This window comes from Neoarius graeffei, chromosome 2 (genome assembly GCF_027579695.1).
Source record: "Neoarius graeffei isolate fNeoGra1 chromosome 2, fNeoGra1.pri, whole genome shotgun sequence".
Lineage (NCBI taxonomy): Eukaryota > Metazoa > Chordata > Actinopteri > Siluriformes > Ariidae > Neoarius > Neoarius graeffei.
In genome coordinates, this window is record NC_083570.1 from 36,250,784 (window position 1) to 36,394,962 (window position 144,179).

General features: G+C 43.0%; 1 protein-coding gene across 1 annotated transcript; it reads right to left on the reverse strand.

Annotated features, from left to right (window-relative positions):
* Positions 1-79,396: 79,396 nt before the first annotated feature.
* Positions 79,397-81,279, reverse strand: lratd1 (LRAT domain containing 1). Its single transcript, XM_060907506.1, has 2 exons — positions 81,158-81,279; positions 79,397-80,833 (listed from the first exon to the last, which is right to left on the reverse strand). Exon 2 carries the CDS (start codon positions 80,819-80,821, stop codon positions 80,036-80,038), a length of 786 nt encoding a protein of 261 aa, XP_060763489.1. The 5' UTR covers positions 80,822-80,833; positions 81,158-81,279; the 3' UTR covers positions 79,397-80,035.
* Positions 81,280-144,179: the final 62,900 nt, after the last annotated feature.

Genomic DNA, 144,179 nt, shown 5'->3' on the forward strand with positions numbered 1-144,179 from the left:
CCGTGTGCTCTGGTTTCCACCAAAGACATGCAGGTTAGGCTAATTGGTGGCTCTAAATTGACTGTAGGTGTGAGTGTGAATTGTTTGTCTCTTTGTGTCAGCCTTGCGATGATCTGGCAATTTGTCCAGAGTGTACCCCACCTCTCGCCCATAGTTAGCTGGGATAGGTGCCAGCTTACCTGTGACCCTGCACAAGATAAGCAGTTATGGATAATGGATGGATTTTGTAAATACAAGAATACATCTGCCCAATAAGCACAGATGTATTCTGTGTATAGCACTTCAGCTGATCATCTGCAATGTTTGCAATCAGGTGTATGATAGTTAACAATATTGGTAGAATAATTGAGTATTTACTTCAGTATTTCTGGTAAAATCTGAAAAAGAATCAGTTATACAGTTACTAATTTTTCTCATGCTGCAAGGTCACAGCAGCTTCACCTGCTAGTTCACTTCAAGGTTGCTATGATTTATAATAAAGGACATTACGAAGAAGAAACCTTTATTTGTCACATGCACACTTCAATCCATCCTCTGCATTTAACCCATCTGAAGCAGTAAACACACACGCACACACACACACATACCCAGAGCAGTGGGCAGCCACTGCACCTGGGGAGCAGTCAGGGGTTAGGTATCTTGCTCAAGGGCACCTCAGCCCAAGGCCACCCCACATCAACCTACTGGTAACTGCATGTCTTTGGATTGTGGGGGAAACCAGAGCACCCAGAAGAAACCCACACAGACACAGGGAGAATGTGCAAACTCTACACAGAAAGGCCCTCGCCGGCCACTGGGTTCGAACCCAGAACTTTCTTGCTGTGAGGTAACCGTGCTAACCACTACACCACTGTGCCGCCATTACCAAACACTGTTATGGGGCTGTTATAACTAAGAATTATTTTGCTAATCAATTTGTATTTTTTTATCAAGTGATTGATAAATTGGATTATTTAAAAATATATTAAATATTTAAACATTTTCATTTATAATATTTCATTTAACTAATACTACTACAGCGCTCTTAACCTGTCTTTAGTTAAATAACTGGTGACGAATTACCATACAATATAACCAACATTTATGAGACTGTCTTAGCATTAGAATAATGAAGCATTTATCAACCACTTATATATATACACACACACACACACACACATTACAGGTGCAGAAATTTGTCTCATTTATAACACTAAATTAAATAATCACTTGCCTAATGGCATTAAATTTGATTAAAATGTGGCAATATCAATGTGACATTATGATATCCATACATAATTTCATAACATTGAAATATATTCATAATGTTTCGTGTATATTTATTTAATAATTAACTTGATTTACTTGCAATGTACAAGAAAAATAATTGAACACCTGCAGCAGATTCAACACTAGTCTCTGCCCACTGATTGTGAGAGTCCCTCGGAGGCGCATGTGCATTCTGTGTATTTGGCTATGAGCGAGATGTTCTTTGATGGGAAAGAGTGATCCAGGTCCATCATAAGTTAAGAGCGAACTAAAGTACTACTTTGGCTATGTTAAGCCCTGTCCACATGGCAACGGATTCAGGTGACTCAGATACAATTGCTTATCGTTTAGGCCTGGCGTCCACACGGCACCAGCGTTTTGGGTGCCCAAAACGCAATCTTTTTGAGAACGGGTTCCAGAGTGGAAAGATCTGGCAACGTTGCCGTTGTGAAGTCATGTGGATGAGTAGAATGGATTTGTTTACGATGATGTCACAACCACATGACTGTGAATGCTTCACGCCGGGTAGAAGTGTAACGAACTCGATGCGAGTTGTCAACAAATCCTATAGCTTGGTTCATGAAACGCGCTTACAAAATATTTTCACTGTGAATATTTATTGTGTAATGGTGCAAAGTGAGAGAGAGAGACTCTGCCCTTAGGGCAGAGTCAATCCCGCCAGCAAAAATAGGGAAAAAAAAGGAGTGATCTCACTTCTTCAGATGTGGGTTTAAGTCCTACAATACATTCCTCAAAAAGGGCGTAGAAGAGCAAATTAATCCATCAACGTGTAGCATTCAATTTATTCCGGACCATTAAAGACGCCACCTTCCGCGTAGAATCATACGTCATCCTTGCCGCCATATTGGATAGGTCAAAGTGGATAATAAAGATTCATGTGCTGCGTTTAACTGTACCAACAGGTTTACCATCCAAACGAGATCATATGGGATTACCTTTCACAGGTGAGAAACAACAAATTAATCCATCAACGTGTAGCATTCAATTTATTCCGGACCATTAAAGACGCCGCCTTCCGCGTAGAATCATACGTCATCCTCGCCGCCATATTGGATAGGTCAAAGCGGAGAATAAAGATTAGCTGCGTTTAACTATACCAACAGGTTTGCCGTCCAAACGAGATCACATGGGATTACCTTTCACAGGTGAGACTGGAAAAATACTTTTCATTGTATTTGGTCATTATAATGTAATTTTACGAACAGATTTTCCTGACTTTGTGGCTAATATGAAGTCTCGCGCATAATAGTTTATGCGCATGCGTCCTTACTTCTTCTATTGTTCTGGTGTCTCTGAAGGGACCGTCTTACAGCGCCCCTAGAGGTGTGGCATGTGTATTGCATCGTTTTCAGCAAGCGTTGCATTGCCATATGGACCTGATATTTTACTGATCGTTGCCCATTTGGACGCGATATATTTTTAAATAACATCTCGTTGCCGTTGTTGTGTGGATGTAGCCTTAAGCCCTGTCCACACGGCAACGGATTCAGGTGACTCCGATACAATTGCTTATCGTTTAGGCCTGGCGTCCACACGGCACCGGCGTTTTGGGTGCCCAAAACGCAATCTTTTTGAGAATGGGTTCCAGAGTGGAAAGATCTGGCAACTATTCTTTTAAGTTCGTTTCTTAAGACACGTATTTTTAAGTATGTTACCTCGCTTGTTGACAGTTTCGGCGAACACTTCCGCCTTCTTCAAAACAGTCACCAGATGTCGAGTGGTGACGTGCCTTATCAGCTGATGTTACTCTATGGAGGCGTGAACGTCCCGCCCAATTTGACAGGTAGTCCACGCCTCCTGCTGTCAGGTCGCTGCCCCAGGACTGCGCTCCAGGTATGTGACAGCGCGTACGCTCCCTCATCCCGGTTCATGGTCCTCTGCGCCCGCTTACGTATCTCCACTGCCTCCAAAATCCAACGCTGATATCTATTCTCTTCTCTTCTAATCTATTCCAACGATCCATGAGGAAATACCACATCAACACCCCGGTCAAACCATACAAGAACCTCCGACAGCTGCTAGTTCACCCCAAAGATAAAATACAACTGGACAATAAATGCAATATCATATATGAAATTCCTTGCCGGTCATGCAATAAAGTCTATATTGGTGAAACGGGCAGATGCTTCCACACTCGCAGGAAAGAACACCAATTAGAATGTGAAAAAGAAACAACAAAAAGACTCACAAGATCCGAAAAAGAAAAAGCAAGCCAAGAAAACTTAAAATCAGCCATTTCAGACCACTGCAAACGACAAAATCATATTATGAATTGGGAAGAGGCCAGAGTCATTCGTGCTGAAGAGAATAGATATCAGCGTTGGATTTTGGAGGCAGTGGAGATACGTAAGCGGGCGCAGAGGACCATGAACCGGGATGAGGGAGCGTACGCGCTGTCACATACCTGGAGCGCAGTCCTGGGGCAGCGACCTGACAGCAGGAGGCGTGGACTACCTGTCAAATTGGGCGGGACGTTCACGCCTCCATAGAGTAACATCAGCTGATAAGGCACGTCACCACTCGACATCTGGTGACTGTTTTGAAGAAGGCGGAAGTGTTCGCCGAAACTGTCAACAAGCGAGGTAACATACTTAAAAATACGTGTCTTAAGAAACGAACTTAAAAGAATAGTTATAATTATCAGACATAATGAATTTTCACTACAAGATCTGGCAACGTTGCCGTTGTGAAGTCGTCTGGATGAGTAGAACGGATTTGTTTACGATGACGTCACAACCACATGACTGTGAGTGCTTCACACCGGGTAGAAGTGTAACGAATATCCCCAGGAAAAAGCCTTACAGAGCACTAGTGAGAGTGAAACACGAGCTTGGATATTATTATTATTATTATTATGTTCAGTGTTAGTTCACAGTAGTAATGCAAGAAGCAGAATAGTGACAGTAACAGTGAAGCAAAAACATGCAATTGTACAAACACTGCAGCTCTACAGCAAAATATTCATTTATGAAATGGTCTGATTCTTAACACCAGTAGTGCCAATGATCTTCTCATTGCGATGCGAGTTGTCAACAAATCCTATAACTTGGTTCATGAAACGGGCTTACAAAATATTTTCACTGTGAATATTTATTGTGTAATGGTGCAATCCCGCCAGCAAAAATAGGGGAAAAAAGGAGCGATCTCACCTCTTCAGATGTTGATTTAAGTCCGACAATACATTCCTTAAAAAGGGCGTAGAGGAGCAAATTAATCCAGTTTATTCCGGACCATTAAAGACGCCGCCTTCCGCGTAGAATCATACGTCATCCTCGCCGCCATATTGGAGAGGTCAAAGCGGAGAATAAAGATTAGCTGCGTTTAACTGTACCAACAGGTTTACCGTCCAAACGAGATCATATGGGATTACCTTTCACAGGTGAGAAACAACAAATTAATCCATCAACGTGTATCATTCAATTTATTCCGGACCATTGAAGACGCCGACTTCCGCGTAGAATCATACGTCATCCTCGCCGCCATTTTGGATAGGTCAAAGCGGAGAATAAATATTAGCTGCGTTTAACTGTACCAACAGGTTTTCTGTCCAAACGAGATCACATGGGATTACCTTTCACAGGTGAGACTAGAAAAATACTTTTCATTGTATTTGGTCATTATAATGTAATTTTACAAACAGATTTTCCTGACTTTGTGGCTAATATGAAGTCTCGCGAATAATAGTTTATGCGCATGCGTCGTTACTTCTTCTATTGTTCTGGTGTCTCCGAAGGGACCGTCTTACAGCGCCCCTAGAGGTGTGGCATGTGTATTGCATCGTTTTCAGCAAGCGTTGCGTTGCCATATGGACCTGATATTTTACTGATTGTTGCCCATTTGGACGCGATATATTTTTAAATAACATCTCGTTGCCGTTGTCGTGTGGATGTAGCCTTAGTGTTTGGGAAAACCACGTTAGCTTAATGATGGTGCTTAAGAGGCAATTAAAGATGCTTTTAGCATTAAGACGCTTTTGGGAAACCCACCCCAGAGCTTTGAAGCATTGACTTCTTAAAGCTTCCATGTGTGGAATAAAAGACAGCTTGTTATCAAAAATAAATCCAAGGAATTTCATCTCCTTTCCCACTTTGATAGCCTCTCCATCCATGAAGTGCTCAGGGTCATGATGAAGGGATCACTAGCAGTAGAGGAAGGGTCCTAGGGTCCTACCAGCATTTCAAGCCTTGATTTGGTCAAATTAAAAATAAAAGCCAATATCCCCTGACTAGCATCATAAAAGAAGAACTCTAGGTTTCAGTAAATAATTTTTAAGAGGTTTTAGTCAACTCAAAAGCTTTGACGATGACTCTTCGCATTCAATGCCTATAATCAGGGAATTTATTATTTTTGGGATTAACTCCAAGCATCTTTAATGTGACAGCAATGTGGAGACCTGATGAGACACAACATACTGTATATTCCATCCATCCATTATCTGTAGCCGCTTATCCTGTTCTACAGGGTTGCAGGCAAGCTGGAGCCTATCCCAGCTGACTATGGGCGAAAGGCAGGGTACACCCTGGACAAGTCGCCAGGTCATCACAGAGCTGACACATAGAGACAAACAACCATTCACACTTACATTCACACCTACGGTCAATTTAGAGCCACCAATTAGCCTAACCTGCATGCCTTTGGACTGTGAGGGAAACCGGAGCACCCGGAGGAAACCCATGCAGACACAGGGAGAACCTGCAAACTCTGCACAGAAAGGCCCTCACCGGCTGCTGGGCTCGAACCCAGGACCTTCTTGCTGTGAGGCGGCAGTGCTAACCACTACACCACCGTGCCACCTCCATATATACATACTGTATATTTAAAAAAAAATACGTTTGTTAACAAATTAAACAATGGAATGTTAATTAATGGGAAAGATCTACTGTTAACTACTCAGGAAAAAACAGTTTAACTTACAAGCTAATTGATTCAAAGCTTCGCTATGCACAGTATGGCCATGCTACTCTTCAACATACATTATTAATAAAATATGCAAAAAGAAAATAAATTAATAGTTGTAATGAGTTTGGCTTCATAGCATGAGTTGTGCTTTGAAGTAATTTTGTCTTGTGGACTAATCATTTGTTTGAGTCATTGAGTCGTTTTCAACTCAGTGAGGTGTCACAAAAACTGCTTAATATAATATTTTCTAAGAGGGTAAGAAATAATCCTATGACCATGAATTTCATCAATAATTATGACCATACATTTCTTATGCAGTTGGACAACCTGCTAAAGTAGGATGACTCACATCAAAACACAAACTACCCTTCCTTAATATCGTTTTCTTTGTTTCAAAATTCTCCATTATTTTCCCATCAAGTCTAAATGAAATGAAACAGTGCCTCCATGTTAACCTCATCGATGATTAACAATACAGTCTTTATTATGCTTGTACTCACCAGAGACCATAGCCCCACCCTCTTGTTTTCTATTGGTTCACAAAACAGCAATTTGCAAATTCAGAGGTCAAAATTTCAACAACCCAGTGTCACTTCCTTCTATACATTGATTATCTACATTCTGGCACAAGCACATGTCTGAAAATGCTCTGTATGCCACCTTCTGGACTAAATTAATTTAACCAAGCTAACCTCTATGCTTTTACGCTTTTTGGAAAAAAATACGAAATGAATAATTTTAACTTAACAAAACAAAAACCAACCAGCCAAACAAAAAAAACATTGAGCGTAGCCCACTTCATAAAAAGTTTGTGCTTTCACAACATATTAGACTTACTGGGCTCACAACATTTCAAAATGGTATTTTCAAAATGCAGATAGCTTTTATGCTGTAAATACTTTAGCTGACAGAGAATACAGAAACTTTCAGTGTTTTGAAAATACCCATGTTACTCTACCACATTTCTATGTGACTTGCAAACCTGATTGTGTTAGAGGTGTGAAGTTTCATGAGCCCGGTAACTGTAATCACATATCACAAACTTTACGTATGAAGTGGGCTAGGCTCACTTAATTACTTATTACTTATCAATCTTATTGGATTGCATAGTGGTAGAGGTTAGCTTGGTAAAATTCTACAGAATTAGTGCAGAATGTTGCACACTGTAATGTGCATTTGAGTGACAGTTTGATACAAGATGTTGATACACAACATATGCTTGATATTCTACCTACAGAAGGTGCTGCACACAAGCTGCACCCTTTCACATACTTTTTTAAATTTATTTATTTTTTTATTTGAGCCCGAGTTGCAAAATTCACCTACAGTACCAGTCAAAATTTTGGACACACCTTCTACAAACCCCATTTCCAGAACAATTGGGATATTTTCCAAAATGCAATAAAAACAAAAATCTGATTTATTAATTCATTTGAACCTTTATTTAACTGACAAAAGTATAAAGAAAAGATTTTCAATAGTTTTACTGACCAACTTAACTGTATTTTGTAAATATAAACAAAGTTATAATTTGATGCCTGCAACACACTCAAAAACAGTTGTGACAGAGGCAAAATAAGACTGAAAAGTTTATATTTAAGTAAAACTATTTTAGAAGATTCCACAATAAGCAGGTTAATTGGTAACAGGTGAGGGTATCATGATTAGGTATAAAAGGAGCATGCACCAAAGGCTCAGTCTTTGGAAGCAAGGATGGGTCGTGATTCACTCCTTTGTCCCAAAATTTGTGAGAGAATTGTTAGTCAATTCAAAAAGAACATTTCTCAGTGAAATATTTTAGGCCTTTCAAAATCTATAGTACATAATCTTGTGAAAATATTCAGGGAATTCAGACAGTGTGTAAAGGGCAAGTTTGGAAACCATTGTTGAATGTGCATGACCTTTGAGCCCTCAGTTGGCACTGCCCGAGAAACCATCATGCTAATGTGACAAATACAGCCACATGGGCTTGGGAGTACTTCAGAAAACTGTTGACACAACACAGTCTGCCACCACATCCAGAAATGCAACTTGTAACTATTACACAAGGAGGAAGCCATTAATCAATTCAATGCAAAAAAGCCACCCTGGGCCCAAACTCATCTCAGATGGACCAAAAGACAGTGGAAATGTGTGCTGTGGCCAGATGAGTGCACATTTCAGCTTGTTTTCAGGAAAACTGGACATTGAGTTCTTCCTGCCAAAGGTGAACATGACCATCCAGCTTGTTATGAGAAAATGGTGCAAAAGCCAACATCTGTGATGGAATGGGGGGTATCAGTGCCCACAGCATGGGTGAGTTGCATGTGTGCGAAGGTACCATTGACGCAGAGGTGTACATTGGAATTTTAGAGAGACATATGTTGCCATCAATAGAATAGAATGCATTTTATTGTCACTGCACAAATGTACAACGAAATTTAGTTCATCATAAGAGAGCAAAGCCACTGTGTACATGCGCACTGCCACTCTTGGGCACTTCAGCCCAAGGCTGTCCCATGTTAACCTAACCACATATCTTTGGACTGTGGGGGAAACCAGAGCACCTGGAGGAAACCCTCACAGACACTGGGAAAACATGCAAACTCCACACAGAAAGGCCCCCGTCAGCCACTGGGCTATACACCACCATGCCACCCACAGCAAGCAAGGCAACATCTCTTTCTGGGAAATCCATGCTTATTTCAGCAGGACAATGCCAAGCTTCATTCTGCACGGGCTACAACAGTGTGGCTTCATAGACACAGAATGTGTGTGCTTGACTGGCCTACTGCCTGTCCAAATCTGTCCCCTATTGAGAATGTATGGCGCATCATGAAGAGGAGAATCAGTCAACAGTGCCCACAGGCTGTTGAACAGCTGAAGCCTTGTATCATGCAAGAATGGGCAAAAATTCCAGTTGCAATACTGCAACAATTAGTATCCTTAGATCCCATATGATTAAAAAGTGTTATCAAAAGGAAAGGTGATGTAACACAATGGTAATAATGCCTCTGGCCCAAAGTTTTTTTTTTTTTTGAGTGTGTTGCAGGCATCAAATTCTAACTTCGCTTATATTTACAAAATATATAATTAAGTTGGTCAATAAAACAATTGAAAATTTTTTTTGTATTTTATCAGATAAATAAAAGATCATGTGAATTAACAAATCACAGATTTTTGTTTTAATTGAATTTTGGAAAATATCCTAACTTTTCTGAATATGGGATGTGTAATTCAGTTTTTTTCTTTATTTTAATTAATTAAAAGACACTTCATGTCTTAAAGTAACAATGGACTGTCATTTCTCTTTACTGAGATCAAGTCAAGTCAAGTTTATTTGTATAGCGCTTTTAACAATAAACATTGTCGCAAAGCAGCTTTACAGAATTTGAACGACTTAAAACATGAGCTAATTTTATCCCTAATCTATCCCCAATGAGCAAGCCTGCGGCAACGGTGGCAAGGAAAAACTCCCTCAGACGACATGAGGAAGAAACCTTGAGAGGAACCAGACTCAAAAGGGAACCCATCCTCATTTGGGCAACAACAGACAGCATGACTATAACATTAACAGTTTTAACATGAAGACAGTTTTGTTGATGTTGTAACTCTTCATTGATGGAAACTTGAGTGCAAAAATGTTCATGACAACTGCAGTCCTCGGTGGTGTAGTGGTTAGCGCTGTCGCCTCACAGCAAGAAGGTCCGGGTTCGAGCCCCGTGGCCGGCGAGGGCCTTTCTGTGTGGAGTTTGCATGTTCTCCCCGTGTCCGCATGGGTTTCCTCTGGGTGCTCCGGTTTCCCCCACAGTCCAAAGACATGCAGGTTAGGTTAACTGGTGACTCTAAATTGACCGTAGGTGTGAATGTGAGTGTGAATGGTTGTCTGTGTCTATGTGTCAGCCCTGTGATGACCTGGCGACTTGTCCAGGGTGTACCCCACCTTTCGCCCGTAGTCAGCTGGGATAGGCTCCAGCTTGCCTGCGACCCTGGAGAACAGGATAAAGCGGCTAGAGATAATGAGATGAGAACTGCAGTCCTAAAGTTAGCAAGTCAACTGCAGTCCTCAGCCATAAAAGCATTACTGTAAGAGTCCAGAGTGTCCTCCAGGTGTAACTTTCAACTGTCCTCATGGGGCCATCCTCCACTAGTCTGGCTAACGCAACTTCAAAGCTCTGCGAGCATTGGTCTGGCATAGATATTAAGCCCAACTGTTTCCCAAAGCACGTGGTTGACCCGCCTCCCTGAAATGCCTCAGTTTGCTACTGGTCAAATCCAGAAAAGGCTGTGATGAAGCTTAAACCAATCACATCACTCTTTCCTCTGACGTATGTGATGCGATGGAAACTGCTTGAGTAACAGGAAGAAGAAGGAGGAGCTGAAGAGGAAGAGGACAATAATAGCACGATCAAAGGTAAGATGACCACAACGATAGGATTCTCGCTGAGCCCCATTGATTTGGCTACCAGCGGGGCTAACTGGTAGATTAAACTCTTACCAAAGCCGGTCGGGAGCAAGGCGAAAACGTCCTTCCTTTCAATAAATACCTCCAGGGCTGCTCTTTGCTCCGTTTTCAATGAGAACTTCCCGTTGAATGCTTTCAATACAGCATCTACCGCTGTGTCAAAGGCTTGCCGCTGCTCCATTTTCGTAATGTTTCTAGTGAATGAAGCGCTTCCGGCATAGATTCTGTAAACAATCTATGGCTTCCGGTCGCAGTTCTACTACGTCACTGCCTTGAACACGCCTCTACCCAGGGCCATTGGAGATGCTCAAAGTTGATTGGCTCCCGATTTTTCGGGAGCTTGGAAGAGCTGGAGATAGCTTGCCTTGCCAGACTAAGTTCGCAACAGCCCCCCGTGTTGCGTCACACTTAGGATGGGCGGGCCCAGGCTAATCCTCCACAGGAGTGATGCAATAAGACTCCAACCAGAAACAGGGCACCAGGATGGATCAAGCAGGTCCGAGGGGCAGAAGAGGTCAGCATCTCGATCCCAGGACCGATATGTAACTCAGAGGGACAGATGGGGGAGGGAGAAAACACAGGTTGTTAGGTATGCCCTAAAAATGACACAAGTATTAAATCTGTGTGGTAGGCTCGCAGAGACGAGAGTCTTGACATCAGGCATAATACACAACAATGGCATGTTAATATGGTTAAAAAATATAATGATCTGCTCTGGCTGGATGCTTGATTGGGTGATGGGAGCACACTCCTCAGCAATGATGGGATGCAGATGGGGCCCTTAGGGCTGGCCAAGACAATTCAGTTACATTTCACCGGGTCTGGGACATGCGACAGAATGTCTGACGGCCGATTCCCTGCAGGCTACGATAGCCAGTCAAGGTCTCCATCCTCTCCACCAAAAGATTTCCTGTTGACTCCATGTAACTCAGAGGGACAGATTTGGGGGGGGGGGAGAGAGAGAGAGGGAAAGAAAACACAGGTTGTTAGGTATGCCCAATGTCACCTGAATAAGTAGGAAGTATACATATTGCACTGAGTACAAGCAGGGACTCCAGCAACTAACTATGACAGCATAACTAAAAGGGGAGAGCCAGAAGGTAACATAGGCATGAGGGAGCCCCGGGACATAAAGCAGCCAGCCACTACACCATCAACAAACTCAAGTGAGCAAGCGAGTGGGGACTGACAGCATCCATACATCCCAGTTTACCAAAACACTCTATGTCTGAGGACCCTCCAGATCTACACCTTTACCTCATAAACACCATTAACAAAAGGCTTGACTAAACAGATATGTTTTCAGCCTAGACTTAAACACTGGGACTGTGTCTGATTCCCGAACATTACTTGAAAGGCTGTTCCATAATTGTGGGGCTTTGTAAGAAAAGGCTCTGCCCCCTGATGTCGCCTTCACTATACGAGGTACCAACAGATAGCCTGCACCTTTTGATCTAAGTCGGCATGGCGGGTCATAGAGGACCAGAAGTTCACTCAGGTACTGTGGTGCAAGACCATTTAGTGCTTTAAAGGTCAATAGTAGCATTTTATAATCAATATGAAATTTGATTGGGAGCCAATGCAGTGTGGATAAGACAGGCGTGATGTGGTCATATTTTCTAGTTCTAGTAAGGACTCTTGCTGCTGCATTTTGAACTAACTGGAGCTTGTTTAGAGAGATAAGTGGTTCTTGACATAATATGGATTACTAACTTACTTAGCTTAATCCTTTTGGTCCCCACTGGGACATAAGGTCACAATATGGATTACTACAGGTGTGGAATAGAGCTATTTACTGTATTTTTATTATTTAATTGTAGTAAGTCCCTGACATGGGTGGAATACTGAAGTGTGACAGACAGAAAATGGTGTTAACACAAGCTTTATTTTGATTTTCTTCACTTTCACTTTTCAGCAAAAACTCGTTCAATCTACCCACATGCACACAACACAGAGACATGTGCTCTGGTCAGGAGAGAGATTCTCTCTCTTTGCTCTCTCCCACCTTTTCTATCTTCCATTGTCACTGCAAAACACACACACACCATTAATCAACAACAGGTGTACTGACTTTGCCACTCACCTTTCCTGGCCCTGCCCTTCATTCACAAACCATGAATGAACCTTGGCCATGCCCCCACTCCCACATGCCCCCACCATCTGACTGAGGCTGGGGAGCCATTCAGCCTGGAGTGGACCCCCCGATGGGACAGAAAGTCCACCACCACCTGCACCCCTGACCTGTGGACCACCTCGAATTTTAAAGGCTGGAGGGTGCGATACCAATGGGTGATCTGTGCATTGGCATCCTTCATGCAGTGGAGCCACTGGAGCAGCACATGGTCTGAACAGAGGGTGAAAAGGTGTCCCAGCAGGTAGTACGAGAGGATGAGAATCACCCACTTGATGACCAGGTACTCCTTCTCGATGGTGCTGTACTTACTTTCATGCATTGAGAGCTTACGACTTGTAAACAGGGTAAAACAGGATAAAACAGGGTAAAAAAGTCCTCAGGTAATTATGAACTTCTTGAGGCATCACCATCTGACTTTTCTTTTGCTCACTGCTCTCGTTCACATCAGAAAGGGGGAGGTGTAGCAGCCCTTTTTTCTCATGTGCTACCCTGTAAGACTGTTTCTTTTGGTACTTTCCCTGCTTTTGAATATTTAGCTCTGAGACAATCTAACAATTTTCTTATAGTCACAGTCTATCATCCACCACAGTATAGAGTGGGTTTTATTTCTGAGTTTGGGGATTTTTTATCTAATATCGTGACAAGGTATGATTGTATTCTTATCTCTGGTGACTTTAATATTCATGTTGATAACATGGCTGACTCTTTTGCGATTCAGTTCATAGATCTGTTGACATCTTTTGAGTTCATACAACATATTTCTGCTCCTACTCACAGCCACGGCCACACCTTAGACCTGGTTATTTCAAAAGGCCTAGAAATCTCTATAAATGGCACCTTAGATGTTGGTTTTTCTGACCACCTCTGTATATTTTTCAGTGTTTCCTGGCCGACGACTAGATATGTATCCGGTGTGAAAACACTCTTAAGGCGCAGGATTAGGGAAGACACCTCAGATAAATTTATTATGACTTTTAATGCTGCTCGGTCATGTGACCTCAGCCAGGTATCTGTTATGCCAACTCCTATCTCTCCTATGGGTTCTGTATGTGACTCTGCTGTATCCCCCTGTTGTGACACCTTAGTCAATTCTTTCAACTCTTCTGTCACACGTATTATGAACAGCATTGCGCCATTGCAAATTAAGACTATTTCAGGTAAACGTAGGTCACCCTGGAGAACATCACAGAATATCAGCACCTTTAAAAGAACCTGCCGCTTTTATGAACGAAAATGGCGTAAATCTAAACTGCAGGCTGATTTTGTAAATTATAAGAATCATATTCTTATGTATAACGGTGAACTTAAAAAAGCTCGAAGGCAGTACTTCTCTCAGATTATTGCTGAAAATTCAAATAACTCTAAAATACTGTTCAATACTATTGATAAACTTATCAACCCTCCACTTACGATTCCCACAGAACTTCATTCTGTAGAGAAGTGTAATGAGTTTGCAACCTTTTTCAGTGAAAAAAATTTTAACTATCAGGAGCAATATCAAGATACCCTCTCATACTGATGCCAGTTACCTTTCTCCAAGCCGATCTCTGCTTGTTAGCTCAGCCTGTTTCCCCAGTTTTACTCCTATTCATCAAGGTGAGTTAGGAGAGATAGTTCAACAGCTTGGTTCTGCTACCTGCTCACTTGATCCGTTACCTACCAAGCTGCTCAAATAGGTTTTCAGTTGTTTAGCTAGTGACATTCTCAATATTGTTAATACATCTCTCCTATCTGGTACTTTCCCTTCTTGTCTTAAACATGCGTTGGTTACTCCTCTACTAAAAAAACATACCCTTGATCCCTTGGCTTGTGAAAGTTATAGGCCCATTTCTAACCTACCTTTTTTAGGTAAAATTCTTGAGAAGGTTGTTTACAAGCAGCTTTACTCTTATCTGTCTCATAACACTCTCTTCGATGCCTATCAGTCTGGATTCCGTGTGAATCATAGTACAGAGACTGCTTTGGTCAGAGTTATAAATGATTTCAAAATTGCCACTGATAACCATAAAGTATCTGTTCTTGTGCTTCTTGACTTAAGTGCTGCGTTTGATACTGTGGATCATATTATTTTAATTCAACGCCTGCAAGATCTAATTGGCATTCGCGGTACAGCTCTTGCCTGGATCTCTTCTTACTTAAATGGGAGATCTTTTTCTGTCACTATTAACAATTTCTGTTCTGACACTATGGACATCTCTTATGGGGTACCTCAGGGGTCAATCCTTGGCCCTCTGCTTTTTAATTTATACATGTTACCACTTGGGTCTATTATCCGGCGCCATAATATTTCGTATCATTCATATGCAGATGACACCCAACTTTACATTTCTTTTTCCCCTGATGACCCCAGTCCAGTAAATGATCTAATTAGTTGCATATCTGACATTAAAAACTGGATGGCTCAGAATTTTCTGTTGTTAAACGACAGTAAGACTGAGATTTTAGTTGTAGGCCCTAAGGCTCGCAGAGAACATCTTTGTACCTTTTTTACCCCCCTTCTGGTAAAACCTTGTGATGATGTCAGAAATCTGGGTGTGACCCTCGATTCCGATCTTAATTTTGAAAAACATATATCTCTTATTACTAAGACAGCCTTTTATCACCTGAGAAATATCTCTAAGGTACGTGGCTTCCTGTCTTTTCAGGACTCTGAAAAGTTAGTACATGCTTTTATTTTCAGTCGCCTTGACTATTGTAACTCCCTGTATGCTGGGCTTACTAAACAGGCGTTTAACAAACTCCAGCTGATTCAAAACGCAGCTGCCAGAACACTCACAAGAACATCTAAATTTGACCATATCACTCCGATTCTGAAATCACTTCACTGGCTCCCTGTAAAACAAAGAATCCAGTTCAAAATACTTCTGATCACTTTTAAAGCAGTAAATGGCCTAGCCCCAACCTATATCTCTGACATTATCCCTCACTATTATCCAACTCGTTCTCTCAGGTCATCTAGTCAAAGTCTTTTATCTGTCCCCAGAATTAACACAAATATGGCTCACGGTGCTTTTAGTTATTGTGCCCCAACACTTTGGAATTCCCTTCCCTTGGAATTAAGGTCAGCTCAGTCTACTCCCTCTTTTAAAAAGGCTCTTAAAACGTATTTATTTTCACAAGCTTTTGGTTGAGTTGACATTGTTTTACCCTGTTGAGTTGACATTGTTTTACCCTGTTTACATTGTTTTATCCTGTTTTTTCCTATTGAGCTGACATTGTTTTACCCTGTTTACATTGTTTTATGACGTTTTAGTGTCATTATTTTATTTTTTTTAAATATTTTTATATTTTTTATATATGTCTAGTGCTGTTTTTAATCTTATCTTATTTTATTCTTTTCTTCTTTTACAGCACATTGAGTCTGTGTTAGCCACATGAAATGTGCTATATAAATAAAATTGACTTGACTTGACTTACGACTGATGTACAGCACTGGACATTCCTTACCCTCCACCTCCTGGGACAGAATGTCCCCCAGCCCTCTGTTTGATGTGTCTGTCTGTAAAATAAAAGGGAGAGAAAAATCAAGGGAGTATAAAAGTGGCCCCCCACGCAGTGCAACTTTTACCTTGGTGAAGGCCTGTTGGCACTGTTCCATACACTGGACCGGATTTGGTGCTCTGTTTAAGTGAGATCATCCAGCGGGATGGTGATGTCTGAATAATTAGGTATGAATCTGTGATAGTAGCCAGCCAGCCCCAGGAACTGTCTCACCCCTTTTTTCGTCTTGGGCCTCAGGCAGGCCACAATCACTGTAATCTTATCAAATTGGGGACACACCTGCCCATGACCCAAGTGGAAACCCAAATACTTTAAAAAAAAAAAAAAAAAATTGGGGACACACCTGCCCATGACCCAAGTGGAAACCCAAATACTGTACTTCCACCCGCCCAATCACACACTTTTTCAGGTTAGCCATGAGACCTGCATGCCTCAGTGACTTCAAGATGGCCCAAAGGTGTTCTAAGTGCTGCGGCCAATCGTTGCTATATATAATAATGCAGTCTAGGTAGGCCGCTGCATAGGCGGCAGGGGGGCAGAGGATCTTGTCCCTGAGCCACTGGAATGTAGAGGGAGCCCCAAGTAACCCAAAAGGAAGCGTGACAAATTAGTGTAATCCGAATGGTGTGTAAAAGGCCATTTTCTCTCAGGATAGAGGAGTCAAGGGGATCTGCCAATATCCTTTTGTCAAATCCAGTGTTGAATAAAAGCCAGCTGTGCCTAATCAATCAAGCAACTCATCAATGTGAGACATTGGATATGTGTTGACTTTAGACACTGTGTTGACTTTTCTATAGTCCACAGAGAACTGGACTGACCTGTCAGTCTTAGGGTCCAGGACCACCGGGTTGCTCAAGTCACTGTGGGACTCCTCGATTATGCCCATTTTGAATTTGTCTCAAATCACCATTTTTGTATATTTGGGTAAGTGGTATGGGTGGCTAGGCACCACCACTCCTGGGGGCGTTTCAATGGGGTGGGTGCGGCCGAGAAGGGGTGAGAACATGTCAGAAAATTCTGTTTGCAACCTGGCAACCTTCGTGAGTTGGGCTGATGAGAAATGGTCTCCACAGGGGACCAGAGTGATATGAGTTTTAAAAAACTTTTGTTTTTACCTCTGGCCCCAGCTCCACTTTCTCCGGAACTACTGATGCCATGGGGACCCCCTCGTTCCAATGTTTTAACAGACTGAGGTGATATATTTGTAGTGCTTTGCCCCATCTATTTGTCTCACCTCATAGTCGATGTCCCTGATTCACCATGTGACCTCAAAGGACCCTTGCCATTTGGCGACAAATTTGGAGCTTGAAGTGGGCAATAATATGAGTACTTTATCTCCCGGAGTGAACTCTCTAAAGTGCACACCCCTGTTGTATAGCCTGTGTAGGTATCATGCCGCCATCTTGTCAGAACTACAATTCCCAGGCAACTTCCATGTGACCTACGTCACGCGTGGGCGGGATCACCTACGTCAGTCTGCCATGCACGCATAAATCCAAGCGGAAGCTCCACCATCTTTGTCTCTCACGTCTGGCTTCCGATGAATCTGGACGTATAAAGAGGCGCTCTCCATCAAAAAGACGTCTTCTTTCTTGCAAGATCCATCACTCATCGCGATTTTCTTACTTACCCTTGGCAAAGGTAAACTCTAGAGTCGCGCGATCTTTAAACTCAACCTGAGTTACAACCGGTTTACTTGCATTAGAAGTGACGTCACGACTGCAGCCCAGGCAGTTAAAAGTTAAGAAGCGATTGAATCCTTTTTAACTCAAAAGTGCTGTGCATCTTATTCTGATCAGAGACTTTTCCTCACGAACGCTGAGGTTCGGACCAAGAATCCTCTGCTTTCCACGGGAACCACCCAAGTGCTCCGCTGGACCCAAAAGTTCTCTGCGCCTCCATCACGAGCGACTCACGTGCTCCCACGGCGAGGCCTGAAACTACACCGGCGAATAGTTCTTCATATCTTGCTAAAGGCAGGATTAAGTAAGATTTTGGCATTTGGGCATAATTAAGATAGTCTTAGGAATTTGCTTTTATTGGAATAGTGTGAATTTAAACCCCGGTTTATCTGTTACACTGTTAGACACGCAGCGTGTTGATTTATTTTGGTTCTGTGTTCTCTCAATTGTTTAATAGGCTGCGCATGCTTCTCTGTCTCTCTCATTCTGACTAACACTAATTTCTTTATCATACATTTTAGCCTTATCAAGGTTTCAGTGAGTTTGGTAACGTTATGAGTGTGGAATCTTTTTGTTACTGAGAGAACACGTGCTCACCAGGCCTGATACACTTTAGATAGCTTCCCTTTGTCTTTAGCAACACGTGCTCAGTAGGCCTCATAAGGCCTAACAAACACACTTTAGCTAGGCCATAGGGCCTTTAGCAAACTCACACTAGCAACACAAGGCTAAACACAGAGCTAATCCTTTGTTCTGTTTAGATAACATTCTTTTGTTTAGCTACCAACAAGCTAGGCCTCCACCACGTGTAGTTAGCTACACGAGGCTAAACACATGGTCAAGTCCTTCACACACACACACACACCTCACTGCTTGTATATATTGATTATCCATTTTTTTTTATCTTTGTATAATAAATTCATTTATTATCAAAGCTGTGTGTATTCATCTTGTTGGTGAACAATATGTGAAGTCCCCAATCTTCTCAAAGAATTCAGAAAGGGTGCATATGTTATGTAATATGGTAAGTGATCGTAATAATTTGGAAATATACCATAATCTAGCTGTCTGGTAATTTATCCAGGATTAATGGTATGATTCACTAAATGATTCATTGAACGATTCACTAAATGATTCATTGAACGATTCACTAAACGATTCATTGAATGATTCACTGAATGAGACTGATTGATTCTATGGTATGATTCAATTCAAATGAGTCAAATTAAATGATTCAATGGGATTGATTCATTTTAATTATTGACCTTCAAAATTTAATGAGACTGATTTAACGAGATTGATCACTTAATTTCAATAATTAACTGATTGCACCCACACCTGGCTTGATATTCTCGTGCCTGCCATAAATTCTCCTGGGTTAAGTGTGTAAGGGTGTGGAGTTTTACATGCAGGTCAAGAATGTACTGAATTTCGTTTTCACTAGTCGAAGGTCCCTCCTCCCAATTTTCCTGCAGCACTTCCAAAATGCTGTGAGGCTTATGCCCTCATAACAATTTAAATGGGGAAAATCCTGTGGAGGCTTGCGGGACCTCTCATACTGCGAATAACAGGGGCTCAAGCCATTTATCCCAATTACGTGCATCTTTGATTACAAACTTCTGAATTAAATTTTTAAGTGCTTGATTGAACCGTTCTACCAAGCCATCTGTTTGTGGGTGATAGATGCTGGTACAGATGGATTTAATTTCCAATAACCCATACAGCTCACAAAGTGTGCATGATATAAACATACAGGTATGCCTTGGTCAGTCAGGATTTCTTTGGGAATCCTGACTTGGGAGATAACACAGAAAAGTGCCTCCACAATACTGCATGCTGAAATATTGTGGAGAGGCACCGCTTCTGGATATCACGTTGCATAGTCCACCAGGACTAAAATAAAGCGCTATCCTTGTGCTGACTGATCTAATGGCCCAACGAGATCCATGCCAATTCTCTCAAAGGGGGTCTCGATTAGAGGGAGAGGGCTCAAAGGCACTTTTGGGGTGGCCACTGGATTTACTAGTTGGCATTCGTGGCACACCACCAATGGACATCCCTGTGAATTCCTGGCCAATAGAACTGGGCCATTATTTGGGCTAGTGTTTTATCCTGACTGAAATATCTGGCCATCAGATTAAAGTAAGCCGTGTGGAAAACGAGTTCCCAACGGCTCTTTGGGATTAACAACTGGGTTATCTGTTCACCAGTTTGAGTGTCCTGCATCCCTCGGTACAGCCTATCTTTAATAAATGCAAAGTACAGGAAAGAGGGTGTTGCTTTTGGTTGGAGGGGTTGACCATCGATTACTCTCACTTGGTCAAACAAATGATGCAGAGTCTCATCTCACATCTGTTCTAATGGGAAATCCTCGTGGGAATCCCCAAGAGAGGGCAGGCTGCTCCCCACTCATATTGCCCTGACGTGGTGCTAATGTACACGGCTCTGAGACAGCTTCCCCAGTCAATGCCACACTGGGATCCCCCTGTGACATGTTACTGCAGGACCTGCCCACTACTACATTTGAGAATATCCGACAAAAAATTCAAACTACTAATAATTTAAGGTCAGACAATGTAAGTGACTCTGTAGTTAATGATATAACTCTATCAGATCAGCAATTAGAATGTTTTCCTCCCCTTAGAAAAATTGAATTAATCTCGGCATCAAAAGCCTCAACTTGTGTACTAGATCCCTTACCTGCACATCTATTCAAACAGATAATACCTGAAGTAATTGAACTGCTTCTAAAAATAATAAATTCTTCTCTTAGGATTGGCTATGTACCCAAATCATTTAAACTAGCAGTTATCAAACCCCTGATTAAAAAACCTGACCTTGATTCCTGCCAGCTGTCCAATTATTGGCCAATATCAAACCTCCCCTTTATCTCCAAGCTCCTAGAAAAAGCTGTGGCACAGCAGTTATGCTCATATTTACATAGGAATGACATCCATTAAATGTATCAGTCAGGATTTAGACCTCATCATCGCACAGAGACAGCTCTGGTTAAAGTAGTAAACGACCCACTGTTGGCGTCTGATCAGGGCTGTGTCTCGCTGCTTGTGTTGCTTGACCTTAGTGCAGCATTTGATACCATTGATCATTCCATTCTCCTGGATAGACTAGAAAATGTTGTGGGAGTTAAGGGAACGACCCTCTCCTGGCTCAGGCCTCATTTAACTGATGGCTATCAGTATGTTGATGTAAATGGTGATTTTTTTTTCGAGATGCTGAGGTAAAGTTTGGTGTTCCACAAGGTTCTGTCTTGGGTCCACTGTTTTTTTCTTTATATATGTTACCTCTGGGTGATATTATTCGTAAACATTGTATTAGTTTCCACTGTTATGCTGATGACACACAGTTATACATATGTTTCTGCAAACATATAATTAGCTCATGTTTTAAGTCGTTCAAATTCTATAAAGCTGCTTTGCAACAATGTTTATTGTTAAAAGCACTATACAAATAAACTTGACTTGACTACATGCTCCATTAAACCTCTAAATCCTGGCCAATCAGTCCCCAGAATCAGTGGGTGGGTGAGATGAGGGTTAACTGCCGCCTTTACACCATGCTTTTCTCCCCGAAATAGAATGTGGATGGACACTAGTGGATATTCGTGAACACCCCCGTGCACACACTTTACCACTTGCACTCTCCCCAGTGCCTCACCTTGAACAAGGCTTTGGTGGATTGAGGTCTGATTACAGCCAGAATCCACCAATGCATGATATGTATCCCCTTGAATAATCATTGGCATACAATACACTCTGGTCTGATCGAGGGCTGTCTCTGGCTCGTCGAGGATCCGGACCACAGTTCCCACCTCCATCGCAGAGCACTGGCCCTGGAGATGCCCGGGTTCCCCGCAGCGCCAGCATACCGGCCCAGGCTTCACCTCTGCACCGGCGATATAGGAGTCACTCACCTTGGGGGGGGGGGGGGGGGGAGAAGACACAGACACAGAAGGGGAAGAAGGAAGGGGGACACCACGGGTGCAGCGAGCTGGCTGGGGGAGGGGATGCATCCCCTGCCTCCGTAGTTGGGGAATGGGCCAGGGATGGGGAGAGGTGAGACAGGAGGAAGGAGAAGGAGAGAGGAAAAGAGAAGAGGCAGAATGTCCGCCTGCCACCAGAACTGCTGCCAAATTGTCCTCTTTAGGATTCCAGCTTTCGGTACCACTGTAATAAGTCCCTGACGTGGGTGGAATACTTAAGTACAGCAGGTGGGAAATGGCATTAACACAGATTTTATTTTGATTTTCTTCACTTTCGCTTTTCAGCTTTTGCTTGACTTGTTCAGTCTACACACATGCACACAACACACAGACATGTGCTCTGGTCAGGAGAGAGATCATCTCTCTTCACTCTCTCCCTCCTTTTCTATCCTCCATCGTCACTGCAAAACACACACACAACATTAATCGACAACAGGTGTACTGACTTTGCCACTCACCTTCCCTGGCCGCGCCCTCCATTCACAAACCGATGCTTGGCCATGCCCCCGCTGCCACATTAATATTTACTGTTTGATCTCAAACACATTAAGAAGGTGAGAAATTCCACTAATTAACTTTTAACAAGGTACACCTTTTAATTGAAAAGCATTTTCAGGTAGTCACCTCATGAAGCTGAATAAGATAAAGCCAATAGTGTGCAAAGCATCATGAACGTAAATGCTGGCTGCTTTGAAGAATCTAAAATATGAAACATATTTTTAAACACTTTGTTCACCACATAATTCCATATATGTTCTATATGTTATTTCATAGTTTTTATGTCTTCAGTATTGTTCTATAATGTAGAAAATAGTCAAAATACAGAAAAACCTATGAATGAGTAGGTGTGTCCAAACATTTGACTGGTACTGTAGATAAAGTCGTCATGAAGCATAAGTTACTGCTATTATAAAAAAAATCTATCACGTCATTTCCTGTTTAAGAGAATGTTATTCATGTTTGGTTTGACTGTGGACAAACAAACAAAACAAAAACCTCGAAAATAGCGGTTTTCAGGTGTCTTCCATATCACTGTAGCATGGGGTCAAAGCTTGTAAATATTACTGATACTCATTAATATGAGTAATATTGTAAATATTACAGATAAATCATAAATGTTGGCACCTCTACTTCATAACCTAGACCAACTAATTAATAACAAAATTTGTTTCCAAGAAGCTAAAATAGTATTTTCTATTTTAAATACATATTTATTAGTGATATGGTTCAGTGTAATGACATCAGTGATTTCCAGACTCATAGCCTGATAGCAGCGTGTGTGTGTGTGTGTGTGTGTGCGCATGTGTTCCAGTCATGTATAATTCAAACCATTGCTTTTAGATTACTGAGCTGCATGTGTTCACTCAGCTTCTGTCCATTTGCAGGAAAAGACTCCTTGCTGTGTTTCCTGATAACCAACAGCCATATTTTACACCACAGCCAACACACACACACACACACACACACACACACACACACACACACACACACACACACACACCAAAATTTCAGCTGTGCTATTACTGAACAAAATGGGGAGCATTCAACCATCCAAACGTGATAGTGAGAGCACATAAAATAATCCAGGCAATTTGGACCTCGTCTTGAAGCATCCTTTCAAATTTCCAGGATATCTCTGTACTCTGTACAATAATCGCATTCCTGTGTTTGTTGGCACAGTCCCCCTCTGATTAGCAGTTCAGCATTTGTTATAAGCCTGATAGACATCTAGAGAAGCACTCAGCAATTAGATCCACATTTAGATGCTTGCATTAGCAGCTATGACGGAGATGGATGAATGAAAAATGGAATGATAATTAGATTCATAATGTGAGCATTTATAAGGACGTCAGATTAAATGATCTTTGTACCACAGAGAAAAAAAAAAACAATTACAAAGCAATACAGTGTCTCGTCTCTGTCTCAGCATGCCACAGATAATGCAGCAGGTGAGTAAAAGGAGTAAATATGAATGATGACATGAATGAAACTTATGTTACAATTAGCAGAGAGTTGATTATAAAAAGACTTAGTAGGTTAGATCTGGTCTTCACAGATTTTGTGCAGAAACCCAAATTGACAAGGAAAAAATAAATAATAAAAAAATGTTTAGGATCCGGGGCGGCACGGTGGTGTAGTGGTTAGCGCTGTCGCCTCACAGCAAGAAGGTCCTGGGTTCGAACCCCGGGTCCGGCGAGGGCCTTTCTGTGTGGAGTTTGCATGTTCTCCCCGTGTCCGCGTGGGTTTCCTCCGGGTGCTCCGGTTTCCCCCACAGTCCAAAGACATGCAGGTTAGGTTAACTGGTGACTCTAAATTGACCGTAGGTGTGAATGTGAGTGTGAATGGTTGTCTGTGTCTATGTGTCAGCCCTGTGATGACCTGGCGACTTGTCCAGGGTGTACCCCGCCTTTCGCCCGTAGTCAGCTGGGATAGGCTCCAGCTTGCCTGCGACCCTGTAGAAGGATAAAGTGGCTAGAGATAATGAGATGAGATGTTTAGGATCCCTGCTGAATGTGTGAATGCAGGTCGAGAGGGAAAGTTAATTTCATAGTGCAAAAGTGTAAAGGGAAATAGGACTGCTTTGAGAATTTTTTTAACCCTATCAGACCAGATCTGTTTCAGGATTGCATCACTCTAAAGCATCACTATGTCTCAGTACTGAAAGTTCTGTAAAACTAGAGATACCAGGCCAACTAGCAAGCATGTCAATGTGGAGCATTTCTCCCCATAAGTAATCTGCTTCATTAATTTGTTAAACAAATGGACTTTGCATTTTCAATGTACATATTTTCTTGACAGCGCCGATCTCCTTAATTAAAGAGTGATGCCAGCGGGCAGTGAGGTCACGCATAGAAAAATGCTTCATGTTATTTATTCGCCAGTTTTCACGGTGAGTTTAGTCCAAGCAGCTGATCATGACTTTAAAGCCTGTTCCGTTTGTGGCCTCAACAAAACTTCACTGCAGTTGTAGCCTTTGGCTGTAGAACACACTGTGTTGTCCTAAAAGCTAATTAAAGCTTTATAACTAGAGCTCATTTAAAAACTGGCTCCTTTTAAACCAATTAATCAAATTCCTTCCCATGCCACATGAGGTAGTGCCAATCTCCATTTCAGTAGTCCTCAGCCTCTCGCCTATTACATAGCTAGGGTTACAGTGGGGGGCTAGTCCTCTGGTAACTTTGAGAGTTTGACTCCCTACTCACATCTGTATTGTGGTGTGCCTCACCAGATGGCATTTATTACTATTTTTATGGAGGTTTGGCATGACCCAAACCGCAAGTAGAACTCATGATCTCCTGGGTGAGAGGTGGACATGCTAACCACTAGGTCAACTTGCAGCCCTTTTAAAGCAGCCAGTAAGTTATTCATTTCAAGAGAGACAGAAAAAGAGAGAATGACTGTTTAGAGCTGTTCTAATGTAAACGCTAAGAAGAAATTAGCTAGTTTTCATGGATGTTTCACAACATTACACCTTACTAAAATGGATCAAAAGTACAATGTGTTATTCTTTAGTAAATAAATAAATACATTGCTTAGCAAATTGCTGTGTTGTAAGAGAAATAAAGCACTTTCTGTGTGACATGCTGTTATTTAGGCAAATATATCACACGAGCAACAGTTATGCTGAATATCACAATTGTGCCAATATTCAGTATAACGCCATGATTGAGTGTGATGTTGCTTTTACTGTATGCAACAGTTCAATAAATTAATGCCGAGTGACATTTCAGACACAAATATGGCCAAATGTTCTGTTTACTTTTGCTCCATGAGCAGAAAAAAGACCTTGAAGAAGCCACACTCAGTTAATAGCACATCAGCTAGCATGCATTGATTTGTACATTCCCATTAAAGGGGCCAACTCACCCTTCCAAGAATCCAATTTGTTTTTGATTTGAAAGCATGTAACCGCTACCTGCTAGCTCTCTGTGCAGCAAAAATCTACGTAATATTCACTGTTAGTGAGCCCTTCAAAAAACATCTAAAACTTTTCCTTCATCTATGTTTTATACAACCCCAATTCCAAAAAAGTTGGGACAAAGTAGAAATTGTAAATAAAAACGGAATGCAATGATGTGGAAGTTTCAAAATTCCATATTTTATTCAGAATAGAACATAGATGACATCAAATGCTTAAACTGAGAAAATGTATCATTTAAAGAGAAAAATTAGGTAATTTTAAATTTCATGACAACAACACATCTCAAAAAAGTTGGGACAAGGCCATGTTTACCACTATGAGACATCCCCTTTTCTCTTTACAACAGTCTGTAAACGTCTGGGGACTGAGGAGACAAGTTGCTGAAGTTTAGGGATAGGAATCTTAATCCATTTTTGTTTAATGTAGGATTCTAGTTGCTCAACTGTCTTAGGTCTTTTTTGTCATATCTTCTGTTTTATGATGCGCCAAATGTTTTCTATGGGTGAAAGATCTGGACTGCAGGCTGGCCAGTTCAGTACCCAGACCCTTCTTCTATGCAGCCATGATGCTGTAATTGATGCAGTATGTGGTTTGGCATTGTCATGTTGGAAAATGCAAGGTCTTCCCTGAAAGAGACATCGTCTGGATGGGAGCATATGTTGCTCTAGAACCTGGATATGCCTTTCAGCATTGATGGTGTCTTTCCAGATGTGTAAGCTGCCCATGCCACACGCACTAATGCAACCCCATGCCATCAGAGATGCAGGCTTCTGAACTGAGCACTGATAACAACTTGGGTCGTCCTTCTCCTCTTTAGTCCGAATGACATGGCGTCCCTGATTTCCATAAAGAACTTCAAATTTTGATTTGTCTGACCACAGAACAGTTTTCCACTTTGGCACAGTCCATTTTAAATGAGCCTTGGCCTAGAGAAGATGTCTGTGCTTCTGGATCATGTTTAGATATGGCTTCTTCTTTGAACTATAGAGGATGTGCAGTCACGTGACCCGTCCGTGTTTACTCCACCATATTGGATGGCTTCAGGATTGTTTACCTTGCGCGAGCATAATGGATGCAGGGAGTAATCCCCAAGAAAATTCAGAAAATACCCCATCTACAAACTCCGCCGTTGCCGGTCCCAAGCCCTGATGAGAAAGGAGGAGGGTTGGACGTGGGGTCAGCAGCCCCACCCTGTAAAACCTTTGCCGCTACAGAAACGCCAACAAGGAGATCAACAACCAACTCAGCCTTGGGAGAAGATGGACCTTCAGCTGGAGGACTTATGACGCGGAGTGGCGAAAGCCGTAAGGAAGCCACTCAGCCGACAACCATCCTTTCGACGAGAGCAACCATCAATATCGGAACATGGAATGTAAGGACCATGTACGAAGCAGGGAAGACAGCTCAGGTGGCAGCAGAGATGAGGACCTACTGTCTCGACGTCCTTGGCATTAGCAAGTCAAGATGGATGGGTAGTGGACAGAAGAGGCTGACCACAGGAGAGAGGCTGCTGTTTTCTGGCCATGAGGAGGAGAACGTACCACACACGGAGGGAGTGGCTCTCATGCTCTCCAAAACTGCACAGAGAGCTCTCATTGAGTGGGAAGCTCATGGCCCATGCATCATCACAGCCTCGTTCAGAACAAAACAAAAGCGGATCAACATGAACATCATACAGTGCTACGCCCCGACCAACGACACTGATGATGAGATCAAAGAGCAGTTTTACAACAGACTGCAGATAGTCGTTGGGACCCTTTCAAGAAGAGACCTCAACATCGTCATGGGAGACCTCAACGCCAAGGTCGGCAGCGACAACAGGGGCTTCGAGGAGGTCATGGGGCAGCAGGGTCTGGGAGTCATGAATGACAATGGAGAGAGGTTTGCAGACCTATGCGCCATAAGCAACCTTGTTATCGGCGGTACATTCTTCTCCCACAAGCGGATACACAAGGCGACCTGGGTATCACCGGACCATTCTACTGAGAACCAGATAGACCACGTGTGCATCTCAAGAAGGTTCAGGAGATCCCTCCAGGATGTCAGAGCAAGGAGAGGAGCCGATGTTGCTTCAGACCACCACCTTGTTGTTGCCAGGCTGAAGTTGAAGCTGAAGAGAAAGTGGACCGTTGAGACCTGCCAACGACAGAGGTTCAACACCACTCTGCTGAAGGATGCAGGGAAGCAGGAGGAGTTCAGACTCGCACTCTACAACAGGTTCCAGGTTCTCCAGGAGCTTCTTGATGAAGAGACCATTGACGAGCAGTGGAATGGAGTGAGAGATGCAATAACAACAACATGCAAGGAAGTGCTGGGCTACAAGAAGCACACCCACAAAGAGTGGATATCACCAGAGACACTGGAGAAAGTGGCAGACAGGAAGAAGAAGAAAGCTGAAGTTAACAACAGCCGTACAAGAACAGAAAAGGCCCGTGCACAGGAGGCATACACAGCAGCCAACAGAATGGTGAAAAACAGCATCAAAGCCGACAAGAGGAACTTTGTGGAGTCACTTGCACAATAGGCAGAAGAGGCGGCTAGACATGGAAACATGAGAGACCTCTACAACACCACAAAGAAGTTGTCAGGAAAGTTTGCCAAGCCAGAGAGGCCAGTAAAGGACAAGCAGGGAAGAGTCATCAAAGGAGATGAGGGACAGAAGAACAGATGGAGGGAGCACTTTGAGGAGCTTTTGAATAGACCAGCTCCACAGGATCCACCCAACATTCAGGCAGCTGAGAGCGACTTGCTGATAGACTCTGGAGAGCCCACCAAAGAGGAGATCCGGAAGGCCATCAAGCAGCTCAAGTCGGGCAAGGCAGCCGGACCCGACAGTATACCGGCAAAGGTGCTGAAGGCGGACACTGAAACCACAGTCGAGATGCTCCACCCCCTCTTCAGGAAAATCTGGCAAGAAGAGCAAGTACCATCAGAGTGGAAGGAGGGATACCTGGTCAAGCTGCCAAAGAAGGGTGACCTCAGCAACTGTGCAAACTACAGAGGGATTACATTACTGTCTGTCCCAGGGAAAGTCTTCAGCAGGATCCTACTGAACAGGATGAAGGACACAGTGGACTCCCAACTCCGAGATCAACAAGCAGGCTTCCGCAAGGACCGATCATGTACAGACCAGATCGCCACACTGCGCATCATCTTGGAGCAGTCGCTAGAATGGAACTCGTCCCTTTACATCAACTTCCTAGATTATGAGAAGGCCTTCGACAGCATCAATAGAGAGACCTTGTGGAAGTTGTTGAGACATTACGGAGTACCTGGAAAGCTCACAAACATCATCAGGAATTCCTACGAGGGACTGACCTGCAGAGTGATCCATGGAAATCAGCTCACTGACGCCTTCCAAGTCCGGACAGGGGTGAGACAGGGGTGTTTGCTGTCACCTTTCCTGTTCCTGCTGGCCATCGACTGGGTCATGACGACATCCACAGCACAGAAGCGGAATGGCATCCAATGGTCACTCTGGACCCAACTGGATGACCTGGACTTTGCAGACGACCTCGCCCTGCTCTCGCACACCCAACAGCAGATGCAGGACAAGACCAGCACAGTGGCAGAGAACTCCGCAAGATTGGGCCTGAACATCCACCGGGGAAAGAGCAAGGTGCTGAAAGTGAATGCTGCCAGTGGAACCCCCATCACGCTTGAAGGCGAGGCGCTAGAAGAGGTGGAAGGCTTCACCTACCTTGGCAGCATTGTCAACAAGCAGGGAAGGACTGACGCCGATGTGAAGATCAGGATCGGCAAGGCCAGGGCAGCATTTCTCCAGCTAAAGAACATCTGGGCATCCAGAGATCTGTCAGTCAGTACCAAGATCCGGCTGTTCAACACAAACATAAAACCAGTACTCCTCTATGGAGCAGAGACCTGGAGGACCACAGTGATGACCACCAAGAAAATCCAGACGTTCATCAACAACTGTCTGAGAAAGATCCTCAGGATACGCTGGCCTGCCACCATCAGCAATGAGGAGCTGTGGCAGTGGACTAAGCAAAAGTCTGCAGAAGTGGAGATCCAACAACGCCGCTGGAGATGGATAGGCCACACTCTACACAAGCCAGCCAACAACACCACAAGGCAAGCCCTCAGATGGAACCCCCAGGGAAAAAGGAGGAGAGGCCGGCCGAGAAACACCTGGCGTCGCGACCTTGAGACCGACGCAAAGAAACTGGGCCACACCTGGGGACAGCTGGAGAGACTCGCCCAGGACAGGGACGGCTGGAGAGACCTTGTTGGCGGCCTATGCCCCAGGAGGGGTGAGAGGCATAAGTAAGTAAGTAATCCCATCTACATTGCGCGATAACTTGTCTAAGTTTGTTCAGCATCTTGAAGGTGACGTGAGGCAGCATTACGTGGAAAAGTGTTCCAGGTTGGGGATTGCAGATCCGTACAACTTGCCGCAATCCTTGTTCAGGGAAATTCGGAGCTGCGGTGCCGTCTAAGGGCCCGATCTGGCCTACCACGACATTTACAATTTTCTTGTTAATCGTGAATCATGTTACACTGGCAAAGCCCTCAAAGCTTACAAGAGCCTGGATTTTGTTGCGGGATGGGTATCCCAACTATACCTCTGGAAGGTTCCAAAGAAGAATGTCTACTTGATAACCTCACGGGTAAGTGGCATTAAGACATTTATCATAAAGAGACTATGCAGGACTTTTTATCGTTTTATTTTAGGTACAACACAAAAAATATTTTCTGACACCCCTGTGTCAGTGTGTCAGGCTGTGAGCCAAATAGGTCTGGACCCTTGTATGAACTTGTGAAATACTATGGATTGGCCTTTCAAAGGCATATATGAGCCAAAAAGATAAAACATTGTCATAGACTAGGCCAGGGTAGTAGGGCTAGGCATAGCCATTTTAAACGTTAGAGATCAAGTGGACTAACGGCCACAAACACTGTACTGTCTAGTTTCTAAGTATGCAGTTATCATTCAATCCGAAAATCAACTTAACAGATGTACTAGGAGTATTGAATTAGAAGATTACATCTACCTGATATGAAGTGTTCACTACAAATTCAGCTGGTAGAACTGGGGTACCAGTTTTCTCTTCGCACAGCAGACACCCATTTTGCGCATCTCTCCTCGTCTGCGGGGAATCTATAAAATGACAGGCCCTCCTTTTGACCCTGTCTATTGGTACAACCAAATGCTGAACAAGATATAACCATTCTCGAAAGATCTACTCCCACACACTTGATAATTAGAACGGGTTCGTCTAAGTTCTATAAGCGGCCATGCCATCCAAGATGGCAGATAAACAAATATCACGTGACCTCGTGACATCACGTGCACGCTCTCTATAGAGTTTTAGCTGGCAACGGTGGATGGCACGGTGAATTGTGTTCACAGATAATGTTCTCTGGAAATATTCCTGAGCCCATTTTGTGATTTCCAATACAGAAGCATGCCTGTATGTGATGCAGTGCTGTCTAAGGGCCCGGAGATCACGGGCACCCAGTATGGCTTTCCGGCCTTGACCCTTACGCACAGAGATTCTTCCAGATTCTCTGAATCTTTTGATGATATTATGCACTGTAGATGATGATATGTTCAAACTCTTTGCAATTTTACACTGTCGAACTCCTTTCTGATATTGCTCCACTATTTGTTGGCGCAGAATTAGGGGGATTGGTGATCCTCTTCCCATCTTTACTTCTGAGAGCCGCTGCCACTCCAAGATGCTCTTTTTATACCCAGTCATGTTAATGACCTATTGCCAATTGACCTAATGAGTTGCAATTTGGTCCTTCAGCTGTTCCTTTTTTGTACCTTTAACTTTTCCAGCCTCTTATTGCCCCTGTCCCAACTTTTTTGAGATGTGTTGCTGTCATGAAATTTCAAATGAACCAATATTTGGCATGACATTTCAAAATGTCTCACTTTCGACATTTGATATGTTGTCTATGTTCTATTGTGAATACAATATCAGTTTTTGAGATTTGTAAATTATTGAATTCCGTTTTTATTTACAATTTGTACTTTGTCCCAACTTTTTTGGAATCGGGGTTGTACATGGAAGCCTTGAACAAAATATTCCTTTTTATTTCTTTCCTTCATGGCTGCCCACGAGACAGCACAGGCCGGTTTGGGTCTGTTAAAGTCCGTTCTTTTTCATAATAAGACTCAACAACTTGTACTGTTTCAACCCAACTGGGCTATAAACTTTAATAATAATATTGGCATGTGAGGTTAACACACCAGCTTGGTCTGTTATCCAAGGTGCAACAACATAAAACAACCCCTGTGGAAACAAGGAATTAAACAATAGTTCCTATTGTTACATCCTTTCTCTTTTCAGAGTTTCTTCTTTTAGAACCCTTAATAATTTTTTTTAATTGTCTATTGCTCTAAACAATAAAATATAAACAAAATGTCTTTGCTACTATCAGTGCTGGAACATCAACATTTAAAATGTTCTTCATATTTGCAACAAAAATAATTTATCAGTTACTTATAGCTACTAATGAAAATTAAATTATCATCAACTACTGTGTATAAAAGTGCTATGGCTTCTCTTCACAGTGTAACATAAGCAATGGTTAAATGAATACCCGAACTTTCAGATAACCATGTAAACATGAACATATGTACACAACATTTGTGATTCACCTTCTTTTTTTTAACGGTTTCAACCCAACTGGGCTATAAACTTTAATAATAATATCGGCACATGAGGTTAACACATCCAGCTCAGTCTGTTATCCAAGGTGCAACAACATAAAACAACCCCTGTGGAAACAAGGAATTAAACAATATTTCCTATTGTTACAGGGTCCATTACAAAGGAATAACCATACGAAAACAGAATGGATCATTTGAAAGAATTTAAAATACAGATGCTTTGAGAAAATATCTTCAATTACACTTTAAAATTTACATTTATGGCCTAGGATGTTGCCGGCTTGTAGCAGATTGTTTTTGGAATATCACTTGCATAGAAAATGGTGACTCGCTACCTGGCACAGAGGATTCTGGGAAGGGTGAGCTGAGCCCTTTAAAAGTGCTTCTGGTGAAATTATCTCCCCTATAATTTGGTAAGCTCCCGAGTGGCACAACAGAAAAGCAACCTCCTGGAGCTCATCCAGAGATTTCTAGTCTGAATCCTGATGATGCCACAGCCATCTGTAGCTGGAAGCTCAAGAGAGCAAAATTGGCCTGTGCTGTCAGGGCAGGAGGGGTGGCATACTCTCTTTCCCCCGTCAATTATAGTGATGCTAGCCAATCATAGGAGTCTCAGAGCTTGTGGAAGTGGGCGGATAGCGTTTTTCTCTGAGTGTGTTACACTGCCTCTGACGCTGCATGAGCAAGCAGTTAGAAAAAAAGAGGAAGCATGTGATAGCCCTGGTTGGTAGCTGTCATGTGATGGGGAAACCTGTCTAGTGGCCGGGAATTAGCTATGAATAAATTAAGAAGAAATTTTTTGGGAAAAAAATTGTGTGTGTGTATGTGTGTGTGTGTGTAGGTTTATCTTTGAGTGGTGAATATATTCATGAGTGAGTGAAGTGAACAAGTGAAAATATTGAACACAAGAAGATAAACTTCATATCTTCATGGCATCGTGTAATGTTCTTTATATGATTGGACACATCCACAAAAAAAGCAAATTAATCAAAAGAATTTTAATTTTGAACTGGTTCGCCATTTTGACAATGCACATATAGGCAATGGGAAAACACTGGGCATGATGTTATTGGAGTGAAATATCGGGAATTGTGATACATACAGGACAATTTTTCGATGGAAGAAAAATATGTATTCTATTCCCTTCTAGCAGGTTTCATTCACTTGGTTTGAAAGCATGCAACATCATTAGCATATCACTTATCCTACATGTATTACATCACTCTACCAATGGAGAATGAGCATTGAATATGGTTTACAATATTGCATGGTTGTCAAGACAACATGACGTCACACATTGGAGCTGATGCGAATATTCAATGACAGAGTTTTCTGCTGTGCATGCACACAAGCATTTCTTTGTTCGCTGGGCAAGAGAAAGATGAGTTGAACACCTGAAAGGCTCATTAGATATTGTTCTAATTCTTCATTAGATGTTCTTCACACATATTTAAAAGCAGTGGAGAACCGTTACTATTAGAGCTGGGACTTCAGCTCAGCCAAAACTTAGCAAGACACACAAAAAAGCAGCAGGGTAAAGGGATTAGTGGCAGGGTGCCAGGCAGGTCCGTTGTGTGTAGTTGTCAATGTTGATTTTAAAAGTAACAAAGTAAATTACATAGAGAAAAGAATACCTAAGTCTGAGTGAAAAATACTGGTGAGCGTGCATGGAAGAAGAGTCTGGAGACAGAAGTCTTAGTTTCTCAGTCGTTAGCCTGTGCTACTTGCTCTCGATAGCACTAGCTTGACCACTTTATTAGCATTCTCTAACACTACTGATGAACGCTACACCAGCTGGATGGTTCTGTCACTGCTGGGCTGATGGCACCGACTCTCGGTGAAGCTTGCATTGGGCTTCAAGAAGGCTTAGGACAATACAGTTTTGGGCCCTCCCACGATGAATCAAAATCTAATTGGTTAATTCATCTGCCACTTCCGACAAAATCATACACTGTCATGGCCTCTGTCCTGGCAATGAAATCCTAACCAGTGAGTGAACCAGCTCTATACTCTTCTCAGCCTAGAGAGAACAAACAAAAAAATCTCATTGGATAACTCTATTTTAATGTTTTCAGGACAGTAACCTTTTCATTTCTGAAGCAAATTTGATAGAAAATGAGGCCAAATTTGAAAGCCAGCCAATATTATTTAAATACGTCACTTAGATCCGCAATGTACAGTATTTTGGATGAAAAATGAGAGTTTTTCAACACAAAGATAAACTTCATATCATCAAACCAACATGTGATGTTCTTTTTATTATATCAGCATATTCACAAACAAAAGGTACACAAATTTATCAAAACAAGTCATCAATTGCCTCAGGAGTAACACAGAGAGATTAATGTCAAGGTCTTGGATCTCCATATCCCGGTTGTAGCTTGTAAGAAAAAATATGAGTGGAGTATTTCTCAGTAAAACACTTGGGTCCACACACACACACACACACATATATATATATATATATATATATATATATATATATATATATATATATATATATATAAATTTGTGTACCTTTTGTTTGTGAATGTACCATAGGTAGTAATGTAATGTAGATAGACATTTATTCATTTATTCTATCAACATTCACTGGATATGAGCAATATTCTCTGATTGGCTACGACTAGGATATCAGCTCACATACGGTGAGAAGAGGAAAACAAAATGGCAGCGTGTGTTGCTGAACCAACCGAGGATGAAATAAAAACTCTACTTGAAAACAAAACTCTGAAATTTGTGATCAAGTATTTAAAAGAAACAGAAATAGCTAAAAGAATATAGTCCCCCAGTATCTCCTATTCCAAACTTCAGCCCAGTCAGTAGCAGGAATGCACCTTTAAGTTGGTTTGCCAACCTCCAAAAAACCCTAAAGAACAAGAACCCCCCCAAATAAAAAAAGCAACAAAATATGGAATAAAAGTATTTGATGGTAAGGACGTATCTTCTTTATTTTTAAAGAATTATTATTATATAATTTTTTTTACAAATTGTGACTGTCATTTCACCAGTTTGTTGATATTCTAAGTGGAAATTTTTTTAAGCGTGTGTGTGTATTGTAGCAACGGGGGCGTGGCCAAGCAGCAGTTTGTGAATGGAGGGCGGGGTCAGGGAAGGTAAGTGATTAAGTCATTACACTTGGTGTCAATTAATGTGTGTGTGTGTGTGTGTTGCAGGGATGGGGCATAAAAGGAGGGGGAAAGCAGAGAAGAGCTGACTCCCGACCAGAATGCATGCATGCATGTGAGTGAGTGAGTGAGTGAGTGAGGTGGAAAAGATATACACACACACACACACACACACATTGGTGCTTGAAAGTTTGTGAACCCTTTAGAATTTTCTATAGTTCTGCATAAATATGACCTAAAACAACATCAGATTTTCACACAAGTCCTAAAAGTACGGTAGATAAAGAGAACCCAGTTAAACAAATGAGACAAAAATATTATACTTGATCATTTATTTATTGAGAAAATGGTCCAATATTACATATCTGTGAGTGGCAAAAGTATATGAATCTCTAGGATTAGCAGTAAATTTGAAGGTGAAATTAGAGTCAGGTGTTTTCAATCAATGGAATGACAATCAGGTGTGAGTGGGCACCCTGTTTTATTTAAAGAACAGGAATCTATCAAAGTCTGATCTTCACAACACATGTTTGTGGAAGTGTATCATGGCATGAACAAAGGAGATTTCTGAGGACCTCAGAAAAAGTGTTGTTGTTGCTCATCAGGCTGGAAAAGGTTATAAAACCATCTCTAAAGAGTTTGGACTCCACCAATCCACAGTCAGACAGACTGTGTACAAATGGAGGAAATTCAAGACCATTGTTACCCTCCCCAGGAGTGGTCAACCAGCAAAGATCACTCCAAGAGCAAGGTGTGTAATAGTCAGCCAGGTCACAAAGAACCCCAGGGTAACTTCTAAGCAACTGAAGGCCTCTCTCACATTGGCTAATGTTAATGTTCATGAGTCCATCATCAGGACAACAATGGTGTGCATGGCAGGGTTGCAAGGAGAAAGCCACTGCTCTCCAAAAAGAACATTGCTGCTCATCTACAGTTTGCTAAAGATCACGTGGATAAGCCAGAAGTCTAGTGGAAAAAAATGTTTTGTGGACAAATGAGATGAAAATAGAACTTTTTGGTTTAAATGAGAAGTCTTATGTTTGGAGAAAGGAAAACACTGCATTCCAGCCTAAGAACCTTATCCCATCTGTGAAACATGGTGGTGGTGGTAGTGTCATGGTTTGGGCCTGTTTTGCTGCATCTGGGCCAGGACGGCTTGCCATCATTGATGGAACAATGAATTCTGAATTATATCAGTGAATTCTAAAGGAAAATGTCAGGACATCTGTCCATGAACTGAATCTCAAGAGAAGGTGGGTCATGCAGCAAGACAACAACCCTAAGCATACAAGTCGTTCTACCAAAGTATGGCTAAAGAAGAATAAAGTTAATGTTTTGGAATGGCCAAGTCAGAGTCCTGACCTTAATCCAATCAAAATGTTGTGGAAAGACCTGAAGCGAGCAGTTCATGTGAGGAAACCCACCAACATCCCAGAGTTGAAGCTGTTCTGTACAGAGGAATGGGCTAAAATTCCTCCAAGCCGGTGTGCAGGACTGATCAACAGTTACCAGAAACATTTAGTTGCAGTTATTGCTGCACAAGGGGGTCACACCAGATACTGAAAGCAAAGGTTCACATACTTTTGCCACTCACAGATATGTAATATTGGGTCATTTTCCTCAATAAATAAATGATCAAGTATAATATGTTTGTCGTTTGTTTAACTGTGTTCTCTTTATCTACTTTTAGGACTTGTGTGAAAATCTGATGATGATTTAGGTCATATTTATGCAGAAATATAGAAAATTCTAAAGGGTTCACAAACTTTCAAGCCCCACTGCATAAATATAAATAAGTTTGCAAGAACTTCAGTTCCCACCTGCCATGCTTCTGTACTCCACCCACATCAGGGATTGACTACAGTGGTGCCAAAACCCGGGAGCAAGTACAGAAAGGAACCACCCCATGGAGTCCTCCTCAATTATGGAGCTCGTCCATGCCCTTGCTACTGCCCAGCAGAACCAGCATCAAGTACTGACTGCCCTCCGGAAGGACCAAGAATAATGCTTTGAAGCCTTGATGTTGGCCCAGCAGGAAGATTGCCAGGCGTTCCAGCATCTGCTGGTGTTGGCAGGGGCGTCCACCATTACCACCATGGACTCCCCTCACAAAGATGGGCCCACAGGACGAGCCCAAAGCCTTCATCGCTCTCTTCGAGCAAGCGGCCCAAGCGTGGGGGTGGCCAATTGAGCAGCGCGCGACTCGCCTCCTCCCGCTCCTGACAGGCGGCTCAACTACTCCGACCTCAAGAGGGCCATTTTGCAGTGGGTCGGCCACTCCCTGGAATGCCATCATCAGCAGTTCCGGAAGCTGACACTGGAGGAAGTCAGCCAACTGTTTGTATTTGGCCAACAACTCCGGGACGCCTGCTGGTGGTGGCTGAGGGTGGAAGACTGCGACGCCGACAGGATCATCAACCTGGTGGCACTGCAACAGTTCATCTCTCGGCTTCCAGAAGGAATGGCAGAATGGGTCCAGTGTCACCGCCCGGCGTCGCTCCAGCGAGCCATCGAGGTGGTGGAGGACCATCTGGAGGCGGTTCCGACAACAGGCGGATGAGGTGAAGGCACCTCTCCTCGTTTCTCTTCTCTCACCCCTCTCTTTCCCTCTCTCTTTCACCCCGTTCCCCCACCGCAGAGGCGGCCCGTCTCCCCAGCCGGCCCATCGCACCCATGGTGTCCTCCTGTCTCCCTCTTCCATGTCTGTGTCCTTCCCCCCTCAGGTGAGTGACGTCCATAACACTGGTGCAGAGGGAAAGCCTGGACCAGAGACTGCCCCTGATCAGGCTGTAACGTATCGCATACCGGTAAGTGTTCAAGGGGATACATATCATGCTTTGGTGGATTCTGGTTGTAATCAGACCTCAATTCACCAATGCCTGGTGCAAGATGAGGCATTGGGGAGAGCACAAGTGGTGAAAGTGTTGTGTGTGCATGGGGATGTTCACAATTATCCCTTTGTGTGTGTGTGTGTCCATATTCTATTCCAGGGCCAAATGCATAGAATAAAGGTGGCGATTAATCTTCGTCTCACCCACTTGTTGATTTTGGGTACTGATTGGCCAGGGTTTAAAAAGCTGATGGAATATTTAACACGTAGTGGGTCCTGCACCAGTAGGTCATGGGAAGATCCTGGTATGACGTTGACTGGAGAAGCTGTCACAGAGCCGTCTATGTCAGCACTGCATAAGAGTGAGGAGCAGCCCGCTCCTCCTCCCTCTCTTGGGGATTCCCTTGAGGATTTCCTGTTAGAGCAGTCGCAAGACGAGACTCTGCAGCATGTGTTTGACCAAGTGAGAGTAATCAGTGGTCAAACTCTTCAGCCAAGTGTGACACTGGCCTTCCCCTATTTTGCTATTATTAAAGATAGATTGTACTGAGTGACGCAGGACACTCAAACTTGTGAATGAATAACTCAATTATTAATCCCAAAGAGCCGTAGGGAACTCATATTCCATGCGGCTCACTTTAATCCCATGGCTGGACACTTAGGGCAAGATAAAACACTAGCCCGAATAATGACCCAGTTCTATTGGCCAGAGATTCATGGGGATGTCTGTAGGTGGTGTGCAGCGTGCCATGAATGCCAATTAGTAAATCCTGCAGCCACTCCAAAAGCACCTTTACGCCCACTCCCTCTAATTGAGACCCTGTTTGAGTGAATTGGGATGGATCTCTTCGGGCCATTAGATCGGTTGGCACGAGGATATCACTTTATTTTAGTTCTGGCGGACTATGCAATGCAATATCCGGAAGCAGTGCCTCTCCGCAATATCTCAGCATGCAGTATTGCAGAAGCACTCTTCCACATTATCTCCCGGGTTAGGATTCCAAAAGAAATCCTGACCGACCAAGGCACTACATTTATGTCATGCACACTGCATGAACTGTATGGGTTACTGGCTATTAAGTCTATCCGTACTAGTGTCTCTCACCCACAAATGGATGGCTTAGTGAAGCATTTTAACCAAACCCTCAAAAACATAATCTGGAAATTCGTAAGTGAAGATGCACGTAATTGGGATAAATGGCTCAACCCCCTGTTATTTGCAGTACAAGAGATCCTGCAAGCCTCCACAGGGTCTTCTCCATTTGAATTATTATATGAGCGTAAGCCGCATGGCATTTTGAACATGCCATGAGAAAATTGGGAGGAGGGACCTTCGCCTAGAAAAAATGAAATTCAGTACATTCTTGACTTGCATGCAAAACTCCACACCCTCATGCACCTAACCCAGGAGAATTTGCGGCAGGCACAAGAACGTCAAATCCGGCTGTATGACAGGGGCAAGCACCTTAGAGAGTTCACGTTGGGAGACAAAGTTCATTTTATTGCCCACGTCAAGTTCTAAATTAATCGCCAAGTGGCAAAGGCCCTTTGAGGCCCCTTCCACCTCATAGAACATCACATGGAGATGCCCCTGGGGATAGTAATGCGCAGCCGTCCTTCCCACTGGCCTGAACACAAGAAAAAGGTGGTTCGGGATGAACTCAAGGTCATGCTCAAAATGGGCATAATCGAGGTGTCCCACAGTGACTGGAGCAGCCCAGTAGTCCTGGTTCCCAAGACCGATGGGTCAGTCCGGTTTTGTGTGGACTATAGAGAGGTCAATGTGGTGTCTAAATTTGACGCATACCCCATGCCTTGCATTGATGAGTTGCTTAATTGGTTAGGCACTGCTCGTTTTTATTAGACACTGGATCTAACGAAGGGATATTGGCAGATCCCCTTGAATCCTCTATCCCAAGAAAAAATGGCCTTTTCCACACCATTTGGATTACTCCAATTTGTCATGCTCCCTTTTGGGTTATTTAGGGCACCTGCTATGTTCCAGTGGCTCATGGACAGGGTCCTCTGCCCTCATGCTGTCTATGCGGCCGTATATCTAGATGATACAATAATCTACAGCCATGATTGGCCGCGGCACTTAGAACATCTGAGGGCTGTTCTAAAGTTGCTGAGGCATGCGGGCCTCACAGCTAACCTGAAAAAGTGTGCAATTGGGCAGGTGGAAGTACGATATCTGGGGTTTCACTTGGGTCATGGGCAGGTGCATCCCCAAATTAACAATACTGCAGTGATTGCGGCCTGCCCAAGGCCAAAGACCAAAAAAGACGTGAGATGGTTGCTGGGGCTGGCTGGCTATTATCGTAGGTTTATACCTAATGATTCAGATGTCACCAGCCCATAAACCGACCTCACTAAAAAGGGGGCTCCAGATCTGGTCCAATGGATAGAGCAGTGCCAACAGGCTTTCTTTGAGGTAGAAGCTGCACTGTGTGTGGGGGGGGCACTTTTGCACTCCCTTGACTTCTCTCTCCCCTTTATTTTGCAGACTGATGCATCAGACAGAGGGCTGGGGGCCATTTTGTCTCAGAAGGTGGAGGGTGAGGAGCGCCCCATGCTGTACATCAGCCGTTAACTCTCAATGCATGAAAGCAAGTACAGCACCATCGAGAGAGTGTCTTGCCATCAAGTGGGTGGTCCTCGCCCTCCGATACTACCTGCTGGGGTGCCCTTTCACTCTCCATTCAGACTACATCCCCCTCCAGTGGCTCCATGACATTAAGGATGCCAATGCGTGGATCACCCGTTGGTATCTCACCCTCCAGCTGTTTAAGTTTGAGGTGGTCCACAGGCCGGGGGCGCAGATGGTGGTAGCAGACTTCCTGTCCCATCGGGGGTGGGGGGGGTGGGAGTCTGCTTCAGGCAGGATAGCTCTCTGGCCTGAGTCGGGCAGTGGGGGTATGTGGCAAAGGGGGCGTGGACAAGCAGCAGTTTGTGAATGGAGGGCGGGGTCAGGTAAGGTAAGTGGCTAAATCATTACACCCAGTGTCAATGTGTGTGTGTGTGTGTGTGTGTGTTGCAGGGATGGAGCATAAAAGGAGGGGGAAAGCAGAGAAAAGCTGACTCCTGACCAGAATGCATTTGTGTGTGTGAGAGTGGGTGAAGCTGAAAAGATATATATATACACTCACACACACACATATATATATATATATATATATATATATATATATATATATATATATATATATATATATACTGTGTATGTATATATATATATATATATATATATATATATACACACACAGACACACACACACAGACACACACACACATACTAGTGCATCTCAAAAAATTAGAATACCATGAAAAAGTTCCTTTTTTCATAATTTAATTCAAAAAGGTAAACTTTCATATAGTCTATATATATTCATTACATGTAAAGTGAAATATTTAAAGCCTTTTTTGTTTTAATTTTGATGATTATGGCTTATAGCTCATGAAAATTAGAAATCTAGTATCTCAAATTATTAGAATATTCCCTAAGATCAATCAAAAAAAGGATTTACAATACAGAAATGTCCAACTTCTGAAAAGTATATTCATTTATACACTCAATACTTGGTTGGGGCTCCTTTACCATGAATTACTGTATCAATGCGGTGTGGCATGGAGGTGATCAGTCTGTGGCACTGCTGAGATGTTATTGAAGCCCAGGTTGCTTTGATAGTGGCCTTCGGCGTATCTGTATTTTTGGGTCGGGTGTTTCTCCTCTTCCTCTTGACAATACCCCATAGATTCTCTATGGGGTTCAGGTCAGGCAAGTTGGCTGGCCAATCAAACACAGTAATATCATGGTCAGCAAACCATTTGGTAGTAGTTTTGGCTCTGTGGGTAGGTGCTAAGTCCTGCTGGAAAAGGAAATCAGCATCTCCAAAAAGCTCGTCAGCAGATGGAAGCATGAAGTACTCTAAGGTGGGGTTTACATTAGACCGTATCAGCGGATCATCAGATTAACATTTTTAAAATGATTAACATGCACACAGCAACACCAATACACGATTCGCCTGCACACAGCAACGGCAATACACGGATACGCTCGGCTCCGCAGGCATCCTGCGCTCCAAATCACTCCGCCCTGAACAGCGAGTGCCCTCTGGAGGGTGCGCACTCCGGCCCTGCGCAGCTCACAGAGCGCGCGAGTGAAGTACACGAGCAGTAATTCGGGACTGAGCCGCTGTGTGTGTGCTCTCAGTGCATATCGGGTATGCGTGTCACTTACCACTTGCAAGTGGAAGGATGGCAAGCCTAAAGACAATCATAACTACACAATGGGCAGTATTTGCATCAGTATTTGCAGTATTTTCATACATTTATACTCTTTAATGAAAGGTGATACAAGGCGGAAGTCCGTGCCGTTTTTCAGCAGTCGTGTCACATGACCAATGCCAGTGAATCAGGAAGGTGGATGTCACAGTGACGTTGTCCAATGACGATGCCAGCTAGAGCTCAGCACAGCGTATCTGCGTATTCTGAATGTTTACACAGCACCAGACCAGACACGATCTGGATTGAATACGTGGATGCTGGCGGATTCCCGTTTCCCGGCGTTTCCAGGCGTTTTAATGTAAACAGACAGTGCATCCGCGAAGAAAACGAGACAAATATGGTCTAATGTAAACTTGGCCTGAAATCTCCTGGTAGATGGCTGTGTTGACTTTGGACTTGATAAAATACCGTGGACCAACACCAGCAGATGACATGGCATCCCAAATCATCACAGACTGTGGAAACTTCACACTGGGCTTCAAACACCTTGGATTCTGTGCCTCTCCACTCTTCCTCCAGACTCTAGAACCGTGATTTCCAAATTAAATGCAAAATGTACTTTCATCTGAAAAGAGGACTTTGGACCACTGAGCAACAGTCCATTTCTTTCTCTCCTTAGCCCAGATAAGACACTTCTGACATTGTCTCTGGCTCAGGAGTAGCTTGATATTAGGAATGTGAAAGTTGTATCCCCTTTCTTGAAGATGTCTGTTCGTGATGGGTCTTGATACACTGACACCAGCCTCAGTCCACTGCTTGTGAAGCTCTCCCAAGTTCTTGAATCAACTTGACAATCCTCTCAAGACTGCGGCCATCCCTGTTGCTTGTGCACCTTTTCCAGCCACCCTTTTCAGCAATGACCTTTTGTGGCTTACCCTCCTTGTGGAGGGCATCAGTGATCATCTTCTGGACAACAGTCAAGTCAGCAGTCTTCCCCATGATTGTGGTTGTGTGTACTGAACTAGACCGAGAGATACTGTACATTGTGTTCATACTGTTTTACTCAAAATCGAAATGAAATATTCTAATATTTTGAGATGGTTTTTTTAATGTTTTTGTACTGTATGCCATACAGATTAAAATTAAAATAGAAAAATGCTTGAAACATTTTAGTTTATGTGTAATGAGTCTATAATATATAACATTTTCACTTTCTTAAATAACTGATGGAAAATATTGAACTTTTTCACAATATTCTAATTTTTTGAGATGCACTAATTAATATATATATATATATATATATATATATATATATATATATATAGCCATGTCCACTGATGATGTCATTAACATTATTGTAGTAATGGTTTCAAACTAGATTCGAAGTGGAATTTTATGTGGTGAACACAGACGAGTGGAGTGATACATGCAGTGAAACATCCCAGTGCTAAATATCCAAGAGTGCTAAATACTCTTGGAATGCTGTTCAACCAGTCAAAATAGTGGAGTGGAATTAACTGTAATAGAAAGTAACCAACTTCAGGGTGGTAACAGCTCTCTATCAGGCTGCATCACACCACTGATGAGAATGCAGTCATGGAAAGTTTGTATGTGTTTTAAAGCAGGAAAAATAGTGCAGCACAGTTCTGGAAACACCAGAACCAGGGTTGAGAAGCTTTTGGTCAATCATCCAGTCACACTGTCACACTATGACAGGGTTCTCCAGAAAACCTGAAGTACCTGTCTAAAAAAAGTAGTAGGCGGCTCTGGAATTTGCAGCAGTTAAGTTGCAGTGGTGTGCCAAAGGTGCATTAATGCTAGGGGTGTCTGGGGGTATGCCCCCCAAAAATTTTGAAATTTTCTATTGGCTTCTGGTAGTAATAATACCAGAAATAATAATAGTACTCAGCTAATAAATTACTAACCCTTTCCCTATAAAATACTTGCAAAATATGTATGAAATTTCCCTCAAGATGTATGTGTGCTTGGCTTTCTCAGTTACCGTCTGTAGTATGCTGCCTGGCTCTGTAACATAACTACATGGTGTAACATAACTACATATGCTAATGGCATGGTCATGTGGTCCCGCTCAGCCAGTCAGAGTGCAAGAATCGCTCAACAAATATGGTGCTGCTTCCAGCATCGCTTTTTGACAGAAGCGGACAAAGTACCCAACTTCATTACTTAAGACAAAGTACAGATCCCACTGGTCAAATATTACTCTGATACAAATGAAAGTTGTCCAGTCAAATTTTTACTTACATTAAAGTACTGAAGTACTTGCTTTTAAAAAAAAATACTGAAGTATTAAAAGTACATTTTCTGTCAACACATTGTTGTATTATTGTCACAACGCTTAAAATAGCTCAGGCCTCTGAAGAAACCAACTGGATTATTTTGTGAATTCTCAAAATGAATGTATGCTGTGCATCATGGTGGTTTAACATTAAGCTAACTAGTCAGTGAAGCTCCACCTGACATGCTAGCAAATTCTTTTTAAACTCACAATCATATTGGGTAGCTAACGTTACTCAAAAAGAAAGATTTCTACATTTTGTTTATTTGGCAAGATTATGCTAAAACATTTCTGAAAGGACTTCAGGTAAGTTAACGTTATTCATGTTAGTGTAAATCCATTTTTACATGCTAACTAACACTGTCCAAATTAACTAGCTATGTGATAACGTTAGCCATGGACAAGGCTACGGCAACTTGGTGGGCAAATCCATAGAAAGTCATTTGACTAACCAGACTGCATTGCTATTACAATGTTACCGCTGGCTCTAAAAGCACAGACAACTTCATTGCAAGCTTTCTCCTGATAGAAAATGTTTATATACCTCAATATGCTTCCGCAGGTTGGACGGCAAGTTTTTGTAGGCCTTGATGTGGTTCGTTTTAGGTAAACAAAGCAAACATTTAAAACAAAATGAATCTTTAATCCTTGCAGAAAACTGAAACATAGGTTCTAGGTATGGCCATGGGTGTGTGCATTCCCCAGAAGTACTACCTCCTTCCATTCTGCCATCAACTGATTGTGTTCAAATAATGCTGCAGAGAAATCATTGAACTTGATTTTATACAGTCTATGGATGTGACATGACCCTAGTGATTACTGATAGACTGTGTCAGTGTCATCTGCGAAAAAAACAATCACATTTTAGAAAAGAAAAAACATCCACTTCCAAAGCTACTTCATAGTAACGAGTAATGAGGACCTTGATAGAAATGTAGTGGATTAAAAAGTATATTTATCTTTTAAATGTAGTGAAGTTAAAGTCATAAGTTAAAAAAAATACTCAAGTAAAGTACAGATACTCAAAAAGTATACTTAAAGGAGATACACAGAACCTTTATGTGGCAGTGGGGGCGTGGTCAAGCGTCAGTCTGTGAATGGAGGGCGGAGTCAGGGAAGGTAAGTGGCAGAATCACTGCACCTGATGGGAATTAACCTGTCTGTGTGTCTTCCCCAGTGACGGCGCCCTATAAGAGGAGAGGGAGAGCAGAGGAAGGGAGTTCTCCCACAACCAGAACACTTGTGTGTGTGCATGTGGGGGAGAATAAACGTAAAGCTGAAAAGCTGAAATAAAAGGGTTTTTGCGAACTCAGTTTTGGCCTGCTGTGCTTCTGTGCTCCACCCACCTTAATTATTTCTACAGTGGTGCTGAAACCCGGGACGTAGTACAGAAGAGAACAGCCTCATGGAGTCCTCCCCCTTCAAGGACCTGTTCCATGCCCTCGCCTCGGCCCAACAGAGCCAGCACCAGGCGCTGGTCGCCCTCCGGAAGGAGCAGGAACAATGGTTCGAAGCCCTGGTGCTGGAACAGCAGGAAGATCGCCAGGCATTCCGGCACCTGCTCGCATTGGCGGGGTCCACCATCACCACTGCCGCGGACCCTCCCCACCTCACCCTAATGAAGATGGGTCTGCATGACGACCGCAAAGCCTTCCTCGCTCTTTTTGAGCAGGCAGCAGAGGCATGGGGTTGGCCAGTGGAACAGTGCGTGGCGTGCCTCCTCCCCCTGCTAATGGGCAAGGCGCAGCTGGCCTCGCTACAGCTCCCCGCCAACAGCCAGCTGGTCTATGCTGACCTCCGCAGGGCCGTCCTCCAATGTGTGGGGCACACCCCGGAGCAGCAACGGCAGCACTTCCACGCACTGGGCCTGGAGGAGGTCGGCCGGCTGTTCGCGCTTTTCCAGCAACTTCAAGATGCCTGCCGGGGGTGGCTGAGGGCCGACAACAGCGATGCCAAGGGAATCATTGACCTAGTGGTGCTGGAACAATTAATCGCCCGACTTCCGGAAGGAACAGCGGAGAGGGTCCAGTGCCATCGCCCGGCGTCACTGGATCAGGCCATCGAGCTGGCAGAGGACCATATGGCAGCTGTACTAATGGCAGGATGGCGTCTCTCCTCTTCTCCCCTCTCTTCTCTCTCTCCCCCCTTCTATTCCTCATCCTCGCCCCATTCCCCCACCACGGAGGCAGGGGCTGGCTCCACTCCAGCCGGCCCACTGCACCCGCGGTGCCCTACCATTTCCTACTTCTGTGTCTGTGTCTTCCTCCCCTCATGTGAGTGAGCTCCGGAACACCGGGGCAGAGGGAGAGCCTAGGCCGGTTTGCTGGTGCTGCAGGGAGCCGGGACACCTCCAGCATCCATGCTTGGCGATGGAGGTGGGCGCGATGGTCTGGATCCCCGACGCACCAGGGATCGCCCTCGATCGGGCCGGAGCGTATCGCATACTGGTGAGTATCCAAGGGGATACGTATCAGGCTTTGGTGGACTCCGGCTGTAATCAGACCTCCATCCACCAAAGCCCGGTGCAAGATGAGGCATTGAGGAGAGCACAACCAAGCTTTTTATTTACCTTTTTATGCTAGCTTTTTTCAGTTTATTCTTTAGTAACAGGCTTCAGAACTAGTGTTAACCATACCAGCAACCTCAAAATGTCCAAACCTAAGGGCAAACTAGATAAAAGTAATCCTGCAATGTCTGCTAGCGTTAGCATGGCAGAGATTAGCTCTCTACTGGAGGAACACAGGGTTACATGCTGCTGATTTCAGAACATCATTTGAGTCGTTGACTTCTACATTGGACACCCTGCACGCAAAGGTTACTGACCATGGGCAACGAATTTCCTCTTTGGAAGACAACACCAACAACACCGACCACCGCATCCAACAGCTGGAGACTGCTTGCTCGGACATGCAACGTGACAACGAGTCTTTTAGGGCCAAGTTGGCTGACCTAGAGGGTCACAGCAGACGGCAAAACATAAGGATAATCGGCCTACCTGAGAACATCGAAGGCACCCGTCTGTCCACTTTCTTCTCCCAACTGCTCTTCGACGTCTTTGGCTCAGAGGTGCTTGGCTCTCTCCCTGAACTGGACTGAGCACATAGAAGCCTAGCTCCAAAACTTGCTCCTGGCGAGCGGCCACGACCTGTTATCATTCGGTTCCACCATTTCCAAATCAAGGACCTGGTTATTCGCGAGGCACGCAAATGAGGCGAACTGCTCTACAATGGCCACAAGATTCATCTTTACGATGACTGCAGCCCGGACCTGTTGAAGCAGCGTGCCGAGTACAAAACCTGCATGGCTGAGCTCTACCAGCATGGATACAAGCCGGCTGTTCTCTATCCTGCCAAGCTATGTATTACCCTGCCTAATGGAGAGAGGGCATGGCTCTTATCTGTTGCAGAGGCTACTAAGTTTGTTCATGGTTTGCGGGTGGACAATCAGTAAGCGACTGAACTTTGCATTCAATAACTTGAGCGTAAGTGCCCTTTTTTTTTTGGTGTGTGAGTGTATTTGGCGACACCAACAAGCGCGATGCTTTTTTATCTGTTTTATTAGCCAAACAGGCTGGCTCTGGCCTATATTGACGTTCTCGCGTCAATGGTTGTTAAAAAGGCTGATTTATTGTGCTCTTTGCGCCCGGTATACAGCACCTTGAACTGTTTTGTTTCCCTCTTGTTTTATGCGAGGTTGGTTGATTTGGGTTCTGACAATGTTAATGCTAGTTGGCATGCAATTGCTAAATGTTGCTAACTGTTTATGCCTGTTACAACTGTTTTTTGGTACATTAGCATATTTAGATACGTCAGGTTTTCTATACTTCAATCGTTGTGGGAGCAGCGCATTGACGTTAGGAAGTGTGTACATATGCTGATCAGAGAATCAGAGTGCTCCATGTTGCTGTGTGTCAGTGCAGTAGCTGGAATTATGGGGTTTGGGATGGGGGGAAGGGGAGGTGGGGTTGTGTCTCGGGTTAATGTAATCTTAGTTAGTTTTTATGTGTTTTATGTGTATTTTCTTTTCTCCTGCGTGCATGCTGCTCTTATAACCCCATGGGCTCAACTTAGACAAGTGCTTTACCTCTTATCTCTGGTGCTGGGATGGGAGCAGGTGGCGTTGTCCTTGGCAGACGATTCAATAGTTGTTATTGGCACACCCCCTCAAAATTTCCCTAACATATGATGGCGAACATATGATGGCGAACATAGATACATTACATACACCGGGTGGTGCTTTAAGATTTGTTAGTTGGAATGTTAAGGGTATGAACTCCCCTGTGAAATGCAACAAAGTGTTTAATCATCTTAAACACTTAAACATTAAAATAGCTTTTTTACAAGAGACACACCTTCTGCCTTTGGATCACCTTAAGCTCCGGAGGGGGTGGGTGTGCAAACTCTTTCACTCCTCTTTTTTAAGTAGAGCCCAGGGGGTTGCAATTCTTATTCACAAATCAGTGCCATTTTCTGTGACCAAAGTGGTGTCTGACATAAATGGGCACTATGTCATCATCACAGGTAAAATGGGAGGTAATAACCTGATTTTGGCAAATGTGTATGGCCCAAACTGGGACAATGATATTTTTTTCAAAAACTTTTTTTTTTCTCTCTCCAACTTGAACTCTCACCAACTTATTCTTGGTGATGATTTCAATTGCTGTCTTGACCCTTCACTTGATTGATCGTCCAATAAGCCCTCTGGTCTATCGAAATCATCACAAATAATTCAGATGTTTATGGAGCAATATGCTGTTGCAGATGTCTGGCGCTTCCTCAATCCTAATACTAAACAGTTTTCTTTTTTTTCTCCTGTCCATGGCACATTCTCCTGTATTGATTACTTTCTCATTGACATCAAACTCCTCCCATCTGCCAGTTCATGCTCCTATAATCCCATTGTGGTATCAGATCATGCAACAGTGGTTGTCGACATCTCTCTTCCTGGTAGATCTATGACACGTTCCCCCTGGCGCTTTAATTCTTTACTGCTTTCTGACCCAAACTTTGTTTTGACTATTAAGAACCGCATTGATCTTTATATTTCTACCAATGTAAACCCAGATACATCGGCAGCAGCCATTTGGGAGGCATGCAAAGCCTACCTGAGAGGAGAGATAATATCTTACTCAGCTTATCAAAGAAAGATCTCTTCAGAAAAAAGTGCTGGCCTTGCTAGAAATATAGCAGAACTTCAGTCTAAGTGTGTGGACTCACCCAGTGCAGATCTTTCAAAAGAGTTACTCATGAGAAAGGATGAATTTGATCTCCTGGCTTCCAATGAAGCTGCAGAGTTACTGTTAAAATCACATTATAAATGTTATGAGTTTGGAGATAAACCTAGTAAACTGCTTGCACACCAAATCCGACAAGCATCATCATCACAACATATTACTCAAATCAGTACTATTGATGGGACAACTTTTGACCCCAGGTAATTAACAACCATTTCAGAGACTTCTATGCCAAATTATACACATCTGAATGTGTGGCTGATGAGAAACAGTATGACAATTTTTTTAACTCTTTAGAGATCCCCTCCATTGACAGTGCAACATCATCTAGACTGGATGAACCCTTTTCAATTGGTGAACTCAGAAGTGATTTAATGCTGATGCAGAGTGGTAAATGCCCAGGCCCTGATGGTCTCTCGGCCAAATTTTATAAGACATTCTCCGATCAGTTAGTTCCAATTTTACTTAGCATGTTCAATGAGTCTGTGCAGAATGGCAATCTTCCCCTCACATCAAGACAGGCCACCATTTCTCTCCTTTTAAAAAAGGATAAAGACCCACTTTCTTGTGGTAACTACTGCCCTATCTCTCTGCTGTGTGCAGATGTTAAACTCTTGGCCAAAATGTTGGCAAGGCGTCTGGAGACTGTTGTACCAACTATTGTAGGTACTGACCAAACAGGGTTTGTTAGAGACAGACATTCTTTTCATAATGTTAGACGTTTATTTGATATTGTTTATGCACCGACACCCTCTGACTCCCCTGAGGTGGTACTTCACCTTCTTTCAATACAGGCTTATAGCCAATGCTCCTCAACAGATCAGAGGTCTCGTACGAGTCTTCAGTAAAATGTGCAGAGCAAAGGAGAGACCACTTCATAGTTGCCCAATGTGCCCCTGAACTTCTCGCAAAACACATCCAAATCTTTGCAGTTTGAACATTCTTGGGCCATGAATGTCAAGTCAAGTTTATCTGTATAGTGCTTTTAACAATAGAAATTGTCGCAAAGCAGCTTTACAGAATTTGAACAACTTAAAACATGAGCTAATTTTATCCCTAATCTATCCCCAGTGAGCAAGCCTGTGGCGACAGTGGCAAGGAAAAACTCCCTCAGACGACATGAGGAAGAAACCTCGAGAGGAACCAGACTCAAAAGGGAACCCATCCTCATTTGGGCAACAACAGACAACATGACTATAACATTAACAGTTTTAACATGAAGTCAGTTTTGTTGATGTTATAACTCTCCATTGATGGAAACTTGATTGCAAAACTGTTCATGACAACTGCAGTCCTAAAGTTAGCAAGTCCTCAGCCATAAAAGCATGACTGTAAGTGTCCAGAGCATCTTCCAAGTATGACTTTTAACTGTCCATATGGGGCCGTCCTCCACAGGGACGATGTGATGAGACTCCAACCAGACATAGGGCATCAGGATGGATCAGGCAGGTCCGAGGAGCAGAAGAGGCCAGCATCTTGATCTCAGGATTGACATGTAATTCAGAGGGACAGATTGGGGGGGAGAAAGAGAGAGAAAACACAGGTTGTTAGGTATGCCCAATGACACCTGAATAAGTAGAAACAGATAGCCAAGATGGCGCCGCGGACGGTTGCCTCGGTACTTTGCTCTCTCGTACTTTCTATATTTTTGTGTATTTGTTGTGTTTCTTGCGTTTCTTCGCTTGTCACATACTCTAGAGAAGAACTCATAAACGTTGGATTAACCACCAGTAAAGTTCTTTCATCGGCTTTCATCAATCCGGAAATTTTTTCAGAGTTACTTGTCGGGGGAGCAGCAGCTCTCTATGGATTACGCTGGGGATGCCGGACACACCAGGGGAAGCGAGCCAGCGCGCTCGTCAGACTGAGGCAGCGGGGGTTTCGCACTGCGCTCCCATCTATTCACCTGGCTAACTTCCGCTCTCTGGCCAATAAGATGGATGAACTGCTGCTCCTCAACACAATTAACACAGATTTTAACAGATCTGCTGCCTTGTGCTTCACCGAAACCTGGCTCGGTGAGCACATCCTGGACTCTTCTCTCCACCTGCCTGGATTTCACCTGCACCGAGCGGACCACAAAACGGAGCTCACGGGGAAAACGAGGGGAGGCAGAGTCTGCTTTTATATTAACGAAGGTTGGTGTACTGATGTCACAGTCTTAAATAAATCATGCAGTCCTCATCTGGAGACATTATTCATAAACTGCAAACCATTTTATGCTCTGTGAGAGTTTTCCTCATTTATTCTGGTTGGAGTTTACATCCCCCCTCAGGCGTGTTAATGAGGCATTACAACACCTGGCTGACCAGATAAACAATGTGGAGAAAAAACACCCAGACTCTCTGCTCATTGTTTTGGGGGACTTTAACAGAGCAAACCTCAGCCACGAACTGCCAAAATATAAACAGCACATTAAGTGTCCCACCAGGGACTCTAATGCCGCTTTTCCACTACCAACGCGGCTGAGTTGGGCTGAGCCGTGCCGTGCTGAGTTGGGCTGAGTCGAGCTGAGTGGGGCTGTTGGAGTTGCATTTCGACTACAACCGCGCTGAACCATGCTGGCTGGAAGTGGGTGGACACATTGGGTGGAGTTAGCGAAAGTGGGTGGATGTCACGTCATGTCGTTAGGCGGCGCAAACAGTGACATCAGTGAGCTTTTAAGCAGTAGTCTCACGACCCGGATAGTAAACAATAAACATTGAGGACATGGAGTCGTTAGTATTGCTGGTCTTGGTGCTGTGGCTTGTTGTCACTGACAACGCCAACAGATACTGGCAAAAGCATATAGATGAGGCGAGGCGCATAAGGCTTCAGAAATTCTCGTAATTTGTAATTCTTCTTCTTCCGGGTTTACAGTGTTTACAGATCCCAGCATGCTCGCGGGGCGTGTGTGGGCATGTGAGGACACTCCCCCTCACCAATCAGTGCACAGGGGAGTGTCTCCTCATGCCCCTAGCCCCACTCGGCTCGGTTTGGCTCACTTCAGCCCTACTCCAAAACCGTGCGAGTTTTGGGTGCTGAGCAGGGCTGAAGCGAGCTGAGTCGTGCTGCTCTATGGTAGTCGAAACGCGAGCCGTGTCGGGCTGAAGTGAGCTGAAGCGAGCTGAAGTGAGCTGAAAAAGGGTAGTGGAAAAGGGCCATAACACTCTGGACCACTGTTACACTGTTTTAAAGGACTCATACCACTCTGTCCCCCGTGCAGCCTTGGGACTATCTGATCACTGTATGGTTCATCTTATCCCGTCCTACAGGCAGAAGCTGAAATCTGCTAAGCCTGTAGTTAAGACAGTGAGGAGATGGTCTGATGAGGCCAAAGTGGAACTACAAGCCTGCTTTGACTGCACTGATTGGAGTGTTTTTGAGGCTGCAGCTTCAGGCCTTCATGAACTGACTGATACTGTGACATCTTACATCAGTTTTTGTGAGGATATGTGTGTGCCCACCAAGACCTTCCGCACATACAATAACAAACCCTGGTTCACCGCAAAACTCAGACAGCTTCGCCAGGCCAAGGAGGAGACCTACAGAAGTGGGGACAGAGTCCTGTACAAACAGGCCAGAAACACACTCACTATGTTTACATGCACATAGAGAGAATCAAATTTCTGCCGTTGCTCGACTGAAATCGAAGTTCAAAATGCCATGTATACACCTTAATTCGGCTGAAATTGAACCGAACTTGATTTCTCGGAATCGAGCTACACGACCTAGTTTATGCGATTTCTGCCGAGCTACTTTGTACATGTATACCCTATCGAGCTAGTTGTCAAGCTACTTCCGGAAGTGACGAGTGACGAGACCACAAGCGGGAAACACAACAGATGCGGTCGGCATGACAACAGTAGTAGCGAGCAGCAGAAGAGGTCAGGAGGAACAAACGAAGAAGAGAAAATGTGGATGTAGAGCTCTCTGAAGTGTGGGTGGAGCACAGAGGACGGCAGGACAAAGCTTCTGGTACTAATAGGCTTTTTATTGTCAGACTTTTCAGTTTAACAGCCTACTTTTATTCTTGAGAGAAAAACACACACACACACACACACACACGCGCGCGCGTGCGCTGTGTTCTAGTCCCGGGATGAGCTTTCCCCTCTGCTCTCCCTCTGTCTCCTTAAATAGGGCGCGGTTACTGGGAAGACACACAAACACAGGTTAATTACCGTCAGGTGAAGTGATTCTGCCACTCACCTTCCCTGGCTCCGCCCTCCTGTCACAGACCGGCGCTTGACCACGCCCCCACTGCCACAGGCAAGCAGAAACGTGCACTTCTGGAGCAATGAGGAGGCAGAGTTCATGCTCATTCAGCTTAAGGAGTTGAATATATTAAAATTCATGGACGGGAGAAAAACGCGCAATGGAGAACACAGAACTGATAACTTTGTTTACACTCTTGAATAGCTCTTCTTCATGACGACAACCGGAAGTGTACCAACACGATGGGGCGTGTTGCGCCACCTGTGGCTCGGGTGCACAATGCACCTCACACAATAGCCCGATTTCATTGTGTGCATGTAGGATTGGATTTCTCTGGCACCCTGCTGGGACCTTCAGCTCGATTACCGACAGCAGCTCGATTTGGATGTGCATGTAAACGTAGTCACTGACGAAAGAGGTGAAATCAGCTAAGAGGAGCTATGCTGAAAGGATTAAAAACAGCCTTTCAGCCAACGATCCAGCATCAGTGTGGACAGGCCTGAAGAATATCACTAACTACAGGAGACCATCCCCCTACACTACAATGAACCATCAACTGGCTGACGAGTTGAATGTGTTCTACTCCAGATTCAACAAATTCACACCTCTCCCCCCCTCAGACATTAAAGACCCATTTACACCCCCTGCTATTCTGCCTCCTCTTGCCCCTGACCCCACACCAGCACTCAAGATCTGTGAAGAGGATGTTTGTCAGCTTTTTCGCAGACAGAAGATCAGGAAGGCACCTGGCCCAGATGGTGTATCACCCTCCTGTCTGAAGGTCCGTGCTGATCAGCTGGCTCCCATCTTCACCCAGATCTTCAATAGATCCCTGGAGCTGTGTGAAGTCCCCTCATGCTTCAAACGCTCCACAATAATCCCGGTTCCCAAGAAAACCACCATCACAGGACTGAATGACTACAGGCCTGTAGCTCTCACATCTGTAGTCATGAAGTCCTTCGAGAGACTGGTGTTGTCACACCTGAAGGACATCACAGACCCCCTGCTGGACCCCCTGCAGTTTGCCTACTGGGCAAACAGGTCAGCGGATGATGCAATCAATATGGGACTGCACTACATCCTGCAACACCTTGACTCTGCAGGGATGTACGCCAGGATTCTGTTCGTGGACTTCAGTTTGGCATTCAACACCATTGTTCCAGACATCCTCCACACCAAGCTCACCCAGCTCACTGTCCCCTCCTCCACCTGTCAGTGGATTACAAACTTCCTGACTGACAGGAAGCAGCAGGTGAGGATGGGGAGCTTCACATCCAGCACTCGGACTGCCAGCACTGGCGCCCCACAAGGGTGTGTGCTCTCCCCACTGCTCGTCTCCCTTTATACCAACGACTGCACCTCAAGAGACCCGTCCGTTAAACTCCTGAAATTTGCAGACGATACAACGGTCATCGGCCTCATCCAGGACGGTGACGAGTCTGCATACAGACGGGAGGTTGAACGGCTGGTCTGGTGGTGTGGTCAGAACAATCTGGAGCTGAACACGCTCAAAACTGTGGAGATGACAGTGGACTTTAGGAGGAGCCCCCCCACTCTGCTGCCTATCACCATCAACAACAACACTGTGACTGCCGTTGAAAGCTTCAGGTTTCTGGGTTCCACAATCTCTCAGGACTTGAAGTGGGAGACCAACACAGTCACTATCATCAAAAAGGCTCAGCAGAGGTTGTACTTTCTGCGCCAGCTCAGGAAGCTCAACCTGCCTAAGGTGCTGCTGACACAATTCTACTCTGCCATCATTCAGTCTGTTCTTTGCTCTTCCATCACTGTTTGGTTTGGATCGGTCACCAAACAGGAGAAGAACAGACTGCAACGGACAATAAGGTCTGCAGAGAAAATTACTGGTGTCAACCTGCCTTCCATTCAAGACTTATACTTGTCCAGAGTCAGGAAACGGGCAGGTAACATCTCTGTGGACCCATCATACCCTGGTCACAATCTGTTTAATCTTCTCCCCTCAGGGAAGCAATGTAGATCTCTGTATGCAAAAACAACCAGACACAAGAACAGTTTCTTCCCTCAGGCTGTCTCTGTGATGAACTGCTAAAATACAGATTCATATATCAGTAATATCACTTGCAAAATATCTGCACACTCATACTGTCATTCTGTGCTCACTGTTACTTATATTTATACTTATTTAAATTTACTATTCATCTTTGCACTATGCACCATATTGCAACAAAAGGGAAATCCTTTCTGTGATAAACAGCTAAAATCCAGATTCATATATCAGTAATATCACTTGTAAAATATCTGAACACTTACACCGTCATTCTGTGCACACTGTATACTTTATATTTATTTAACTATTCCATACTTGACTTACCAGGATTACTTTGCACTATGCACCTATTTTTGTTGTTGTTTACTTCTTTGTTTGATTTTGTGTCTACGCTTTTTGATCTGTTTTGTACTATGAGAGCTAAGTGAACCGGAGTCAAATTCCTCGTGTGTGTCCACATACCTGGCAATTAAAGTATTTCTTCTTTTCTTTTTTTCTTTTAAACAGTCTACATTTTGCACTGAGTACAAGCAGGGACCCTGGCAAAACTAACTATGACAGCATAACTAAAAGGGGAGAGCCAGAAGGTAACACAGGCATGAGGGCACCCCAGGACATAAAGCAGCCAGCCACTACACCATCAACAAACTCGAGTGAGCAAGTGAGTGGGGGACTGACAGCATCTATACATCCCAGTTTACCAAAACACTTTATGTCTGAGGACCCTCCAGATCTACTCTTTTACCTCAGAAACACCATTAACCAAAGGCTTGACTAAACAGATATGTTTCCAGCCTAGACTTAAACGCTGAGACTGTGTCTGATTCCCGAACACTACTTGGAAGGCTGTTCCAGAACTGTGGGGCTTTGTAAGAAAAGGCTCTGCCCCCTGATGTAGCCTTCACTATATGAGGTACCAGCAGATAGCCTGCACCTTTTGATCGAAGTAGGCGTGGCAGGTCATAAAGGAAGAGAAGTTTGCTCAGGTACTGTGGTACAAGACCATTCAGGGCTTATAAATAGTAAATGTAAATAGTAGCATTTTATAATCAATACGAAATTTGATTGGGAGCCAATGGAGTGTGGATAAGTGGTCATATTTTCTAGTTCTAGTAAGGACTCTTGCTGCTGCATTTTGAACTAACTGGAGCTTGTTTATGCACTTATTGGAATATCCAGACAGTAAGGCAATAATCCAACCTAGAGGTAACAAAAGCATGAACTAGTTTTTCTGCGTCGTGTAGTGACATTAAATTTCTTATCATAGCAATATTTCTGAGATGAAAGAAAGCTATCCAAGTAATGTTATCAATGTGAGTTTTGAATGAAAGACTGGGGTCAATAATCACCCTGAGGTCTTTTACTGCTGCACATCAAGAAACAGAAAGGCCATCCAGAGTTACTATGTAATCAGAAAACTTACTTCTAGTTGCATGTGGTTCGAGTACGAGTACTTCAGTCTTATCAGAGTTAAGCAGAAGGAAGTTAATAAGCATCCATTGTCTAATGTCCTTTACACATTCGTCAATTCTATTAAGCTGGTGTCTCTCATCTGGATTTTCAGAAACATACAACTGTGTGTCATCAGCATAACAATGGAAACTAATACAATGTTTACGAATAATATCACCAAGAGGTAACATATATAAAGAAAAAAACAGTGGACCCAAGACAGAACCTTGTGGAACACCAAACTTTACCTCAGTATGTCTAGAAAAAAAATCACCATTTACATCAACATACTGATAGCGATCAGTTAAGTAAGACCTGAGCCAGGAGAGGGCCGTTACCTTAACTCCCACAACATTTTCTAGTCTATCCAGAAGAATGGAATGATCAGTGGTATGAAATGCTGCACTAAGGTCAAGCAACACAAGCAGCGAGACACAGCCCTGATCAGAAGCCAACAGTAGGTCATTTACTACTTTAACCAGAGCTGTCTCTGTGCTATGATGAGGTCTAAATCCTGACTGATACATTTCATGGATGTTATTCCTATGTAAATATGAGCATAACTGCTGTGCCACAGCTTTTTCAAGGATCTTGGAGATAAAGGGGAGGTTTGATATTGGCCGATAATTGGACAGCTGACAGGGATCAAGGTCAGGTTTTTAAATCAGGGTTTTGATAACTGCTAGTTATCAACTATGCAATGTAAATCCACTTTCTGTCATCTTGCTACACCGGCCACAAACACATCTATGTGGCATGGCAATAAATTAGCTCAAAATGGAGGATCAGAGTTGCAGTCAGCTCTGTGTTTTAGTATTGCGAAAAATGCGATGAGATTGATAGACTTCCTATTGTGACATTACGGACGTCAAGGTCATTCACTCAGACCGCTACCTACAACCCCGATTCCAAAAAAGTTGGGACAAAGTACAAATTGTAAATAAAAACGGAATGCGATAATTTACAAATCTCAAAAACTGATATTGTATTCACAATAGAACATAGACAACATATCAAATGTCAAAAGTGAGACATTTTGAAATTTCATGCCAAATATTGGCTCACTGAAATTTCATGACAGCAACACATCTCAAAAAAGTTGGGACAGGGGCAATAAGAGGCTGGAAAAGTTAAAGGTACAAAAAAGGAACAGCTGGAGGACCAAATTGGGTTATTCCATGCCAAATCAACAAATATCTGACAAATTTATGCTCAACCATCTCAGATTTCAATGAAATTTGGAGGGCTCAAAGATACTGTTAAAAGAAGTTAATCCCCCAAATTTGAGCTTCCTATCTCCAACAGTTTCAGAGATACAGGCATTTGAATTTTTCGATTTTTTTGCATTTTGCTCAAAACATACATATTTCAAAGTGTAATATAATCTTTATTATGCAAGATAGAAACCTAAAATTTTGCACAGAGAGACTCAATGTCTTGTACTACAAGCTTCAACTTAGAATTTCAATGGTCATTGTATATTAGATGGTGATTTTAACAAGGAATTTAAAAAGACAAATTTGCATTTTTTGCATTTTTAATTCATTCTGGAAGCTTGCCTGTGGCAGTAATGCTTAAACTAAGAATGTTATTCAAATCTACACAGAAATATCTACCAATTTCAGTTTTACCAAGTCTCCACTATTCCTAGTTTGTCTGTAATAGGGTTTTGAAATTCGCTGATTTCTAAAACATGCCATTTTCAGTAGCAAGAAATCCAATGTCGGATAGCAGTTAGAAACTTGTAAATTTTCTTCAGTAATCCCCAAGACCCATATTTTATATTTCCAAATTTTTGTTTTGTGTCTCTCAAGTATTTTTAGACTACAGGGGTTTAAAAAATCCATTTTCACCAAATTCGAATTTTTGATATATTTTCATATAACTGATATTTGAGGGTTAATAAATGATCAATAAGGCTCAAGTAGGTTAGGAGACATGTTTCTTCCTCAATTTTAAATAAAATTTCAATTAATGCTCAGTATTAATTATTTGTAAATTGATTTTAAACTAAGACTGTGTAACATTAGCAATCAATGACCAGCTATTGTGTACCAGTCAACAGCCAGCCTTATCAATATCAACACAGCACAATAGGTGACCTTTGATACCAGAACAGGTGGCTCATATCTTATAGTTTTAGAGTCTGTAAACTGCATACTTGTTCAGATAACATTATATTGCTTGGATTATATTAAATACGTTGTAATACAGAGCACTGAGAACATTTACCAATGTTATTAACTGAATGTGTTTCTTTGCAAGGATTGGATATTTTGAATAGTTGACTAGGGAATTTAATTGTAGTTGCTTTCAATTTGAGATCAGTATAAATGAGTTTGTTCTTAGACATCTAGAAATGGCTGAACTTCCTCCCTGTTCTATAGGAATTGGACTAAAGAAAGATTCTGACTGCCATAAACATTAACTTCTTTTAATAGTATCTCTGAGCCCTGCAAATTTAATTGAAATCTGAGATGGTCGAGCATTAATTAATTAATAAAATTTAATTTTAGAATGTAAAGTTTCTTCTACTCATTGCAGCTTTGCTTTGCCATATGCAGCTTTCTGTTTGTGGCTATACTTGGCAATTTTCAGTGGAGAGCAACCAATTGACACAAGGCTTTTGTCAAGTGATTCAGCTACCTCACCAGTGTATGTTGGATCCACATCTACACACATGCTCTCTTGTTCTGATTCTGTAGAACCTGCTGAATCTGCTTGGCTTAAATGTTCTTTCACTCTCTGTGAACATTTAGAACACAATTTTTGTCCAGGTTTAATATTTTTATTTATCAGTTTTGAAAGTGAATCTGCTGTTTCAGGAAGAATTGAACATAATTCTGTTTTAACTTTTTTCTTGTGCCTTTCATATGGATCACAACAACTTTTCTGTAGCTCTTCATATTTCATCAGAAACAGTTTCTCATGATGCAGACATACTGTGTCTGTGCTTGAAATGTTCTTAAGTTCAGTTCTCTGTTTAATTAATGAAATTTGCTCCAAACTATACTGAGAGAGTGTATTTAACTTACAATTTCTGTTGTATGTTAGTTTATGGCAGTCAGAATCTTTCTTTAGTCCAATTACTATAGAACAGGGAGGAGGTTCAGCCATTTCTAGATGTCTAAGAACAAACTCATTTATACTGATCTCAAATTGAAAGCAACTACAATTAAATTCCCTAGTCAACTATTCAAAATATCCAATCCTTGCAAAGAAACACATTCAGTTAATAACATTGGTAAATGTTCTCAGTGCTCTGTATTACAATGTATTTAATATAATCCAAGCAATATAATGTTATCTGAACAAGTATGCAGTTTACAGACTCTAAAACTATAAGATATGAGCCACCTGTTCTGGTATCAAAGGTCACCTATTGTACTGTGTTGATATTGATAAGGCTGGCTGTTGACTGGTACACAATAGCTGGTCATTGATTGCTAATGTTACACAGTCTTAGTTTAAAATCAATTTACAAATAATTAATACTGAGCATTAATTGAAATTTTATTTAAAATTGAGGAAGAAACATGTCTCCTAACCTACTTGAGCCTTATTGATCATTTATTAACCCTCATATCAGTTATATGAAAATATATCAAAAATTCGAATTTGGTGAAAATGGATTTTTAAACCCCTGTAGTTTAAAAATACTTGAGAGACACAAAACAAAAATTTGGAAATATAAAATATGGGTCTTGGGGATTACTGAAGAAAATTTACAAGTTCCTAACTGCTATCCCACATTGGATTTCTTGCTACTGAAAATGGCATGTTTTAGAAATCGGCGAATTTCAAAACCCTATTACAGACAAACTAGGAATAGTGGAGACTTGGTAAAACTGAAATTGGTAGATATTTCTGTGTAGATTTGAATAACATTCTTAGTTTAAGCATTAATGCCACAGGCAAGCTTCCAGAATGAGTTAAAAATGCAAAAAAAAAAGCAAATTTGTCTTTAATTTCCTTGTTAAAATCACTATCTAATATACAATGACCATTGAAATTCTAAGTTGAAGCTTGTAGTACAAGACATTGAGTCTCTATGTGCAAAATTTTAGGTTTCTATCTTGCATAATAAAGATTATATTGCACTTTGAAATATGTATGTTTTGAGCAAAAAACAAAAAAATTGAAAAATTCAAATGCCCGTATCTCTGAAACTATTGGTGATAGGAAGCTCAAGTTTGGGGGATTAACTTCTTTTAATAGTATCTCTGAGCCCTCCAAATTTCATTGAAATCTGAGATGGTCGAGCATAACCTCTTGTTGATTTGGCATGGAATGACCCAATTGCAATTCATTAGGTTAAATGGCAATAGGTCATTAACATGATTGGGTATAAAAAGAGCATCTTGGAGTGGCAGCAGCTCTCAGAAGTAAAGATGGGAAGAGGATCACCAATCCCCCAATTCTGTGCCGACAAATAGTGGAGCAGTATCAGAAAGGAGTTTGACAGTGCAAAATTGCAAAGAGTTTGAACATATCATCATCTACAGTGCATAATATCATCAAAAGATTCAGAGAATCTGGAAGAATCTCTGTGCGTAAGGGTCAAGGTCGGAAAACCATACTGGGTGCCCATGATCTTCGGGCCCTTAGACGGCATTGCATCACATACAGGCATTCTTCTGTATTGGAAATCACAAAATGGGCTCAAGAATATTTCCAGAGAACATTATCTGTGAACACAATTCACCGTGCCATTCGCCGTTGCCAGCTAAAACTCTATAGTTCAAAGAAGAAGCCGTATCTAAACATGATCCAGAAGCGCAGACATCTTCTCTGGGCCAAGGCTCATTTAAAATGGACTGTGGCAAAGTGGAAAACTGTTCTGTGGACAGACGAATCAAAATTTGAAGTTCTTTATGGAAATCAGGGACGCCGTGTCATTCGGACTAAAGAGGAGAAGGACGACCCAAGTTGTTATCAGCGCTCAGTTCAGAAGCCTGCATCTCTGATGGTATGGGGTTGCATTAGTGCATGTGACATGGGCAGCTTACACACCTGGAAAGACACCATCAATGCTGAAAGGTATATCCAGGTTCTAGAGCAACATATGCTTCCATCCAGATGACGTCTCTTTCAGGGAAGACCTTGCATTTTCCAACATGACAATGCCAAACCACATACTGCATCAATTACAGCATCATGGCTGCGTAGAAGAAGGGTCCGGGTACTGAACTGGCCAGCCTGCAGTCCAGATCTTTCACCCATAGAAAACATTTGGCGCATCATAAAACGGAAGATACGACAAAAAAGACCTAAGACAGTTGAGCAACTAGAATCCTACATTAGACAAGAATAGGTTAACATTCCTATCCCTAAACTTGAGCAACTTGTCTCCTCAGTCCCCAGACGTTTACAGACTGTTGTAAAGAGAAAAGGGGATGTCTCACAGTGGTAAACATGTCCTTGTCCCAACTTTTTTGAGATGTGTTGTTGTCATGAAACTTAAAATCACCTAATTTTTCTCTTTAAATGAGATGTTTTCTCAGTTTAAACATTTGATATGTCATCTATGTCCTATTCTGAATAAAATATGGAATTTTGAAACTTCCACATCATTGCATTCCATTTTTATTTACAATTTGTACTTTGTCCCAACTTTTTTGGAATCGGGGTTGTATATTAATCACTTTTTAATCATAAAAATTACTATATTAGATTTATTGTTAACTCTTAAAATGATTCCTGTGCCATTCTTGAGGTCTCAAGGCATTTATAAACGACAGTGAGGCCATGGCTCTGCGTATATGCTTTAAGTACAGCACTCAAGTAAATGTACTTTGTTACTGTCCATCTCTGCTTTTTGATGCTAAACCTGAATTAAAAACAATTTCATGGTGGAATAATTGGATTTGCAGCAAATTATGGGCAGCAGAGATTATATAAATCTCTTGAACATTGAAAGGCAAGTTTTTATTTTTTTCTGGGATCGAGTAGCCGGTGCAGACTGTCTGTGTAGGTGGAGAAAACTGCCGGTTGCCGGTGCTTGTGGACATCTCTGCACTATGACTTCTACCATTTGTAATATTGATTTTGTGCAGTGCTTTATTTGTAAATCATGAAGTACCTGAACACCAAGGGAGAGATGGCTCTACGATCTCCTACTACTGTCTCTGCTGGAAAAACACTCTCCAAACTCCTTCTGTTCATTTCTCTTGAACTTTGTTGTGTGTTATTGGCAACAGCAATGTCACTGCAAGTGCAGGCCTTTGGATCACTTTCCTCGTTTTCTGTGCCTTTTCTAGCTCTCTTCCCCATCACCGTTGCTTTCTTCTAGACCAGAGGTCACCAACCCGTCGATCGCGATCGACTGGTCGATCTCGGAGGCTTTCCCAGTCGATCTTGGGGGATGAGGAAAGAAATTGTAAGATTATACAGAAATACACTGCAGTATATTTGATTGGCGTTCATATTACATGTCTTCCGATAGGCCCACTACAGCTTTCCCCCTCTGTGTCGCAGGGTTCTTTTTTTTAACTCCTGCTGCTTACGTCTTATGTCTTTGAGCGTCGTCACCATGGTGATAGCCTCACAATACAGTTCAGGGTTCTCCACGAGGGGTTTTAGAGGTGCGGGCCACCCCCCTTTCTGTGATTCCTGCTCCCGTTTAATTTCTGCCGCCCCTTTACAAAAGGAAGCATGATATTGCCTATAAAACCGTGAGGATATAACCTGGCTGTCAGTGTTACTGTAGCTCTTGAAGTGTTTCCGCGGAGTGGTGGATCGGACTCGAGCTTGGCATGAACCGCTCCGACGCACTATAATGACACCAATCTATCACCAGCCAATCAGGAGACTTAATCAAACGCATCCCCCGCCCACCAATCTATCACCAGCCAATCAGGAGACTTAATCAAACGCATCCCCCGCCCACTCATCTCCGCGTCTGAGACATTGAATTTTCACAGAAGGAGGGAAGAAGTTGACTGAGGTAAGACTGTGTGATAAATTAACGAACGAATAAGAGAGGAATTTCAACATATAGGGCTCAAGTTTGTTACTGTTAAATAAGCATTGCTTGTACAGTAACGTTATGTTGTTACAATGCTGACCCACTTTTAACATGCCGAGTACCGACTGTAGCCGCTAACAAATGCTAACAAATTGCTGTCAAGTTTTTCCTTTGTCGAGCTTTAAGCGTAAGGTCATGGATGTTACTACTGCTTGTTCCTGCCGTAATATGATACGTGATATGAACCTAACTATAAGGCACTCACTGACCGTGTTCAGTCACAGCCATCACATTGACTTGAGTTGCGTGATGAACTGTAACCTCATAGCATGACAGCAGTCATTGGTAGTAGTATCACTGCAAGTTCATATTTGTCTTTATTGTGTAGGTATGGTTAAAGAAAATCAGTTCATATTGAATTGAAGTTGTCATTTTGTCACTTAAGTTACAATTTGTGATATATCATCACTGGTGTGTTGTAATTTCAGTTGACAATTTCCATTTTATGTTGCTGTGAAATTAATTAATTTAGTGTTACAATACAAACAAGACAGTGCAACTGATGTTAACAATTCAGCTTTCTCATTACAATATTATTAGTTGATATTAATAACAATCTGAGTCATTGGTGGTTCATTCATTCTGCTCACTACAGATATAGGCCTATATATTTTTTGTGTATAGTTAATTTCCATTGTATGTTGTACTGAAATTAAGTAATTTAGTCAGCTCTCACAAGAAATTAAAAAGTTGGACCAGGGTCTTAAATCTTATTCAGTTAAAATTAGGCTAAATAAAAAGCCTCAACTTGAAACAGTCTAGTCTGGATTTCTTTTTCTGTCAACGCTTCAAGGGGTAGATCTTGCTTGCCATCTAGGCAGAGGTTAGGGATCTCGGGCATAAAAAGGTTGGTGACCACTGTTCTAGACGTTTGCTAGCTTTACTGATATGTGAGCACATTACAAGTCAGAACGTTATGACTGTCATCATGGAAATGAGCGAATTGTATGTTTTTTGGAAAAGACGTAACATAAGGAATGATCATTTCAACAAAAATATTATTTACCTTACTTGAAAAAAAAGTCCATTCTATATCTGAGAGGTACTAGATCCTTTCCAAATTAAAGGAAAACTATACCATGAAAGACTTGTGTATCAGAAATTTATTGTCCAGTATGTGATCAAATGATTTGTAGTACAATTATATTCTTTACTTTCTATTCATACAGAACTTATAATGATATATACCTGATTTAAAAAAAAGAGAAAAACATATGTTATTAAAAATGTATAACATATAATTAGCTAAAACGCAACATAAAATTAGATGCAGTGAAGAGCTTGGAGAACAATTTGATAGACATCTGGCATTTTTAACAATTCAAAATCAATTGAGCCAACATGTCCTCATGCTGCTTCTATTCATATTCTTTGCTTGCTGCATGCTGGAACTAATTATCAAGCTCTAACAGAAAGAGGAGGGGTGTGACAATCCTTGTAGGTTGTGAAGATGTGGTGGCAAATCAGGTAAGGAAAATGGCTTAGGACATGACATTTTCAGGGGGTTAAAAATGCCTTGAAGGAGCAGAGTGCAGCTTTGTGAGTAATCCAACCCCTAAACACTCATCTCCAGTTCACATAAAAGAGTGAGGACTTGTAATAGTTTGGCTAATCCTGCACCTTAGTCCATCTAAATGAGAGAGATGGAGAGAGAGACTGACTGACTGAAGTCATATTTTTAAGTATCCTTCATCTTCAGTACTGTACCTGTAAGTGCTTTACCCTGGTCAGAGTCATGGTGGATCTGGAGCTTATCCTGTAAACCCTGGGAGGCCAATTCATCTCTGGACACCGTGCACATACACACACACACATTCACACCTTGGGCAAATTAGCAGACACTTTGTAGCCAAAAGTATGTTCCCCAATCTAATACAACAAAGTTGGAAGCACACAATTGTATAGAATGTTTTTGTATGCTGTACCATTATAATTTCCCTTTACTGGAACCTCTTCCAGCATAGCTGGAAGAGGTTCCAATAAAGGGAAATTCCCTGTGTACAAAGTGAGCTCTATGTGCATGGTTCATAGTGTGCTAAAGTTGGACTGGAAGAACTCAAGTGTCCTGCACAGAGCACAGACCTCAACCCCACTGAATATCTTTGCGGATGTTCAACAAGGACATGGGTATGATGATCAAGTGTCCATAAACTTTTGACCATAGTGTATCAAATCCACCTACATGCATATTTTTGGGAGATGGGAGGAAACCAGAGAACCAGGAAGAAACTCACAGGGACATGAAGAGACTATGAGAACATGCAAGGAACCCTGGTGCTGGGTTTAAGGTGTTTTTTTTTTTTAATCATTCTGAACAGGTTCCATTTGGATAAGAAAAAAAAAACCGTTAAAGGGTTCTGCATGGAACCTTTATTGCTTCCCTCAGAGGGACAAGATGCAAATGTTGCTTAAAAGATCATCAAACATCAAAATTTTAAGTTAGTTTTAAAACTTTTTGGATGGATTTTGGGTTGTTTGGATGCTTTGGATTTGAACCTTGTGGTTGACTAGAGCCTTTCTGTACGGAGTTCACATGTTCTCATGCCTGTGTGGGTTTCCTCCAGGTGCTCTGCTTTCCTTTCACAGTCAAAAGACATGTGTTAAGGGTGGCGAGATGTGGTGAGTTAGGATCCAATAGCAGAACACAAACCAGAAAATCCAATGAATAAAAAAATGATTTAATTAAAGTCCAAAAAGAGTCAACGAACAAAAATAGCAAAAATAATCCAGACAACAACAAGGTAGACGAAGTGCTAATATGAAAAAACATGAAAAATAGTTCTGACAAAAACTGGAGACAAAAAACGTAGTGCAAAAAACATGAAAAACTGACAAAACGTGAGTGCAAAGAACTGTGGCTAAGACTAGGCAAACAGAGAGCAAAAATCCAGGAAGTAAAAAATGGCACAGAGACAACATGAGAAACAGACAAGGCAAGGTCTCCTTCTGAGAACAGCCTATTTATACACAGCAGAGCAGACCACGAAATGAATGCCGGCAAGATGGAAGTCCCGTCCTGGATCGGGATTGCGCTGAACTGGGAGATAGTAAATCTCTGGAGTGGAAGTCAGGGGCGGATCATGACATGTGGATTAGGTTACTCTCAATTGCCCATTAGCGTGAATGTGAGTGTGAATGACTGTTCATCTCTCTCTGTTAACCCTGCGATAGATTGGGGACCTGTCTAGGATGAACCCTGCCTCTCACCTAAAGTCAGCTGGGACTGGCTCCAGCTCACCCATGACCCTGATGGATAAGCAGCATAATGTATGGATGGAATTTGTATAGCTTTGTATTTATCCTGATAACTGTACTGTGTGTGTTGATTTCACCAACAGCTGTCAAATGTCTTCCTCCATTGTCTGGTTTCATCACACTTTTTTTTTTTTTAAGTCTGGACTCACTGAGAAATTGTCTGATCCTAACTTTACTCAGAAATGTGATTGATTCAGATCTGCTTCGTTGGAGAAAATCAGAAAGTGACACTTTCTATACACACACACACACACACACACACACACACACACACACACAGAGTACCAACATTTGGCTAGCAGCCAAATATTGCAATTAAATATCATTATGGTTCAAAACCTAACCAAAAACATTGAGCATTGACAGAAAACAGTAAAACTGCTTCTCCATCTGGTCCTCTCTCTCTCTTACACACACACACACACACACACACACACACACACACAGTGTTGGAATAAGGCAAATGAAACAGCAAGTCCAGTAATTGAGTGAAAACCAAAATCTTTGTCATGCTTGTGCAACACTGCCCTAAATTGTAATTGGGTGGAGCAAATATTGAGGGACTGCTGCTTTCACAGGAGATTGTACCTGTCACCACTGGAATGAGACTACAGAGAATTAGCATAGTGTGTGTGTGTGTGTGTGTGTGTGTGTGTGTGTGAGTGAGAGAGAGAGAGAGAGAGAATGACACTGCCTTTCCAAAAACCAAGATGACGCTGCATCCTGATGTTTGTGCTCTCAGATATTCGAGAGGTGAATCACATTCTTTCACATGACTCTATTTTACATTTTTAGTTCCATTGTTGCATTTATGTGCAATTAGATTTCAGATGTCAACATTTTTGTCATAGAAATGAAATAACTTCATGTAACAAATATGTATTCTGTGAATGTTAGTCACATGCCTGAGCCTGTAGTTAATTAATTTTGCAATATATCTGAATTTATGAATTGCATAATATTCAGCTCTGTAAAGCAGAGGATTCCTGGCCAAATTTGGTTCTGTTTTTGCACATAAGGGTCATTCATTCATTCTCTAAGCCACTTATCCATTGAGGGTTGTAGGTGAGCTGGAATCAATCCCAGCTCACACCGGGCAAGAGGTGGCGCACACCCTAACAAGGTCATCAGTCTATAATGGGGGGGGGACATAAAAGTCAGTTATAGCAACATGAAGTGTTTTGTAGACCCAACTTTATGGCGGGATGACAACAGGGTGATGGCTTGATGCGACCTGACCTGATGTTTCTAACCTCAAGCTGATGACAATATTTACAATATTTTCCAGCAACTATACATTTTTATTTATCAATTTATCAGAGAGGAATCATCTCAGGGCCTTCTAGGCCTTCAGAGAAGGTCCAAACATAACACTTCAAATGTTATATTTAAATTTCTTTCATTCTTTAATTGCTTTCATGACGTGAATTCAAGTACCTGGGGTCAACTGTGCAGGAAAATGGGGGCTGCGACAGTGAGGTGAGAAAGAGAGTGCAGGCAGGGTGGAGCAGTTGGAGAAGGATTTCAGGAGTCATTTGTGATAGAAAAGTCCCAGCAAAAGTGAAAGGTAAGATGTATGACAGTAGTGAGACCAGCTATGATGTATAGATTGGAGACCGTACCTTAACGAAGAGACAGGAGGCAAAGTTGGAGGTGGCGGAGTTGAGGATGTTAAGGTTTGCAATGGGAGTGACAAGGTTGGACAGGATAAGGAACGAGCACACCAGAGGGACAGCACATGTGGAGAGCTTGGGATTTAAGCTAAGAGAGATGAAACTGACATGGTATAGGCACATCCTGAGAAGAGATGCAGAGCATGTTGGAAGGAGAATGTTGAGGATGGAGCTGCCAGGCACATGAAAACGAGGAGGGCCAAAGAGGAAATACATGGATGTGGTGAGAGAGGACATGAAAGTGGCAGGTGTGGTAGAGAAGGATGCAGAAGACAGGGAGCAATGGAGATGAAAGATCCGCTGTGGCGACCCCTAATCGGGAGCAGCCAAAAGATGTTGATTATTCTTTAATCGCTTTCATAACTTCACTATTATTCTCTTTTAATTTGGCCTCATTTTCTATCAAATTTGCTTCAGAAATGAAAAGGTTATTGTCCTGAAAACATTAAAAAAAGAGTTATCCAATGAGATTTTTTTTGTTTGTTGTCTCAGGGCTGAGAAGAGTTTAGAGCTGGCTTACTCATTGGTTTGGACTTCATTGCCTGGCCAGAAGGCCATGGCAGTGCATGCTTATGTAGGAAGTGACAGATGAATTAACCAATCAGATTATGACTTATAATGGGTTTATTTTGATTTATAGTTATAGACCAAAAATTTATTGCCCTAAGCCTTCTCAGAGGCCAACAGGAGCTTAACTGCGAGTCGGCGCTATCAGCGCTGTAGTGATGTAGCCAGCCAGTATAGGGTTCAGTGGTGGTGTTAGCAAATGCTAATTAAGCGGACAAGCCAGTACTATTGAGAGCAAGGAGCATAGGCTAATGACCGAGAAACTAAGATTTCTGTCTCCAGACACTTCTTCCACGCACATGTAGCAATATCATAATTTCATATGAATAAAGTTTTGCTTTTTTGTGAACTTCCCCAAATCCCTCTCTTGTAAAATATGTTGGGTTCCATTAATGATTCCACTATTGTTTCTGATAGGGCATTAATTAGTCTAACACACCTGTGGACATTATCATGCTTGGGATGTCTGGAAAGGGGTAACCTGGCTTTGTGAATCCTGCATGGACAAGATTCATTAATATAGTATATTTTCTATTTTTCCCCAATATATGATGGTTATTTTTTGATGTAAGAATGTTTTGACACACCCGCTGTTTGTATCAGATCAAATATGTAAATTAGCATCGTAAAATTCTGTGTGAAACACAGTGTTTATCTGAGTAGCCAGTTGGTTGGGTGCTAACTGGCGCATTATGTTGTAGGGATGCCAGAATTCTTTCCCGTCTCTGTGTGTTGATAGCCCTGTCATTCTTTTTTTTCAAGAATAAATGCTGACAAATCAACTCTTCACCTCCTCTACATCATCTATTAACCACACGGAGACTTAGTTATTATTAGAGTAACTAACTGGTTATAGGTGGTTATACACACACTCCCCCCCCAGTATTTTTCACTCAGACTTAAGTATGCATTTCCCTATGTAATTTACTTAGTTACTTTTAAAAATCAACATCGACAACGACACAATGGAGCTACCTGGCAGCCTGCCACTAATCCCTTGCCCTATTGCATTGTGTGTGTGTGTGTGTGTGTGTGTGTATGTGCGCGCGTCTCTAAGTTTTGGCTGAGCTGAAGTCCCAGCTCTAATAGTAACGGTTCGGCACTGCAGTTTATAGTTCCTTGTAATGTTGTGGAATATCTTAAACTTACTCACTCTGTTTACCTGTTTATTATGAAAAAAAAATGAATGTTCTTTCCAAGTTGTTTACATGGCTAATGAACATTCCACTATTACTCATGTTTACATGCAGCTGTGTCACAAAACCCCAATTGAGATGCATATTCTGAATGCGCCACACACACATCCAAGGAATGGTCTTACAACCGGAAGAATGTTGGCATATCCCATGTCTTAATCAGATGCTAAATTCAGAATATTCAAACGGAATATGTTGTTTACATGACCCATATCAAATTCTGAATGATAGTGGAATATTAGTGTTCATGTAAACATTCTGAATTATGCAATAGAAGCTACAAACTCAGCTAGTCCCTCTGTCGCCTCACAGCAAGAAGGTCCTGGGTTTGAGCCTAGCAACCAAAGAGGGCCTTTCTGTGTGGAGTTTGCATGTTCTCCCTGTGTCTGCGTGGGTTTCCTCCGGGTGCTCCGGTTTCCCCCACAGTCCAAAGACATGCAGGTTAGGCTAATTGGTGGCTCTAAATTGACCATAGGTGCGAGTGTGAATGGTTGTTTGTCTGTGTCAGCCCTGCGATAACCTGGTGACTTGTCCAGGGTGTACCCCACCTCTTGCCCGTAGTCAGCTGGGATAGGCTCCAGCTTGCCTGCGACCCTACACAGGATAAGCGGCTACAGATAATGGATGGATTATTATTATGCTGCAAAAAAATTGCAGCTGGTTACTAAGAAAATACAAAGCTCAAAAGATTTTCCTGTGGCAGAAAACAAAAATGAAAACATTAACAATTCAAAGTAAGCAGTGACACTGGAAAATCCTTAAAAAAAAAGATTACATAAACTTCTCCCTCTGAACTTGGTTTGTAAAAGCACATTTTTAAAGTCTGCTTATTATTAGCCTTAGCCATACAACTGCTTGTGAATTAGCAGCTATAGAAACAAGGCATTAGAATTACTGGTATTACAGCTGGCATTACTACATGAGCTGCTGTTATATAAAAGTTAACACCTTCTGATCAATCAGGTGTAATACACAGATAAAATAATTCTGTCATCAGTTGCATGCAATATAAATACATAAAAGGAGCCCATTATGAAGCAATATCAGTTTGACCAACCCAAATAGCAACATGTCTGGATGTGTTTATAAATGCTTGAGTCCTACCTGTGCTGTTTAATATTGACATGGTTGATAACCCACGGTGGTTTAGGGTTACAAAACACTCTTTACTGCTAAGATCTGCATTATTCATAGATTCACTCCTTTATGACAGAGTTCATAGCACTACAAAGTATTAGCACCATCTTTACTCTCTTACCCTATACTTGCACTAGCAAGTGATGTCACTTGTACCACTTGTCTCTTATGGATGTGTAGTATATTGTTGCTTGTGGGCATAGACTGTCCAGGATATTTTTTAGCTTGATGAATAGTAATAGCTATACTGTTTATATATGTAGCTTCAAAACTAACTATCCATCCATAACTGTATATCCTGTGCAGGATCGTGGGCAAGCTAGAGCCTATTCCAGCTGACTATGGGTGAGAGGCAAGGACAAGTTGCCAGATCATCACAAGGCTGACCCAGAGAAACAAACAAACACCACACACTTAATTTAGAGCCACCAATTAGCCTAACCTGCATGTCTTTGGACTGTGGGGGGGAAACCAGAGTACCTGGAGGAAACCCACGCAGACACCAAACATACAAACTCCACATCGGCACCCATCAGACACTGGGCTTGAACCCAGAACCTTCTTGCTGTAAGGCGACAGTGCTAACCACTGTACCACCATGCCACCCACCAAAGCTAACTAGTTAACACATTTATTTAATGCCTTAAAGTGCATATCCTGGACCAATTTCATTTTTTTTTTTAATATGAAAGTATGTCCCTTTACACACCTCATCCAGAAGGGTACTTTTGCACAAGGCCATCTGTCTACAGCAGAAAAAAATAAAATAAAACGCGTTTGGAAAAATCCCAAGGGATTCTGGAGCCAGATTCATGACATCACCTGCAGAACCACCAGCAGGCTGCAAGAGCTTGCATGGTTTCAGTGCACAGCCTGTGTAGACCAAGTTTAGCAGCTAGCGATTTTGCATTGAAATATGGAATTGTCACCTGAGTGCAATGTTACTTCACTTTTGGATGAAGAATATAATGAGATGTCAGAATTCTCTCTTATCCTAGCAACAATCAACTTGTGAATTGCTGATTTTCTTGGTCTTTTTCTCAGCTCTGCTTTAGTCCTCAGCTTCTGGGTGCCTCGCCCGAAGCGCTCCTATTTCTCTCTCATTGTCTGGTCTTTTGGAAAACGAGGAGTACTAATCCCATCAAGATTGGTGTTGCTACACCCTCCTATGACACATCTGTTAACCATTTTAATAATTACATGATAACGTTGAAGAAATTTGCAGAAAACCACCAGGTCATTTTCTCAAACAAACCAGTGCTGACGTAGGATTCAGAAGGAGGCGTCCCGCACGCGACGTCACAAAAATCAATGGTTGCTGGGAAATCCAAATGCCAAGTTTTTTTCAGAGGTGGACCAATTCGCCTCAAATGGCTTGATTTCAACTGAATTTTTCTGGTATAGCACAAGGTAAAAGAATTGCACAAAATGACAGACATTTGACCAAAGTTTAATATAAAATAGGAGAATTACATTGATCTTGCTCCTGAATTTACGCGTGATATGCACTTTAAGTGTGTAATGAAAATGGCTTTGCTTGATTTACAGTACTAGCCAAACATTTGGACATACTTCATTATTATGAACAAGAGGCTCTAAACTTTTGACTTGTACTGTACATTATGTGCTAGGCTTTATTGGTAGATTATCTAAGCAAGTTAAACTGTACATACACTCAGTGTCTCCATACACAATGAAAGACGTTGTATATGGGAGGTGCGATCAAAAAGTTCCAGGACTGTTCCTGTTGCGAACCAGTGGAGTGTGGCAAGGTCATGCACATGAAGCAGGAGCGAGCAGTAACTCTTGAGTCAGTATTCATTGCCGTAGGCTTGCTGAAGCATTTCAAGGGTTTTCATTGCCGATCACAAATGCTTACACACTGTGCAAATCACAAATGCACATGTTCACATTGTCAAAAATGCATGTGACAAGTCCTGATGTTGACAGCATGATGTCACACTGCATACTGACTTAGGAGTTACTGTACTGCTCACTCCTGCTACGTACATGATCTTGCCATGCTCCACTGGCTAGCAACAAGAATAGTCTTGGAACTTTGACTGCAAATTGTATAACAGAATAAAATTAAAATCTCAAAAAGTAAACAGGAACTAAATCACATAAGAACTAAAAGTTGCGCATGGGGAAGTAAAGAAACGATCGGACCACACTTGTAATAGGATTAATCCAAGACAATAGTTTAACACATTAAATCTCAATTCAAATGAAACAATCACACTCACATGAAATGAATGGTTGCTTTGGAGTTTGATAGTATGAACACAGGGTAAGTTGTATAACTGATTTGTACTAGTCTCTAAAATCACAGTCTTGAAGTTTACTGTCAGCTCCTGTAAAGCTCTGGCTGCAAATCCAATAAATAAGAATTTCCCAAATAAACAAACATGTAAATGAGAGTTTATGATTTTTTTTTTTAGGACAGGAATACCTCAAGTTATGTAATAAGATATCTGCCTGTGGTCATTTGGTGTGTCACTTACTGTATGTCCTCAGAAATGAGCAAGATGCATCAACATGGTGCCATAAATTGTGGAGGTAGCAGAGCACCATGTGACACTGTCGCCGCAGTTAAACACAAACTAGCATTGTACCTCAAATTGCATAAGTATGTACTACTCTAGACCATTACTGAGGTAAGACTAAGAGGTAAACCAGTTAGTCATTTTAAAAAACACTCATGTAGGCTTTAAACCTATCAAAAGTTGTACGCACGCATGATTTTCTAGGTTAGTAAACAAATTTGAATACAAGGTCAGTTTTGATTTGAGATGCAGCTCAAGACAACCATGACTATAGTAAACATTTAAGGAGAAATAAAATTCGGTTAATATTGCTGTTCATGAAAACGCTAAATATTACAGATGGACAATGCTGCTCGCATTGGGGCTTCTCTGCTCACATGCAAAGCCATGAGTCACGTACCGTATAAACGGGCCTTAAGGCAGCTTTTCTAGCTGTGACATAATTAAATCAAACCGTTGTATTTTGAGTTAAATTGTAGTTATCTATATACAAAAACTAACTGAATTCCACAATGTGACTAAACACACACACACCTTTCATCAAAGATACAACCAAAATACAGATTTTTCTTAAAGGATTTCAATTACTATGAAAGAATAATGTCTGTGTATGTATGTGTGCGCACAGACACAGGCTACAGGTGTGACTGTGTTCCCTGGCGTGTAAAGGTCTAATCGCCTCATTTGTCTCCTGCATACCACAACACAAGCTCAGGGAGAAAATACAGAGTTTTTTTTTTTAAAGCCGCTGTGTCCCATGCTTGCCACATTTTTTTTGTTGAGTCACGGTCATTGATCTTGGAAAAATCAATTTACATTTTATGCACCACAGCATGCTTGTGGTCTTACTTACCAACACCGACAAAATCGCCAGTGTTGCAATATCTAAAAATAGCAGTCTTACCAAGACACTGTCATCCTTCCGTAACTAGAGGCCTCTTTACGAGCAGAGTGTGCAAGCGCAGCGTTCAACTACGTCCCAATAAATTCAGAGCCTAGAGGTGTGAGCTCAGCATCTCCGTGAGCTGCAAATAATTACTGCCACCCAGGATCAAGTCCTCAAGTCTCAGTAAAGTCTAGGGTTATGTTAATATTTTCCTTTCACATTGCATAAAGCTTTGTCTAAAAAAAAAAAAAAAAATCCTGAAATCACAGTAAGAAATGTTATGTTTAACAAAACTTGTAGGGGGGTTTAGGGAAATAAATGAATGTTAGTTACAGACAGCTTTTCGTGGAATATTGTGTTTCAGTGAAAAGAAAAAGGAAGATGAATACCTTTCAGAGTAGCTAGTTAACAATCCAGTTAAAGCAAATTGCCTTTTAAAGTAAAAGGAGGAGGACTGGGAGACTGTTCTGGCAGGGGCAGAGGCAGCTGGAAAACGTTAACAGAAGCCTCAAATGAAGGTATACAGATACACTGAAACATCTATACATTTTTAAAATGTTACAACTGGTGCATAAATGAATGTTAAAGAAATTGATCAATAAAACAAATGCATTTATGATGTGGCCAAGGATTTCAAAAGGTAACAATAATGTCAGGGTGGGTGAAGGTGTTAAGTGTCTTTCCCCCACTTGCACAAGCTGAGCTTGCCCCTACTCTTCCTACATAGCCTGCTGCCCCACTACCCTCAATTCTTAGCCTCAAAAAGACAACACTGATGACAGACTGTCAAAGGGGTCAGACCAGAGCAGAGAGAGATTCATTGACTGCTGAAAAACAGGCCACTATGACAGTTACTCAAACAGGAGATAAATGAGCCCCGAGCCAGTGTGCTTGGAGTTTGAACAGTATCTGTAATGAGTTTAACCCGGTTTCATGGACTGCAAATGACTGTTAGCGTGTAATGTTTACCAGGCCTTCAGAAAAATGCCTCAGCTGCTTTCCATATTCAATATTCCTCCTATTTTCCATATTAATGCCTGACACTTTGAACATTATGCAGCTACTTGAGCCCATACGAAAAACAGTAAAGAACTAGAGTTTACCACTGTCTTAGTAGTAAATCCTTATAAATATAAGGATAAATCCTTATAAGGATTTATAATTAAATATGCCATGTATGATTTACTCCTGAAAGTGGCCCATTTTGCATTTTCCTCATACAAATTTATGAAAATCTAGTATGTATGAAGTGAACATTGTGCATGGTTCTTACAGATAATGTGTATGATGAATTACACCGTCTTTGTATGCTTCATGTAATGTTTGTAGTTTTAAATTATATTTTACAGTTTAAAATGTATGCCTTTTATATGTAAATCCAACACAAACATGTGGATTTACATAAAAGGCATATACATTTTAAACTGTAAAATATAATTTAAAACTACAAACATTACATGAAGCATACAAAGACGGTGTAATTCATCATACACATTATCTGTAAGAACCAATGTTCACTTCATACATACTAGATTTTCATAAATTTGTATGAGGAAAATGCAAAATGGGCCACTTTCAGGAGTAAATCATACATGGCATATATTTATAAATCCTTAAGGATTTATCCTTATATTTATAAGGATTTACTACTAAGACAGTGGTAAATTCTTATAAGCTCTTTACTGTTCTTTTTTGTATGGGAGCATGAAGCCACAGAACACAATCTAATGCATTGTGCAAAGACCATGCACTGGTGTTGACCATGAGAATAAGTTCATTTTGTACCTCATTAAAAAGATAAATAAATAAACTGAATGCCTGAATCCCTCTGGGGCAACCATTAAAGGGTCTTGTAGGACTCAATGGTCTTTCCTTAGTGATCACAAACTAAAACCCTATCAGAAAATAGAATCCATAACCCTACAAAGAACCCCTTCTTTAACCTTGACTAAACCCCAAGCACCATAGTTTTAATTCAATTTAAAAACACGACTAACAATAGACATTGTTACATTGCAGCTTTCCAGAAATCTCATTATCCCTCATGAGTAAATCAGTTTCAACCAACTGTGGCAACATGAAGAAAGAAAAAGGAACCCGTCCTTCTGGGTGACACTGGATAGTGGGAATATGGATCATTACTCTTGGACAATGGTATACTAAATTCAGCATACACAATTCTCACCTGATGCCAGTGTTTTTTTTTTTTTAAGTTTCAAATATCATGTAAACTCAAATTCAGTTAGCCTTTGATAAACTTTGAAATGAAAATTCTTCGTAGTGGACTCAAGAGTTCTAGGTGATAATATATGAGCAGAATTTACACACTAAGGTACAGCAGGTTAATCACTCTTGATATTCACAAACAACCAATTCCAGCTGCAGCCACTAACAGAAAAGCCAGCAGAGCATGACTGTAATTGCCAGCACTGCACAGTGCAAAGCAAGAGGGGGAAAAAAAAAACCCACACACATTCTGCAACTATAAAGACCTATAGCAGATTTGGATAAATACTTCCTGGACCCAGTAGCATGTATAAATCCTGAGGAATGAAACAGCTTTGTGACATGTTCAATAATCTGACCTTTACCTTTTCTTGATGACAGTTCATAAATTAAACAATAAATTACCCCACCCCTCAAAAAAGGCTAATGCAGCACCTTTTGCTTTCTAGAAGTAGCACAAACCTAGCCATCCTGTCATGTTTCTATCAATATGCAGCAATCATGTGAGCTTATCAAAACTAAACACTCATCAGGCTTTTAGGCTTCAGGTTTCGCACAAAAGAAAACTAGATTCATCAAACCTTTGGGAAACTTCCCAAAAAAAAAGAGCAAAAAATCTCTTGTTTAAGGTTGCATATGAGCTTTCATTCCATACTGGGATTCTCAGCTCTAAGAAAAAAGTACCATATTCCTTGCTTCAAACTCTGACAACCACAAACTAGTAATCAGCTAATAAAATCAAGCTCCATGACCATAACAATAATAAACAGATCTGCACTAGAGAACCCTCAGTTTATTCTATGCAAGTGCACTACAAGCTAGAACACCAGGTAGGAGTCCTGCATTATCCCAAATACATATCGGTGCAAAAGAAAAATTCTGATTTACTTGGACGTGTAGAGATGCATATAAAGCATGTATAAGGCTTGAGGGATTTGTGAAGCTCGTTGAGATGCAGCTCAGCCAACAAAACCACTCGTGCAAAGTAAGAGTGAAAACACGCTTCAGAGAGCAATCCAAGTTTTATTTTCATAAAACAAAGACTCCGCCGCCTAACTAAAATACAAAAATATGGACTCCAAAAAAGAAATGAGAAGAAAAATGTACATTTTGCGTGTTGTCATAAAAGAAAAGCCAGACGTGTGTAAAAGGTCGCCGTGTTTGGATAGCAATCGTTACGCAGTGGCGCGTGATCTCCGTGACTCGTCTTTTAATGCTAAAGCTTTGGGAGTTAAAAAAATAAAATAAAATAAAAAATCCGGAGCGCGCACCATCTGCCCCAATCCGTTCCAGCACCTGTGTGGCTCGGCTGAGCTTCCCAGGGTCCAATCTGAGTTATGATCAATGGCCATTGGATTATTCTGTTGAAGGTCCGTGGTGTTCGGAGTGCACCCGATCACACGGCACGAGCCAAAAAGGGCGTTGTCTTTGCAAATACTGAGCTTTAAACTCAAAAGCGCACATTCCTGAAAAAAATAAATAAAAATAAAGACGAGACAGCAATAATATCAAATAAATAAGGGTACACGCATCCCTTGCCGCAGGCGCGTGCGCTGTCCCCAGATTGTGTCCGTGATGTTTTGTCCGTGAAAAAAACAAAACAAAAAACAAACAAAACCAGCCCACGACCTTGCAAATCCGCTCACTGCTTGCCGTCGAGCAGAGAGAGCTCCTCCAGAATTCCGCTGGCGTCCACACGCCTCCGCTCGCGTATAAGCTCCTCGAGGCTGCGGAAGACGAGCGTGTGCACTGTGCTCTCAGACAGGTGCACCTTGAGCAGGTAGCGCTGACCGGCTGAGTGCGCCTCGCCGCCCGCCTTGAACTCGCGCTTGCCGAAGCGGCACCAGGCGGCGAAACTCTCAGAGCTCGTCCAGCACACATCGGCGCGGTTTAGCCCCAGATGGCCGCTCGCGTTGCGCACCACCAGATCAGGAGGCAGCGGCCGGAACCGGTAGCGGTCGTTTGCGATGCGCCCGCGGCGGCCGCCGCTCACGTCAAACAGACTGTCCTTGCGGATCTCGCCCTTGTGTAGGTGGATCACCTGGTCCTCGCCTTCGAACACGGCCCAGTGCGGCGCCTGAGCGCTCGCCACCAGCTCGAGCACGTCTCCCGGCTTGCACATGGCGAGCAGTGTGGGCACCGGGTACACGCGCAGATCCTCGCGCGCGCGCACCTTGGAGAAGATGCATTCGTGGCAGCAGAAGGCCGAGTACTCAAGCTCGTCCAGTGTGTCCACGGCACCCTCCTCGCTCGGGCTACGCTCGAGCGACCGGTCGTCAAGCTCCTCCTCGTCGTCGGAAAAGAAGTAGGCGACGCCGACGCGCAACTCGTCCTTCTCCACGCCCGACGGATCCCCAGTGGGTAGCTCGCTGTAGCTCAAGTGCGTGATCCGATCCAGTTGGTTTCCCATCAAGGACGCGAGAGGCATGGAAAGCTGCTTCTGCAACAACCAATAAAATAAGATTAATAAAATTAAATAAACGCATACCAAAACAGGTCAAGAACGCTCAGACATATAAACAAGTCACTGCGTTTGGTGCAAACTGCAAAACCAAGCGAAATGCAAGGGCGAATCAATATTTGAACACACACACACACACACACACACACACACTTCAGCTCCAAAGGCATGCATATCTAGCTGCTCTTCACTGTCTCGAGAAAAATACAGATGTCTTACACTAGACCTAAACACCTGCAGAGCTCTTTGCTCTTTTTGTATCCACGCTCAGAACGCATGAAGTCTTAAGTCTGAAATGTATACCTGCGTGTTTCCGGGCGCGCACGACTAATTAATCTTTCGCTCCATGCGTTTCACTGTTCTCTACGCCAAACAAAAGGCTTTCCCCTTCTTCGTAACTCTCCACTTCTCCCCTGCTCAGAGCTAAAACTACTCTTCAATTCGACGCACCGCCTGACTTTAAATAGAAGCGAAAACTCCGCCCCCCCGACCACAAAACCCGCCCCTCCGTGAAGCTGTGAAGCTGATTGGTTCCTGGATCATATTGTTTAAAAAGGAACGCATTGCTCTTTACACTACAATAGGTTTATCATTATGCGTAGGCTCTACAGCAGTGTTTCCCAATCCTGATACAGGAGCCCTTCTGTAGTGTGCACTGCACATTTATTGTGTTTCCCTGTCTCATCACTTCCATTTAACCTCATGAACAGCTTGCTAATAAGTCAATTTGTTGATTTAGGTGAATCAAAGTCAATTAACCCACTAATGTGCACTGCAGCAGAGCTCTAGGTCCTGATCTGGGGACTATAAATACACCCTCTGGCACAGTGAAAACACAAAAATAATATAAACTGCATCATATATTGCAAGATTGAATATTTCATTATGCAATTATACTTTTTGAATGGTTAAGGTAGGTAGGAGGTAGGGTTAAGGGCCTGAGGGCCCTAGCGATGTTGGGGCTCAAACCTTCAATCAGCTTTCTAGTGCCTTAAGCCACCATTGCCCTGATGTGTGTAGACTACATATCACAATTCCTACAGGCATTTTTACAGCTTATTCAGCTCAATATCACTTCAGCATTGACATGACAGCATTGTCTTCACATTGACTTCAGAGTAGCATCCTTTTTCCACACTATTCATTTAAGTACAGGTCCTGTATTTGATTGCGCATTCAAATGTACATATTTCACATACTGAAAGGTTAAATTCAGCTGAATTTGTGTTTCTTGGGAAAGAAAATAAAATACTATCAAGAGCTATTTTTCTTTCTGCAGCATTAAAGGACCATTCAAGCAGAAACATCTCAAAATGTGGGTGACATTTCAATGTGTGCATGGAATCTTTATGTATGAGAAATAAATGGTGAAGAAGGAGAAACTGAAAGACAAACAGAAAGAGAGTGTGCACCTGTTGTGAAGAGGACATGGGGCAATCTAATAAAAACACCAGGCAAGATAGATTAATTTATTTAGAGAGAGTTACTTTTTTCTGCAGATGGATGCAAGGCGGTGAAGGAGTGAATATGGTGATTGCTGTAGATTTTTTGATACTACATTTTATTTACTTCACACTAGACAGTTATACTTCACCCCTATTCTTTGCTCAAGTACCTGCATAAAGCATGAACTGTTAAATGCTTGGAAAATCTCATCTCATCTCATTATCTCTAGCCGCTTTATCCTGTTCTACAGGGTCGCAGGCAAGCTGGAGCCTATCCCAGCTGACTATGGGCGAAAGGCAGGGTACACCCTGAACAAATCACCAGGTCATCACAGGGCTAAAACATAGACACAGACAACCATTCACACCTACGGTCAATTTAGAGTCACCAATTAAACTAACCTGCATGTCTTTGAACTGTGGGGGAAACCGGAGCACCCAGAGGAAACCCACACGGACAGAACATGCAAACTCCGCACAGAAAGGCCCTCGCCGGCCATGGGGTTTGAACCCAGGCCTCCTTGCTGTGAAGCGACAGCACTAACCACTACACCACCGTGCCACCCCTTGGATATTCTTTCTTTATTAAAGTCTTGTCAAAGCTATATATACAATGCTCAGTGTAAATGAGTACACCCCCTTCGAAAAGTAACATTTTAAACAATATCTCAATGAACACAAACAATTTCCAAAAGGTTGGAAAGGCAACGTTTAATATAACATCTGTTTAACTTAAACCTGAAAGTAAGGTTAATAATATAAACTTAGATTACATATTTTTCAGTTTTACTCAAATTAGGGTGGTGCAAAAATGAGTACACCCCACAACAAAAACTACTACATCTAGTACTTTGTATGGCCTCCATGATTTTTAATGACAGCACCAAGTCTTCTAGGCATGGAATGAACAAGTTGGCGACATTTTGCAGCATCAATCTTTTTCCATTCTTCAACAATGACCTCTTTTAGTCACTGGATGCTGGTTGGAGAGTGATGGAGAGTTCGATTGGGTTCAGATCAGGAGACATACTTGGCCACTGAATCATTTTCACCCTGTTCTTCTTCAGAAATCCAACAGTGGCCTTAGATGTGTGCTTAGGATCACTGTCATGTTGGAAAAGTGCACGACGACCAAGAGCATGGAGTGATGGTAGCATCTTCTCTTTCAGTATAGAGCAAGACGTCTGTGAATTCATGATGCCATCAATAAAATGCAGCTCCCCGACACCAGCAGCACTCATGCAGCCCCACATAAGGACACTGCCACCACCATGTTTCACTGTAGGCACCATGCATTTTTCTTTGTATTCCTCACCTTTGCGACGCCATACAGTTTTGAAGCCAACAGTTCCAAAAACATTTATCTTGGTCTCATCGCTCCAGAGTATAGAGTCCCAGTAGCCTTCATCTTTGTCAGCATGAGCCCTGGCAAACTCTAGGCAGGCTTTTTTGTGCCTGGGCTTTAGGAGAGGCTTCTTTAGTGGACGGCATCCATGCATGCCATTCCTCTGCAGTGTATGCCATATTGTGTCACGGGAAATAGTCACCCCAATTTGGCCCTTCTCATCAGAAGACACTCCTGTCAAGGTGTTAACTTCCGTGGACGACCTGGACGTCTCTGTGAGATGGTTGCAGTTCCAGCTTTCTTAAATTTTTGTACCACTTTTGCTACAGTATTCTGACTGATAAGTAAAGCTTTGCTGATCTTCTTGTCGCCTTCACCTTTGTGGTGGAAAGAAATTATTTTCTTTGGGGAATTCTGAAGAGACAAGTTGAGCATCACTCTCCATCCAGCATCCAGTCACTAAAAGAGGTCATTGTTGAAGAAGGGAAAAAGATTGGTGTTGCAAAATGTCGCCAACTTGTTCATTCCATGCCTAGAAGACTTGGTGCTGTCATTAAAAATCATGGAGGCCATACAAAGTACTAGATGTAGTAGTTTTTGTTGTGGGGTGTACTCATTTTTGCACCACCCTAATTTGAGTAAAACTGACAAATGTGTAATGTAAGTTTATATTATTAATCTTACTTTCACGTTATAAGTTAAACAGATGTTATATTAAACTTTGTCTTTTCAACATTTTGGAAATTGTTTGTGTTCATTGAGATATTGTTTAAAATGTTACTTTTCAAAGGGGGTGTACTCATTTACGCTGAGCACTGTAAATAGGACCTGGAACATACAACCTCCATTCCAAAAAAAGTTGAGAGGCTGTATAAAATGTACATAAAAACAGAATGTAATGATTTGCAAATCCTTTTCAACTTATATTCAAGTGGACATAATACAAAGACAAGATATTTAATGTTCAAACTGATGAACTTTATTGTTCTTTTGTAAATATACACTAATTCTGAATTTGATGCCTCAAACACGTTCCAAAAAAGTTGGGACAGAGGCAACAAAAGACTGGGAAAGTTGTGGAATGCTCAAAAAAAAAAAAAAGACCTGTTTGGAACATTTTATTGGGTAAACAGATTAATTGGTAATTTGAAAGACTCAGTCATTCACAAGCAAGGAGGCGTGAGGTTCACCACTTTGTGGAAAAAAACCCCAACAACTGTGTGGGCAAATACTCCTATAGTTGAAGAACAACTGTCTCAAAATACAATTGCAAGGAATTTAGGAATTTCATCATCAACAACCCATAATATCATCAAAAGATTCAGAGAATCCAGAGAAATCTCTGCACATAAGGGACAAGGCTGAAAACCAACATTGGACGTCTGTGACCTTCAATCCCTCAGGCAACAGTGCATTATAAACTGACATGATTGTATATAGGGCATTAATACATAAGCTTGGGAACATTTCGGAACACCATTGCATTAAACACAGTTCATTGCTGCATCTACCATGCAAAGTGACAGCATGTATCAACAACATCCAGAAATGCTGGGAAATTCTTTGGGCCCAAGCTCATCTGAGATGGACTGACAGAAAGTGAAAAAGTGTGCTGTGGGCTGACGAGTCCACATTTTAAATCTCATCTCATCATCTCTAGCCGCTTTATCCTGTTCTACAGGGTCGCAGGCAAGCTGGAACCTATCCCAGCTGATTACGGGCAAAAGACGGGGCACACCCTGGACAAGTCACCAGGTCATCACAGGGCTGACACATAGACACAGGCAACCATTCACACTCAAATTCACTTCTATGGTCAATTTAGAGTCACCAGTTAACCTAACCTGCATGTCTTTGGACTGTGGGGGAAACCGGAGCACCCGGAGGAAACCCACGCGGACACGGGGAGAACATGCAAACTCCACACAGAAAGGCCCTCGCCGGCCACGGGGCTCAAACCCGGACCTTCTTGCTGTGAGGCGACAGCGCTAACCACTACACCACCGTGCCGCCCACCACATAAACTGATTTTGAAAATATATGCAATTGTTAATATGAAGTTTTCTCTAAGGAGATATTTGTTTAGCTTTCATGGAAGGAGTCTTCAATGTCAGCACTTTGTAACACTCAGAGGTAAAACTGTTCCTTTAAGTCTTCAGGACAGATGGCTTTACAGTTTTCTCCATAACATGACAGTCTTATTAACCTCAAGAGAGTGAGGGAATGTATAATGTAAGCAATAACAGGGACTAAAATTGAACATAAGTAGAAACAGATAAAATGTACATCTCATCTCATCTCATTATCTCTAGCCGCTTTATCCTTCTACAGGGTCGCAGGCAAGCTGGAGCCTATCCCAGCTGACTACGGGCAAAAGGCGGGGTACACCCTGGACAAGTCGCCAGGTCATCACAGGGCTGACACATAGACACAGACAACCATTCACACTCACATTCACACCTACGGTCAATTTAGAGTCACCAGTTAACCTAACCTGCATGTCTTTGGACTGTGGGGGAAACCGGAGCACCCGGAGGAAACCCACGCGGACACGGGGAGAACATGCAAACTCCACACAGAAAGGCCCTCGCCGGCCACGGGGCTCAAACCCGGACCTTCTTGCTGTGAGGCGACAGCGCTAACCACTACACCACCGTGCCGCCCACCACATAAACTGATTTTGAAAATATATGCAGTTGTTAATATGAAGTTTTCTCTAAGGAGATATTTGTTTAGCTTTCATGGAAGGAGTCTTCAGTGTCAGCACTTTGTAACACTCAGAGGTAAAACTGTTCCTTTAAGTCTTCAGGACAGATGGCTTTACAGTTTTCTCCATAACATGACAGTCTTATTAACCTCAAGAGAGTGAGGGAATGTATAATGTAAGCAATAACAGGGACTAAAATTGAACATAAGTAGAAACAGATAAAATGTACATGTTTTTCTTTAATTAATAAAAAATATATAAATAAAAAAATGTTGTTATAACAGGACTACACCATTTCAGGGAGAACTGTTATTGGAAAGTAATTAAGTTTTATGTTGTTCATGCCAATGTTCATTTTTTTCTATGTCCCTGAGTATGTCCCTGAGTGTTGTATTCCTTATTTTAAAAATAATGTGAAAAATATAAAGTACCAGTGCTAAATAGTAGGTAAGTAGAGAGCGATAGTTACATGTGGAATTCTTGTGTTTCAGTCACCTGACTTTTTTTTAGCAATTTCACTTCTGGTAAAACAGCTGGTGATCAAGCAAACCAAATAGCTGCCATTGTGCAAACAACTAGTGATAACTTATCAGAGTATGCTTGTACTTTAGAAGCCATTGCTCACTTTAGGCTACGTTTACATTACGTCGAATCAGCGGATCATCAGATTAACGTTCTTAAAACGATTCGCGTTTACACTAAAACCGTTAGCCGTGCACACAGCAACACCAATACGCGGATACGCTCGGCTCCGCAGGCATCCTGCGCTCCAAATCACTCCGCCCTGAACAGCGAGTGCCCTCTGGAGGGTGTGCACTCCGGCCCTGCGCAGCTCACAGAGCGCGCGAGTGAAGTGAACAAGCCACGATTCGGGACTGAGCCGCTGTGTGTGAGATCCCAGCGCATATCACTTATTACTTGCAAGTGGAAGGATGGCAAGCCTAAAGACAATCATAACTACACAATGGGCAGTATTTGCATCAGTATTTGCAGTATTTTCATACTTTTATACTCTTTAATGAAAGGTGATACAAGGCGGAAGTCTGCGCCGTTTTTCAGCAGTCGCGTCACATGACCAACGCCAGCGAATCAGGAAGGTGGATGTCACAGTGACGTTGTCCAATGAGACGCCAGCTAGAGCTCAGCACAGCGTATTCGCGTATTCTCAATGTTTACACAGCACCGGAGCTGATACGATCTAGATTGAATACGTGGACGCTGGCGGATTCCCGTTTCCCCGCTTTTTCAGGGGGGTTAATGTAAACGGACAGTGCATCCGCGAAGAAAACGAGACAGATACGGTCTAGTGTAAACGTAGCCTTAGATATATTCAGAAGATTGCTATGTGCAGTTGAATAGACCCCTACAGTCTGGGAAAGAAGGATTTGTCATCTGAAAAACTACCCTTCAGTCAAGTTCCCTGACATCTTGAACTATCTGGTGTTGCAGACATCCTTTTACACTGCAAAACAGATGAAAGCGTGGAAGAGTATGGAGGCTTACAACGTTTTGTATGTGGCTGGGTAAAGAACCTTGGTATCAAGTCACTGCCAAATGAATCCTGTATTGTTTTTGCCCGTGTATGTTTTTTTAAGCTTTTTATTTGCATCTTTACAACAAAGCGCTGCAAGTTGAAGTGTAAACAAACAACAACTCGCTTGATTCTCACTTGTTTTCACTCTTACTAGAAAAGTACCATAAAATAATGACACATAGCAAGAAAAGTACTTGGAAAACACTAATGACATAGCTGAGAGGGATATACAAACCTTTCACAAAGTGATCACTGCAAACTCGAGCATGACTCGGCTCCCTTCAATTTCAGTGAGTGGTTCAAAAGCCACATTTCTTGACTTCTTTTGTGAAGTCCTGTGTTTGTTCATCCTTTTTTATTAGTTCATGGGGAACCCTGAAGAAACTTTTATCAGTTGTATGCTTTGATTGATTTGAACAACCTAAAATAATGCAAGTGTAAGGCATTTTTCATGCAAGCAATGCACCTTCTTCACACAAATGCTTTGTCAACTGAGCTTTGGTTGACCACCAGCTACATTTTTGAATAACTAATGAGGCGGATGTGACATCATGTGAAACCCAAGAATTGGTCATTCTTTATCACTTACTGTATGTGTATTGAAACTGTTTTATGTTATGTTCATCCAGCCTGCTAGAGGGCGCTAGTGGCAATTGTGGTGATATATTTAGCCTGTAGGTGGCCAGAGGAAAACAACTAGCTTGCAGAATGGCAATCAGTCCATGAGGTGTTTTTCTGTATAACCTGAAGCCATCCTCTCATTTCCAGCCCTTTGAGTGGCAATATGAATAAGTTTTCATGTTAAATATGAATGTTGGCAAGTATATTTGTTGCACTTTGTCATAGTTTGTGATATATTATAGATGCTATTTGAGATATTCCAGTAGTGATAGTGGAGCCTATTTGAGTTGTCTGTGATACTGCTCAGCTACTGTTAATCAAGTCAAGTCAAGTTTATTTGTATAGCGTTTTTAACAATAAACTTTGTTGCAAAGCAGCTTTACAGAATTTGAATGACTTAAAACATGAGCTAATTTTTCCCTAATCATTTAATTGTTTACATAGTGTAACTTTAATGTGCACTGTTGATTTTACTGTTTACTGAATACTTCTTCGTATTTTGTATCTTTGCAGTTTCACACTTTTTTTTTGCATTAAATCCTAGCCTAGTAAACTAGACACCCGCCTAGTGGCCAAAAATATTTTTTGCCTGCGAGTGGGTCTAGCCTCGCACCATATCAACAAAACACCCCGGGCATCAAATCGTGCCCGCCAATCACAACGCAAGGTTTTTGTTTGGATTCTTTGGGCGGGCTTTTGCAGGAGTGACGACAAAGCTGCGCGACGCTGAAGAAAGCACAACAGGAAAGATGGCTACGGCTAGTGAACAGCGCACGTTTGACTCCGCTTTGGAATCAGATTTAGAAGAATTAGACTTGGAGTTTTCATTGAAACATGAGCAGGAAGTGGCTCTCCGCTCATTCCTTTTCAAGAAGGACGTTTTCGCTGTTTTGCTGACCGGCTATGGCAAAAGTCTGATCTACCAGCTGGCTCCGCTGGTAGCCAAAAGGATGGGGCTAGTTTGTGCAGTATGAAGAATTAATAAACAGCTTTGAAACATTACTTTTTGATTGTTTCTTATTTTCCCGTTATTTTAAATTTAAGGGAAATTATTTCACCAAACAGCACTAAATAAAAATAAAAACTCTCAAAAACAGTTTAAGCAAACCCTTGAAAAACACTTGAAAAAAATAAGAGTGTATGTTAAGTATGTGGTACAGACTCCAAACTTGTGGTCATTATCTCCAAACTTCTTAATATCTAGAACCTGTTTGTTAATTAATACACATTTTGAAAAATTATTTATTTCAAGGCCTCCCCCACTGCTTTCTGTCGCTCTGACTACGTCACAGTCACTGTTGCGCTGATTGGTCAGAGCGTTGGCCTATATGCACAGAGACAGTTTGAAAGACAGCGGGTTGTTCCACCCCCACCCTTCAGAAATGTCTACGAGCGAAGCCAGACTAAATATTCACATTTAGTCTGGCTTGCCAGGCTAATTAAATCCTGGTCAAATACAACACCTGCCTGTTCCTTGGAGGAAATGATGCAAGAGAGAGTTTAGCTGGCTGTGAATCTCAATTAGGACACGGGGTCACGTTGGGTGCAACAGTACAGTGAAATCATATCGCTCTGCGAGGGACCACGGTGAACGGTTGGTGGAAGAAAAACACGATCAACATCTGCAACCCTGCTAAAATGCTACTATGGAGAAAGAAGAAGTCAAAAGTCGCACTCCTCTCACTCATTAAATGCACCTTTATCAAAGTTCTCAATACGTTCAGGAAAACTAACTGTTCGCTCAGAAACTAGGGCATCTACAAAGTCGTCAGCTTCAAGCCGAGCCAGTGTGGCTGTAGCACGTGCACAAGCAGAAGCTCAAGCCGCCAAAGCCAGGCTAGCATATGCTGAGAAAGAACTGAGCATCAAAGTGGAAAAAGCACGGTTAGAAGCAACTCTTGATGTGCTCAACCTCCAGAAGGAAGCAGATGCTGCCATGGCCAAAGCTGAGGTGATGGAGTCAGCCGCAGCGCAGTATGAGGAGGTAGAGAAAAGTAACAAACTGAGTTTCTTGCCCCTACAACCAACTACAGAAGAAAAAGTGAGTGAGTACATAAACAAACACAGTTACAACAATGAGCCTAATCAAAATAGAGAGACTTTTCAACACAACTCTACATTTCAAGAACAATACCAACCAAGTGTTTACACGCCTTTCCATGTTAAACAAGAACCAAACAAATACTCAATTCAGCAACCAAAGCAGTTTTCAAATCCAAATAGCGCTGACAACACAACTAGTGACCTTGCCAGATTCCTAGCCAAAAGTCAACTAGTAACTGGAGGGCTAACTAAATTTGATGACAAACGAGAGAGTTATCTCAGCTAGAAAGCCACTTTCCAGAGCACTATCAGAGACCTGGGTCTTACAGCTAACGAAGAAATGAACCTCTTCATCAAATGGCTCGGCCCTGAGTCTTCTTGCAAAAAGATTAAAGGCAGTCAACATCAAATTCCCAGATGCTGGTCTGAACATGATATGGGTGAGACTGGAAGAATGTTACGACTTTCCAGAAGCAATAGAAAACTCCCTGTTCACAAGGTTACAGAACTTTCCAAAGCTTTCAAGCAAAGAGCCTCACAAGCTTCGCGACCTGTCGGATCTACTGTGTGAACTGGAAGCTGCAAAACTAGATGACTATCTCACAGGTTTGAGTTACCTTGATACAGCTAGAGGAGTGAGTCCAATTGTGGAAAAGCTGCCCTTTCACCTTCAGGAGAGATGGACAATGGTGGGGTCGAGGTATAAAGAAGACCATAATGTAAGCTTTCCACCCTTCTCATTCTTTGTGGATTTTGTGAAATGCCAAGCCAAAGCGAGGAATGACCCAAGCTTCACCACAGCTTATAACCCACCTGTCAACCCTACAGTCAGTTACAAAAAAAGAAAGCCAATAAGTAACTATAGCCAGAGACAGTATGTCACAGCACACAAGACAGAAGTGTCAGAGACAGACAAGACAAAAGAAACAAGAACAGACATTCAAAAGGAATGCCCCATATATCACAAACCACACCTGCTGAAAAGATGCAGGGGTTTCAGAACAATGCTGCTGGAAGATAGGAAAAAGTTGCTCTAAGACAATAACATCTGCTATCACTGCCTTGCTTCCACCAGTCACCAAGCCAAGGAATGTAAAGCCACAATAAAGTGTGAAGAGTGTGGCAGTGAGAGACATCTAGCAGCTCTTCACCCAGGCCCAGCACCGCCAATGTCCAAGACTCCGTCATCCCCTAAAGAGCACGACGGAGAGCAAGAAGTTGCACAGGACATTGATGTTACGGCCACATGTAGAGAGGTATGTGGAAATGAGATCACTGGAAAGTCCTGCTCCAAGATCTGCTTGGTGCAAGTCCAACCCAAAGGTGAGCCACACAGCATGAAAAGGATGTATGCAATAATAGACCATCAAAGTAACCAGTCACTAGCAAAGACAGAGTTTTTTGACATGTTTGCAATACAAGGCACAACTACGCCATATACACTAAAAACCTGCTCCAGTGTGACTCAAGTAAGTGGCAGAAGAGCCTGTGACTACGTTGTTCAGTCATTCAATGGAAAAATGAGCTTTCCCCTCCCCATGCTTATAGAGTGCAATGTTATCCCAAACAATAGGGATGAGATACCCACTGTAGGAGCTGCTTCACACCACCCTCACCTGAGAGCCATAGCTGGTGAGATACCACCCCTTGACCCACATGCCGACATCCTGCTGCTGATTGGACGGAATCTTCTGAGGGTCCACAAGGTCAGAAAACAAATATGTGGCAAGCGCAATGACCCATTTGCGCAGAAGCTTGGCCTAGGCTGGGTCATTATCGGGGATGTATGTCTGGGTAATGCTCACAAGCCAAGTGAAGTAAGTGCTCTCAAGACACATGTGCTGGACAATGGTCGCTCAAGCTATCTCACACCCTGCAACAGTCACTTCAACATAAAAGAGAGCTCCACACTGAGCCAGTCCAAAGCCATTTCCAAACCACTGCCACCTTCAAGTCTACAAGCAAAGCCCATAGATGAGAACTTAGGAGAGACTGTTTTTTGTCAAACTGATGAAGACAACCGCCTTGCACATTCAGCTGAGGACCTCATCTTTCTGAAAAAGATGGAGCAGATCTTCAAAGATGACACTAACAGCTGGGTTGCATCACTTCCATTTCAAAGCCCGAGATGTCTTCTCCCAGACAACAGGTGCTACGCTCTTAAGTGCCTCGAGTCTTTCCAACGTACGCTCGACAAGAAGCCAGACATGAAGGTTCACTTCATTGAGTTCATGCAGAAGATGCTTGACAACAAACATGCTGAGCTTGCACCACCTCACACCAAAAATAAAGAGACCTGGTATCTTCCCACTTTTGGTGTCTACCACCCACAGAAGCCTGGGAAGATCCGTGTGGTGTTCGACTCCAGTGCTCTGTTCGATGGAGTGTCTCTCAATGATGTTCTGCTTTCTGGCCCTGATCTTAACAACACACTTGTGGGTGTGCTTCTACGGTTCAGGAAGGAACCTGTCGCTATCACAGCTGACATTGAGCAGATGTTTTACTGCTTTGTTGTCCAGGAGGATCACAGGGACTATCTTCGCTTCCTGTGGTATGAAGACAACGACCTAACCAAGGACATTGTGGACTATCACATGAGGGTGCATGTCTTTGGGAACAGCCCCTCCCCTGCAGTGGCGATCTACAGATTGAGGAGGGCAGCAAAAGAAGCTGAAGGTGAATATGGAACTGATACTTGCAACTTCATCGAGCAAAACTTTTATGTCGACGATGCGCTGAAGTCTTTCCCTAGAAAATGCTTGCCCTCTCTAATCTACGTCTCTACAAGATAGCCTCCAATAAAGTGGAGGTGGTGAGTGCTTTCCCTCCTGAAGATAGAGCAAGAGAGATCAAAGACCTTGATCTAACAACAGACAAGCTCCCAGTCCAAAGCAGTTTGGGTGTGATTTGGAACACCACATCAGACACGTTCACATTTGATGTTCCACAAGATCAGAAGCCCTTCACTTGACGTGGTGTGCTCTCAACTGTCAATAGTTTGTTTGATCCTCTTGGGCTGCTTGCACCTGTAACTATCAAGGGCAGACTTCTTCTCAGGGAGCTCATCAGCCGCAACCTTGAATGGGACACCCCGTTACCACAAGACATGTATGACGACTGGAGAAGATGGCAGACTTGTTGCAGCACCTTACAACCCTGCACATTCCTCATACCTATGTGTCCTTCTCCATCTCACAAGCCGCTTTCATCGAACTCTGCATGTTCTCAGACGCTTCAGTGAAAGCTATAGCAGCAGTAGCCTACCTGAAAGCAACACATGAAAGTGGTCACAGCGGAGTCGGCTTCATCATGGGCAAAGCCAAACTTGCTCCTATGCCAGAGCTCACCATTCCCAGATTAGAACTCTGTGCTACAGTGCTTGCAGTGGAGATGTCAGAGCTTCTCAAAGACGAGCTGAAGATCAAGTTTGACAAGATCACATTTCTCACCGACAGCAAAGTGGTGTTGGGATACATCCACAACAAGAACAGAAGGTTCCATGTATATGTGAATAATTGTGTCCAGAGAATCAAGCAATCTTCTCTCTCAGAGCAGTGGAAGTATGTCCCAACTGAGCACAATCCAGCCAACCATGGTTCTCGCTCACTGGCTGCAGAGAAAATAGAAAGCACAACATGGTGGTCTGGCCCAGCATTTCTTCTCAAGACCAAGAGTGTTGTTCCTGAAAAAGGCCCATTCGAACTCAATGACCCAGAGTCAGATGCAGAAATTCATCAGAACGCTACCGTGCTTGTGACCAGAACCACATCAAGCAGCTTGGGTTCCACGCACTTTGAACGATTTTCAAAGTGGACCTCTCTTGTCAAAGCAGTGGCATACCTTCATCACGTAGCTCACAGTTTCAAGTCCAAAGATTGTAAAGGCTGGCACCTCTGCAAAACAAGTCTCACAGAAGAAGCTTTAACTCAGAGTACCCTATCATCAGATGCGTCCAAAATGAAGTGTATGCCGAAGAAATCAAACGCATTAAGGCAAAACAAGATCTGCCATGCAACAGTCCTTTGTACAAGCTCAAGCCAATCATTGATGACAAAGATCTACTTCGTGTTGGAGGACGCTTGTCAGAGTCCAAGCTTACAAGTCAAGAAGCCAATCCTCTTCTGATCCCAGGAAAGCATCACATTGCTATCCTGCTCATTCGACATCATCATGAAGCTGTCAAGCATCAAGGAAGACACTTCACTGAGGGAGCAGTGCGAGCAAGTGGTTTGTGGTTGGTTGGTTGGTGCCAAGAGATCTATCAGCAGTTTCATTCACAAATGCGTGACTTGCAGAAAGCTTCGAGGGAAAACGGAGCAGCAAGTCATGGTAGATCTGCCCGCCAAACATCTACAAACCGATCCCCCATTCTCGTATGTTGGCCTGGATGTATTCGGACCATGGGAGGTCACAACGTGCCGCACTAAAGGTGGTCACGCCAACAGCAAGCGATGGGTGGTTCTGTTCACTTGTATGTCTAGAAGAGCCATTCATATTGAAGTTATTGAGATGCTAAGCTCCTCAAGTTTCATCAATGCTCTTCATAGATTTTTCGCCATCAGAGGGCCTGCTAAACAGTTATGGTCTGACTACGGTACCAACTTCATTGACGCATCTAAAGAGCTGAAGCTGGAACCTCCAAAGCCTAGTGACACAAGTGTGGATGACTATCTACGTGAACAAAGGTACTCCTGGGTGTTCAACCCTCCTCACTCATCCCACATGGGAGGCACGTGGGAGCGTATGATAGGAATCGCACGTCGCATTCTCAACTCTATGCTCTTACAAGCAGGAAATCCCTCACTGACTCATGAGGTACTGACAACATTGCTTGCTGAAGTCACAGCAATTATCAATGCAAGGCCCTTGGTGCCTGTCTCCTCAGATCCCGACGCACCTTTGATCTTGACTTCCATGACGCTGCTAACACAAAAAACAAAAGCAATTCCAGTTCCACCAGGAGATTTCACCAACACAGACATGTTCAAACATCAATGGAAAAGAGTTCAAGTCCTGGCCGACACCTTCTGGGCCAGATGGCAAAAAGAGTACCTCAACGTGCTCCAAAGTTGTCAGAAGTGGCAATGCAACAAACCAAATCTGAAAGAAAAAGACATTGTTCTTCTGAAGGACAAGCAACTAAAATGGAATGAATGGTCCATGGGAATCAATGTGAAGACTTTCCAAGCAAGGATGGATTTGTGAGGAAGATTGAGGTCAAAGTGGCACACGACAAGGCTATGAAGACCTTCTCCAGACCTATCTCAGACTGTATTTTACTGTTATCCCCTACTGTTTAGTTAGTTATAGTGGCATTCTTAAAATAATGCCAGGCGGGGAGTGTATTGAAACTGTTTTATGTTATGTTCATCCAGCCTGCTAGAGGGCGCTAGTGGCAATTATGATGGTATATTTAACCAGTAGGTGGCCAGAGGAAAACGACTAGCTTGCAGAATGGCACTCAGTCCATGAGGTGTTTTTCTGTATAACCTGAAGTCATCCTCTAATTTCCAGCCCTTTAAGTGGCAATATGAGTAAGTTTTCACGTTAAATATGAATGTTGGCAAGTATATTTGTTGCACTTTGTCATAGTTTGCGATATTTTATAGATGCTATTTGAGATGTTCCAGTAGTGATAGTGGAGCCTATTTGAGTTGTCTGTGATACTGCTCAGCTACTGTTAATCATTTAATTGTTTACATAGTGTAACTTTAATGTGCACTGTTGATTTTACTGTTTACTGAATACTTCTTCGTATTTTGTATCTTTGCAGTTTCACACTTTTTTTGCATTAAATCCTGGTCAAATACAACACCTGCCTGTTCCTTGGAGGAAATGACACGAGAGAGTTTAGCTGGCTGTGAATCTCAATTAGGACACGGGGTCACGTCGGGTGCAACAGTACAGTATATATAAGACAGTATGGTGGTACAATGGGTAGTGTTACTGTCTGTGTGCCATTTCTGTGCATGTTGGTTTCTTCCTGGGTTCTTCAGTTTCCTCCCACCTCCCAAAACATGCCAGGAGGTGGATTCTCTAAATTCCCCCTTGGAATGAATGGGTGTGTGAATATGTGTGTATCTGGGACTGGCAATGGACTGGCATTTCATACAGGTAATATTCCCATCTCATGGCCAGTATTCCTGGCGTAGGTAATGGATCCACAATGACCCTGAACAGGACTAAGCACTTACTGGAGATAAATGCATTTAATATATTGTCATGCTAGGTGGCACGGTGGTGTAGTGGTTAGCGCTGTCGCCTCACAGCAAGAAGGTCCTGGGTTCGAGCCCCATGGCCGGCGAGGGCCTTTCTGTGCGGAGTTTGCGTGTTCTCCCCGTGTCCGCGTGGGTTTCCTCCGGGTGCTCCGGTTTCCCCCACAGTCCAAAGACATGCAGGTTAGGTTAACTGGTGACTCTAAATTGACCGTAGGTGTGAATGTGAGTGTGAATGGTTGTCTGTGTCTATGTGTCAGCCCTGTGATGACCTGGCGACTTGTCCAGGGTGTACCCCGCCTTTCGCCCGTAGTCAGCTGGGATGGGCTCCAGCTTGCCTGTGACCCTGTAGAAGGATAAAGCGGCTAGAGATAATGAGATGAGATGAGATATTGTCATGCTCCTCCCTGGACATCCACTCCGGAGATTGCGGATCTCTCATGCCAGCGCCAATCCAGATCCGGGACAGGAATTCCTTCTCCCCTGAACTCACATCCAGGTTTTCACTGCTGCTTATTTAAAGTCCATTCTCAGACTCAGACCTTGCTAGAATGTATTGTTTGCTTCTCTAGTTGTTTCTGTGCCTCTCTTGCTCCTCATGGTTTTTCTCTCTAGTGATTTTCTCTTGTCCATGGTTTTTGCACTAGCATTTTTCTGGTTCATGGTTTTTGCACTAAGGGTTATTTCTGGTTCATGGTTTCTTGCACTAAGGGTCTTTTCTTGTTTATGTTTTTGTTGCGTGAGCGTTTTTGTCTTTGCCTGTCTCATGTTTTTGTCAAGTTGTTTGTTCTCATTTTACCCAGATTATTTTTACTATTTGTTTTTCGTTCTGTTTGTTTATCTTTTGCCACACCCTTTCTTCTCTGTATTAAATCATCTTATTTATTGGATTACTGTCTGTGTTCTGTTTTTGGATCCCAACTTCACCATACTTCCACCAGCCCTAACAGTACATTCTGGCCCACATGGATCCAGCGGAACTCACCCATCTGAGAACAGCCATCCAGCAGCAAGGGACTCTCCTCAGGACCCACCAACAAGACCTACAATAAATTACCCAGAACCTTGCCACCCTGTCCAACGCACTCAACCTTCTCACCACGCAGATGCAGCACTGTCAAGCTGTGCCTACCCCTGCTCAGCCATCTCCTACTTCAGCTCCTGCCACCACCTTTCTCCATGAACCTAGACTTCCAGCACCTCAGCCCTACAATGGAGAACCAGGTACTTGCAGATTGTTTTTGTCTCAATGTTCATTGATCCTAGAACTGCAACCTCTGGCCTTTCCCACAGAATGCTCCTGGGTAGCATATACAATAACGCTCCTCACCAGCAAGGCCAGAGAGTGGGGAACTGTGGTCTGGGATGCCAATGCACCCTTTTGTTCCAGTTTCAAGGATTTCTCCGAGGAAATGAGGTGAACTTTCATCAATTCTCTGTCCGGCCGGGAGGCAGCCAGAGAGCTCATGGAGCTGTGGCAGGGGTCCTGGTCTACCTCGGATTACGCCATCGAATTCCAGACATTGGTGGCTTTGTGCAGTTGGAACGACCAGATCGACGCGTTCCTGCATGGCTTGTCCAACGCCATCAAGGATGAGTTGGTATCGTGGGAACTGCTGTCAGGCCTCTCCAGCCTCATGGACCTCGCCAACCGCATCGATGCTCGGATCCAGCAATGGAAGAGAGAGAAGAACTGCCCCAGATTCACTTCTTCTCCACCTCCCGCAGTGTCCGTCGAACCCATGCAGGTAGACCGGGTTCAGGTGTCAGCGGAGGAACGACATTGCCGGCGGAGCATGGGGGCCTCCTTCTACTGTGGTCAGCTGGGACACATCTGCCGAGCCTGCCCGCTAAAAGGACGAGCCCACCAGTGAATCAAGGGGCCCTGGTGGGCAACGCTCAGAACCAGTCCCCCGCTAATTGTCCATTACTTCCTGTCATCATTATCCATGACAACCAGCATCACCACCTCCAGGCCCTCGTCGACTCAGGGGCAGACAGGAACCTGATCTGCTCTGCCACTGCCAAGCATCTGGGAATCCCGATACTTGCTCTTGACATCCCTCTCACTGTCCTGACACTCAATGGCACTGGCTTAACCAGCATCACCCACCTAACCACCCCGCTTACCCTAAGGATTTCCAGTAACCACTCAGAAACCATCCAGCTTCATGTCATGAACAACCCCCACGTACCCATCATCCTAGGATTATTATGGTTAATGCAGCACAACCCCCACCTTAACTGGGCTGGAGCCAGTCCTGCCTAGCTTCCTGTCTGAACTCTGCTCTGCTTCCCACCAAACCACTGCAGCCTTCAGCCAGCGAGTTCCCCAACCTCTCTCACGTGCCTTTGGAATATCTGGATTTCAGACTTGTTTTCAGCAAGACCCAAGCAGTGTCCCTCCCTCTTCACAGACCCTATGACTGTGGAATTGACCTCCTACCTGGGACAGCACCACCCAAAGGATGACTCTACTCTCTCTCTCTCTCTGTCTTCCATTGAAAGGCAAGCCATGGAGAAGTACATCTCCGAATCTTTGGCAGCTGGGATCATCCATTCTTCCTCTTCCCCAACAGGGGCGGGATTCTTCTTTGTGGAAAAGGACAAGTCGCTCCGCCCCTGCATTGACTATTAGGGTCTCAATGCCATCACAGTCAAGAACCGCTACCCATTACCGCTCATGACCACGGCCTTCAAACTACTCCAGGGAGCTAAGGTATTCAGCAAGCTAGATCTATGCAATGCATGCCATTCTTGTCAGGATCAGGGAGGGGGATGAGTGGAAGACGGCCTTTAACACCACCACTGGTCACTATGAGTACCTCGTGGTCCCTTTTGGTCTGACCAACATGCCCGCAGTCTTCCAGGCACTCGTTAACAATGTCTTAAGGGACTTTCTAAACATCTTTGTTTTTGTGTACCTGGATGACATCCTGATCTTCTCCCGCTCCCTGGAGGAACATCGAGGTCACGTCCTCTAGCGCCTGCTAGAGAACAAGTTGTTCATCAAGGCGGAAAAGATCAAATTTCACCAGAGCTCTGTCTCATTTCTGGGATTTATCATCTCCCCGGCAAGGATCCAGATGGACCCCCTCAAGCTCGAGGCAGTTGCCGATTGGCCCACCCCATCTTTGAGACGAGAGCTGCAGCACTTCTTAGGATTCACCAACTTCTACAGGCGCTTCATTTGCAACTTCAGCATGGTGGCCAGACCTCTCTCAGCCCTGACCTCGACCAAGACCCAATTCAAGTGGGGGGAGTAAGCAGAGAAAGCCTTTTCCATGCTCAAGCACAGGTTTACAACAGCACCCATTCTCACCATGCAACGCATCCACCCCACGTTCCACGTGTCACAGCTTAAACCTCTGGTCTCTAGTTCTTTGTATTAAATCATCTTATTTATTGGATTACCATCTGTGTTCTGTTTTTGGATCCTAACTTCACCATACTTCCACCAGCCCTAACATATATAAAATATACAGTATAATATATACTTGTATATACAGTCTTTGCACCATAATGACATGAACAGAATAATCCTATAACATTTTACAGTATATACATGTCAGGTATGAGGTAGGAGACAGATGTAAGTGCAGAGTTATATTTAATAAGAAAGAGTGTAAACACACACACACACACACACACACAGGCAAACAATCCAAATCAGCAGACAAACTCAGAAACATAAAGACAAGCAAAAGGTTGGGCAAGGCACAAACAGGATATCACAGGCAGCAAGAAAACAGAAAGGACAGGCACAGAAATCAGGAAACCAGGAGATTAGATACAGGCAATAAGGCTTGGTAATGTGTACTGACATAGTGTAATACTTCCCCACTAGGCATGCATTTAAGCAGTCCTTATATAGGAGCACATATTGCTCCTCAATCAGGTGCAGGTCTGTGCCATTAACAGCGCACATGTGAGAGGTCGCTCGATGCATCCACAGTCTGGAATGTGCCAGAAAGTTCTTCAGGGAAGCATGCCAGACAGACAGAACCCCCAAAGAGCTCCCTCTGGGAGTGGAAATCCATCTTTCTTGGCTTTGGTGGGGACTCAGGCTCAGGACAAGACTTGGACTCCTGACTCGAACTGGGCTCTGGAGATGGCTCTGGACTGGACTTGGGCTCAAGCTGAGGAAATGACTTGGGCTTGAGCTCTGGAGATGACTCTGGTTCTGGACTGAACTTGGGCTCAAGCAGTGGAGATGACTCAAACTCTGGATTGGACATGGGCTCTGGAAGTGACTTGGGCTCTGGGCAGGAAGCGTGCTCAGATTCTGGACTTGACTTGGATCCAGGACTGGACTCTAGTTCAAACTCTGGACTTGACTTGAACTCTAGACTTGACTGTAGTTTGAACTCTGGACTTGACTTGGACTCTGGACTGGACTCTAGTTCAAACTCTGGACTTGACTTGGACTCTTGACTGGACTCTGGTATGGACTCGAGTTCTGTCAGGGCATTGCTATGGTCCTGGTCAGGACCTGGTGGCAGGCCGCCGCTGCCTTCATAGCCGGGCAGTGGTGGGACAACAATGCTTTCATGGCCTAGTGGCAGTGGGATGATGATGCCTTCATGGCTGGGTGGCGGTGGGACGATGAGGATGCCCTCATTATCCACTGAGGCAGCTCCATTGTCCTAGGACACTGGCTCTGGAACAGGCTCAGGTTCTGGCATTGGCTTAGACTCTGGAGCTGGCACTGGTTCAGGAACAGGTGCTGGTGCTGACTCTGGTACTGGTTCTGGAACAGGCACTGGTGCTGACTCTGGCACTGGTTCTGGAACAGGCACTGGTGCTGACTCTGGCACTGGTTCTGGAACAGGCACTGGCGCTAACTCTGGCACTGGTACTGGAGCAGACACTGGTGCTGACTCTGGCACTGGTTCTGGAGCAGGTGCTGGCTCTGATGCTGGCATTGGCTCTGGCACTGGAACAGACACTGGTGTTGGCTTTTTCACTAGAGCTGACTCAGACTCAGGCGCTGGTTCTGGTTCAGGTGCTTGTTCTGGTTCAGGCACTGATTCTGATGCAGGCTCTGGTTCAGGTATTGGTTCAGGTGCTGGCACTGATGCAGGCTGAGAAACCAGCTCTGGAATGGCAGCGTCTAGGAGGGGTTCTGGAGCAACAGCCTCCTCTGCTGTCTTTGCAAAGGCTACTGGAGGGAGCTCTGGAATAACGGCCTCCTCTACTGCTGCTGTGTCAGCCTCAGGCATGATCGCCCCCTCCCAAAAAAATTCATGGCAGTTCTCCTTTTCCAAGGATTCATAGATGGACCCGAGCATGGCAAAAAAGGTCTGTGAGCTCTGGAAGCATGGGTGCTCTACTCTGATCAGAGAATCCACCCATTGGTGTGCTTGTCCAGAAATAAACATGAGTACAAAACTTACCCAGATAGGTTCTGGTGGCTTGGGCTCTTGGAGGTCCTCATAGAAAAAGTCACATTGTAAACTGAATCCCCTAGGATGATATATTCCATAGTAGGGTGCCGGGGGACTTCAGTCAGAACTCAGCTGGAAATACGAGGCAAGGGGCTGAGACAGAGAAACCCAGAAGTGGTGTGGAATTGTGTGCTGAAATAACTCCACTATGTCCATAGTTTGGTAAAGTATTCTGTCAAGTACGAGGTAGGAGGTGGATGTAAGTGCAGAGTTCTATTTAATTAGAAAGTGCAAACACACACAGGCAAACAATCCAAATCAGCAGGCAAACTTAGAAACGTAAAGACAAGCAAAAGGTCAGGTGAGGCACAAACAGGATATCACAGGCAGCAAGAAAACAGGAACAAGGGATAGGCACAGAAATCAGGAAGCCAGGAAATCAGATACAGGCAATAAGGCTCAGTAATGTGTACTGATGTACTGTAGCATAATGTTTCCCCACTAGGCAGGCATCTAAGCAGTCCTTATATAGGAGCACATACGGTATTGCTCCTCAATCAGGTACAGGTGTGCATTGTTAACAGTGCGCATGCGAGAGGTTGCTCAACGTGTGTGCAGTCTGGAATGCGCCAGAGAGTTCTTCAGAGGAGCACGCCAAAGCACGCTGGACTGACAATACATACTATCTATAATATAAAAAAAAGTTTCAAGACAAGAGAATGTCAAATAGGTATATGAGACCAAATGGAATTGAATTGAACAGAAATGGACAGATATGGATGAGTGGTGTGGACATGTAAAGACTGCATCTGTTCGAAAGACCAAACAATCTCTATCTTATCGACATTCGGCTCCCTGAACAGCACCGGCCTCGATCAAGGCTGTTGCTGGGAAAACATTTCCCCCAGAAGGTCACTGCTGGGAGACACTCTCGCATTCCTTCCCCAATTTTCCACGGTCGCCGTTTTTCACCCCCAGTGTGACAAGCAGGTGCGTGACCAGTGCCGTTTGCATGGCTGCAGGAGCGGACGGCTGCTTGCTTGCGCTGGGTTACCTCTACCTCCTCCCCTCAAGTCCCATGTTTTAAAGTGTACTTGTGTTATTGTGTGCTTGTGCGGAGGTTTTTAAATGCTCCCACACTGTACTCCTGATAGGAGCATGGGGGGGGGGGGGGGGGGTTCTTTTTTCCTCATCTTTCCTCATGTTACTACTGTGTTTCTTTTTCTTTTCTTTTATCCCTGTCTTCCTGTCCTGTTCCCCCTCTGTAAGGACAGGTTGATGGTCAATTTCACTGGTAACAGTGATAATAAAGGGTTCATTCATATTTGACATTCTCTTGTCTTGAAATGTTTTTTTAATAGTCCATGTAAGGATCTTAGGACATGCACACTTACACCTTTGGGCAATTTAGAGTAGTCAGTTGACCTAATCTGCATGCCTTTGGACTGTTGGAGGAAACTGGAGCATCTAAAGTCAACCCATACAGGGATGAGGAGAACATGCAAACATGCCCCAAAACATGCTTGCTGTGAGGTGGCAGTGCTAATCACTGCAACACTATGCTGCCTAGGCTTGATCTAGTAAAACTAATTCGCTTGAATTGTTTCCTCTGGATATTGGCCTCCAAAAAACACAGTATGCCACATTTGTCAATCTGCTATGATGTACATGACAATTCAAATGAGTGTTTGCTTTGCAAATCCATAATGTGGGCAAGCCTGGATTTCATTGCACATTTATATAGTGTGTCTCTGCTGTGAACATCAGTGTGTATTTGTGAAGTCTATCAGAACATCACTATGAGGGTGAGAGAGACTGTATAGAGCCAGAGTGTTGTTTGATCAAAGTTACAAGCCTAGCACCTTTCTAAGGGCATGGCATTAAAACATAGGTGTCAACCCTGGATAGATAAATAAAAAGTGACATCTCAGTGTGTTGCAGATGTCTCTTCATACTAGCATACAGTAAGTCATTTTAATTTACTTTTTATTGGGAATCTGCTTATTTCCAAAATAGAGCAGTGTTAATTGTGCTAGAAATAATACTTTCAATTTGTATTAAATGTATAATGTATTGCACTGTTGCAATAATAGTGTGTGTCCATATGTGCACATTGGAAATTCATTCAATAACATGAATGAACCGAAGCTACCATCCGGCAGGCCGCATCATCACCAGACTCGAGTAGGCGAAACGGCCGACGATCCACGCACCCAAAACGGAGGCGCGGTAAGAGAGGTGGGCTTACATGCTAGGCTAAAGGCTAGAGCTACAAGACCACTGCTACCTAACGTTCGCTCGCTCAAGAATAAGATGGATGAGCTGAGAACCAGGATAACATCTCAACATGAGATCAGAGAGTGTTGTGCCCTGATTTTTACGGAAATCTGGACTACTGCAAGCCTGCCAGACTCGGCCGTTGAACTACAGACCCACTCCATGCACCGCGGAGACCGCACATCTGCTTCCGGTAAAAACAAAGGTGGCGGTGTGTGTGTTTATGTTAACAACAGATGGTGTACAGATGCACAGGTGGTTGAAAAACACTGTTGTGCAGACGTTGAAGTGCTGATGGTGAAGTGCAGACCCTTTTATCTACCGAAAGAGTTCAGTGCCGTGTTTATGCTGGCTGTTTACATCCCGCCGCGGGCCGACCGCACTACAGCGCTAGGACTACTACATGACATCATCGGCAAATATGAGACCACACATCCAGATGCTGTGTTCATCGTGGCCAGGGATTTTAATCATTGCAACCTTAGAACTGTGCTACCAAAGTACCATCAACACATGAGCTTTCCAACAAGGGACAACATCATCCTGGATCATGTCTACAGCAATGTGAGAAATGGCTACAAGGCTGTGCCCCGCCTCCACTTTGGACAGTCTGACCAATGTCTGTGTTCCTCTACCCAGCTTACAAAGCCCTTCTCAAACAACCCCCCCCCCAGTGAGTAAAACTGTTAAAGTCTGGAATGAAGAGACTGAGCTAGTGCTCCAGGACTGCTTCAGTTCTACAAACTGGGATGTGTTTAAGACTGCTGCTTTGAAAGAAGACTGTTCTGTGGATTTAAAGGAATATGCATCTGTGGTCACCAGCTACATCAGTACATGTATTAATGACATTGTCCCCACCAAGCACTGCAAAATATATCCTAACCAAAAACCATGGATTAACAGTGAAGTACACTCCATGCTACATGCACGCTCCACCGCTTTTGCCTCTGGTGACGCAGATGGATATAAAAAGGCCAGATATGACCTACACAGATCCATCAGGGAAGCCAAGAGGCAGTACAGACTGAAGCTGGAAGGTTATTACAACACCTCAGACTCCAGATGCATGTGGCAGGGCCTACAACACATCACCAATTTCCAGCAGAAGAACAGCAGGGTCACAGCCAACCACAACACATCACCAGATGAGCTGAACGAGTTCTATGCTCGCTTCGACACCCTCAACACCAACCAACGCAGAGGGATTCTACCAACAGAGGCAGCACAGAGCTCTTCACCTATTGTGACCATAACTGAGGTGAGCAAGGTCTTCAGGAGGACTAACCCCCGAAAGGCAGCCGGCCCTGACATCCCTGGCCGTGTTTTGAGGGCCTGCTCCACACAGTTAGCAGAGGTCTTCACAGACATTTTCAACCTGTCCCTCTCCATGTCATCTGTGCCCATATGCTTCAAGACCACCACCATAATGCCCCTCCCAAAGAAAAACAATATAACATGCCTGAATGACTATCGACCAATTGCACTCACTTCAGTTGTAATGAAGTGTTTTGAGAGGATAGTCATGTCATACATCAAAAAGGGCATCCCAGACACAATAGACCCCCTTCAATTTGCATATCATCAGAACCGTTCAACTGATGATGCTGTCAATGCAGCCATCCACACAGCCTTGTCACACCTGGAACACAGGGACACCTATGTTCGAATGCTGTTTGTGGACTACAGTTCAGCCTTCAACACCATCATCCCCAGCAGACTGACAGAGAAGCTCTCCACCCTTGGACTGACATCCTCCCTCTGCTGCTGGGTTCTAGACTTTCTCACAAACAGACCCCAGGCTGTCAGAGTCGGTACCAGAACATCCAGCACCAAGACAGTGAGCACAGGGACCCCCCCAAGGCTGTGTGCTCAGTCCACTCCTGTACACCCTCTTCACCTACAACTGCACCCCCACCCAGAGCAACACTTCCATCATCAAGTTCGCTGATGACACCACTGTCATTGGGCTGATCACCGGCGGAGATGAGAGCGCCTACAGGGAGGAGGTGGCTCAGCTGGTCTCCTGGTGCCAGGAAAATAACCTCTCCTTGAATGCTGAGAAGACCAAGGACATGATTATTGACCCGAGGAAGAGGAGGAGAGACCAGCACGCCTTGCTGCACATCAATGGGACACAGGTGGAGAGGGTGAAAACATTTAAATTCCTCGGAACTCACATCAGTGAGGATCTCACCTGGACACACTACACACAGCAGACCATCAAGAAGGCTCAACAGAGACTCTTCTTCCTGAGGAAGCTGAGGAAATTTGGACTGTCCACCAAACTCCTCAGCAACTTCTACAGGTGCACAGTGGAGAGCGTCCTGACAAATTCCATCACTGTGTGGTATGGGAACTGCACAACTCAGGACAGAAAGGCTCTCCAGCATGTCATAAAATGGCACAGTTCATCTGTGGAGCTGTCCTCCCCCCACTACAGGACATTTACAACGCCCAGGTCACAAAAAGGGCACAGAGCATCATCAGGGACCAAACACACCCACAACAAAGACTGTTCATGCTCCTACCATCTGGCAGACGCTACAGGAGTGTGAAAGCAAGGACTACTAGACTGACAAACAGTGTTTACCCCCAGGCCATCAGGCTTTTAAAACAAGGATTATAATCACCATCTACCTCTATATTTTCATCAGGCTTTTGAGCCACGGATTATATTAGCAATTTTGCACAAGACATTGCACAGTATATCGACCCCTATGTTTGCACATTGTTTGTTTGCCTCTTTTTTTAAATGTTATCTTCATTTTTCACTCTACCTTTTTATTTTGCATTCCATATGCACTTTATATATATATAAAATAAATATATATATATGTGTGTATATATATAAAACCCCAATTTCAAAAAAGTTGGGACAAAGTACAAATTGTAAATAAAAACATAATGCAATAATTTACAAACCTCAAAAACTGATATTGCATTCACAATAGAACATAGACAACATATCAAATGTCGAAAGTGAGACATTTTGAAATTTCATGCCAAATACTGGCTCATTTGAAATTTCATGACAGCAACACATCTCAAAAAGGTTGGGACGGGGCAATAAGAGGCTGGAAAAGTTAAAGGTACAAAAAAGGAACAGCTGGAGGACCAAATTGCAACTCATTAGGTCACTTGGCAATAGGTCATTAATATGACTGGATATAAAAAGAGCATCTTGGAGTGGCAGCGGCTCTCAGAAGTAAAGATGGGAAGAGGATCACCAATCCCCCTAATTCTGCGCCGACAAATAGTGGAGCAATATCAGAAAGGAGTTCGACAGTGTAAAATTGCAAAGACTTTGAACATATCATCATCTACAGTGCATAATATCATCAAAAGATTCAGAGAATCTGGAAGAATCTCTGTGCATAAGGGTCAAGGCCGGAAAACCATACTGGGTGCCCGTGATCTTCGGGCCCTTAGACGGCACTGCATCACATACAGGCATGCTTCTGTATTGGAAATCACAAAATGGGCTCAGGAATATTTCCAGAGAACATTATCTGTGAACACAATCCACCGTGCCATCTGCCGTTGCCAGCTAAAACTCTATAGTTAAAAGAATGATCCAGAAGCACAGACATCTTCTCTGAGCCAAGGCTCATTTAAAATGGACTGTGGCAAAGTGGAAAACTGTTCTGTGGACAGACGAATCAAAATTTGAAGTTCTTTATGGAAATCAGGGACGCCGTGTCATTCGGACTAAAGAGGAGAAGGACGACCCAAGTTGTTATCAGTGCTCAATTCAGAAGCCTGCATCTCTGATAGTATGGGGTTGCATTAGTGCGTGTGGCATGGGCAGCTTAAACGTCTGGAAAGACACCATCAATGCTGAAAGGTATATCAGGTTCTAGAGCAACATATGCTCCCATCCAGATGATGTCTCTTTCAGGGAAAACCTTGCATTTTCCAACATGACAATGCCAAACCACAAACTGCATCAATTACAGCATCATGGCTGCGTAGAAGAAGGGTCCGGGTACTGAACTGGCTAGCCTGCAGTCCAGATCTTTCACCCATAGAAAACATTTGGCGCATCATAAAACGGAAGATACGACAAAAAAGACCTAAGACAGTTGAGCAACTAGAATCCTACGTTAGACAAGAATGGGTTAACATTCCTATCCCTAAACTTGAGCAACTTGTCTCCTCAGTCCCCAGACGTTTACAGACTGTTGTAAAGAGAAAAGGGGATGTCTCACAGTGGTAAACATGGCCTTGTCCCAACTTTTATGAGATGTGTTGTTGTCATGAAATTTAAAATCACCTAATTGTTCTCTTTAAATGATACATTTTATCAGTTTAAACATTTGATATGTCATCTATGTTCTATTCTGAATAAAATATGGAATTTTGAAACTTCCACATCATTGCATTCCGTTTTTATTTACAATTTGTACTTTGTCCCAACTTTTTTGGAATCGGGGTTGTATGTCATGATTGTACTTTAAAAAATAACAGATAAATGAAGATGTTGTAAAAAACAGTTTTAGAACTGTGTTGGAATGTGTGAAAAAAACCATTACCTTTCCCATTGTGATAAACTGTTTTGATCACTTGAGGTGATTCTGTTCAGTCTTAGGAATGTATCAAGCACAAAAAAATTAAATCTGTTCCACTGATTTGGACAATTAACTGGCCATCAAAAAAAAAGTCCTATTGTTTTGGGATAAAGGGTTGGCAGTGGGAGGGGTATTCAATGAGTAGTATAACAAATTTCCATTCTATTTAATGAGAAGAGTGAAAACCCCTCCCACTGCCAACTTTTAATCCCATCAAATTAACTCTTAATCCCATCAGGTCAAGTCACAATGGACAAGGTAATGTTTTTTCACACATTCCAACACAATTCTAAAACTGCTTTTTACAACAGCTTTATTGATCTGGTATTTGATTTTATTTTGGTATTTGACTCTATTCAGTGTGTCTTGAAATGAACTCTTGTACTATTTTACTCAGTTCAGAGCCACAACCAACTCTGTTACTCTGTTACACAATTACTCTGTAATTTTGCTCCCACTCCAACTCCAAATTTTACTCTCTAAACTCAAAATCAAGCAAAATTAACTTATTTTTGAGAAAAATACTTTTTACTCTGGAAAAACTGCACAGTCATTTTTCCTGTGTATGCACTACAGCACATGCATATCAACTGATATGCTCATAAGAAATAGAAGAAATAGTTACATTTACTTGAGTTGATATTTGGCTGGATTGAGTCGAAGTAAAAAAAAAAGGCATCGCTCATCATCAGTGTTGCAGTTCTCAAGATTGAATTGAATTGCTGTCCTGAATCATGAATTGAATCATGAATTGATTTGCTGTCCTGAAATTGAATTGTTGTCCTGAATCATGAAATAAATCATGAATTGAATCGCTGTCCTAAATAATCCAAAGCACATAAAATCCACGTGCCATCTCACAACACGTTTTACCTCCAAATAGCCTGAACTATGTTTGACAGAGTAAGTGTGAAGGGTTGTTTGTGTCTCTGTGTCAGCCCTGCAATGATCTGGCGACTTGTCCAGGGTGTACCCCGCCTCTTGCTCATAGTCAGCTGGGATAGGCTCCAGCTTGCCTGCGACCCTGTAGAACAGGATAAGCGGCTACAGATAATGGATGGATGGATGTCTGGCAGATTTTATCCTATTTACAATGGGCGTTCCCACCATGAAAGAGAAACCAATCAAAACTGAAAGAGTGAAAGTGATTATCATGCCGTTACCATGTGAATAGTCTTTTATGAATGCATAAGTGGGTGCTCAGTGCTCTGACTCTGGTGTGACTGAGTAAGGTGACAAGTTTTATGTTTAATCTAATTTAGGTAATTTAAAAACTAAAATATTATTTGACAGTGGGCGTATAGAAAAGTGTAAAATATAAAGTTTCTGTCAATATGTTTATCATGCTTGTATGATGAAAAACTCGTGAAGATATTTATCTTAATACATGACCTACTCATTCTAAACCTGGTGAGCTTTACCAGCAAAGCTCTCAACCCCAGAGGGTTAAGCTGTCCATTTTGGGTCATCCAAGAGATGAGAACTCCAACGAGAAGTAGGACATCAGGATGGATCATGCAGTTACAGAGAGCAGAAGGGGTCAGGATCATTGCTATCTCAGGACTAGCATATGTACAGAGAGAGAGAGAGAGAGAGAGAGAGAGAGAGATTGTTTGACAAATTGCTATGTAATGGTTAAGCACAGTGTACATTGTGTGCTGAGTGCAAGTAGTGACTCTGGCAAGACTGAGGCTACGTTTACACTAGACCGTATCTGTCTCGTTTTCTTCGCGGATGCACTGTCCGTTTACATTAACCCCCCTGAAAAAGCGGGGAAACGGGAATCCGCCAGCGTCCACGTATTCAATCTAGATCGTATCAGCTCCGGTGCTGTGTAAACATTCAGAATACGCGAATACGCTGTGCTGAGCTCTAGCTGGCGTCTCATTGGACAACGTCACTGTGACATCCACCTTCCTGATTCGCTGGCGTTGGTCATGTGACGCGACTGCTGAAAAACGGCGCAGACTTCCGCCTTGTATCACCTTTCATTAAAGAGTATAAAAGTATGAAAATACTGCAAATACTGATGCAAATACTGCCCATTGTGTAGTTATGATTGTCTTTAGGCTTGCCATCCTTCCACTTGCAAGTAATAAGTGATCTGCGCTGAGATCACACACACAGCGGCTCAGTCCCGAATCGTGGCTTGTTCACTTCACTCGCGCGCTCTGTGAGCTGCGCAGGGCCGGAGTGCGCACCCTCCAGAGGGCACTCGCTGTTCAGGGCGGAGTGATTTGGAGCGCAGGATGCCTGCGGAGCCGAGCGTATCCGCGTATTGGTGTTGCTGTGTGCACGGCTAACGGTTTTATGTAAACGCGAATCGTTTTAAGAACGTTAATCTGATGATCCGCTGATTCGACGTAATGTAAACGTAGCCTGAGGCTACATCCACACGACAACGGCAACGAGATGTTATTTAAAAATATATCGCGTCCAAATGGGCAACGATCAGTAAAATATCAGGTCCATATGGCAACGCAACGCTTGCTGAAAATGATGCAATACACATGCCACACCTCTAGGGGCGCTGTAAGACGGTCCCTTCGGAGACACCAGAACAATAGAAGAAGTAAGGACGCATGCGCATAAACTATTATGCGCGAGACTTCATATTAGCCACAAAGTCAGGAAAATCTGTTCGTAAAATTACATTATAATGACCAAATACAATGAGAAGTATTTTTCCAGTCTCACCTGTGAAAGGTAATCCCATGTGATCTCGTTTGGACGGCAAACCTGTTGGTACAGTTAAACGCAGCTAATCTTTATTCTCCGCTTTGACCTCTCCAGTATGGTGGCGAGGATGACGTATGATTCTACGCGGAAGGCAGCATCTTTAATGGTCTGGAATAAATTGAATACTACACGTTGATGGATTAATTTGTTGTTTCTCACCTGTGAAAGGTAATCCCATGTGATCTCGTTTGGACGGTAAACCTGTTGGTACAGTTAAAGGCAGCACATGAATCTTTATTCTCCGCTTTGACCTATCCAATATGGCAGCAAGGATGACGTATGATTCTATGCGGAAGGCGGCATCTTTAATGGTCCGGAATAAATTGAATGTTACACGTTGATGGATTAATTTGCTCCTCTATGCCCTTTTTGAGGAATGTATTGTCGGACTTAAATCAACATCTGAAGAGGTGAGATCGCTCCTTTTTTTCCCTATTTTTGCTGGCGGGATTGACTCTGCCCTAAGGGCAGAGTCTCTCTCTCTCTCTCTCTCTCTCTCTCTCACTTTGCACCATTACACAATAAATATTCACAGTGAAAATATTTTGTAAGCACGTTTCATGAACCAAGTTATAGGATTTGTTGACAACTCGCATCGCAATGAGACGATCATTGGCACTACTGGTGTTAAGAATCAGACCATTTCATAAATGAATATTTTGCTGTAGAGCTGCAGTGTTTGTACAATTGCATGTTTTTGCTTCACTATTACTGTCACTATTCTGCTTCTTGCATTACTACTGTGAACTAACACTGAACATAATAATAATAATAATAATAATAATATCCAAGCTCGTGTTTCACTCTCACTAGTGCTCTGTAAGGCTTTTTCCTGGTGATATTCGTTACACTTCTACCCGGCGTGAAGCACTCACAGTCATGTGGTTGTGACGTCATCGTAAACAAATCCGTTCTACTCATCCAGATGACTTCACAATGGCAACGTTGCCAGATCTTTCCACTCTGGAATCCGTTTTAAAAAAGATTGCATTTTGGGCACCCAAAACGCCGGTGCCGTGTGGACGCCAGGCCTAAATGATAAGCAATTGTATCGGAGTCACCTGAATCCATTGCCGTGTGGACAGGGCCTGATTATGACAGCATCACTAAAAGGGAGACCCAGAAGGTAACCGAGGCCCTGGGACATAAAGCAGCCAGCCACTCCACCATCAACAAACCTGAGTGAACACATGAGAGTGGAGAAGTGGCAGCATCCACACATCCCAGTTCACCAAAACACTCACTGCCCATGAATCTTCCAGATCTGTTCCTTTACCTAATAAAAAGCTCTTAACAAAAGGCTTGATTAAACAAATATGTTTTCAGCTTAGACTTAAATACTGAAATTGTGTCTGAGTCCCAAAAACTAATTGAAAGGCTGTTCCATAATTGTGGGGGTTTCTAAGAAAAGGCTCTGCCCCCTGCTGTAGTCTTCACTATTCAAGGTACAAACAAACAGCCTGCACTTTTTGAATTGAAGTAGACATAAAAGAACAGAAGTTCCCTCAGGTACTGTGGTGCAAGACCATTCAGTGCTTTATAGGTCAATAGTAGTATTTTATAATCAGTGCAAAATTTGATTGGGAGCCAGTGCAGTATGGATAAGATAGGGTTGTTGTGGTCATATATTCTGGTTCTAGTAAGGACTCTTGTTGCTGCATTTTGGGCTAACTGGAGCTTGTTTGTGCACTTTTTTGGAACATCCAGACAGTAAGGCATTACAAAAATGCAATCTCCAGGTAACAAAAGCAAAAACTAGTTTTCTGCATCATGTAGTGACATTATATTTCTTAGCAATATTTCTAAGATGAAAGTGGGCTATTCTAGTAATATTATCTCCATGAGCTTCAAATGAAAAACTGGAATCAATAATCACCCCAAGGTTTTTTAACTGCTGCATATGATGAAACAGAAAGTCCATCTAAAGTTACTATGTAATCAGAAATCTTACTTTTAGCTACATTTGGTCCTAGTAAGGCGGCACAGTGGTGTAGTGGTTAGCGCTGTCGCCTCACAGCAAGAAGGTCCGAGTTCGAGCCCCGTGGCCAGCGAGGGCCTTTCTGTGCGGAGTTTGCATGTTCTCCCCGTGTCTGCGTGGGTTTCCTCTGGGTGCTCCGGTTTCCACCACAGTCCAAAGGTTAGGTTAACTGGCAACTCTAAATTGACCGTAGGTATGAATGGTTGTCTGTGTCTATGTGTCAGCCCTGTGATGACCTGGCGACTTTTCCAGGGTGTACCCCACCTTTCGCCCGTAGTCAGCTGGGATAGGCTCCAGCTTGCCTGCAACCCTGTAGAACAGGATAAAGCAGCTAAAGATAATGAGATGAGATGAGATGAGATGAGATGAGATGAGATGAGATGAGATGAGATGAGATGGTCCTAACAAGGAGACACAACCCTGATCAGAAGCCAGTAGTAGCTCATTTATCACTTTCACCAGCACTGACTCTGTGCTACAATGAGGCTTAGGTCCTGACTGAGTGATTTCATGAATGTTGTAAAAAATGAATGAATGAATAATAAAAATGAATGAATACTAAAAAAGTGGACACCAACTGGAACTGTTACAAACTTGCATGGAAGAGGACCCAAGTCCCCCCCCCCCAATCCACACACATATAGTGAGGATGGTAAGAGGATTAATGTTGGCGAATAAAAGAAATATAAAATCTTGGGGTTTCCAAATCTCCAAAACCACCATCAGATGCCGCCTGCATGCCAACAGATTATTTGGAAGGCATATGAGAAAAAAGCCTTTTCTGTCAGTTATCCATAACATAAATGACTGTGAAATACTACTACAACTTTGACTGGAACTGTCTTCTGTGGTCTGATGTAACAAAAATGGAGCTTTTTGACAATAAAGACTCAAGGTGGGTTTGGCATAAAAGGAAGATAGCTGTAATGAAAAGAACCCAATCCCAACTGTAAAATATAGTGGAAGTTCTGTTATGTTTTGAGCTGTTTTTTTTTCCTCCAAAGGCCCTGGAAACCTTGTTAGAGTACATAGCATCATGGACTGCATGAAATACCAGGAAATTTTACATCTAAATCTGGCTGCCTCGGCAAAGAAACTAAAACTGGTTCATCATTGGATCTTCCAGTAGGACAGTGATTTCTAGCATATGTCCAAATCAACACAAAAATGGTTAGCTGACCACAGAATCAAGCTTCTGCCATGGCCATCTCAGTCCCCTGACCTGAACCCCATTGAAAACTTGTAGGATGAGCTGAAGAGGAGAGTGCACAAGAGAGGGCCTAGGACCCTGGATAAGTTGGAGAGATTCTGTAAAGAGGAGTGGTCTCAGATGCCCTGCTTGTTATTTTCCAATTTTATAAAATGTTACAGGAGAAGACTGTTTTACGGGCAAAGGGGAGGTTGTACAAAGTATTAAATGCAGGGGTGCCAATAATGGTGACACATGTTTTTGTTGTAAATAATCATTTCTTGATGAGGGATTTGTTTTTCTCTGAATAAATTTATTTCAATTAAAGATTCTCATCTCATTATCTCTAGCCACTTTATCCTGTTCTACAGGGTCGCAGGCAAGCTGGAGCCTATCCCAGCTGACTACAGGCGAAAGGCGGGGTACACCCTGGACAAGATGCCAGGTCATCACAGGGCCGACACAGAGACACAGACAACCATTCACACTCGCGGTCAATTTAGAGTCACCAGTTAACCTAACCTGCATGTCTTTGAACTGTGGGGGAAACCGGAGCACCCGGAGGAAACCCACACGGACACGGGGAGAACATGCAAACTCCGCACAGAAAGGCCCTCGCCGGCCACGGGGCTCGAACCCAGAACCTTCTTGCTATGAGGCAACAGCGCTAACCACTACACCACCATGCCGCCCTCAATTAAAGGTTGTCTTTTCCTAATTTTTTCAGAGTGAAATGAAGCTACTTCACCAAGAGGTGGAATTTTTTCTAACCCTTTTTTTTAAACTAATCTTTACAAGGGATGCCAATAATCGTAGAAGACACTGTATTTTTTTTTTAAAATATGTAATCCGAATATAAGTCTCAAGAGTGTGTCCATGATTGTGAATGGGTCCTATTACATTCTGATTAACCCCTACTGAATCTAGAATGGACACAACCACTGTTCTCAGAGGGTCTTCTGGATTATCAAAATTAATATTAAAGTCTCCAGTTAATGCTTTGTCTAAAGAAACTATCATATTTTAAATTGTGTCAGTGGGGACATGGTCAATTGTCAAGGTCAAGGTTTTTTATTGTCATTGTGTCTGATGTGTGGACAGAGATGATGCAGGTTGAACCGGCAGGTAATGTGTGAGGAGAGAGAAGGCAGTAACCAGAGAGAGAGAGAGAGCGCAACAGATCTGTGTGCATGTGTGTAAAAATATGCAAATGCATAATAAATTCAGTTCACTGAAAAGTAAGTGTGCTGCAATAGAGCACACCTTTTGAATTGTCCCAAGTCTGCCTCTTGTGTCCTCATTTTCTTCTCAAACCCCACAAGTGTCACAGAGGTGAAATCCAAAAATTCACAAAAGATTTCTGAATATGGCCCTGTGGGGTCTGTAAATAATAAGTGGGCTGGATAGACTTACAGTGCTCAACGTAAATGAGTACACCCCCTTTGAAAAGTAACATTTTAAACAATATCTCAATGAATACAAACAATTTCCAAAATGTTGAAAAGACAAAGTTTAATATAACATCTGTTTAACTTATAACATGAAAGTAAGGTTAATAATATAACTTAGATTACACATTTTTCAGTTTTACTCAAATTAGGGTGGTGCAAAAATGAGTACACCCCACAACAAAAACTACTACATCTAGTACTTTGTATGGCCTCCATGATTTTTAATGACAGCACCAAGTCTTCTAGGCATGGAATGAACAAGTTGGCAACATTTTGCAACATCAGTCTCTTTTCATTCTTCAACAACGACCTCTTTTAGTGACTGGATGCTGGGTGGAGAGTGATGCTCAACTTGTCTCTTCAAAATTCCCCATAGGTGTTCGATTGGATTCAGATGAGGAGACATACTTGGACACTGAATCACTTTCACCCTGTTCTTCTTCAGAAATCCAACAGTGGCCTTAGATGTGTGTTTAGTCGTGTTGGAAAAGTGCATGACGACCAAGGGCACGGAGTGATGGTAGCATCTTCTCTTTCAGTATAGAGCAATACATCTGTGAATTCATGATGCCATCAATGAAATGCAGCTCCCCGACACCAGCAGCACTCATGCAGCCCCACATAAGGACACTGCCACCACCATGTTTCACTGTAGGCACCATGCATTTTTCTTTGTATTCCTCACCTTTCTGACACCATACAGTTTTGAAGCCATCAGTTCCAAAAACATTTATCTTGGTCTCATCCCTCCAGAGTATAGACTCCCAGTAGTCTTCATCTTTGTCAGCATGGGCCCTGCAAACTCTAAGCAAGCTTTTTTTGTGCCTGGGCTTCTTTCGTGGACGACATCCATGCATGCCATTCATCTGCAGTGTATGCTGTATTGTGTCACGGGAAATAGTCACCCCAGTTTGGCTTTCTACTTCTTTAGATAACTTGCATGCTGATTTTCTTCAACCCTTCTCAACAGAAGATGCTCCTGTTGAGGTGTTAACTTCCGTGGACGACCTGGACGTCTCTGTGAGATGGTTGCAGTTCCAGCTTTCTTAAATTTTTGTACCACTATTGTACCACAGTATTCTGACTGATAAGTAAAGCTATGCTGATCTTCTTGTAGCCTTCACCTTTGTTGTGTAAATAAATTATTTTATTTGGGGAATTCTGAAGAGACAAGTTGAGCATCACTCTCCATCCAGCATCCAGTCACTAAAACAGGTCGTTGTTGAAGAATGGAAAAAGATTGATGTTGCAAAATGTCGCCAACTTGTTCATTCCATGCCTAAAAGACTTGGTGCTGTCATTAAAAATCATGGAGGCCATACAAAGTACTAGATGTAGTAGTTTTTGTTGTGGGGTGTACTCATTTTTGCACCACCCTAATTTGAGTAAAACTGACAAATGTGTAATGTAAGTTTATATTATTAACCTTACTTTCACGTTATAAGTTAAGCAGATGTTATATTAAACTTTGTCTTTTCAACATTTTGGAAATTGTTTGTGTTCATTGAGATATTGTTTAAAATGTTACTTTTCAAAGGGGGTGTACTCATTTACGCTGAGCACTGTAGCTACATATGGTAGATTAAAAAACTTCAAACACAATGAATGTATGTCTAGGTATTTGTGTGATGCCTAGATTCATCTCATCTCATCTCATCTCATCTCATCTCATCTCATCTCATCTCATCTCATCTCATCTCATTTTCTTCCGCTTATCCGGGGCCGGGTCGTGGAGGCAGCAGTCTGAGCATGGAAGCCCAAACTTCCCTCTCCCCAGACACCTCGGCCAGCTCCTCGGGAAGAACACCAAGGCGTTCCCAGGCCAGCCGAGAGACATAGTCCCTCCAGCATGTCCTGGGTCTTCCCCGGGGCCTCCTCCCGGGGGGACATGCCTGGAACACCTCCTGAAGGAGGCATCCAGGAGGCATCCGAAAGAGATGCCCAAGCCACCTCAGCTGATTCCTCTCGATATGGAGGAGCAGCGGCTCTACTCCGAGCTCCTCCTGAGTGACTGTGCTTCTTACCCTATCTCTAAGGGAGCGCCCAGCCACCCTGCGAAGGAAACTAATTTCAGCCGCTTGTATTCACGATCTTGTTCTTTCGGTCATTACCCAAAGCTCATGACCATAGGTGAGAGTCAGAACATAGATCGACCGGTAAATTGAGAGCTTTGCCTTTTGGCTCAGCTCCTTCTTCACCACGACGGACCGGTAAAGCGACTGCATCACTGTGGAGGCTGCACCAATCCGCCTGTTGATCTCACGCTCCATCCTTCCCTCATTCATGAACAAGATCCTGAGATACTTAAACTCCTCCACTTGAGGCAGGACTTCTCCACCAACCTGAAGAGGGCAAGCCACCCTTTTCTGGTCGAGAACCATGGCCTCGGACTTGGAGGTGCTGATTCTCATCCCAGCTGCTTCACACTCGACTGAAAACCGCCCCAGTGCATGGTGAAGGTCCTGGTTTGAAGAAGCCAACAGGACAACATCATCTGCAAAAAGCAGAGATGAAATCCTGTGGTTCCCCAACAGGATTCCCTCCAGCCCCTGGCTGCACCTATAAATTCTGTCCATAAAAATTATGAACAGAACTAGTGACAAAGGGCAGCCCTGCCGGAGTCCAACATGCACTGGGAACAGGTCTGACTTACTGCCAGCAATGCAAACCAGACTCCTGCTCTGTTTGTACAGGGACTGGACAGCCCTTAGCAAAGAGCCCCGAACCCCATACTCCCGAAGCACCCCCCACAGGATACCACGAGCGACACGGTCGAATGCCTTCTTCAGATCCACAAAGCACATGTGGACTGGTTGGGCAAACTCCCCTGAACCCTCAAGCACCCTATGAAGGGTATAGAGTTGGTCCAGTGTTCCATGACCAGGACGAAAACTGCAGTGTTACTTCTGGATCCGAGGTTCGACTATTGGCTGAATTCTTTTCTCCAGTACCCTGGAGTAAACCTTCTCGGGGAGGCTGAGAAGTGTGATTCCCCTATAATTGGAGCACACTCTCCGGTCCCCTTTCTTAAAAAGAGGGACCACCACCCCAGTCTGCCACTCCAGAGGCACTGTCCCCAACTGCCACGCAATGTTGCAGAGGCGTGTCAGTCAAGACAGCCCCACAACATCCAGAGACTTGAGATACTCAGGGTGGATCTCATCCACCCCCGGTGCCTTGCCACCGAGGAGCTTGCAAACCACCTCAGTGACTTCACCTTGTGTAATGGACGAGTCCACCTCTGAGTCATCAGCCTCCACTTCCTCAATGGAAGATGTGATGGTGGGATTGAGGAGATCCTCAAAGTATTCCTTCCACCGCCCAACAATATCCCCAGTCAAGGTCAACAGCTCCCCACCCACACTGTAAACAGTGTTGGCAGAGTACTGCTTCCCCCTCCTGAGGTGCCGGATGGTTTGCCAGAATTTCCTCGAGGCCGACCGATAGTCCTCCTCCATGGCCTCACTGAACTCCTCCCAGTTCTGAGTTTTTGCCTCCGCAACTGCCTGAGCTGTGGCACACCTGGCCTGCCGATACCCATTATCTGCCTCAGGAGTCGTGGAGGCCAACATGGCCTGATAGGACTCCTTCTTTAGCTTGACGGCATCCCTTACTTCCAGTGTCCACCACCGGGTTCGGGGATTGCTGCCACAACAGGCACCGGAGACCTTGCAGCCACAGCTCTGAACAACCGCGTTGACAGTGGAGGCAGAGAACATGGTCCACTTGGACTCAATGTCCCCTGCCTCCCTCAGAAGCTGGGAGAAGCTCTCCCGGAGGTGGGAGTTAAAGACCTCCCCAACAGTGTGCTTGACCAGACGTTCCCAGCAGACCCTCACCATACGTTTGGGCCTGCCAGGTCTGTCCGGCTTCCTCCTCCGCCAGCGGATCCAACACACCACTAGGTGGTGATCAGTTGACAGCTCATCCCCTCTCTTCACCTGAGTGTCCAAGACATAGGGCCAGAGATCAGATGAAACTACAACAAAGTTGATCATCGACCTCCGACCTAAGGTGTCCTGATGCCACGTGCACTTATGGACATCCCTATGCTCAAACATGGTGTTTGTTATGGACAAACCAATACTAGCACAGAGGTCCAATAACAAAGCACCACTCGGGTTCAGATCGGGGAGGCCGTTCCTCCCAATCACGCCCCTCCAGGTGTCACTGTTGTCACCCACGTGAGCGTTAAAGTCCCCCAGTAGAACAATGGAGTCCCCAGTCTGAGCATGTCTCAGTACCTCTCCCAGGTACTCCAAGAAGGTTGGATACTCTATACTGCTATTCGGCCTGTAGGCACAAACAACAGCAAGAGCCCTCTCCCCGACCCAAAGGCCCTCTCATTCACTGGGGTAAACTCCAACACATGGCGGCTGAGCTGGGAAGCTATAAGCAAGCCAACACCAGCCTGCTGCTGCTCACCATGGGCGACTCCAGAGAAGTGGAAAATCCAGCCCCTCTCCAGGAGCTGGGTTCTGGAGCCCAAGCTGTGCCTAGATTATCATTAAAAATAACTGTGATTTGTGGTGTCGTCGTGTGTGTGTGTGTGTGTAGTAATGACTACCCAGGGCCACACTGAGTGGGAGGTAGGGGGGCTCGAAGCATAGGAATGAAAAGTTTGTTTTTGTCTATTATTATTATTATTATTATTATTATTATTATTATTATTATTATTTCAAAATTCAAAAGCAGCATGCAAATGTAACAAAGGTGCAGCTCACACTTGTGTACACAGGTATATTAATAATCTAAAATTTGGCTATATACACACACGCACACACTAAAACTATATAGAAATACAAAATGTGTTAAAAAAATCTGAATATGTAAACATATAAATAAAAAAAATGCAAAACCTATCCTAATTTAGAGCTTAAAAAGTAAAAAAAAAAGAGAAAACTAAAATAAGTAATTTCAAGTTATTCATGCGGCCATATTCTCTAGTGTAATGTCTGCATTATTAATATCTAAAGTCCTTCTAATTGTTCTTGATCCTCTCAAACAGAGTAGAGCCAAGCATAGGATTGCAAAGGAAACTTTCACTCTCAGCCATGACACCATACTCGCATAGTCATCTCCCTTTTTAATTGCTAGTAGCTCGGCAAGTCTGTTGTGGTACTTCTTAAATTCCTCCACTATTCCACTTGTTGTGCTGAATACCAGTGGTGTGAATGTACCTTGCTCGAGTTCCATAACCCTGCTAGCATACTGGCATTTCTTTTCATTCTCATATTGTTGGTAGATTTGCTTGGGGCTCAGGTTTCTATATGAGTCTGCATTTGGGTGACACACCCGAAAGTCAAAGAATGCAGATCTCTGCTTCTCCCAAAACCCGTGAGCATGGATGTCTAATCAAAAATCAGGGGCTCTGTTTGTACCCCTGTTCAAGCTTTCTTCTGTAATCTCCTGCAGTACCAGTTCTATTTCAACAACAATACATACCATTTTTAACATCTCTGCCTCCAAATCACAGAGTTCGTTATGGCGCTGGATGATAAAACTGCCCTGCCGGCAAATCATTGCATGATCCGCATTGAACAAGTCCCCACATACACATGTTTTCGGTACGTCTGAGAATTCCCAGTTGTATCTAAGCTTAATGGTGTCCCTGAATTCTCGCTTCTTTAAATTGAAGCCCAGGTGCTTGATAGGGATCACTGTTAACCAGTTTGATGCACCCTTCTCTGAGGCTAGCTTGACAGCTCTTATGGTTCCTGGCAATAAGGAGTTCTTGATTTCTTCTTGCCTCTTGTTCAAGGACTTATCTTTCTCTCTCCATACGTTCAATTGTATTGACCTTATTTCCGACACATCTGGAGGCTGGTGTACTTGCTCCACAATTTGCCTCACCAGGGGTCCCATGAAATTGACTGAAGCCTCATATTCTGAGGATGAGGCTGTAGCTGGATTCATAAGCCCACAGCCCCCCATGCGCACAGGAAGTGCAAGGAGGTCACGTTCATCTTCGGTGACTGAATGAGCCATAATAGCAGGAATTAGAGAATCAGTTATTGCATGCTCAAGTGGCTCCAGCAGGTCAGCAATATTGGGCAGTGTCCTAAGGAAGTATGTCCAGCGATGCCATAAACCAAATGTGAAGCCTGCATAGCTCGCTTGAGGTTGTGATGTGGTGAACTCTGCAAGTTTGATGACTTCATGTACCCAGATTTCTTCCTTCTCATCAACATATTCCTTAGGATATGCCCTTGATCCAAGAGCTGCCCCAAGGTGCTTGTGACCCTCAGTAGTGATGTTAATTGCCATGTCATCGAATACCTCTCTGGGTGCATCTTCTTTCTCGGGCTTAATAATCAGCCAGCACTTTTTCACATTCTAGAAGTATTCTAGTGCTGGTCCACTCTCTGACAGTTCATCCCACCATTTTCTCACATCCTCCAGCAAGCCACTTCTAGTTGCATCATCAGCAAACCAGCACTGCTTAGTTGCGCTTGAGAGTTGTAGATGAGTTATCAGCTGCTGAAGACTGATGGTGTACAGGTTCATGGCAAGAGGGTCACCCTGTGTGGTGCCATCTGCTGATCTCAGTTCTTGCCCACCAGTAATGAAGAGTCGCGCAGGCTGTCTATAGGTGTTAATTGCGAAAGCCGCTATGGTTGGGCACAACGCTCTAATATCGTGTAACACAGCAGCTCTATTCAGGGCATTAAAGGCATTGGAGGCAACGATAAGCTGAACAGCGTCTGTTTCATCAACGTCAAAAATGCTGCACATTGCATGAATTGCAGCCTCACTTCCATTCTTAAGACCAGCGCAAACCTGAAGCAAACTGCTTGCATCGATGACATCAGATTTTGTTACTTTCACACTTCCTATTTAATCACACACTTCCTGATTATCCTGCGCAATACTTCTCCAACCCTGATCGGCCATACTGTGCCCTCCCCTTTGTCAAGTGGAATCAGTCAATTTGCTATTATTACCTCGATACTAAGAGCATCACTACGCTCCATACAAAATTGCCTGGCCATTATAGTGATAGCGTTGCATAGATCTGTGCCTGATTTCTTAAATGATTTGCACGCGGTCATTCTCCTGAATCCATTAGCATCAATATCCGATGACCCCCTGGAGCCCTTTGCTGGTTGTTGCATGTGCATTCTGTGTGATGTATTTCCTGGTTTCTGAGTTGTTTGCAACGAGTCTTTTTTCTGTGAGTGTTGGAGTTAATCACTAATCTTTTTTATTTTCTATACAAATAATTTTCCAGTATCCTTTTCATTTTTTAATTGTACATTCACTTTCATTTTCCTTTTTCTGCATTTACAATTTTTTTTGGAAGAACACCAAGACCGGAAGCTTTCCTTTTTCTCCTCCTGCATAAAGACCACAAGTGGAGGCCGTCCACATTGGATCTGCTTTAATATCACAAGATCCTTGATTAAGGTACATGAATCCTTTCATCATGACACACCTTCAACTTGTTCAGTGTGCTGAGTGCAGGATGTTTAGTCATTCTTCCTTCGTCGTTAGTGATAGCTTTATTTGTGATAAGTGCAGATTAGTTTGCTCTCTGACAGAGAAGATTGCAGCTTTGGAGGTGCATATCCAGACTTTAGGGAGGGCTAGTGAGAATGAGAACAGTGTAGTTTCTGCAGGGGAAAGTCTGGATGCCCTATGTGGAGTTAGTAATCCCCCAACTCTGGCATTAGAGCCCTTACAGCGGGGTGAATGGGTGATGACTTGGTGGTATAAGTGTAGAGCCAAAGCTACCGCTGAGGCTCACCCATGGGAGCACCACTCCTCTCTGCTTTATGTGTCGAACAGGTTTGCCCTCCTCAGTGATGCACCCGCTGAGAAACCTGAAAGAGCTCTGGTTATAGGGGCATGCTCTAGTTATCATATGGCATGTGAAATTAGCTAGGCCTTTAGGGGCACCAGCAGCTTTAGTCAGGTGTATACCGGGAGCCAGGGCGCTGGACATAGCAGGTAATCTTAGGGTCCTAGGCAAGCATAGGTTCTCAAAGATACAGTAGTTATCCATGTAGGAGCTAATGATATATGCTTTCGTCAGTCTGAGGTTACTAAGAGTAACTTTGTAGAGATGTTTAAATTAGTGAAGGCGATGTCCAATGCTGTAGTATGCTCTGGCCCCATCCCAATGTGGTGTGGTGATGTAGCTTATAGCAGGTTATGGTCGCTGCACTGCTGGTTGTCCAGGTGGTGCTCTGAAAACAGTGTGGACTTTATAGATAATTGGACTAATTTTGAGTGCACTGCTGGCCTGTTAAAGCAGGATGGTGTCCATCCCACTTGGGAAGCAGGGCCGTAACCAGGATTTTTCAAATACCGAGGTCAAACATTGCAATACATCTTATTTGTCAAAAAAAAAAAAGTCCTAATATGGTGACTTTTCATACATTTTGGAAACGAGTCAAAATCACAAGCCCAACAAGGAGATGAACATGTAGGTGAACATGTTTATTTTAACAATTTCAAAACTGCACGATCACAAAAGTATTTTGTGTGTGTGAGTGAGAGAGAGAGTGTGAGTGAGTGAGTGTGAGTGTCTGCTCTTCCCTTCTCTTCCTCTCCTGGCTCTCTCTCTTCAACTCGCTGATCCTCACCCTCTCCAGTGTCCTCTATTTGATTTTAAAACATTATTATTATTATTATTATTATTATTATTATTATTATTATTACTACTATTATTATTGGTGATCGGAGAAGGAGCTGTGAACGCGGCTGGGCTGTTCATGATTGACAGAAAGCAGTCAGAGGTGGTACATCATGTTGTAAATAAAATGTGAACATAATAAGTTTGCTACCCGTTTTCATTTCCGTTCGAAAATACAACCAATGATCAAAACAATAGTGTCTTGGGTTCACGTTAGCCTATAGTCTGGTAAGTTAGCAAAATAGCTCAAGTCTCATCAGTATCCAATAACTTCATAAACAACAGGTCACGACTGTCCAGCCTTTTCTGATCTGAAACGCACCAAATCAAATCGAGACGAGAGAGACAGAATAAAAGAGTTTGTGCCACCTGGAAAACGAAAATCCTATCTAGCTAAGTGGCTTCGACTGTTGTTGCTTGAAATGCTAATTAAAATTGCACTGTTAATGATCATAAGCATTCCGGACTGGCAAAATTAACTCACCTTCTTCCCTCTTTCTTTTTCTCTCACTTGTTGACTTTCCAAAGCTGAGTTTGGTTTGTTTTAGTGTAGTAGACTTCTTCATCTTATGTCAATTTTCAGATTCCATGACTAATTGACAAACTGACTGGCTGCGGAGTCGGACCTTGATGAGAACACTTCTCAACTCTTGTGTATCCCGTGGTGCTTAGCTGACTATCGCGAGGCTGCCTAATATGAAATGTTTCCAATGTCGGATATTTCAGCTTCGTTTAAAAATTATTATGTGGACTTTATTTTTAGACAAACAAATGAGAACAGGGGGATGCAAGCTGAATTTAGAATTTTCCACCGATCAAAGTCAGAACGATTTTCATCTTGTATTAATTTCACATTTCTGAGTGAAAAAAAAAATACCGTGGGAAAAAAATGCTGAGGACATGACCTCGGTGTCCTCAATGGTAGTTACAGCCCTGTTGGGAAGGTGCTGATTTAATTTCTTGCAGCATAGTTCATAGTCTCAGAACAGATCTAGTTAACTTCTGACAATCCAGAGCCAAGGCCAGGGAGCAGACAAACAGGATAAACCAACTGTCTGCTAGCGGCACAGAGTCAACATTCAGGGTCCACTATATCAAGACTGTGTCTGTTCCCCAAGCTAAACAAAAAAGTAGAAATACTCAGAAAGTTTGTTCCAGTAACCTATCCATCCATCCATTATCTGTAGCTGCTTATCCTGTTCTACAGGGTCACAGGCAAGCTGGAACCTGTCCCAGCTGACCATGGGCGAGAGGCAGGGTACATCCTGGACAAATCGCCAGGTCATCGCAGGGCTGACACAGAGACAAACAACCATTCACACTCACATTCACGCCTACGGTCAATTTAGAGCCACCAATGAACCTAACCTGCATGTCTTTGGACTGTGGGGGAAACCAGAGCACCCAGAGGAAACCCACACAGACACAGGGAGAACATGCAAACTCCACACAGAAAGGCCCTTGCTGGCCACTGGGCTCAAACCCAGGACCTTCTTGCTGTGAGACAACAGTGCTAACCACTACACCACCATGCCGCCCCTCCAGTAAGCTAATCAATATAAAATTATATCATACTGACTGTACAGCCGCTGCCAGCACCTTTGATCTAAAGGTGAGGCTATTAAATATTAGATCTCTTACATCTAAAGCACTCATTGTTAATAAACTTATTACTGATCAGGAGTTTAATGTACTGTGTTTCACAGAAACATGGATTAAGCCAAATGAATATATAGCATTAAATGAAGCTAGTCCTCCTGGATACAGTTATATACACCAGCCTCATCTAACTGGCAAAGGAGGAGGCGTCGCGGTTATGTATAATGATTATTTAGGTGTAACACAAAAACTTGGTTATAAATTGAAAACATTTGAAGTTCTTCATACTAATATAATGTATGTAGCCTCGAAAAATAAGTACCCAGTTAATTCTGTTACTTATTATTTACAGGCCCCCAGGGCCATATTCTGAATTTCTTTCTGAATTTGCAGATTTTATCTCAGACCTGGTTATTTCCTTAGACAAAGCTTTAGTTGTCTGAGATTTTAATATTCAATTTAATAACCCAGAAGACCCTTTGAAAACAGCATTTGTGTCCGTTTTAGTTTCAGTAGGGGTTAATCAGAATGTCATAGGAATGTCATAATGGTGGTCATACTCTTGATCTAATACTAACATAATATAGAAAATATAGTCACACTTCCACAGTCTGAAGTTATCTCAGATCATTATCTCATCTGCATTGAATGGCATACACTGCAGTGAGGAATGCACGGACTCATATATTGGGGAGACAAAGCAACCGCTTCACAGGCTCATAGCTCAACACAGGAGAGCCAGTTCCTCAGGCCAGGACTCTGCTGTCTACCTTCATCTTAACAACAAAGGACACTCATTTCAGGATTGCAACGTACGCATTTTAGCCAGAGAGGATCGTTGGTATGAGCAAGGAGTTAAAGAAGCCATTTTTGTCAACCTGGAACAGCCATCACTGAACAGAGGTGGGGGTCTAAGACATCATTTATCAGCCACCTACAATGCAGTCCTTGGCACACTTCCCAGACAACTGAATGCACACCAAAACCCAGCTGTTTTCAGTGACTCACAGGAGGACAGAGAGAATCAGCATTCCATTGATCACCCTAACGGGCAATCCATTGATCATCCTAATGACTCTCGAGGCCGTTCACAACCAGCCCCCAGTTGACACACACCAACAGGATGACTCAATGACACCTTAGATGAGCTTTTCATCCATGAGAGGATAAATACCTGATGCTCCCTACCAGTTAGACAGAACTGAAGAAGCCTTTCGGATGAAAGGTGAAACGTCTTCAAGAATCTTCAAGCAAGTCCAGTTGCTCTCTTTTACCACCCACAGTTATCAAACCCCTGATTAAAAAACCTGATTTCGACCCCTGTCAGCTGTCGAATTATCGATCAATATCAAAGTTTCCCTTTTTCTCCAAGATCCTAGAAGAAGCTGTCACACAGCAGTTATGCTCATATTTACATAGGAATAACATCCATGAAATGTATCAGTCAGGATTTAGACCTCATCATAGGCAGCACTGGTTAAAGTAGTAAATGATCTACTGTTGGCATCTGATCAGGGCTGTGTCTCGCTGCTTGTGTTTCTTGACCTTAGTGCAGCATTTGATACCACTGATCATTCCATTCTTTTGGATAGACTAGAAAATGTTGTGGGAGTTAAGTGAACGGCCATCTCCTGGCTCAGCTCTTATTTAACTGATCGTTATCAGTATGTTGATGTAAATGGTGATTTTCTAGACATACAGTACATCAAGAGGCAGAGGCTTTCCTTACAAACCCTACAGTTATGGACTAGCCTTCCAAGTAGTGTTCGGGAATCAGAGACAGTCTCAGCATTTAAAGGCCCGGTCACACAGCGCTTTACGGCTTTATCACGGCCAAAACCCGTCAAAAAGTGCTCTCCCGTGAAGCAGACGATGTTGTTCGTGTTGATGTCGAAGTTTAGATGTGTTACAGTCGATATACAGACGTGACAGGATGCAGGGGAAAATCGGAACGGCGTCGGACGCGGCAAAAAGTTTTGGACTGCTCAAAACTTTAGACCGCGGACAACCACGGCCGGCACACGTGGTAAAGATGCGCAACACACGTGAAAAACACGTGATAATCAGTGTCCTGGCCGTTATTAAAACTTGGGGAGATGTGGTAAGACGCGAAAGTTTGGCGGTCTATCACGGGCAGAGCACGGTCATCGGACGGGTGTTACGCGTTGGTATCACGGGATATAGCGTGTGTTTAGCGGCTTATCACTGAGAAATGGATTTTTTCCGCGTACATAGCACTGTCTAAGCCCGTTAAACGACGTTTCAAACAAGTTCTAAATTCGATTGATCACTGTCTAATCACTTCTGCATCACTTCTGATTTGCGGCATGTAAATACCGTAATTTTCTGAGACCTCGGCACTTGCAGTCTAGATGTCAAGGGGTGAACATGAACCCTCAACGCTGTGATGTCCTCATCTTAATGCTCCAGCACCAACAGAACCAACTGATACAGACTCAACATATCCTTGCTGAGAGAAGAAGAAGAAGGAGGAGGAGGAGGAGGGTGGTACGGAACATCTGGGTGCGTAAATAAATAAATTGAAATGTAAAATGTGTTTGGCAGTTTTGACTTTACTAGATTAAAACTAAATTAAAACTATAGACTATAGAAGTAATTTATTGTGAATTAGAATAAATAAACTTGTCATATATTAAATTAAAATGAAAAATTAAAGATAGCAAACATAAAAATTTAAAGTACGTACGAAATGAAAGGAAAATATAAATTGGATTAAGACAATTATCTTCTATTAAATGTTAGAAGATAACTGTCTTAATCCAATTTTTGTTTTAATTTCATATGTACTTTGTCATTTATTTTTGTGTTTGCTATTGCTTTTTTCTTTTTTTCATTATTTATTTTTTAAGTTCACATTTTATTTACTTTATGTTTTTTGATGGATGTTCATTTATTTTTTGTTTATATTTATTAACCAGAGAAAACACCAACACATTTCATAATTTATACCAATGTCATTGGCATATCTTCAGCAAATAACATAAGTAACAAGTTTACAGCAAGGCATACATAGCCAATCTTCTCAACTTAACAAACAAGAGCATACACTAACAAAACTAACAATGGAGTCCTGACTCTACTGTTCCTGAGTCGGCTGTTCCGTAGGCTGTTCCTGAGGCCTGGTCTGTAGTCCAGGAGAGGTGGCTGACACATTGGGAGTGTTCATGGATGTCTGAGAGTCGAGGCTGGATCTGCCTGCAGGTGGGAGCATGGTGCTGTCGAAGCTGAGGTTAGCGTTCCATTCATTACTCTGGATCGTGTTCTGGGCCAACTGGATGCTCCATGACTCAGCTGACTCTCTGGGCTGGGCACGGCTTGGTGGAGTCTGCTCCTGCTGTTGCTGCTGCTGCTGGGGGTAGGTGGGCTGCTGAGCACAGAACTGCGTAGGTGTAGGAGAGGGTGTAGTAGCAGTCTGCCACATGGGGGGGAACGAGGTCTGCTGCATGAAGCTGCTGCCATACTGCCAGTTCTGCTGGTACTGGGGGTTGTGCTGCTGGAAGTACTGCTTGCCGCTGTAGGGCTGGCTGTAGGGCTGGCTGAACTGCTGACTGAAGGGCTGGTGGGAAGGCTGGGAAGCTGTCCAGGCTGGGGGTGCTGACACGGACTGAGCTGGTCTGGCCCATGACGTGGATGGCTGTTCACTGTCACCAGGCTGGCGGCGCCGGCCCTGGCACACTATATCAAAGATCAGCTCCTTCATCTCGTCGTACTGCTCCTGGGGAGCTGTACGCAGGGTGTCAGCAACAAACCGTACGAAGGGCTCACGGTCAGAATTGGGCCTCTCCTCCACAAGCTTCTCCAGGAGGGCTTGGTTGGCCTGCATGGTGGCGCGGAGTTCTCGCATCCAGGTGTCTTCCTCCTCCTGGCACTCTTCCTCCCTTCTCCTCTTGTCACGCTTGTGGCTGCGACTGGACGTGGACGTGGGCTGAGATGTAGAGGCCTGGTCAACAGCTGCAGACTCCATGTCCTCGAGGACGTGAGCCTGGCTGTCGCCGTCAGAGTCCACTGAAGGGGGAGGGCATGAGACCGTGGACATGGCAGTGGCAGAGGCAGAGGGGACCCGGGCCAGAGTGACGAGGGGATCTCCGGTGTCACTGGGGATGGAAACTGAAAGGTTTAAAACATTTATTTAGTTACACGGCATTGACATTTTGCTTTTAAAAGCATTTCATACATTTAAATGTGAAATGAAATTGACAAATGCAATGAAATTCAAAACACATTTGAAATCAATGTAATTAAATGTACTGACCTTTGTAGAAGCCACAGTGCTGCAGGACCCAGGTCTCCCTCTCTGTGAGCATCTTGGTCACCTGACCACTGGTCTTCTTTGAGAGCTTCACATACCAGTCCTTTATTCCTTTCCACCACTGCTCTAGGTGCTCCACATCAATCCCCAGTTCTTGGGCCTTCATCTCCCAGGTAGCCTTCTTCTGCTTGTAGCCCTTCTTGCTGCGCATCCAGAGGTAGGGGTTGCCCTTCAGCCACTCGAGAATGTCCTCCTCTACAGCAGCATCAAGGCTCCAGTCCTTCTTGGGGGCAGTCTTCCCCTTGCCCTTGCTCTGTCCACATCCACGGCCCTTGCCTACGAGCACTGGTTCTTCCTCCTCGTCCTGACCAGCTTGGGGGGGAGGAGTAGGAGGCCTCACTTCTTCCACAGGAAGTGTTTCTCCCTCCTCAAGGGCTGGGTGGCTCACTTCTCCAAGCTCCATGGGTGCCTCAGGGGCAGCAGCAGGGGTGGCAGCAGATGTAGTGGTAGCAGTGGTGGTGGCAGGAGGGGTGGCAGCAGAGGTAGTGGTAGCAGTGGTGGTGACAGGAGGGGCGGCAGCAGAGGTAGTGGTAGCAGTGGTGGTGACAGGAGGGGCGGCAGCAGAGGTAGTGGTAGCAGTGGTGGTGACAGGAGGGGCGGCAGCAGAGGTAGTGGTAGCAGTGGTGGTGGCAGGAGGGGTGGCAGTAAGGGTGGCAGCAGAGGTAGTGGTAGCAGTGGTGGTGGCAGGAGGGGCAGCAGGAGGGGTAGCACCTGTACATGAAAAATAAATCTATTTATTGACATGCTTCTAATTTTCATTTATACATTGAAATTCATATTTTCAATCTGCAAATATTTTCATATTCAAATCATATTTTCACTCTGCAAATATTCACCCTTCGTCGGCCTCTTCTTGGCAGGGGGACCCTTCTTCTTGGCCATGATAAAACAGAAATCACCGAACAAACTTGCGTGAGGGTTGTGGACTGTAAGAGATCTGGATTGGCAACTGTGAAGACCAGCCGTGCGCGACCGCTTTTATATGCGCAGCAAGCCGCTCTTCCAACGACACTGAGCCGTGGTTACCCGTGATTTGGCAGTGCTATGGCAGTGGAGTGCCCGTTTTACGTCCCTGCTCAACACGTGATCGGCAGTGCTACAGATGCGATGAGGCCGCGGTTATCTGTGGTAACTTGTCGCTTTTTTCCCTGCGTTCGAACACGTGCAAACCTATTTTTAGCCTTACATGCGGCTGGACTTGGTTAGCTGTGCTTAGGCAGTGCTGCAGCAGTGAAACAGCCGCCGACGGCCATACCCCGTACAAAGCACAGCAAAGCCAAAATTGACCAAAAATTACCACTTACGACCACGTCCACCAGATTTTTGTATCTTTTTGTACGTGATATAGACGCGGAGTGCTGTGTGACCGGGCGTTAAGTCTAAGCTGAAAACATATCTGTTTAGTCAAGCCTTTTGCTAATAGTGTTTATGTGGTAAAGGAGTAGATCTGGAAAGTCCTCAGGCATAGAGTGTTTTGGTAAACTGGGATGTATGGATGCTATCAGTCCCCTACTCACTTGCTCACTCGAGTTTGTTGATGGTGTAGTGGCTGGCTGCTTTATGTCCTGGGGTGCCCTCATGCCTGTGTTACCTTCTGGCTCGCCCCTTTTAGTTATGCTGTCATACTTAGTTTTTCTGGGGTCCTTGCTTGCACTCAGCATAAAATGTATATTGTTCCTACTCATCAGGTGAAACTGGGCACACCTAAAAACCTGTGTTTTCTCTCTCTTTCTCTCCCCTCCCCCTCCCTCTCTGTCTGTCCCTCTGAGTTACATGTCAATCCTGAGATCAAGATGCTGACCTCTTCTGTTCATCAGACCTGCTTGATCCATCCTGATGCCCCATGTCTGGTTGGAGTCTCATCATATCACTCCTGTGGAGGACGGCCCCATATGGACAGTTCAAAGTCACACTTGGAAGATGTTCTGGACACTTACAGTCATGCTTTTATGGCTGAGGACTACAGTTGACTTGCTAACTTTAGGACTGCAGTTGTCATGAACAGTTTTGCACTCAAGTTTCCATCAATGAAGAGTTATAACATCAACGAAACAGATTTCATGTTAAAACTGTTAAAAATGTTATAATCACATTGCCTGTTTTCACCCAAATGAGGATGGATTCCCTTTTGAGTCTGGTTCCTCTTGAGGTTTCTTCCTCATGTCGTCTGAGGGAGTTTTTCCTTGCCACTGTCGCCACAGGCTTGCTCATTGGGGATAGATTAGGGATAAAATTAGCTCATGTTTAAAGTCATTAAAATTCTGAAAAGCTGCTTTGCGACAATGTCTATTGTAAAAGTGTCATGAAAATAACCTTGACTTGACTTGACCTTTGTCCTAAGTGCAGCATCCCTGACCATTTCGCCACTGATCTGCTGATAGATTGTATCTGGGATATCTTCAATTGGTCCGAAGAGTAGAGATCCTAGGTGGGCTTCCTGTGCCATGGGGTGCTTTTCTCTGAGCTGCCTCAGGATGTCATCGCTTAAAGGGAGAACGCCTCTACCAATGTCATCACTGCAGTAGCACAAAGCTGAGTTAATTTGGCCTGCCATGACAAGGTTTGCAAAAACTTTTGCTTTATTGGGTGGATCAGCTCTGTGGGATTTAGTAAGATGCCTCTGTATCATTCACCCATCATGCACCAGAATATCTATTTCACCTTCTTTCCACAGTCCCAGACACTCAGCCAGACACTCTTGATGTTCATTCGCCTTGGATAGTTATTATTATTACCTCACTCAGGAAGGAGTCCACTAGTTGGTGAGGTATTGTTTTTTTTGTTTTTTTTTTTGTCAGGTTTCTTTCTTTGTTTGTTTCTTTGTTTTTTTTGTTAACGATATTACAGGAAAACAGCTGGATCAATCTTCATGAAACTTTCAGGATAGATGGGCATTGGTCTCAAATAGAACCTTCACCATTTTGAGGGTCATCCGGTCAAGGTCACCAAAAAGGTCAAAATCGTTTTTATTGTGGCTACTGCCTCATATAGAGGTGCTAGCCACTATGCCATCGTGCTGTAAGAATGTAAGAGTGTAACAGTCGTGCACTGCACATGCGGATACAGTACATGTGTTCCGATTAAAATGGCTGGTGAGTATATACAATTCGGTTCGCCATTTGAAATAAATGGACTAGACTAAAGAAATTGCTTTCAGACACATTTATGCTTATTACAGAGGGAAAGTGCATTCCACTGAGCTCTAGTGCCAGGCCATTTCTGGGAAATAAGAGTTTTGATCATGGCGACAGCCAGCGTGTGTATGTCAGCCTCAGTTCGGAGGTTTCAGTTTCGAAAACTGTAAGAGTAGAATAATATAAAGTACAGACACTTGGTATATTTTACTTCTGTGATTTTTAAATTGTTCATTTTTGGATTACGCTTGATATGCTTGATATGCTATATTTACTTTATAGACATGGTATCAGAAAACTATTTTATTTATAAGCAGTAGCCACATGTACCAATAGGGCACCTTTTTTTGTGATATCTTCCTTCATATTCATCATAAGTGCTACTGGGTGAGGTTTGTTTAGCCTGGCAGCACTTATTATTATTATTATTATTATTATTATTATTATTATTATTATTATTATTATTATTATCAAGTAATTTGGTATCAGAAGTCACATAAATTGTCTGGAAAAATTGGTTGAGTTACTAAACTTTGTTTACAAAAATAGTAGAGGCTCTCTGAATCCACTCTCACCCTTTACAAAAGGTGCAAAATAGTTTCATCCACCCCTGCACTAGGATTGGTCTCAGATTATGCTAAACGAGCAAAATGATTGCTTATGCCAGAGTGCTGATTTTTTGAACAGTAGTCATAATGTTAATCACATTTTTCCCCAAGAAAGGCAAATCCAGATATCAAAAATGAAAGGAAAGAGAAAGAAAACAAACTGAGGGAAAACAGCTGCTGACTAATTTCTTTCACAAGAAAGGTGCGTGCAGCTAACACAGGGGATGTTCATTTTTATTTTATATAGTTTAAATTTCAGTTCCTGTTTTTACAGCCATTTATTGTTTCTTTATAGTTATTAAGGTAAGCAAACACATATCTATTCCTGTAGGAATCCTTTCCACCATTTGTCAGACACTTATGATAACATGTTGAGCCTGTCAGTCATGATTTTATGTGCATGCCTGCCCCATAGGATTACATTGTATAGCAGGTTTTGGCATTCTTACATAGTAAGAATTTTCTCCTTAGTAAAAATTTGGACTCAAAATTATCTAAAATTAAGACTCAGGTTAAAAACTCACAAGTTCACCTAGTTTAAGATAACGTTAGCTAATATTAGCAGTTATTTGGATTGAAGGTATTCAGTCAGGAATCAAACTTGGAGCATGTTAGTTTTGTCTTAAACCTTGGGAGTGATAAATACCTAAATAAACATGAAGATAATAATGTTTTATTAAGCATGATACTCCAAGCAAACCTCATTTAATCATATCACAAATTATTCCATGTTTAAATGTGGTATGAACAGGACAGTAGAATACCCCAATAGCCACCACAGATTGGCACAGCTGTTGATTCAAGAATTTATTTTTTTAAATTCAAAGGATGTGTGAGAGACATGGGTCGAGAGGAAGGGGCCCCACAGAGACTGCTTATGTATAGGGCCCAGAGTTTTGTGCTACACCCCTGACTGTGATGCCTCCTTCTTTGCCAGTTAGAAGAGGTTGATGTATATAACTGTATCTGGGAGGACTAGTTTCATTTAATGCTAAATACTCATTTTGTTTAATCCATACTTCTGTTAAACACAGTATCATTTAATGCTGCATACTAATTTGGTTTAGTCCATATTTCTGTTAAGCACAGTACATTAAACTCCTGGTCAGTAATAGTTTCATTAGCAATAAGCAATTTAGATGCAAGAGATCTAATATTTAATAGTCCTAGCTTTAGATCAAAGGTGCTGGCTGTACATTCATTACAATCAAATTGTAATATTAGTTAGTTTACTAAAACAAAATTTCTGAATATTTTTACATTTTTGTTTAGCTCAGGGAATAGACACAGTCTCAATATGGTGGAACTTGAGCAACGACTTTAGCAGTGAGTCAGTTTAGCCTGTTTGTCTGTTCCCTGGCCTTGGCTCTGGATCATTACAGACTAACTAGGCCTGTTCTGAGACATAGGCCAAGTTTACATTAGACTGTATCTGTCTCGTTTTCTTCGTGGATGCACTGTCCGTTTACATTAAAACGCCTGGAAACGCCGGGAAACGGGAATCCGCCAGGGTCCACGTATTCAATCCAGATCGTGTCTGGTCCGGTGCTGTGTAAACATTGAGAATACGCGGATACGCAGATACGCTGTGCTGAGCTCTAGCTGGCGTTGTCATTGGACAACGTCACTGTGACATCCACCTTCCTGATTTGCTGGCGTTGGTCATGTGACGCGACTGCTGAAAAACGGCGCGGACTTCCGCCTTGTATCACCTTCCATTAAAGAGTATAAAAGTATGAAAATACTGCAAATACTGATGCAAATACTGCCCATTGTGTAGTTATGATTGTCTTTAGGCTTGCCATCCTTCCACTTGCAAGTGGTAAGTGACGCGCATGCCCGACATGCACTGAGATCACACACACAGCGGCTCAGTCCCAAATCACTGCTCGTGTACTCCACTCGCGCGCTCTGTGAGCTGCGCAGGGCCGGAGTGCGCACCCTCCAGAGGGCACTCGCTGTTCAGGGCGGAGTGATTTGGAGCGCAGGATGCCTGCGGAGCTGAGTGTATCCATGTATTGGCGTTGCTGTGTGCACGCAAATCGTGTATTGGCGTTGCTGTGTGCACACTAATCGTTTTAAAAATGTTAATCTGATCATCCGCTGATACGGTCTAATGTAAACCCCACCTATGAGCTATGCTGCAGTAAATATGCGGAGCACCTTTTCAAGCCTTCCTGTGAGTGGGATACCATCCCACCCTAACAGGCCAGCCTTGCCCTCAAACTACTCCCAATTATCTATAAAGTCCACACTGTTTTCCAAGCACCACCTGGACATCCAGCAGTTCGGCAACCATAACCTGCATTGTCACACCACATTGGAATGGGGCCAGAGCATATTACTGCATTGGACATCATCTTTGCTAATTTACACACCTCTACAGTGTTATTCTTAGTACTCTTACTGATGAAGGTGCATATCATTAGTTCCTACGTGAAAAACTACCTTTGAAAACTACAACCCCGATTCCAAAAAAGTTGGGACAAAGTACAAATTGTAAATAAAAACGGAATGCAATAATTTACAAATCTCAAAAACTGATATTGTATTCACAATAGAACATAGACAACATATCAAATGTCAAAAGTGAGACATTTTGAAATTTCATGCCAAATATTGGCTCATTTGAAATTTCATGACAGCAACACATCTCAAAAAAGTTGGGACAGGGGCAATAAGAGGCTGGAAAAGTTAAAGGTACAAAAAAGGAACAGCTGGAGGACCAAATTGCAACTCATTAGGTCAATTGGCAATAGGTCATTTACATGACTGGGTATAAAAAGAGCATCTTGGAGTGCAGCAGCTCTCAGAAGTAAAGATGGGAAGAGGATCACCAATCCCCCTAATTCTGCACTGACAAATAGTGGAGCAATATCAGAAAGGAGTTCGACAGTGTAAAATTGCAAAGACTTTGAACATATCATCATCTACAGTGCATAATATCATCAAAAGGTTCAGAGAATCTGGAAGAATCTCTGTGCGTAAGGGTCAAGGCCAGAAAACCATACTGGGTGCCCATGATCTTCGGGCCCTTAGACGGCACTGCATCACATACAGGCATGCTTCTGTATTGGAAATCACAAAATGGGCTCAGGAATATTTCCAGGGAACATTATCTGTGAACACAATTCACCGTGCCATCCGCCATTGCCAGCTAAAACTCTATAGTTCAAAGAAGAAGCCGTATCTAAACATGATCCAGAAGCGCAAACGTCTTCTCTGGGCCAAGGCTCATTTAAAATGGACTGTGGCAAAGTGGAAAACTGTTCTGTGGACAGACGAATCAAAATTTGAAGTTCTTTATGGAAATCAGGCACGCCGTGTCATTCGGACTAAAGAGGAGAAGGACGACTTGAGTTGTTATCAGCGCTCAGTTCAGAAGCCTGCATCTCTGATGGTATGGGGTTACATTAGTGCATATGGCATGGGCAGCTTACACATCTGGAAAGACACCATCAATGCTGAAAGGTATATCCAGGTTCTAGAGCAACATATGCTCCCATCCAGACAACGTCTCTTTCGGGGAAGACCTTGCATTTTCCAACATGACAATGCCAAACCACATACTGCATCAATTACAGCATCATGGCTGTGTAGAAGAAGGGTCCGGGTACTGAACTGGCCAGCCTGCAGTCCAGATCTTTTACCCATAGAAAACATTTGGCGCATCATAAAATGGAAGATAAGACAAAAAAGACCTAAGACAGTTGAGCAACTACAATCCTACGTTAGACAAGAATGGGTTAACATTCTTATCCCTAAACTTGCGCAACTTGTCTCCTCAGTCCCCAGATGTTTACAGACTGTTGTAAAGAGAAAAGGGGATGTCTCACAGTCGTAAACATGGCCTTGTCCCAACTTTTTTGCGATGTGCTGTTGTCATGAAATTTAAAATCACCTAATTTTTCTCTTTAAATGATACATTTTCTCAGTTTAAACATTTGATATGTCATCTATGTTCTATTCTGAATAAAATATGGAATTTTGAAACTTCCACATCATTGTATTCCATTTTTATTTACAATTTGTACTTTGTCCCAACTTTTTTGGAATCGGGGTTGTACTGTACCTACACTTGCCTAAGATCCTAAGGTTACTTGCTCTAATCCATTGCCCTGTCTTGTGGTATGCACCAAAGTAAACCGCTTTTCCCTACAGACACTACGCGACTCTCACTCTCACTAACACTCTCTAGAGTCTCTTCTAATGCTGCAATCTTCTTCATCAGAAAACTAATATATGCTTATCGCAAATAATGCTATTACTAATGATGGAGGAAGAATGACTAAACATCCTACACTCAACACACTGTAAAGCTGAAAGTTTGCCATGTTGAGTGTTTAACGTACTGTACCTAAGTTGAATATTTTTTTAGATTATTTTAGACAGATCTGATGTGGATGGCCTCCGCTTGCTGCTTTTAGACAAAATACAAAAGCATTCTTTGAGCAAATGAAAATGCTGCAGAAGGGGAAAGTGACAAATCCAACAAAATAAAATAATAGCACAAAATTATTGATGAAAACAGAAAAAATGGTATTGTTTAAAGACCAACACAGGCAAGAAAGGTATGTAGTATCTGTAGTGTTTGTATTGTTCATATTTGTATTTGCATTCATATTATTTGTATATTTTGTTCATCTATTTTACACCAATTCTACAAGGTTAATTCATATTACATGCAACTATTACATTACTATTATATGCAACTAAGATAAAGCTTTAATACCTATCTACTTGTATATCTTTCTCACTTTTGTTCCATCACATAGATTACACACCTAAATGTACCTGTAAAATGATGCCTTTATCAAGGATGTTCTGGAAACTTGCCTTTCAAAATCTAGGAATCAAATAAATAAATGAAATTTCAGAGGACTGCATTCACACACACACACACACACACACACACACACACACACACACACACACACACACACACACACACACATTATTGACACTACATGAATAAGAGGTTCTCATAAACATAAAACATATGCTATGCAAATTGATACACAAAAATGAAGACCTGATATCTGGGTGGCAGTTTTGTCATTAGAATGATTTAGTTTGTAATTATTGAGTAAAGGCAGACCCAATCGTGCACTTCAGAAATAAGATTGCAGTGGTCTCTGCAGCATACACAGTCTCATGTGTGTATGTGTGTGTTTAATATGAATGAATGCTGAATTACATTTGAGCCTTTAAATCAGTGATTATACTGTATGTAGGAAAATTCTTGAAGAACGTTCAATATCTTATCAGTTGTGCACTCTTGTTCCCTGTCATAACGTGTAAACGCAGATAAAATACTGCAATCATACCATAATCACACCGAAACAACACTGTAATGTGACACATGCAGACAAAGGGACAGTTAAAATAAGGGCATGTGGAGAAAAGTGGTGCTATACACTGGGAATGCCAATGAGAAGCATGTCCATCTTTAAGTAACAGCTCAGGATGCATGATCTATGAGGGAAAACATTGAGAGAATACCACTGGAAAAGGGTGCAAGAATGTGATAAAGGCCATTCCAATCCACAAGGTGAATGTACATGTAGCATATTTATCATGAACTCCCTGAGTAAGTCAGGCTGCTGTCTGCATGCCCTAGCTCTGTGTGTCCATGAATGCCTGGAAAATTATTGAACAGTAATGGATTGTTATGCTACAAAAGAGCTGTTACTCATAGTGGAGACATGGAAATACATTTAATAGTTATTCCACGAAATTGAGTCATATGTGAGCTGATAGCCGACGAGGCATGTAGCACTGAGTTGGCTATAAGCCATGTACGACGAGGTTAAATGAAAAAACTGTTTTATTATATCCTCATTCACTGAATTTTGAGAAACAGAGCATTTTTGTTTTTATTTTTTGCAAATTCAATAAATAAAAACTTTATACAAAACATCCAACAAAATAATTTCTGCTTAGAATATAAACAAACCATTGAAATGACAGTAGCAATTTGTGAAAAAAAAGCTATAATAATAATAATAATAATAATAATAATAATAATAATTCTTAAAAAAAAAAAAAAATATATATATATATATATATATATATATATATATATATATATATATATATATATATATATTTGTTCTTACCATAAAATACATTTATTCCATATTTTGTTGCTTTTTTTTTGCATTTTTTGGGGTTTTGTTTTCGAGTAGAGTTTTTATTTCATCCTTGGTTGGTTCAGCAACATGCCATTTTGTTTTTCTCTATTCACGGTATATGAACTGATATCCTAGTAGTAGAGCAGCCAATCAGAGTGTATGATTGCTCATATCCAGTGAATATGGATAGAATAATTAGCATTATGCTTCTTTTAAAGGTATACCATGTGATTTGCAGTCAGTAATGTGAAGACCTTGTTTGATAATTATGATGATGAACAATGATAATCCATCTGCAACTACTAGTGCATTTCAAAAAATTAGAATATTGTGAAAAAGTTCAATATTTTCCATCAGTTATTTAAGAAAGTGAAAATGCTATATATTATAGACTCATTACACATAAACTAAAATGTTTCAAGCATTTTTCTATTTTAATTTTAATCAGTATGGCATACAGTACAAAAACATTTAAAAAAATCTCAAAATATTAGAATATTTCATTTCGAATTAGAGTAAAACAGTATGAACACAGTGTATCTCTTGGTCTAGTTCAGTACACACAACCACAATCATGGGGAAGACTGCTGACTTGACTGTTGTCCAGAAGATGATCACTGATGCCCTCCACAAGGAGGGTAAGCCACAAAAGGTAATTGCTGAAAAGGGTGGCTGGAAAAGGTGCACAAGCAACAGGGATGGCTGCAGTCTTAAGGGAATTGTCAAGAAAAGTTGATTCAAGAACTTGGGAGAGCTTCACAAGGAGTGGACTGAGGCTGGTGTCAGTGTATCAAGACCCATCACGAACAGACATCTTCAAGAAAGGGGATACAACTTTCGCATTCCTAATATCAAGCTACTCCTGAGCCAGAGACAAAGTCAGAAGTGTCTTATCTGGGCTAAGGAGAGAAAGAAATGGACTGTTGCTCAGTGGTCCAAAGTCCTCTTTTCAGATGAAAGTACATTTTGCATTTAGGCCCACTTTACACGGGGACGGTCTGAAACAAAAACGCAAAAGTCCGTTTTTGTTCTCACTTTTTTCCGCGTCTACACGACCGTTTTCAAGGAGGAAATCTGCGTCTATACGGTGACGCATAAATGTGTGGAATTCAATTGGATGTTGTAATAGAGTGTGCCGAGCGGATGGAGTAGTCAGTCAGAATGATGAGCAAAATAAGGAAAATTCTTGTACAAAAATAGTTTTCTTTTTATTCTTAAGCCGGCAGTTAACACAAACAGGACAAACAAACAACAACAACAACAAAAAAACCACTGATGACAAAACCAAACAAACAAACAAAAATTCTGGGACAAAATGCCTACGCAAGCTAGGCTACTCTGGCATTACTCACACAGAGCTCAAGTCATGCGTCCTCTCCCTGCCGAGGCCATCCCCCCAATGAACAGTGCAGCGCATATTTAAAAGACTACGGCACAGTCATAACACAATTAGGGCCCGTTTACACGAGGACGCTGTCGGGTAAAAACGACTAAATATTTTATCAGAAGTGCCTTTCGTTTACACGGGGATGGCGTTTCCGAGGCTGAAAAACGGATAAAATTGAAAACGCCTTCCAAAGTGGATAAGTTAAAAACGGCCCCCGTTGCGTATCCGTCTAAACTACCCAATACGCGAAACTCTGCTCGGATCTGCTCACGTTGGGTACGCGTTTACATCATACATATGTCATATACTGCACATGCCAGCCCGGGAATTAAGAAAGTAAGTAAAAAAGTAAGAGCATGTCTGATTACATCGATCCAACAGACCTTCAAGCTGCTCTGTGTTTTAATGCAGTAGATGTGTTTTCCTGCTCACCCGCCCGGCTGGAGCTCCTCAGTTTGGTGTCGCCAAGTTACACACACACGCACGCGCGCGCCGCCTATTCAAGCCGCTCGTGAAACCATAAACCCGAGACTGAAAACAAAACTAGCAGCTGAACAGGTTTATTTTGCTGAGATGGACACTGCCTTTTCTCTTCTTCACCAAAACAAGAGTGAGTGTTACTTAATAAAGGCATATTAAAAGAGTTTCGGTTTGCTCCTGCTCCTCCCTCGAGCACTACAGTACCTCAGCCAGACCGGTGTTCTGTGTTTTTTCCGGTTTTTTCTCTTTCTTTTTTCGGAAGAACCCCGAGACCGGAAGCTTTCTTTTTTTCTCCTCCACAAGCGGAGGCCATCTGATCTGCTTTAATATCAACAGATCTTCATTTAAGGTACGTGAATCTTTTCATCATGGCACACCTTCAGCCTGTTCAGTGTGCTGAGTGCAGGATGTTTAGTCATTCTTCCTCCGTCACTAGCGATAGCTCTATTAGCTTTACTTGTGATAAGTGCAGATTAGTTAGCTCTCTGACGGAGAAGATTTCAGTGCTAGAAGCGCGTGTCCAGGCTTTAGAGCAGGTTAGTGAGCGTGAGAACAGTGTAGTTTCTGTTAGGGAAAGTCTGGATGCCCTAGGTGGAGTTAGCAATCCCCCAACTCCGGCATTAGAGCCCTTACAGCGGGGCGAATGGGTGACGGCTCGGCGGCATAAGCGTAGAGCCAAAGCTACCGCTGAGGCTCGCCCACGGGAGCACCACTCCTCTCCGCGTCACGTGCCGAACAGGTTTGCTCTCCTTAGTGATGCACCCACTGAGAAACCTGAAAGAGCTCTGGTTATAGGGGACTCTATCATACGGCACGTGAAATTAGCTCAGCCTTTAGGGGCACCAGCAGCTTTAGTCAGGTGTATACCGGGAGCCAGGGCGCCGGACATAGCAGGTAATCTTAGGGTCCTAGGCAAGCACAGGTTCTCAAAGATAGTTATCCATGCAGGAGCTAATGATATACGCCTTCGTCAGTCTGAGGTTACTAAGAGTAACTTTGTAGAGGTGTTTAAATTAGCGAAGGCGATGTCCGATGCTGTAGTATGCTCTGGCCCCATCCCAATGCGGCGTGGCGATGTAGCTTACAGCAGGTTATGGTCGCTGAACTGCTGGATGTCCAGGTGGTGCTCTGAAAACAGTGTGGGCTTTATAGATAATTGGGCTAATTTTGAGGGCACTGCTGGCCTGTTAGGGCGGGACGGTATCCATCCCACTCGGGAAGGTGCTGCTCTCATTTCCTGCAGCATAGGCCATAGTCTCAGAACAGGCCTAGTTAATTTCTGACAATCCAGAGCCAAGGCCAGGGAGCAGACGAACAGGCTAAACCGACTGTCTGCTAGCTGCACAGAGTCGTCACTCAGGGCCCACTACATCGAGACTGTGTCTGTTCCCCGAGCTCAACAAAAAGGTAGAAATTTTCAGAGAGTTTGTTCCAGTAACCTAATCAATATAAAATTAGATCAGACTGACTGTACAGCTGCTGCCAGCACCTTTGATCTAAAGGTGGGGCTATTAAA

What these genes read in the sequence shown, in the direction of transcription:
- lratd1 (XM_060907506.1), bottom strand. Translation starts at nt 80,821, where the DNA reads ATGCCTCTCGCGTCCTTGATGGGAAACCAACTGGATCGGATCACGCAC.